Source organism: Phocoena phocoena, chromosome 1 (genome assembly GCF_963924675.1).
Source record: "Phocoena phocoena chromosome 1, mPhoPho1.1, whole genome shotgun sequence".
Taxonomy (NCBI): domain Eukaryota; kingdom Metazoa; phylum Chordata; class Mammalia; order Artiodactyla; family Phocoenidae; genus Phocoena; species Phocoena phocoena.
Window position 1 is genome coordinate 88,360,533 of NC_089219.1, and position 123,973 is coordinate 88,484,505.

General features: G+C 36.1%; 1 protein-coding gene across 6 annotated transcripts; it reads left to right on the plus strand.

The window, feature by feature from the left end:
* Positions 1–45,845: 45,845 nt before the first annotated feature.
* On the plus strand, positions 45,846–121,654 carry AGL (amylo-alpha-1, 6-glucosidase, 4-alpha-glucanotransferase). Of its 6 annotated transcripts, none has more exons than XM_065887128.1 (33): positions 45,846–45,927; positions 57,121–57,331; positions 57,651–57,817; positions 59,215–59,418; positions 66,326–66,507; positions 66,672–66,783; positions 69,826–69,949; positions 70,293–70,395; positions 70,491–70,588; positions 71,247–71,386; positions 72,432–72,619; positions 74,380–74,503; positions 75,093–75,256; positions 75,554–75,655; positions 75,768–75,923; positions 76,017–76,167; positions 78,421–78,545; positions 78,642–78,754; positions 78,873–79,007; positions 81,432–81,562; positions 84,432–84,568; positions 84,838–84,971; positions 85,878–86,053; positions 90,306–90,408; positions 93,636–93,861; positions 95,063–95,174; positions 107,772–107,907; positions 109,245–109,357; positions 110,211–110,422; positions 111,622–111,719; positions 113,266–113,353; positions 113,463–113,596; positions 121,537–121,654. In XM_065887128.1, the coding sequence occupies exons 1-33, from the start codon at positions 45,846–45,848 to the stop codon at positions 121,652–121,654; spliced, it is 4,599 nt and encodes a 1,532-aa protein (XP_065743200.1). The 6 variants fall into 6 exon arrangements, with proteins under 6 accessions (XP_065743200.1, XP_065743209.1, XP_065743228.1 ...); XM_065887137.1 differs by having other exon boundaries at positions 84,453–84,568; XM_065887156.1 differs by lacking the exon at positions 59,215–59,418.
* The last annotated feature ends 2,319 nt before the right edge of the window (positions 121,655–123,973 follow it).

Sequence of the window (123,973 nt, forward strand, 5' to 3'; positions counted from 1 at the left end):
ATTTTTAGCATAAGCGAATTCACTGATAGCTAACTAAGAGTCCAGTCCGGATGGTGTGCCATTGAGCAGGCTGGCTGGAGTCAACATAGATAATAATTTCAGTAGTTTATGGATTCTCCAGGAAACTTTGATAATCCCTATGGAGCAAACAGGAGCAGCTGTCTCTTCATGATGGCTGCCATGTCTGTCCATTGGTCCCAACTCTGAGAGGCACTTCTGCACTCATCTAATACTCTCCTCCGGTCTCTTACTTCCCATCAGCCAACAGCAGAGCTGAGTACTGATCACATCAGTGATCTAAGTGCTTAGGAGAGTTGCTTAGTAACTAATCACTCCCAGTGCCTTCTCTGGGTCTAAATCTTTAACACACTGTTCTCTGCTGACCCCAGTAGGCCACGTTTGCTCTTCTCTAGCCTAAAATGGGATATTTTCTTTTAAGATATTAAAAATAAGACTCTAAGTTCAGAACACTGAATAAATTCTTGACCTGAATTACTAATAACTTTACCTCTCTGAGAGCAAAGGAAGCAACAACCAGAACTTTATCTCTTGAGTCAATTCTGATCAACAGAGAAATTTTGATGAATCCAAAGATAGAAAACTTGAGGGAAACAGGAAGAAATTGGAAGTGCTGGCATCTATTTGGATGGGAAGATTGGTGGGAAACAGGGGAGGAGCAGGTTTGAAGGGTAGAAACCAAGAGATGAGTGTTGGACATATTAGGTTTTAGATGCCATTAAAATATTCAAGTGGAGACATCTTTTCATATACATGTATGAAGATACACATTTGAGTCATTGGCACTATGGTGTGAGCATGGATGGAAAAAAGAAGAGGTCTAAAGAATAAGCCTCAAGTGCACTAATGTTTAGAGGTTGGGAAGAACAGGCAAGTTCAGTAAAGGAAATTGTGATTGATTGGCCAGTAAAGTAGGAAGATAACTGAAAGAGTGGTGAGTCCCAAAATGTAGAAAGTGGTACCGGAGGTGGATGAGGTCCATCATGTCCAATGTTGCTGAGAGCTTGAATATACTGGAGACTAACGATTGACAAATGAGCATGGTTCTCAGAGTCACCTGTGGACCTCCTGCATCAGAATTACCTACTTATTAAAATGAGATTTCTGGACCCACCTCAGACCTACTGGACAGACTTTGTAGGAAGGCACTCAGAACTGTGCACTTAAACAAGCACAGGGTTATTCTCACATACCCAAGAGTTGCTGTATTAGAGTTTTTGTCATTGGAATGATATCAGTCATTTCTCTAGACTCATGGTTCTCAGGCTTTAATATGCATCAGAATCATCTGATGGATTCCTTAAAACACAGATTACTAGAACCCACCTCCACAGTTTCTGATTCAGGAAGACGGGTAAACCTGAAAAATTGCATTTCTAACAAGATCCTGGCAATGCTAATGCTGTCAGTCTGTGGCTACAATTTGAGAACCACTGTACCAATGTTTTTTTTTTTTTTTTTTTTTGTACCAATGTTTTTTTAAAGGCCCTTTAAAAACAGAGTAAGAGGGGCTTCCCTGGTGGCGCAGTGGTTGAGAGCCCGCCTGCCGATGCAGGGGACGTGGGTTCGTGCCCCGGTCCGGGAGGATCCCACATGCCGTGGAGCGGCTGGTCCCGTGAGCCATGGCCACCGAGCCTGCGCGTCCGGAGCCTGTGTTCCGCAAGGGGAAAGGCCACAACAGTGAGAGGCCCGCGTACTGAAAAAAAAAAAAAAAACAGAGTAAGAATTTGTGTGATTCAAAATGTAGCCCCCTTCCCTGGCTAATAAAACTCTAAGATAACATGGTCTTCAAGATAATAAATTTCTCTCAAGTTCTCTCTCTCTCACTATAGCTGGAATTTCTCCTTCTTCAGGGAAGTCTCTGCTTTTAAGGCCTTTTAACATGCTCATCACTGCACCATGCTCACCCCAATATCTCGGACAGTCTCCCTTACTGAAAGTCAACTGATTATGGACTTGAATCACATCTACAAAACACCTTCACAGCAACATCTAGATTAGCATTTGATGGAATAACTGGGGATTATAACCGAGCAAAGTTGTTGACATCAAACTACTGTATCTAAAATAGTGCTCCTTTTAACTCTCTACCCATACTTTACTTTATCTTCTTCACAGAACTTATCACTACCTGATATTATGTTTACATATTTATTTCTTTATTTATGTATTGGCTAGCTCATCTGCTGGAATATAAGTTCTGTCAGGGAAAGAATTTTATCTTTTGGCTTTGCTTTTAACTACTGTTTGTTCAAATAATCTCCTATTTTGGACATTGTGTTTCATTCTGCTGTTTTATTATTATGAACAACATTAATGTAAATATTCTTGTATATACATACATCCTGGGTCACTTCTTCAATATTTAATTTTTAAAAGTAATCTTTTTTAAATGTCATTTTTTGGTTAATTTTTTTCAAGTCATGTTTATAGAAGTATAATTCTACAAAGAGTGAAATTTTCCCTTTTTAGTGTAGAGTTCTGTGATTTCTGACAAACATGCAGTCATGTAACCACCACAATCAAGAAACAGAGCATTCATATCACCTCAAAATGTCCTGTTGTGACCCTTTATATTCAACATTTGCCTCACCCCCACTCTAGAAACCATTTGTATTAGTTTGCTAGGACTCCTGTAACAAAGTACCACAAACTCAATTGCTTAAAAAATAGAAAATCTACATCTCAAAGTCCGAAATCAAGTTGACAGCAGGTTTGGTTCTTTCTGAGGGCAGTGGGGGAAGGATCTGTTCCAGGCCTCTCCCCTTGGTTTATAAATGACTGACTTCTTCCTATGTGTCTTTATATCATATTCCCTCTATATGGTTCTGTGTCCGCATTTTCCTTTTTTATAAGGTCACTAGTGATGTTGAATTAAGGCCCACCCTAAAGGCTTCATTTTTAACTTGATTACCTCTGTAACAACACTACTCCAATAAGGTCACATTCTGAGATACTGGAGTTAGGACTTCAACGTATGAATTTTGGGGCAACACAATTCGACCCATAGCACCATTGATCTGTTTTCTCTCCTTATAGATTTGCCTTTTCCAGAATATCATATGAATGAAATCATAGCTTCTATGGCCTTTTGCGTCTGGTGTCTTTCACTTAGCATAGTTGCATTTGAGATTCATCCATGTTGCATGTATCAGAAGTTCATTCCTTGTTATTGCTGAGTAATATTCCATTGTATGTATGTACCAGTTTGTTTATCCATTCACAAGCTGAAGGACATTTGAGTTGTTTCCAGTTTGCAGCAATTATAAGCATAGTGACTTATAAGTCTATAAGTCACCATAAACATTCACATACTGGTTTTTGTGTGCACAAATGTTTTCATTCCTCTTGAGTAAATACCTAGATGTGGGATTGCTAGATCATATGGTAAGTGTATGTTTAACTTTATAAGAAACTACCAAATTGTTTTCCAAAGTGACTGCTCCTTTTTTTTCATTCCAACCAATGATATGTGAGGATTTAAATAATAAATAAAATTGTATTTTGTGACATCATTTGGTAATACTTAAGGATATTAATTCAGTATTGCAGAAATGATGGAAGCAAGGGGTATAGTTTTAACTCAGAGGTTATCTGCCTATACCACTCCACCCCAAGAAAAGCTCTTTGTAAGTAGCCTATTCTGAGGGGGGGGGGGCGGATTCTTCTAATTGCAACAAGTTGTTTATACATATTTAGTTCTTAAAATTTTTATCAAAATAAAACATGCAAATAGGTTTTTAAAAACCAAGTAGTACAGAAGCCATATAATGAAAAGCAATCATTCTGTGTTCCTTTGTCCCCTACCATCGGTTCCCTAACCTAGAGGCAAAATCTTTTACATATATCTGCTTTGGTTCTTTTGGTTATTACCATTTTTGTTAATAATATACTCTTCCTACTATTTCTTGATACAATACCTTTAGACATTCTTTATTAATTTCCTGCCACTCTCCTCTGTTCACTTCTACTCTCTATATGTTCATATCACTATTTTTAGCTCCTCTAACTGGCTACTTTTGTGACTTAATATAATACCCAAACTTCTGTCTACTTGTCTCAAACAAAGACATTGAATTTCTCCTATAGTAGATGAGGATAATAGGACCTGTAGCATTCTATTTATATTCCTTTCCCCATCCCCTCCCATCTTCTGTCAATGACTTGGTCAAGGTGAATAACATATTTACAGTCTATTCTGTAACCCTAATTAGGTCTTCCCTGTTTTGCCTGTAAATTGATTTCAAAATTGAAAACTATAAAGATACCTACATTATGATTATTGATTATTTTAGTATTGTTCACTGAAGAGTCAAGATGGATTTCCTAATTTATGTCTCCAAGTCTTGATCCAAGTGCCACTCAATATGACAATGTACAAAACGGATTCTCTTTTCTTACTTCCCACCCATTGTTAGAAATCAGACTACACTTTGTGTTGCTTCATGTTTAGAACATTGACTTTCCCATACTGTTTAATGTTTCTTTGTTTTGCCTTGAGGTTTCTTAGAATCTTTTTGTTTTTCTTGTAGGATAAAGAAGTAAATGCATTCCACCCAATATCTTTAATATCATCCAGTTTCTTATTCATTCCATCTGTTGCTTAGAATCCATATCCATTCCATTTTCCTTTAAGTCTATAGATTTCCTATTTTCGACTGGATTTTAGATTATGAGTTTCTTGTATAGTTTTCTTTTTTGAAGATTTTAATTGTTTTTCCTTTCTAAAAAAAATGCATTGTATGCTCTTTGCCATGTCCTAAAGTTCTTACCTTTTTTTTTTAACGGATTCAGTAGTTTCTTAAATTTTTCTGAGTATTGAAGGGCTTTATCTTGTTTTCAAATAGCTTCTGTTCTCTGAATTATCTATTTCCCTGAGAATCAGGTTTTTTCTTTCATTATTTTAGTTCCTCTTTTTTATATTGTAGGCTTCCTGCAAATGACAGGAGGTTCAGCTGCTTATTTCAATTTAAGAATGTGGCAGTGGAAAGTCTGACGAGGCCTCAACAGGAACAACCTCAATCTTCCTCCGTTGTGTGTCTCTCACTCTCACACTACTGCCACACTCACTTCTCACACCAGATGTGTATGCATTTTTCCTCACACCAAGCAATTCTCTGAGACACCATCTAGGTGTTCTACAATTTAACTGAATTCTGACACTATCTACCTGGAGATAGCATCAGATCCCACAGGTTAAGGGCTCAGTTCTACAAGACTTCCCCCCGCCCTCCCACTTCAGATGCCAATCACAAGTCCAGGTTGTTACCTAGGCTTCTGACTGACTGAACTGAAGGTTCCCATAACCCCCTCCTTGGGTTCAATCAATTTACCGGAATGGTTCCCAGAACTCAGGAAAACAGTTTACTTCTAAGATTACCAGTTTATTGTAAAAGGACATAACTCAAGAAGAGCCAGATGGAAGAAATGCACAGGGCGAGGTGTGTAGGAAGGGGCACAGAGCTTCCAGGCCCTCTCCAGGCCAGCCACTCTCCCAGGACCACCACGTGTCCACCAGCCCAGAAGTTCCCTGAATGCTGCACTTTTGGGGATGTTTGTGGAGGCTCCATCATGTAGGCATAATCAACCATGAACTCAACTTTCAGCCCCTGTCCTCTCTCTAGAGAATGGGGGTAGAGGGCTGAAAGTTTGAAGCTTCTAATCACAGCTTGGTCTTTCTGGTGACCAGGCCCCCTCCAGGAGCCCATCACATGTCAGCTCATTAGAACAAAACACATTCACAAAAATCCAAGAGATCTCAGTGTCCGCAACCCAGGTCAAACACCAGATATTGGAACAAACGACTGCTTAGGAAATTACAAGGATATTAGAAGCTCTGTGCCAGGACCTGGAGGCAGAGGCCACTGTTCATTGTCTCTATTGCCTCATGCCTTTTGTAAGAGGACAGGGCTTACGGTCAGATCACTTTTGTTTTGGGGTGGGTAACCTATTGGAGAATCAGCCCAGACATCCTACTGGCTCCCAAATACCAAAAAGTTAATCAATAGATCTAAATATGTAGCTGTAGGTAAACTTTGAACATTACTGAAGGCACAAAGCAGATGTAAAGAAACTTCCAGTGGGACCACTAGACCAGGCTGAAGAATGTAAGCAGAAGCTCTGTACAAGCCCCAAGTGGCAGCAGAGTCCTGGAGACAGCCAGGCTTAAAAGAGCTGCTGCCATTGCCACCACAGACCCAGAGTGGCTACCCATTCAACGCTAGGAGCGGAGAGTCATGAGCAGGACTGTCAGAGAGATGAGTTTAGGGGGCAGGAGGCTACCAGGACTCAGAGCTGCCCTTGTGGTGCAGGAGCTACATCTTCTTCTTTAGGCTATATTTTTGTGTTCACCCCCGTAACCTCGGCTCCAGTAACAGTGCCTGGCACATAAATAGAAGTTGAAAGTCTCCCAAATGCTGAACTCTGAAAACATAATCAAATGTATCTCAGCAAAGAGGAAGAAGCAGCATTTGTGGCACACAACACTAATTTTTCCTCAGTGCTTATTCTTCCCTTCTCTTTTTAGTAATAGATACTCTTCCTCTTTTCAGCGGGGCATATGGCCACTCATCAAGGAAATACACTTCCCAGTCTCCCCTGCATTTAGGTTACATGATTAAATTCTCTCCAGTGGAATGTGAGTGGAGGTGACAGAAGAAACCAAGCCACTGGATGATCTTGAGAAATAAAACCAACAATAGGCCTTGGCTTGCCTGTCTACTATTGTGTAAAAGAAAAATACAATTATCTCACATTTTGTGCTTTCTGATACAGCAAGTGTGCTTATCCCTCAGCCAATACTGTATTCAAACAACATAATTTGACTACTGAAGGAGCTCTCCAACAATATCAAGTTTGAAACCAATGACTATATAGAAATGGCACCAAAGCCAAAGACTTATGACGACAGAGAGACTAAAGCCCAGAGTCAACTGAAGTATTTTAATATGCCAAGAAGATTAATAAGGGCCTACCTGCTAAGGAACGCTTAAAGTACGAGATTGAGGAAGATAGAATCTCACTAAGAGAGCCAGATAGTAAATTTAAAAATGGCAGTGGAAAATAGAACTATCAATGCCTATTTTACTTTTTTCTCAATCAAAGAGAATAATCTTGAAAGTGGAAAGATTAAAACAAACATGATCACAGAGAATAAAATGAACAAGAGAGAGAGATGATGAAGTGCAGCTTCTGCATCTTGGGCCCAAATTACTTCCAGCCACTGATGACTTTTACCTGAAGCTTTGGTTCTCCCAAGTTTATAAATCAGAGAGCAGGTGTCAAACGCCAGACTCACAGGTGCCTTAAAAAGACTAGTGAAAATATGCCCTTGGGGGTGGAGGGCAAGGCCTCAGAAGGTGTGGAACAAATGGCCTGATTTGTGAGAATTACTCGGATATGAATTCATTTGGTATTTTTTGTTTGTTTGTTTATTTGTTCGTTGTCTTCTTTCCACACACACACACACATCATGCGTCAACTAAAATGTAAACAGAGACATTGTCAGTCTTGTTTTCCACTGTGCCTAGAATAGTGATTAGTATACCCACTGAGAGGGTTGCTTGATTGACTCTCTTCAAGCTTGTTTCTGGCACACAGACATGTTGCTGTTTCTCCCCACTTAACAAAAAATTTCCGTGACTCCATTCCCCCGACCAAAACCATCCCAATTTTTTTTTTTTTTTTGTCTCCCTGTTACAACATAATGCAAGAGTTGCCTATACTCTCTGTATTGGTCTGCTCTGGCTGCCATAGCGAAATACCACAAACTCTGGCTGCCATAGCGAAATACCACAAACTGGGGTGGCTTAAACAACAGAACTGTATTTCTCACAGTTTTGGAAGCTGAGAAGCCTAAGATCAAGGTGTCAGCTGATTTGGTTCCCAGTGAGAGCTTTCTTCCTGGTTTGCAGACTGCTGCCTTCTTTCTATGTCCTCACCTGGCCTTACCTCCATGTGTGCACATGGAGAGAGTAATCTCTCTTTCTTTCCCTTCTTATAAAGCCACTAAGCCTATTCTAAGGGCCCCAATCTCATGATCTAATTTAATCCCAATTAGCTCCCAAAGCCCCCATCTCCAAATACCATCACACTGAGAGTTAGGGCTTCAACATATGAATTTGGGGAGATACAAACATTAAATCCATAACATTCTACTCCTGGTCCCCTCGAATCCATGTCTTTCTCATATGCAAAATACATTCATTCCATCCCAACAGCCCCAAAGTCTTAATTCATTCCCACATAAGCTCTAAAGTCTAAGTCCAAAGCCTCATCTAAATAACGTCTAAATCAGGTAAGTGTGAGTCTCCAGGTATGATACATCCTGAGGCATACTTCCTCTCCAGCTGTGAAGCAAGGTATGTGCTTCCTAAATACAACGCTGGGCCAGGCATAGGAAAGACATTCCCATTCCAAAAGGGGGAAGTAATAAAAAGGGAAAGGTGATGGGTCCCAAGCAAGTTCAAAACCTAGCAAGGTAAATTCCATCAGATCTTAAGGCTCTAGAATAATCCTCTTTGGTTCAACACTGTCTTACTTTGTTCTGCGGTTTTGCTGGCAGTCGTGGGGGATGGGGTTTGTCATGCCCACAAGGCTCTGCAGGTGGTCCCAGCCCCATGGCTCCAGAGGGGACTCCTAGTCCCAGGGTTTTATTTGGAGGTTGGAGGCTGTCTGGCCTATTGAGACTGAGGTGGACGCCCTGCTGATCTCTGAATCACCTTCGGGGTCACTTTTCCCTCTTCCTGAAGAGCAGCACACATTCACAGCCAAACAGCTCTATTGTCCTGTCCCATCAAATCCAGGAAGTCCAAAAGCCTTCCTTCATTTCATCCCATTTCCATCCCATTCAGCTCATACTGGTAGTATTTCTATTTATATAATCCCATAAACTCTTTATCAAGTGAGAGTCCAGCCACATCCTTGGTATTCTCTTCAGAACACACTTTCTCATTTTTTGCAATATGGATAGGCCAAGAATTTTAAAATCTTTAAGTTCTGATTCCTTTTTGCTTAACAATCCCTTCTTCAATTCATATCTCTCCTCCCACGTTTTACTATAAGCTGTCAGGAGAAACCAAGGCATTCCTTCAACACTTTGCCTAGAAATCTCCTTAATTTGTGAAATAAAATTCATATTTATGGCAAGACAAGAAAAATTTAAACATAAAAATTCTTCTCTGCCCTTTGGCCTCCCCTCTCCTCGCACTGTGCATTGTGTATCCTCATTATGCATTGACCAAACCTCCCCCATCAGCAGGAATACCTTCTCAACCATAAATAGCAACATTCTCCTAGCATCAAGACAACTCCTTGGGACTTCCCTGGTGGCACAGTGGATAGGACTCCACGCTTCCAATGCAGAGGTCCTGGGTTCAGTCCCTGGTCAGGGAACTAGATCCCACATGCATGCTGCAACAAGAGTTCACATGCCACAACTGAGGAGCCCACGGGCAGCAACTAAGGAGCCCTGGAGCTGCAACTAAGGAGCCCGCCTGCCACAACTAAGACCTGGTGCAACCAAATAAATAAATAGATATTAAAAAAAAAAAAAGACAACTCCTTAAAAGATAACATCCCTTCCTGATCTTGTAAAGGGTCACAGGACCCACCACGATGTCACTTAAAACTGGTTTATGTAAGCTGTCAATAATACGTCATTTAACATACAGCCCTCTGTCTCAAAAAACTTATATAAACTGTGTCTTGACTTCTGAAGGGTGGAAAGGTTCTCAGAGCATCCTGAAATGGTCTTCCTGGTAATGGTAATCCTCAAATTTGGCTTGAATAAAATTTTCCAATTCCTTCTTAGATGAACTGATTAATTGTTTGTCAGCAGTTAAACGTCCAATTTCATTGCTCAAAAGGTCTACCTTTCACAAATCTAAAATACAACACAAATGAACATATCTATGAAACAGAAACAGATTCACAGACATAGAGAATAGACTTGTGGTTGCCAAGGGGCAGGGGGAGTGGGGGAGGGAAGGATTGGGAGTTTAGGATTAGCAGGTGCAAACTAGTATATATAGAATGGATAAACAACACGGTCCTACTGTATAGACAGGGAACTATATTCAATATCCTGTGATAAACCATAATGGAAAAGAATATGAAAAAGAATAAATATATGTATAACTGAATCACTTTGCTGTACAGAAGAAATTAACACAACGTTGTAAATCAACTATATATCAATAAAAAAAATTTTTTTTAAGTTCTACCTTCCACAGAGCACTAAAACGGGAACACAATTCATCAAGTTCTTTACCAGTTTATGCTAAGGATCACCTTTCCTCCAGTTTCCAATAATATGTTCTTCAGTTCTATCTGAGACCTCACCAGAATCACCTTTAATATTTGTATTTCTAGCATGAACCTCAAAATTCTTCCAGCTTTTACTCATTACCCAATTCCAAAGTCACTTCCCCGTTTAAGTGTTTGTTACAGCAGCTTCTCGCTTCTCAGTACAAAAATCTGTATCAGTCTCTGCAGAGAAACAGAACCAATAGGCTGTATATATTTATATATATACAGTGACTCAATTCCTTATAATAAAACTCTTTATATTTCCTTTATTTTTATATTTAATTTTAAAATTTTGTATATTTAAAAAATTTTACGTATATGAAGAGATTTATTATAAAGAATTGAGTCACACAATTATGGAGGCTGAGAAGTCCCAAGTTGGGCAGTCAGCAAGCTGGAGAACTAAGAGAGTCAATGACACCATTCTAGTCTGAGTTCAAATCTGAAGGCGGAGAACTCTGACATTCTAGCCCAAAGACAGTCAGACAAAGACTCTTCTCTTACTCAGCCTTTTATTCTATTCAGGCCTTCAATGCATTGGATGAGGCCCACTTTGAAGAAAGCAATCTGCTTTTCTCAGTCTACCAATTCAAATGTTAATCTCATCCAGAAACACCCTCACACACAAAATATCTAGGCACCCTGTGGTTCAGTCAAGTTAACACATAACACTAACCAACACACTCCCTGACTCCAGCTCTTCTCTTCCCATTCTCAGCTAAGCCCACCCCAACAGGTTTCTGTCCTCACCACTTCATGCAAACTACTTTTGTCAAGGTCACAGTGTCCTCTGCTCTGCTAAGTCCATCTTCCTCATCTAGTTTGACATATTAGAAGGATTTGACATGGTGACCACCCCTCTTCCTTGATATATTCCATTTGACTCCCAGGACAGCACACTCTCTGTGATTTTCTTTACCACACTGGTTCATCTTTCTAAGCCTCCTTTGCTGGTTTCTCCATTTTTCCATGATGCCTTTTTTTTTTTTTAACATCTTTATTGGAGTATAATTGCTTTACAATGGTGTGTTAGTTTCTGCTGTATAACAAAGTGAATCAGTTATACATATACATATATCCTCATATCTCTTCCTTCTTGCATCTCCCTCCCTCCCACCCTCCCTATCCCACTACTCTAGGGGGTCACAAAGCACCAAGCTGCTCTCCCTATGCTATGCAGCTGCTTCCCACTAGCTATCTATTTTACGTTTGGTAGTGTATATATGTCCATGCCACTCTCTCACTTTGTCACAGCTTACCCTTCCCCATCCCCGTATCCTCAAGCAAATTCCCTAGTAGGTCTGCATCTTTATTCCCGTCTCGCCCCTAGGTTCTTCACGACCTTTTTTTTTTTTTAATTCCATATATATGTGTTAGCATATGGTATTTGTTTTTCTCTTGCTGACTTACGTCACTCTGTATGACAGACTCTAGGTCCATCCACCTCACTACAAAATAACTCGATTTCATCTTTATTGTGGCTGAGTAATATTCCATTGTATATATGTGCCACATCTTCTTTATCGATTCATCTGTTGATGGACACTTAGGTTGCTTCCATGTCCTGGCTATTGTAAATAGAGCTGCAATGAACATTGTGGTACATGACTCTTTTTGAATTATGGTTTTCTCAGGGTATATGCCCAGTAGTGGGATTGCTGGGCCGTATGGCAATTCTAGTTTTAGTTTTTTAAAGAAACTCCATACTGTTCTCCATAGTGGCTGTATCAATTTACATGCCCACCAACAGTGCAAGAGGGTTCCCTTTTCTCCACACCCTCTCTAGTATTTACTGTTTGTAGAATTTTTGATGATGGCCATTCTACCAGTGTGAGATGATATCTCATTGTAGTTTTGATTTGCATTTCTCTAATGATTAATGATGTTGAGCATTCTTTCATGTGTTTGTTAGCAATCTGTATATCTTCTTTGGAGAAATGTCTATTTAGGTCTTCTGCCTATTTTTGGATTGGGTTGTTTGTTTTTCTGATATTGAGCTGCAAGAGCTGCTGGTAAATTTTGGAGATTAATCCTTTGTCAGTTGCTTCATTTGCAAATATTTTCTCCCATTCTGAGGGTTCTCTTTTCGTCTTGTTTACGGTTTCCTTTGCCATGCAAAAGCTTTGAAGTTTCATTAGGTCCCATTTGTTTATTTTTGTTTTTATTTCCATTTCTCTAGGAGGTGGGTCAAAAAGGATCTTGCTGTGATTTATGTCATAGAGTGTTCTGCCTATGTTTCCCCCTAAGAGTTTGATAGTGTCTGGCCTTACATTTAGGTCTTAAATCCATTTTCAGTTTATTTTTGTGTATGGTGTTAGGGAGTGTTCTAATTTCATAATTTTACATGTACCTGTCCAGTTTTCCCAGCACCACTTATTGAAGTGGCTGTCTATTCTCCGCTGTATATTCTTGCCTCCTTTATCAAAGATAAGGTGACCATATGTGCGTGGGTTTATCTCTGGGCTTTCTATCCTGTTCCATTGATCTATATTTCTGTTTTTGTGCCAGTACCATACTGTCTTGATTACTGTAGCTTTGTAGTGTAGTCTGAAGTCAGGGAGCCTGATTCCTCCAGCTCCATTTTTCTTTCTCAAGATTGCTTTGGCTATTTGGGGTATTTTGTGTTTCCATACAAATTATGAAATTTTTTTTCTACTTCTGTGAAAAATGTCAGTGGTAGTTTGATAGGGATTGCATTGAATCTGCAGATTGCTTTGGGTAGTAGAGTCATTTTCACAATGTTGATTCTTCCACTCCAAGAACATGGTATATATCTCCATTTGTTTGTATCATCTTTAATTTCTTTCATCAGTGTCTTATAATTTTCTGCATAGAGGTCTTTTGTCTCCTTAGGTAGGCTTATTCCTAGATATTTTATTCTTTTTGTTGCAGTGGTAAATGGGAGTGTTTTCTTAATTTCACTTTCAGATTTTTCATCATTAGTGTATAGGAATGCCAGAGATTTCTGTGCATTAATTTTATATCCCGCTACTTTACCACATTCATTGATTAGCTCTAGTAGTTTTCTGGTAGCATCTTTAGGATCCTCTATGTATAGTATCATGTCATCTGCAAACAGTGACAGCTTTACTTCTTCTTTTCTGATTTGGATTCCTTTTATTTCTTTTTCTTCTCTGATTGCTGTGGCTAAAACTTCCAAAACTATGTTGAATAATACTGGTGAGAGTGGGCAACCTTGTCTTATTCCTGATCTTAGTGGAAATGGTTTCAGTTTTTCACCATTGAGGACGATGTTGACTGTGGGTTTGTCATATATTGCCTTTATTATGTTGAGGAAAGTTCCCTCTATGCCTACTTTCTGCAGGGTTTTTATCATAAATGCATGTTGAATTTTGTCGAAAGCTTTCTCTGCATCTATTGAGATGATCATATGTTTTATCTCCTTCAATTTGTTAATATGGTGTATCACATTGATTGATTTGCATGTATTGAAGAATCCTTGCATTCCTGGGATAAAGCCCACTTGATCATGGTGTATGATTCTTTTAATGTGCTGTTGGATTCTGTTTGCCAGTATTTTGTTGAGGATTTTTGCATCTATATTCATCAGTGATATAGGCCTGTAGTTTTCTTTCTTTGTGACATCTTTGTCTGGTTTTGGTATCAAGGTGATGGGGGCCTCGTAGAATGAGTTTGGGAGTGTTCCCCCCTGCTATATTTTGGAAAGACTTTGAGAAGGATAGGTGTTAGCTCTTGTCTAAATGTTTTATAGAATTCACCCGTGAAGCCATCTGGTCCTGGGCTTTTGTTTGTTGGAATATTTTTAATCACAGCTTCAATTTCAGTGCTTGTGATTGGTCTGTTCTTATTTTCTATTTCTTCCTGGTTCAGTCTCAGAAGGTTGTACATTTCTAAGAATTTGTCCATTTTTCCAGGTTGTCCATTTTATTGGCATAGAGCTGCTTGTAGTACTCTCTCATGATCCTTTGTATTTCTGCAATGTCTCCTTTTTCATTTCTAATTCTCTTGATTTGAGTCTTCTCCCTTTGTTTTGGGTTTGCGGGCCTCTCACTGTTGTGGCCTCTCCCGTTGCCGAGCACAGGCTCTGGATGCACAGGCTCAGCGGCCATGGCTCACGGGCCTAGTCGCTCTGCGGCATGTGGGATCTTCCCGGACCAGGGCACAAACCCGCATCCCCTCCATCAGCAGGCAGACTCTCAACCACTGCGCCACGAGGGAAGCCCAGTCTTCTCCCTTTTTTTCTTGATGAATCTGGCTAATGGTTTATCAATTTTGTTTATCTTCTCAAAGAACCAGCTTTTAGTTTTATTGATCTTTGCTATCATTTTCTACATTTCTTTTTCATTTATTTCTGATCTGATCTTTATGATTTCTCTCCTTCTGCTAACTTTGGGGGTTTTTTGTTCTTCTTTCTCTAATTGCTTTAGGTGTAAGGTTAGGTTGTTTATTTGAGTTGTTTCTTGTTTCTTAAGGTAGGATTGTATTGCTATAAACTTCCCTCTTAGAACTGCTTTTGCTGCATCCCATAGATTTTGGGTCGTTGTGTTTTCGTTGTCATTTGTTTCTAGGTATTTTTTGATTTCCTCTTTGATTTTTTCAGTGATCTCTTGGTTATTAAGTAGTGTATTGTTTAGCCTCCATGTGTTTGTATTTTTTACAGATTTTTTTCCTGTAATTGATATCTAGTCTCATAGCATTGTGGTTGGAAAAGATACTTGATACGATTTCAACTTTCTTAAATTTACCAAGGCTTGATTTGTGATCCAAGATACGATCTATCCTGGAGAATGTTCCATGAGCACTTGAGAAGAATGTGTATTCTGTTGCTTTTGGATGGAATGTCCTATAAATATCAATTAAGTCCATCTTGTTTAATGTATCATTTAAAGCTTGTGTTTCCTTATTTATTTTCTTTGGGATGATCTGTCCATTGGTGAAAATGGGGTGTTAAAGTCCCCTACTATGATTGTGTTACTGTCGATTTCCCCTTTAATGGCTGTTAGTATTTGCCTTATGTATTGAGGTGCTCCTATGTTGGGTGCATAAATATTTACAATCTTCTTCTTGGATTGATCCCTTGATCATTATGTAGTGTCCTTCTTTGTCTGTTGTAATAGTCTTTGTTTTAAAGTCTGTTTTGTCTGATATGAGAATTGCTACTCCAGCTTCCTTTTCATTTTCATTTGCATGGAATATCTTTTTCCATCCTCTCACTTTCAGTCTGTATGTGTCCCTAAGTCTGAAGTGGGTCTCCTGTAGACAGCATATATATGGGCCTTGTTTTTGTATCCATTCAGCCAGTCTATGTCTTTTGGTTTGAGCACTTAATCCATTTACATTTAAGGTAATTATCGATATGCATGTTTCTATTACCATTTTAATTGTTTTGGGTTTGTTATTGTAGGTCTTTTCCTTCTCTTGTGTTTCCTGCCTAGAGAAGTTCCTTTAGCATTTTTTGTAAAGCTGGTTTGGTGGTGCTGAATTCTCTTAGCTTTTGCTTGTCTGTAAAGGTTTTAATTTCTCCGTCAAATCTGAATGAGGGGCTTCCCTGGTGGCGCAGTGGTTGAGAGTCCGCCTGCCAATGCAGGGGACACCGGTTCGTGCCCCGGTCCAGGAGGATCCCACATGCCGCGGAGCGGCTGGGCCCGTGAGCCATGGCCGCTAAGCCTGCGCGTCCGGAGCCTGTGCTCCGCAGCGGGAGGGGCCACAGCAGTGGGAGGCCCGCATACCGCAAAAAAAAAAAAAAAAAAAAAAAAAAAAATCTGAATGAGATCCTTGCTGGGTAGATTAATCTTGGCTGTAGGTTTTTCCCCTTCATCACTTAAACATGTCCTGCCACTCCCTTCTGGCTTACAGAGTTTCTGCTGAAAGATCAACTGTTAACCTTTTGAGGATTCCCTTTTATGTTATTTGTTGTTTTTCCCTTGCTGCTTTTAATACTTTTTCTTTGTATTTAATTTTTGATAATTTGATTAATATGTGTCTTGGCGTTTTTCTCCTTGGATTTATGCTGTATTGGACTCTCTGTGCTTCCTGGACTTGATTAACTATTTCCTTTCCCATATTAGGGAAGTTTTCAACTATAATCTCTTCAAATATTTTCTCAGTCCCTTTCTTTTTCTCTTCTTCTTCTGGGACCCCTATAATTCGAATGTTGGTGCATTTAATGTTGTCCCAGAGGTCTCTGAGACTCTTCTCAATTCTTTTCATTCCTTTTTCTTTATTCTGCTCTGCAGTAGTTATTTCCACTATTTTATCTTCCAGGTCACTTATCTGTTCTTCTGCCTCAGTTATTCTGCTATTGATCCCTTCTAGAGAATTTTAAATTTCATTTATTATGTTGTTCATCACTGTTTGCTCTTTAGTTCTTCTAGGTCCTTGTTAAATGTTTCTTGTATTTTCTCCATTCTATTTCCAAGATTTTGGATCATCTTTACTATCATTATTCTGAATTCTTTTTTAGGTAGACTGCCTATTTTCTCTTCATTTGTTTGGTCTGGTGAGTTTTTGCCTTGCTCCTCATCTGCTGTGTGCCCATGACCTCTTAATGTTGGGATATGTTAGGTTTCAGTTCTTGGACATCTCCTCACCTTACAGTCTTTCCATTGGAGATTCTATTCCATGTCATGTGTATAAACACATCTCTATGTCCACAATTCTTAAAGTTACATCTTTAGCTCTAACCTCTCTGCTGAACTCTCAGTTCATATGTTCTACGATCTCTAATAGACATCTCAACCTCAGCATGTCCAAAATTGAACTCTTACTATCTCCCACCTTCAGACATGCTCTATTCACAGCCTTTTCCACCTCAAAAGATAACTTTCAGCTTACGTGATTTCCATGTGTCGTTGAATACTATAGGTCACTCCAGTTCTCTAGATATTTTCTTAGCTACTGTGACTCCACCTTCTCCTAGTTTTCCTCTGATGGCCCTGGCATCCTGAACTCAGCCTCCTACATGGACTTCTATCTATACTCTTAAAGTTTTGGACTTAAACATTAAGCTTCCTCAGACTTTCGCACACAAATCTGTTGCAGGAAACAGATCTGTTGCAGGAAACCAAATGTTTAAGTTTAGGACTTAAACATTAAGCTTCCTCAGACTTCCACACACTAATCTGTTGCAGGAAACCAATCTGTTCCAGGGCCCAAGAATGGGCTCTTGTCTAACCCCAGAAATGTATTGTCTGAGGAGATGCACATGCTGGCAAGAGAATTTATTGGGAAGGGGGCGCCCGCGCAGAGAGCAGGAGTGCAAGGGAGCCCAGGAGAAATGCTCTGCCACGTGGCTCACAGTTGGGTTTTATGGTGATGGGGTTAGTTTCCAGGTTGTCTCTGGCCAACCATTCTGACTCAGGGTCCTTCCCGGTGGTGTGTACATCTCTCAGCCAAGATGGATGCCAGTGAGAAGGATTCTGGGAGGTTGGTAGGTCATACAGACTGGTGTCTCCTCTCTCCTTTTGACCCTTCCCGAATTCTTCTGGTTGGTGATAGCTTGTTAGATCCACATTCCTGACCAGGACCTCCTGTTGTAAGATACCTCATGCAAGTGGTTACTATCGTGTCTGGCCAGGGTGGGCAGTTTCAGTCAGTGGTTCCCCTAACAAATCTATTTTTCCAAATACTCATTCTCCAAGCTAGAAACCTGGTGCTCATCATAGTCTCCTTTCACTTATCCTCTACATTTTATTGATCATCAAATCAATACTATCCTACCTTCAAAATATTGTTCATATGCTTCCATGTTTTTCTACCCCTTCTATCTTAATCCAGGCCCTCATTGCTTCTTGCCTCCTAGTTGGTCCCCCTGCCTCCAGTCTTGTACCCCCTCTAAATCCATCTACTACACTGGTTTGTATGTATTTTTCTAAAGTATAAATCATTATATCATTTCCTTGATTAAAATCTTTTCCGTTTAAAATATTTTCCATATTGAAAGTCTTCTGTTTTCACTATCAAGTCCAAGCTCTATAGCATAACACTCAAAGCCCTCTAGAATATGATTCCTGCTTACCTCTCTGGCATAATCTGCTACTTAGACACCCCCTGCACTCACCACTGAAAACTCTTTGCAGTGCCCCACAGCCAAGCTTGTTTCAATTATGCTGAAAAGATAATATAGTACTTTCTGAGTTTAAGTTTATGTAAGCCTCTATACCAGAGCTAAATAAATACTGGTTTTCAAAAAGAGATATAAATTAAATTCTAGAAACTGCAGAGCTAGATGACAAGCCTCTAGAAAGCATTGGCTCTACAATAACATATATGAAATTTAGTGTACTTATAAAAAAAGTCGTGGTTGTATTTTGGGATCAAGTTAATGGTCTATAATGACAGGGAGTCATTCCCTGTCCCTACCCTTGCCTTTTAGCACCACTTTCCTACTCATAGTCAAGTGTTTCATGGGGTATGAAACATTTTTTAAATTAAGAATAAAGTTTAATATCAATCTAATAACTATAGCCACAATAGTGTAATACATCTTGAATCTGACAAGTTATCCGACAAGCTGTGAGCTCTCAGCTTTAGGCCAAGTTGTGCCACTGCTGGATTTAAGCCTGTCCAAGCTTGTTTGGGGAATGACGTAGGCAGAACCCACAGAGCTCTCTTTGTGTGAGGAGCTGAGTTATCACCTGAGAGAGAAATTTTCCCATAGGAATCAGGCAAAACAAGCTGATTCAGTAACAGAGCCTTGGTGGGAGGAGAAGGACAATTCTGAGCACAGCGTGGTGATTTTCAATTATATTTACTGCCAAGAACAATCTCCAAGGACTTATATTGCAGTCCTGTGAAGGGGGGAGTAATGTAAGCAAAACCAAAGAACTGTGTACTCATTATCTATTGTCATATAACAAATTAGCACACATTTAGTGGCTAAAAACAACACACATGTATCATCTCACAGAACCTGGGCATAGTTTAACCAGGTCCTCTGTTTCAGGGTCTCTCATGATGCTGCAATCAAGGTTTCTGGCATCTCATCTGAAAGCTCAACTGAAGAGGGATCTGCTCCCAATTTCACATGCTTGTTAGCAGGATTCAATGATCTATGTCCTGTTGGGCTGGGGACCTCAGTTTCTTGCCTGCTGACAGCCAGTAGCTGCCCTCAGTTCCTTTTCACTGGGCCTCCCATACGTGGATGCTTGCTTCATGCACTCAAGCCCAGAAGGCAGTCAGGGGAGTCTCCTAGCAACATGGAAGTTTTAGTGCTATGTAACATAAGTATGGAAGTGACACCCCATCACCTCTGCCATAGTCTGTTGGTTAGAAGCTAGACACAGATCCCACCCACAGTAAAGGTAAAATGGTTACACAGGGCATCAATACCAGGAAACAGATAATTGGGGACCATTTTAGAGTTTCTCTGCCTCAAACTGACTTATCAAAAACTCAAAGTCATTGACGTATCAGCAGCATGACTTTAGTACTGCTTTAACACAGTGCTACAAAAGAGAAGAGTATTTAATGATGGAACCTCATTGTGAGTTTGAAAGCACAGGGAACCTAGAGGGGACTTAGGAGACAATCTGAGGTGAAGAGCACAAAACACACTTAAAATTCTTTGTATTTTGGCTGAGGACAAGCCTTTATGGGAAAATACTCATTTGAATTCAATAAATGTAAATACCCACAAGGTGGCAGTAGATGCCAGGAAATTCTAGGTAATTATAAGCCAGCAAGGTACAGAAGAGCAAATTTATCTTCCTATATGGCAACCCATGTTTTCCTTTTTGTCTAATGCTTCTTTCTGAGAAGACTCAAGAATTTCCGGGTCCTCTTCAAATGGATGTGATAAGGGATTGTCTCCTTCTTTATGTATATTCTGCCACAGTCTCCTCAAGCCCCATAAGTCTGGGATATTCCAGAGAGACTCCCTCAGAAATCTCTAGACTAGAAATAGGCACCAGTCTCTATATTCATGTTTGCCCCAAATTCCAAAGGGTACAAGTCAAGTTCTCCTAATAATTTCATCACCATACTTCCATGACAGCTCCAGGGGAGACCTATGTGTTCTGTGACTCAGCAAGCATCCAACTGAGAAATAAATGCCCCTCTCCTGCTTCTTGCAGGCTTAACAATCTTTTCAATTAACTGTCTTAACGCTCTCCTGGATAGATTTGATAGATTCAACCCTTGGGAAAATGGTTGGGGGAAGAAATGAAAAGAACAATGATTCTGGAGTCATGGTCAGTTTGAATAGACTCCTTTTCTATAAGAATAGCATGAGGGATGTCAGATTGCCTATCCTCATAAATCAGCTACTGCTGGTGCTCCAGGTCCTAGGCAGCCCTAAAGCAAGGGATTTAGCCCCAGTTACGCAGGGAAAACTTCTGAATTGAAGACAGGTACCTCCAGGGCAGACGTCAACAAGACAGCATCAAGGTGGTCTGGATCAATCCCAACCTCACTCTCACTTGCTCCTAAGTACTGATAATAAGTACACAAGGATTTCTGGACAAATAAAAGGAGGGCCTTGAGGGAAACGGACCAGAACTGCTGCCAGTATAGGCCTGTAGAGCCTCATGTTCTGTTCTATATCACTAATGGGAGCTATTTCCACCCCAAATTATAAAAACATTAGCCTCAATTACTTTTTTTAAATATTAGGGTTTGTAAAGAAGATTTCACAACTGAAAATAAGTGAGCCAATGCAATGTTCTTCACACCCTCAGGCAGCCTCCATCCATTTGATGCAGCTGTCTGCTGAAATATGCCAACTGGGCAGTTAAAAATAGATGGCAGCTCCCTTAAAGGAGTTGCATGATTGATTTCTATAGCCTTCCATATTTATTTGTCTAGATCAGTTGTCTCCAAACGTTTTTTCCTGTGTACACGTAAAAGAAATTTGAAAAACAATGTATCCTTCACGAATTTTTTAAGTTGACCATCTAATGTTTTTTAATATGTTTAAAAGTTTATTTGTCCTTGGGTTAATATTACCTTATTACTAGAATGAGTCAGGGTTTAGCTATTCCTGTTTTTCATTTATATTTATAGCACTAAAAAATCTTATTTTTATACATAAGTAGATGAGAATGAAAGTTTTGTTAGTAAAATTTTAAATATATTAAGGATATATTTTGCATCTGATAATTAGAACAATATATTAACCTCAGAGAGGGAGAACTTGATTTAATAAAGCTGGTTTTCTGAAGTTTAGGGTACTATATCATAGGTGACTTTTTTTTTTAAATTTTGTTCTACATTCCTTATATATTAGTATATGTCCTACTTTTTTAAAAGCATGGAAAGGAATCATGAGAAAAACAGAAAGACAAAGAGGAAGAGAAATAGAAAAAGTATCAGGTCCAGGGATGGATTCAGGTTTTGTTAGCCTGAAGCCTATATAACATGAGGTGCAGACCTCTTTAAAAAAAGAGGACAACATTACAAATTTTAAAAATTAGGTGGAAAAGTAAATACTTATGTAACATGAGAATAAAATCATGACAAAGTATGCATTTTAAAGGATGATAAATTCCACAAACATCATATAACCTAGAAAAGTATAACAATATCAATAACAATATTAATTAATATCTCTATAACAATTTTTCTACACTTTCTGGCTCAATACTTTTAATCAACTCTTCAAATGGCAATGCCTTTTTATACCATTTTCTATGGGAAAAAGATAATCGAGATTTTTCCTCAACATAGTTGGTACATTTTATTACTGATAGTTTAGAAAAGCTACTTTCTGCTTCATTGTTAGTGGAAGTTACTGGTTAAGCCACATCCACAATTTCCTCCCAGTTTCTTTCTCAGGAGGTGCTTCTTGCCAGAGCAAGCCCTTAGAGACTCTAGCCCTTTGACTGGCCAGGCTAAAGCTCTGGCATGGGGGCCACAGCCCTGGGGACAGCTCTGCCAGGTCTCCTTGACCCCCTTTCTCACCTACCGCGTGAGAGTGCTGCTCTGATATGACTCCCTCAAGAGTAACTCATTATTTGCTAATAGTGAGAATATGAAAGAGGTAAGTTAGTCAAACAACAAAAACAAGAATTGTCATTGCACCAGCTGTCCCACGCTATTGAATCTGGAACATCCCCAAAAGGGTCAAACTACCCCTTTACTAATGCCGTGCCTCACACTTACTAGACATTCATATTAGGCAGGAAAAGGCAATGGTCTATGAAAGGTTTATGATTATAAGAGGTTTCTCCAATACCAATAGGTTGATTTTTCCTCTGAAGATTTTGCACCCCAGGGTGATGCATCATAGATGATTTGGGTGGATAAGAGGTATTTCTTTTGAAAAGTTGGGAAATGGTAACTGTAAAAGAGAATTTGGGCAAGGGAAAAGGAGAAACAGCATTAATATATATTCTCTGGTTGCTGGATATATTATTCTCCAAGGCTATACTGTTCTCTGATTCGAGCCAACATCGATACTGTTACTCCCATTATTCAAACCTTCTGTATCTTTTCTAATATTTTATCTGCTTAATCTATCATTAATTTTGTGATATATGTTGAAATAGTCTATTGTAATTGTAGAGTTATCAGTTTCTCCCTGTAGTTCTATCCACTTTTGCTTTGTAAATATTGAGTATGTTTTATTAGGTATACACAAGTTTAATATTGTTATATGTTTCTGGTGAATTGAATCTTATTCTAGCATTTATCCCATTATATTAATTACTAGTTCAGGAGCTTCCCTGGTGGCGCAGTGGTTGAGAGTCCGCCTGCTGATGCAGGGGACATGGGTTTGTGCCCGGGTCCGGGAAGATCCCACATGCCGCAGAGCGGCTGGGCCCGTGAGCCATGGCAGCTGACAAAAAAAAAAAAAAAAAGTACAAACTTCATAACTCATCATTCAAATTTCTCAATGACCTGAATTCACTCATTTTCTCCTCACATACTAGAAAAACAATCAAACTGAAATCCTCACTAGCCTTACACAAATCCTACATCCCTTCTGCTTTCCACATATAATATTGAGATAATGGTATAATTTCCCTTCACACTCTGCAAGTTCAAACCCTTTAAAGTCAATCTTAAAAGCCTCTTCTGAAAGTTTTTGGCATATTCACCCCAATAAAAATATTTTCTCCTTCTTTTGAATGATGTTATGGACTGAATGTTTGTGTTTTCTCAAAAATTCAAATGTTGAAGCCCCAAACGCCAATGTGACGATTTAGAGACAGAGCCTGTGACGAAGTGATAAAGGTTAAATGAGATCATAAGGGTAGGGCCCTAATCTGACAGGGCTGGTACCCTTATGAGGAAGAAACCCCAGAGCTCTCTCTCTCCACCATGTGAAGGCACAGTGAGAAGACAGCTGTCTGCAAACAAAGGAAAGAGCTCTCACCAGGAATAAAATCAGTCGGCACCCTGATCTTAGACTTCCCAGCCTCCAGAACTGTGAGAAATACATTTCTGTTGTTTAAGCCACCCAGTCTGTGGTATTTTGTCATTACAGCCTGAGCTGACTAACACAAATGACAACATACTACTTTATCAATATCTCTTCTTGGGTTTAGATTTTTTCCATTGAATTATCATTGCTCATGTGGCATGGTTTTTCTCAGTTATTAATGTCTAATAATTAATAATGATTCAAAGAACCCAGCAACCTCCATACCAAATAAATAATCTCACATGCATGCTTGCAGAACCAGGTTTACTTGTCAGATTTATATTTATTTGGTATCTTGTCATCAAAAACTTGAGTCCTTAAAAGTTTGTTTACAAGATCTTATGCGATATTTTAAAAACTAAAATGATTCTTTGTTACATAATCCTTAACCTCTGAGACTAAGATATTTGTTTTCAAGGTTTGTTATGAAAAATTATGTCTACTTATGTATTTAATATAGGAATTTGAATATGTTCTTCAAATATAAAATATTTGAGTAATATTTTTAACTCAAAGGCTCTGATTTCACTAATTGTGTTAGAATGAATTCACCCAGCATAAAAATTGTTTGAATTCTCCTAGAATTAAAAAAGCACCTATTTCCCTTCTAGCATAGGTTGTGCAAGTAAAAACAGTGAATGACTATAGTAGAATTATTTTTAAAAACACAATGCAGAATCTCTACTTTTTCATCTATACAAATGTGCTTTGTATTTATATGGCATTTCTTTTTCCCAAACCCTTTAATTTATACATTACTCTGACAGTTACTGCATGCCTGATGTGTCATGAACTGTGTTGGCACTGAGGGAAAATAATGAGCAAAAAAGTAGATTTGCAACCACCTAGAGGGGTGGGATAGGGAGGGTGGGAGGGAGACACAAGAGGGAGGAGATATGGTGATATATGTATATGTATAGCTGATTCACTTTGTTATAAAGCAGAAACTAACACACCATTGTAAAGCAATTATACTCCAATAAAGATGTTTAAAAAAAGAAGGTTACGCTAATCTTTCTTAAATTCCTTAAAAATAAATAAAATTATAAGAGAAATTGACATTTCTACATAACCATTAATGGGATTAGAAACTGGAATAACTTTTTGGTAGGTGTGACAACTGTGATAATATGTGTGTCTAATTCTATGAGTAATTTGACTTTTAGGAATTTATCCTGCAAATAAACTTTCACAAAATGGGGGGGAAAAAAAGTGGAAGAGACAGATTATAATTAAATTTTTTAAATTACAACTGATATTTACATAGTGCTTACAATGTTCCAGGCCCTGTTTTAAGCATTGTATATACACTAAATCATTTAAGACTCACAACAACCCTTAATATAGGTTCTATTAGTATCCCCATGTTCAAGATAAGGAAACTGAGGCACCAAGAATTTAAGACCCAAGATTCCAAGCCAAGCAGTCTTGGTTTGAAAACCCTTGCTCAACTGTACTCACCTCACTAATCACACAAGTAAATGCAAAACTGCTACTGTACTATGCAGTAAGAAAGAGATATACAAAGGCCATTAAAGGCCTCCATAACAGGGAGTGGGAGCTGGTCAGGAAGAACAAGGAAGGTTCCCTGAGGAAGGCTGCTTGAGTTGAGATTGGAAGAATAGGTTAAGTTGCAGAGATGGGTGGGAGGAGTCTTCCTGGCAGACAGGGCAACAAATAAAATAGCCCTGTGGTAGAGCATGAACAAAGGACTGAACCACAGCTAGTTGCCTCAAGCAGGAACACAGGAGGGATGATGATAGAGGATGAGATTGGGGAGGGTAGAGAGCAATGAGAGGTAAGGGTGGAGGCAGATCATTTAGGCCCATCTAGGCCAATTTAAAGAATTTCACTCATCTTTTTTTTTTTTTTCCACTCATCTTTGTCTATGTTATTCTGATTAAGAGCTAGTTTTCTACTTCAAAAGGTAGAGCTAGAAGCAGATTTTTTGTTTCCTCTACAAGAGAAGGCTGTCACGTAAAGACTCACAAGCTATAGATAAACTACTGTATCCAGCTTTTTGTTGTTGCTGGTGGTGGGAGGGTTGACCTGTTCACCATACTGAAGCTAGTTCATCAAAGCTTGACGCACAAGTATAAAGGTGAATATTAAAGCTCTGCATGGGGATGAGAGTCCCCAGAAAAAGAGCAGAGTAGAAGAGAGTGCCAACATTTAATTGTCAATTGGCAGAGGATGAGCTCAAAAGATTTAAAGAAAGAGAAAAAGAAAGGGTTTGGGGGAGAGGAGAGAGGGAGAGAGAAGGAAAGAAAGAGTGAAAGAGAGAAAGGAAGGAAAGAAGGAAGGAAAACAGGAAGGAAGGAAGAAAAAAGAACAATCTGAGGGGTAAAAGGAAAATCGAAAGAGTGTTGTCAATAGAGGCAAGAGAAAAATGTTACAAGGCAGGAGATGTTAACAATTTCAGATACTACTGAGCTACCAAGTCAGATAAGAAATGAGATTTAGCATCATGAAAGTCATTGGTAACCTAAGAGGAGCCATGGGAATAGGGCAACAATTCTAAATCAGAGGCAATTTTGCTTTGCAGGGGTCATTTGGTAATGTCTGAAAACATTTTTGGTTGTCACAGCTGCAGGGAGAGAGCTGCTACAGGTATCTAGTGAATAAAGACCAGGGATGCTGCTAAACATCCTAAAATGTGCAGGACAGTGTTGCAAATATAAAACATTGGCCTAAAATGCCAATAGTGCCAAGGTTAAGAAATCCTGAGACAGAGCAATGTAGGCAGAAGTTAGATTGGAAAAGGCTTAGAAATGGCTAGGTGGAAAGAAATAGAAACCGTTTTTCAAAAATTTGAACAGAGGAAATAGGGTAGTAACTAGAAGGGAACGAAGAAATCTAGAGAAAATTTCTCTCTCTCTTTCCTTTCCTCTCTTTCTCGTAATTGGGAGATACTTGATCCTGTTTTTAAAAGTTCCAATTGAAGAGAGTTTGAATATTCAGACAAAAGATAATCCATAATTTCAGGTACCTTAGACGGTGGGAGGGAGTAAAATAAAAGTACCAGAGGAGGGGTTAGCCTCAGCAAAAATAATTACACCCATACTGTAACCGAAGGAAACTAGAATAGTATGGACAGAAAATGGGACAGGTGATGCAGTTCTCATTTAAGGGCTTCTATTTTCTCTATAAAATAAAAATCAATATCATATTCTGAGAATCATGGGTGATGAGAGGAAGAAGGTTTGAAGAAGCTTGAAATAATCATTATGGAAAGTGGGAGAGAGCTTGGCTGAGAATCCTTACAGGATTGCTGTACAGTTTGAAGTTGCTTTAATTACTTTTTTGTAATATCAGTAGGCCCTATTGTGTAACTCTCTCCAGCAGTGCTTGGCTCCTCAGGCACAGATGCAGAGAAAGCAGACAGTTGGTCTATCTATGGTTGCAGTCTTTGGCAGATGCCACAAAGAAGACAGAAGGGGAAGTTTAAGCTATTAGCAACAGTATTATTGAACACTACATCATGGAATCTTGCTGGACAAAGACAGATATGAATAAGGGAGACATATGGATGAGAAGAAAATGCATGAGTTAACAGTCATCAATAGGAGGACATTTTATCCAAGGCAAAATGGGAATATGGCAGTGACTTCAATCTATGCTACAAATATACAAACTGAGATATGAACTCCCCCAAAGCAGGGTATGCAGAACAAAGACTTGATTATCATCAATAAATGTGCTGTACAAGATGGGTCCCCTGAGGTTCACCAGAGCTCTGGGTGAATTTTACAATATCATATTAAAGAATATGCTTTATCGAGGAAACTCAAGGAGTCAGCAACAAGAAAAGTCACAGGTCCTTTGATTTTCCCATTTTTCCCATGAGGAAGTACGCAGGGCCCCCGGTCATCTGATGGACACTTGGTCCAGTATTCTAGGGCAGATCCCCCACCTCACTGTTGCTCTCCTTTCTTACAGGGCAAGCATGATAGCAACCTTAATCAGAGGAGATAAGCACACAACATAAATGTTAGGCAGTCTGGATTGCATGCAATATATTTAAAGGGAGTAACTGTGAAAGCGAGCTGCCCAGCACCTGAGGACAGCGGAGATCATAGAAAGCTGTAGTTCCTGCAGGAGGGTAAAATAATGCCATCAGTCTAATAGGAAGCTGAGTTCAAGTGTGGCTTCTCGCACTGGTTGAAGGGTGATTCCTGGTTCCAGGTAGCCCAGTGCTTCGGTAACCAAGAGTGAACTCTCAGGGTCACTTTCAGACAATCCTGCCCCTTGTGCCATGAACTTTTATACATTATTCAACAAATGACATTTACAATAGCTTGTTGTAAATATATTTCAGCAGACTTCTCTCACTTTATTTCTTCAACATCCTGTGTGGTTTTTAAAGAAAAGGAAGAAACAGAGGATATGGTTTCAAAGTGAAGAGAGGTCTTATGAAACAAACCATAATGTTGTTGGCACTTATCAACTAAAAATGTTTAAGTGTAACTTACAGAGAATATCTCTAAATGTGATTTATGATACAGACACAAAAATAATATACATATAAATACCTAAATTTCATAATGGCAACATATTCCATGAGGGGTTTTTCCTTTTATAACAAAGATAGGGAAAAAAAAAAAAAAAGCTAAGAAAACAGAGAACAGAAAATGTCCAATAAAGATTTTCTTTAATTGGTTTAGAGTTCTAGAATAAAATAACAGAATGTTTATCACTAAGACACAGAAAGTATAGCTACTGCCAAGAGACATGAAATTTCTGAGGTCCAAGATTTCTGTAATATGAAAAGTTAAACAAAACAAAAAGTTGAACACAGCAGAGAAAGCTACCAAGTAGTCCTTTTTGTGGTTTTATTTTATTTTATTTTACTCTAAAGCTACTTAAAAATATGCAATATTGATATTAGTGGCAACTCACATTTATGATTGAATTTGGCAGTAAACAGAACCTCATTACCTCAGTGTTATTGAGAGAGATGCCGTGGGAAAAAGTCTTCAAGTTGATCAGAGAGAGAATATGTCCCCTGGAAGCTAGAAGTGATGGTTTGTCTCCAAAAACAAAAATCATCAAGTGAAAAGAGGTGAAAAATATGGAGAATGCAAAAGAAAAAGTCCCTTCTCTGACAAAACAAGGAAGAGACAGCATAGGGCACACAATGTCACAGGTTTAGAATTTAAGAAACAACCAAATGAATTGGCTAGCTGATAGCCTACAGATTCCAGAAGAGTAGGAAGTAGAGCATGCCTAAAAATAGAGGTTTAGGAAGGCATGACCTTGAGCCACAAAGGTATAACTAGTGCTTCTTAAACTTGAATGTGCTTACAAATCACCTGGAGATCTTGATAAAATGCACTCTGATTTAGTAGGCCTAGCATTAGACTTGAGATTCTGCTTTTCTAACAAGCTCCCAAGAGATACCAATGCTGCCTTGTCCTTGGATCACACTTTGAATAGCAAAGCATCACACTGATGACACCAACTTAATGTAGCATCCTGGGAACCCAAATAGAAACTTTCCACATATTTGTTCAGCCATAGAAATGTACAGACCTTCACAAGACTAGGAAATTAGTGACATGGAGAAAGAAGAGTTTATTAACTTTACATGTGAGTCATTGAATTAATTTTTGCTTTATGCTAACCAAACTTTTTTTTTAATTTATTTATTTTTTGGTTGTGATGTGTCTTCATGGCTGTGCACGGGCTTTCTCTAGTTGCGGTGAGCGGGAGCTACTCTTCGTTGGGGTGTGCAGGCTTCTCATTGCGGTGGCTTCTCTTATTGCAGAGCATGGGGTCTATGTGTGCAGGCTTCAGTAGTTGTGGGCTCTCGGGCTCTAGAGCACAGGCTCAGTAGTTGTGGCACACAGGCTTAGTTGCTCTGCGGCATGTGGGATCTTCTCGGACCAGGGATTGAACCTGTGTCCCCTGCACTGGCAGGCGGATTCTCAACCACTGTGCCACCAAGGAAGTCTTATGCTAACCAAACTTATTAACATAAACCTGTCATGAGAATACCTGTGCTATTTTTCAGATAATCCCAGAAGCACTGATAAAGCAATATATGCTCACCTGTCAACATTCTATGAAAATACACATGGGACTTATTATAAAAGACAATAGCACCCATTTTACATGGAAACTTCACAGGTGTAAATCTGTGGACTTATGTGAGCAGAGCATCTCACTTAGCTGTCAGGTGAAGCACATGCTTTATAAGTTGAACCATGTGTTCAGGTGCCAAAGAGCACTGTTTCTTGCCCCTGCCCACTTGAGCTCTGTCCAGCAGAGAGGACTAAAGACATCTGACCAGCAGATTGCGCCCTGCTAATGAGAATACCTGGAATATGTCAAAACATCTACAATTAGCCTATTTTCCTTCTGTTTCACTTCTGGGGTGACATCCCCCAGCCTATTAAATAGCAGCAGTCTCCTGCCCAAACATCATGCCCAATTCTCACTATGTTTCTCCAATCTTTTAGATCTGAGCAGCTATGCCAGTCCTGACTTGTGTTCTAATTCTGCAGCTAAGACTGGAACCTGGCAAAAAATCCTAGACAATATGGCTTCTGGGGGCCCTGATATTATGCTTAAGTCCTTGTGACCCTTCCCCACTTCTTCACTGTAGATCTGTCTGTGGTCCAGCTCTACCCCCAAGAACAAAGATCCTGACATTTGACTAAAAGTATTATAATTAAGGCTATTTTTACCATAGCTTACCCAGTCAGATTGAATCCTTGCCTATTTATGCCATCCTGGACAGGATTCATGGCATCTCTGAAATTGTACTGTTTTATTCTACAAAAAAAATAGCAGTGTGCTCTAATATGTTCCCTCTGTCTGTATGTAGTCCATAATACCTTGTGACTGCACCTAGAAATCAAAAAACTTAGAAATTAGTTCCCTTCTACCACTGACTAGCCAGACTATATTACACAAGTCACTTTACATTTCAAGACACCATTTTTCTTATCTATAACATGGAGTTAGTTACTATCTTGTCTTCTTTGCAAAATTGTTGTGAAGATTAAATGAAATCATGAATGTTGCAATACTTTGAAAATCTGTAAAGTACTGTATAAGTATCAAATATTATCACTGATATTGCAAGTTTAATTTAGCAGATGAATAAATGACTTTTAAAAGCAATTTTTCCAAGTCTGGATTAATAAGTGACAGTTAACATCACATTCTGCTGGGATTTCCCTGGTGGTCCAGTGGCTAAGACTCCACACTCCCAATGCAGGGGGCCCAGGTTCAATCCCTGGTCAGGGAACTAGATCCCACATGCCTCAACTAAGACCCGGTGCAGCCAAATAAATAAGTTAATTAAATATTTTTTAATCTGCCTCTTGAACCCAAAGGACTAAAGGGACAACTTGATCTGTGGTTATGCTGCCAAATAAAATGCAACCAACTTACATGGCTTTAAGTACTCCTCTAGGTACTGACTAATAAAACATAACTACTGAACTTGTAGATGTCACAGTATCCTGTGGTTCACTTATTCTTTGTAGGAAAGCAAATTCTGTACTTCCATAATTTCTATTTTTTCTATTTTTGATATTATAAACCAGTTAGATAATTATAAGATATCAAAAGGCAATTAGATTGTCTTGCACTGAGTAGGTTCCCAACAAATATAATACTAAATAAAGTATCAAAGAACTTTGTCAACCCAGAGATGATGCAACTCATGGTAAATCTGACCATATGAATATCTGACTATATGAATTATTCCTATAGTTTAATATTCATTTTCCAATATAGAAAATTTGGAAAAAATATATACAAAGTATAAATTGATTCCAAAGTATTCATACAAAAAAATCATATTATTTCACTAAATATTTCTCAGTGTTGCTGAGAAATTCCATTTTGGTCCAAGCTCATAGTATCTCAAATGAAGAGATGGATACAAGATACCTAGGAGGCTGGACACTAAGTGTTAAAGCTTACAGTGGTAGTGAGAGTCCCTGGAACTGAGCGTCCAATTAGGGAAGAGGACAGCTGTAAAGACCATTCTTAAGCTTACCTGTAACCCTGCCTGATCCACAGTGGATGACGAGCTCCTAACAGGAGTATTATGTAGCAGAAAGCGCAATGCCAAAAATGGTCCAAGGATCAGAACTCTGTCCTATATTTATGGGTCCCACCTAGATCCCTCAGGATGCCTGTAAATTCTATGTGGGAGAGAGACATGTTGGAAGTCTCAACATCCCCAGAGACTCTCCTCCCCATCACCATCCCACACCTCCTTACCTTGTTGAGTGAGGGCATGTCAGTGAGGCATGCTTGGGCTTCCTCAATTTACTGCTCAGAAAACAGCTATCTCATGAGTTAGGCTGTCCAAGATTCCTCCCAGTCTTCCTGAAACGCAATATCATCCAATTATGTTTAGAGAAATTGCTCTAATTTCTGAAGTATGGATAGTTCCTCACTGTGGATTCTATTCCTAATGCACATGTCCCCTATTTATGCATTCTAGCTTAGAGATCATTGTATTGACACAAAAATTAAGGCTCTAAGAGTGACTTGTCCAAACAACTCGTTAGTGACTCAGCAAAGTTTTTAATCATCCTATCTAATGTGCACTCTAGTGTCCTTCCTTTTGTGCCACCTTGACTCCTAACAGTCCAGAATTAACACAAGAATGTTGTTTGACATCTTGATTTTAATGTTACTATTAAGATATAACATGAAGGAATCAGAAAGCACCTTAAATTTTCATTACTTTTTAAATTGTTATTTTAAAATATAAAAAAAAAAGTCAATAAGCCTTGGGAAGGAGAGAAAGAAAAGTCAAGATGGGACCTAGAGAATATGTTAAATGAATATGATATGATTTATCAGTTCAAAGGCTAAATATTGAATCTGTTCTGAACTTAGTATATATTTCATATATTTGTACTTCAAAAATACCATTATTATCAAATTTAAGCCTCACTTTTTTCTTTTTAAAAGAAGAGTTATATTTCATTTATTTATTTTTAAATATCAATTACTCTATGTATTTATTTATTTTCAGACCTAAAGCAGGTATACTTTGCTATCCATTTTTCCTTCCAGTTTCAACGAGATATAATTAACATAAAGCACTGTATAAGTTTAAAAGTTGTACATCATAATGATTTGACTTTCATGCATCATGAAATGATTACCACAGTAAGCTTAGTGAACATACATCATTCTATATAGATGCAAAAGAAAAAAATGTTTTTCCCTGTGATGAGATCTCTTAGGATTTACTCTCTTAACAACTTTCATCCTTCCCCCAACACCCTCCCCTGCCCCCCACTGCCTCTGGTAACCACAAATCCAGTCTCTTTTCCTGAGTTTGCTTGCTTGTTTTTTTGTTTGTTTTCAAAGTATAATTGACTTACAACGCTATATTAGTTCCTGGTGTACAACACAGTGATTCCCAATTTTTTTTAAAAAGTAAATTTTACTATGTTTGAATCTCTAACTAAATTCTTTCCAGTAAAACATTTTTAAAAAAGTGAAAACTTATTAGTATTTTTCTATAATCGAAGAAGCAATCATTTGCCTTGACAGGACATGTTACCTATGTTCATGGAATAAACTTTCCAAAGTGCTGATTAATTTAGTCTTAAAGTTTTGCTGATTATCCACTATGTTACATTCATGATATACAAGCCCTTTATCACTGTGTAAGCAGTAAAATGACTCCCACAGTCACTGTAAATTGAGAAGAGGGCTTTTTTTAAACCTTAGGCAATTAAAATAGATTGGCCTTTGTAGTTATACCATTGACCTTTCATCAGAATTTATTTGATCATCAGTGAAATACTTGGGTCAAGTGTTCTGCTAAATTAGGTTATGTTGGTCATCAAATTGAGAGTCTATAAAGCAGGTATCACTCATAGATTATACTTCATCTAATTTTATTTTTACACAGTGTACTGTGGTGCTTTTCATAACATAAAGCCTACTTTGAAAAGTTAGTCAAAGTACCTCTATTTTCCAATTCTGGCTTTATATTACAGTTTGTACATCTACCCTCAGACAGCCTATCAACTTAAGTTTTGAGAATTAAATAATGCATGAGCCTATACAGCTTTGGAATAAGAAAATAATCAATAGTGACATGGTTAAATAAAAAAAGTACATTCCTCTCTTAATACCAAAATCTAAATATTTCAATTCAACAATACTAAGTCAAATTAAAATGCACAATTGCTCACTTTTGCACTATTTGCAGAACTTGGATACTTTCATATTTATACTTCACAATAAATTAACACTATGAAAGTTACTGAGTCTGATGCAATCGCTCTTCGGGAAAGGAGACGGAATAAAGGGCAAGGGGAACACCGTTGTTCTTTGATACCCTCCAAGATGTTTTATTAAGTGTTTACTATACAACAATCTCCAGTTCCAGGTAACTGGGGATAAGGGGAAAAGATATACTCTCCCCTCAAGAACTCACTCTCTGGGTAAGACAGACCTAAGACTGTTATTGTCAGGATATTTTATGCATTCTTCCATTTTGAAAGCTTTGTTTTGAGAAGTTTGTTTGTTTTCCACCATTTGAGCTGGGCTGTGGCTTTCCACCATGAAATCAGCTGTCCAATCGACTCTAATTCATAACTGAGAAAAAATTTAAACTTAACCAAAATTAATAATAATAATTAATTAATAATAAGAAACTACTTTTGAAAAGACAGTAAATGCAGCATTGTTAGCACCATGCTAGCCATGGACTTATTATAGTGTCATGAGAAACAGCAAATTCAAGCCCCGTGGCCTTTCCTATGACATTTCAAAAGGGAAAAGGAAATGCATATTCTTAAAAAGAAATAAAGAATCACCTCAATTGGTGCAGGAAAAAAGCATTTGACAAAAGTCAACATCCTTTTATTTAAAAATTCAACAAACTAGGAATAGAAGAAAACTGCCTCAACAAATAAAAGCCATGTATGAAAAAACCACAGCAAAATCATACTCAGTGGTGAAAGACTGAAAGCTTTTCCTCTAAAATCAAAAGCAAGGCAAAGATGCCCACTTTCATCACTTTTATTCAACATAGTACTAGTCCTAGCCAAAGCAATTAGGTAGGTTAAACAAATAAATAAGTAAACGGTATCCAAACAGAAAAGGAAGAAGTAAAATTATCTCTGTTCACAGATGTTATGATCTTATAGTCGAAAACCCTAAAGATTCCATGTACACACACAAAAAAGCAATTACAACTAATAAACAAATTCAGCAAAGTAGCAGGATAAAAGTCAACACAAAAAAATAAGTTGCATTTCTATACACTAACAATGAACATCTGAAAAGAAAATTACAAAAACAACTCCATTTGCAATACTATCAAAAAGAATAAATAATTAGGAATTAACTTAACCAAGGAGATAACAGAATTGTGCAATGAAAACTACAAAATATTGCTAAAAGAAATTAAAGACATAAATAAACAGAAAAATAACCTATGTTCATGGATTGGAAAGCTTACTATTGTTAAATGTCAGTACCACCCAAAGTGATACACAGATATAATGCAATCTTTATCAAAACCCAATGACTTTTTTTTTGCATAAATATAAAAATCTATCATAAAATTCATATGGAATGTCAAGGAACCCCAAATAGCCAAAAACTTGAAAAAGAACAAAATTGGAGGACTCACACTTCCTGACTTCAAAACCTACTACAAAGCTACAGTAATCAAAATAGTATGGTAATGGAATAAAGATCCATGGAATAGAATAGGGAGCCCAGAAATAGATCTTCATATATATGGTCAAATGTTTCTTTGTTTTTTTTTTTTTTTTGCAGTATGCGGGCCTCTCACTGCTGCAGCCTCTCCCGTTGCGGAGCACAGGCTCCGGACGCGCAGGCCCTGCGGCCATGGCTCACGGGCCCAGCCACTCCACGGCACGTGGGATCTTCCCAGACCGGGGCACGAACCCGCGTCCCCTGCATCGGCAGGCAGACTCTCAACCACTGTGCCACCTGGGAAGCCCTGGTCAAATATTTTTTGAGAAGGGTGATAAGACCATTCAGTGGGGAAAGGACAGTCTTTCCAACAAGTGATGCTGGGAACACTATATACCCATATCCAAAAGAATGAAGTTAGACTCTTAACTAATACTACATACAAACATTAATTCAAATTGGATCAAAGACTTAAATGTAAAATTATATAACTATAAATGTACATATAAATATATATATATAAACTACAACTATAGTTTATATAACTATAAACTATAGAACTACAAAACTCTTAGAAGAAAACATGGGCATAAAGTTCATGATATTGGATTTGGCAGGGATTTCTTGGATATGACACAAAAGGAACAGACAATAAAAGCAAAAAATAGACAAATTGGACCTCATGAAAATTAAAACTCCTGTGCATCAAAGGACACAATCAGGGCTTCCCAGGTGGCGCAGAGGTTGAGAGTCTGCCTGCCCATGCAGGGGACATGGGTTCGTGCCCCAGTCCGGGAAGATCCCACAAGCCGCGGAGCGGCTAGGCCCGTGAGCCATGGCCGCTGAGCCTGCACGTCCAGAGCCTGTGCTCCACAACGGGATAGAGGCCACAATAGTGAGAGGCCCATGTACTGCAAAAAAAAAAAAAAAAATGGACACAATCAACAGAGTAAAAAGGCAACCCATGCAATGGGAGAAAATATTTGCATATCTATATCTGATAAGGGATTACAATCCAGAATGTATAGAGACCCCAACAACAAACAACCAAACAACTCCATTCAAAAATTGGCAAAGGACTTGAATAGACAGTTCTTCAGAGAAGATATACAAATGGTCAATAAGCACATGCAAATATGCTCAACATCACTATTCATTGGGGAAGTGCAAAACAAAATCACAATGATATACTACCTCACACCCAACAGGATCACTGCTATCAAAAAAAAAAAAACCCAAGACAAACCAAAAAAATAAAGAAAATAACAAGTGTTGGTATGGATGCAAACAAACTGGGAACACTTATGCATTGTTCATGGGAATGCAAAATGGTAAAGCTGCTGGGGAAAACAGTACGATGGTTCCTCAAAAAATAAAAAATAGACTTACCATATGATCCAGCAATTCCACCTCTTAGTACATACCCAAAAGAATTGAAAGCAGGACCTTGAAGAGATATTGGTATGCCCATGTTCCCAGCAGAGGTGTAATCACTCCAACAAAGACTTATGGATGGATGCTTTGGGCCTTGGACCAGGCTGAGAATATCTCATATATTCAAAGGAGTCTGTAGTGAAAGTAAGATTTCAAGGAAGGCTGAGATAGCAGGAAGGGCCTCTAGGCTCTGACCAAGCCAAGAAAGAATGACCAAGAAATTATCAGCTACATACATCAGTAGTTTTTACCAACAGGATACCAAGAATAAGATGAGACAGACATACTTCAGGTGATGCCAGTCCCTGCACAATGACCAGTTCAGGGTCATAGAGTTCAACTCCCCCAATGCAGCAAGTTCATGTGAGACCCTGCTCTGTGTGCCAGACACCATCTTAGAAGTAAGCAGAGGAAGAGGGGTTGAAACCATAAAACAATGATTTCAAAGAGACAGAGTTAAAGAGTTACTTAAATAACTGGATCAGAATTAGTTTTAAAACAGACTAAATTTTTTTTTTTGTTTTCCATGCCTATCTAGCAGTTGGGGAATGGTAAAGAGATCGGAGCAGTTTGTAAGAATAAAGTATATATGGAAACAACCTAAGTGTCCATCAATGGATGAAGGGATAAAGAAGATATGGTATATATACACAATGGAATATTCTTCAGCCATGAGAAAGAAGGAAATCCTGCCATTTGCGACAATGTCCATGGACTTTGAGGGCATTATGCTGAGAGAAAGACAACTACTGTATGATATCACTTATATGTAGAATCTAAAAAAGCTGAACTTGTAAAAACAGAGAGTAGAATGGTGGTTACCAGGGCCTGGGGGAAGGGGGAATTGGAGAAATACTGTTTAAGGGTACAAACTTGCAACCAGTAGATAAATCCTGGAGATCTAATGCACAGCACAGGGGTTATAGACAACAATACTGTGTTATAAACTTCAAAGTTGCTGAGAGACTAGATCTTAAATTGTTCCCATCACAAAAAAGAAATGAATAAAATATGGACTGTAGTTAAGAATAATGTATCAATATTGGTTCACTAATTGTAACAAATGCATCTTACTATGTTAACAATAGGGGAACATATTGAAACATAGAAACTGGGTGTGAAGTAGTCAGGAACTCTGTACTTTCTTTGCAACTATTTTCTTAACTCTAAACTATTCTAAAATATAAAATGTATTAAAAAATTTTTTAAAGAATAAAGTATGGTTTTCTTATTGTATCTAAAAAGTGTAAATAACTTTACAACTTGCCATCCAGAGACAGAAAACACAGCCCCTGTCTAAGGGACCCCAGTGGGAAAGGGAGCAGTTATCATACAACATAACACAACATATACAAAAAAGGATCATAGATAGGGAGCATCTACTCCAGACCCATGGGAGGGAGGGGAAGGCAGGGTAACTGAAGGAATTGTCCTGAGATGACTCTGTCTTAAATTAGCTAGAAAATCCATAGAAGCAAGAAAACAAACTCACTGTTGACACGGCCATAGATAAAGTAAGCAACATCCAATTTTAATTTCTAAAAACTTTATTACCAGGCCATGCGGATAATGTTAGTGCCCTCAGATTTAGAGTTTACTGAACAGAATCACTGAGAATGCAATTGAAATCACATTCTTCCACTATCTGACCTTAAGCAAGTTACTTAAACTTGGGGACTCAGTTTCCTTGTCTTTAAGTTGGGGGTAATGACAGTGTTGTTTTGGGAATTAAATCAGTACATGTAATGGGCTTAGAACAGTGCCTGGTACCTCCTAGATGCTCACTAAATATTACTTGTTATTAGCTATTTATAGGGCATATATTCATTTTCAAAACATCTTATATATTTTATTTTTGCATATCCTTGGAAGAAAGATTACAATTTAGGAATTGGGCACAAAAGAGGTTAAATGACTTGCATAATGCCTGAAGAAGAATGGTTTTCCCTAATTCTGTTTTCTTTAAAGAAAGGGCTTCCCTAAACAAACTCCTGGCTTCTCTTTGCTCTTTAACTTACTCCATTCCTGGGGAGGCAGAGTGACTTACCCGGTTGATGAATTTGGGAAGAATAACTGGGTGAGCTTGGCTCACCTCTGCCCTTCTTCCCTTTGGGAATAAACATGCAGTGAGCATGATTACCCCAGTCCTTTGTGACGTGAAGGGAAAGTTGGCCAGTTCTGAAGTTTAGTTTTAGCAAGCTCATTTGGCTGACAGATATAAAGCCGTAGTCTCCCGTTTGTTTTGCTTGTTTAGCAAGTGAATCATTGATAGGTTCACCCCTAGGCTTTCTGACAGAAAACTGTGAGATGTTTGTGAAACATCTCTCAGTGCAGTCAGGCATGTTACATAATAAGTTTTTTTTTCCCCCTTGGAGACATTCCTCCTGAGCCTTCCATCCCCGTGCTCCAAACTGTATTGCTTTCTAATAAAGTAAAAAATAAAGTACCATGCAAACTGTGTCAGAGACTACCGGTTATCTGCCAAAATCCATTCTTTCTTTCTGTAATAACAGAACCCGGGTTTTGGGTAGTCTCACTGCTGACTAGATAAAGGTTGCATTTGCATGTACCTTGTGACTAAGTATTGGCTAGTGAGATGCAAGTGGAAATGTGTAGTATTTCCAGGAATTCTTAAAGGTAGGAAAATCACCCTTCTTCTCCTCTTCCTCCATTCTGTTCCCTGAATGTGGATATGATAGCTGGAGCTCTGGCAGCCTTATTGTACTATGATGAGTTCCACATAATAAGAGGAAGGAAGCTGTGAACTAGAGAGAGTCTGGCTTCCTGATAATGTTATAGAGCTGCCATGCCAGCTCTGAATTGCTCACCTCACCTATGGACTTTTATGTGAGAGAAAAATAAACTCATCTCTAGTTTAAGCCACTGTTGTTTTGGTTTTTTCTGTCATATGCAGCTGTAGTCACCCTGACAAACATAGAAAATTAACTTCAAGGTCCTCTTCCTTGTCCTTTCTCCTCAACCAGACTGCCTACTCTAAACCCTCCTATATGGAAACTCTGCAGCCACTATTTTAACAGAAAGTTAAATTTACTTGCAAGGGAAAATGATTTAGCATTAAATTGGAGACCAAAGAACTTTTTAAAGATCTAAGAATAAAGAAAAGATCACCACTAAAAATGCCCTCTTGAAGTTCCTCCTATCATGCTTTCCAAGCATTCCATGCACTGCTTTGGGCTAATTTGTTATATCAATGCTTAGGAATTCTTTAATGACTTTTCCTATGTTAGCTCTAAGAGCCCAAGATATTTTGTTTCAATAGAAATACAACTATATTTCCCTCTATATATGTACATCTCAATAAATTTTCAAACAAATATTTACTATATACCGACACTTACTTCATTCTTAGTCTCCACCCTTCCTCAGTTTTGTACAATTTAGGCTGAAAACTTGGGCTCTGACTTTGCTCTTTGAATTCACCTTTATACTTCATGGAGTAAGAGACCTTTCAGTGATGTCTTTTGTCTCTGCCATGCCCTGGAATCCTCTTCATCTACTTTGTCTGACGGCCATCTTTGACCCAGCAAAGGCAACTATTCATCACCCCTTCTTTCTTATTTTTAATATTTATTTATTTATTTTATTTAAGCTGTGCCAGGTCTTTGTTGCGGCATGAGGGACCTTTAGTTGAGGCATGCGGACTCTTAGTTGTGGCATGCATGTGGGATCTAGTTCCTCCCCAGGGATCAAATTCAGTCCCCCTGCATTGAGAGCATGGAGTCTCATCCACTGGACCACCAGGGAAGTCCCCATCACCCCTTCTTTTTTAAGGCTATCCTTATTAAAAGTCTAATTTTTGCTAAATGCTAAATGACACTATTTTATTTTATTTATTTATTTCTGGCTGCGTTGGGTCTTCGTTGCTGCGTGTGGGCTTTCTCTAGTTGCGCCGAGCTGGGACTACTCTTCCTTGCAGTGAGCGGGCTTCTCACTGTGGTGGCTTCACTTGTTGTGGAGTATGGGCTCTAGGCACGCAGGCTCAGTAGTTGTGGCTTGCAGGCTCTAGAGCACAGGCTCAGTAATTTTGGCGTACGGTCTTAGTTGCTCCATGGCATGTGGGCTCTTCCTGAACCAAAGCTCGAGCTCGAACTCGTGTCCCCTGCATTAGCAGGTGGCTTCTTAACCACTGCGCCACCAGGGAAGTCCCCAAATGACACTTAAAATGCTTTCATTATTTCATCTCCTCTTCACAGTGACCCCACAAATGAGGTGTTGTTCTCTCCATTTTATGGATGAATCAACTGTAATTCAGAGAGACTGAAACTAATCTGAGGTTTGTTTATCTCCAAAGGAGATGTTGTACTCTTTCCTTTTTGAAAAATCACTGTTTTTCCACACCTCTCTGACTTCAATTCTATTTCCTTTCCTATCTTCCCTTCTTCTCCTCACTGGCTATATCTGGATATTTCAAAACATGCAGAATAAATTATTCACCTTAGAAAGGATTTTGGAAACACAGTTCCAAATTTTATAAGGTAAAACTATTAATAATATCAGTATACTATTGCTACAAAACAAAATACACAGAAAATACTGTTGAATATAAAAACCAAATAAGGCAGCCTCTCTACTTCAGACCCAGAAGATCACAGAATTGGGACCTAACCGTAAATAATATCCCCAAATAACTCCTTTCCTTTCAGAAAACATACACATACATACACAAACCTGAAGAAAGCCCCTTCTGACCACAGCCCTTCTCCCACTCGCCAGCTGCATTAATATCAATGTTTTAGAAAACACTAGAGTCTCTGCCAAATAGCTGAGATCATCCATCAGTTGTTCCTCAAGGAGAGTCTTCTCCTAACAACTCCAGCATGAGATTATTGTGTATATATAGCTCGCTGTCATGCACAGGACAGGCACATGACAAATGTTCACCAAAATGAAGGCGGCACATGGCACCACTATTGCCCTAGACTGCAAATTCACTGGCATTCCAAGAACTTCGCAAATAGCATGCCAGGGTCTTTTCTTTTTAAGAAGGATAATATGTTGCTTATAAATTTAATCTTAGAGACACATCACATTAAATCATAATGTTTTCATTACTTAACATTCTTCACTTTCTTTCACAACATGAAATCTCCCAAATTAAACTCATTTGGATTAACAAATCTTCTTTTTAAATTTAAGCGTTTGTTTAAGAAGAATTCACTACTAAAGCAATTCACTTCATCAATCTGTTTTACTTCTTATACCTGGTTGAAATGCTGGGCACTGAAGTGAGTGTTTTGCTGGAGGAAGGACAGCAGGCAAGGCTAATTTTGGAGCCCTGGTGAAGAGTGATCACCAGGTGGGCTGTGCGATGAGACAGTAATAGGAAAACCTGAAATCCAAAGGGGGTATGGAAAGGAGAGACTGAAGACAAACATAAATGTGGACTATGTTTCACAACAGGGTCAGCACTGATATTTGTACTTACACAGTACTTAGTATGTATTAGGCACAGTTCTTAGGTCCTTGTTTAATTAATAGTAGGTACTATTTTTATCCCTACTTCACAGTTGGAAAAACCAAAGCACAAAGAAGTTGAGTAGCTTCCAAAGCTTCACAGCTAGTTAGAGGCAGAGCTGGGATTCAAACCCAGGCACCATTTCATAATCATGAATTATTACGACTTTACACAGCATACATTCTACAGCAGTGGCTCTCAAACTTGTTTTTAACCCTGACCCCCCAGGAGAAATACATGACCCAGCATATCAAAACATAAGTAATAGAAACAGAAGTTTTGTGAAACAATACTTTTATTAGATGCAGTGCATTCAGAGCGTTCTTATTTCTTTTTTAAAATTGCTGGTTGCAACAAATAAATCAATTTTACAACCCTTAATGGGTTACGACTCACAATTTGAAAAACACTCCTTTGGAGACCAGGGCTACAAATGGTAACTCGGTTTCTCCAGTTGGATGTTTGATGGTCATCTCAAGCAAGTGGACAGTCATCTTCATTTGCTTATTGACAGTCTACAACAACACTCCTGAATTTCACCCTCCAATCCTGCCCCTCCCCTTTGCTTCCTCTCTCACTAAATGACAGCTTCCTCTGCACTGTCCACATGCCACATGAAGCTATCAAGCACTTGAAATGTCGCTATCAGAATTGAGACATGCTGGAAGCGTAAAATATACACTAGATTTAGAAGACGGTACAAAAAAGGAATCTAAAATACCTCATTAATAACCTTTTATACTGATTGCATGCTGAAATCATGTTTAAGATACAGTTAAATACAATATATTATTAAAATTAATTTCCCCTGTTTCTTTTTACTTTTTTTTTGATGTGGCTACTAGAAGAATTTTAATTACCTATGTGGCATATTATATTTCTGTTGGACAGAAATAATGTCCTGGTTGCTCAGGCTAAAAAACTTTAAATCATCCTTGACTCCTTTCTCTCCACCAGCAGGTGGTGTAGGCTTCACCATTAAAATAGATTGGTAGCTCAACAACTTCTACCTTCACTGCTACACACACACACACACACACACACACACACACACACACACACACACCACTGTGTCTTGCCTAGATAATTGAAATAGCTTCCTAACAGGTCTCCTTGCTTCCTTCCTAACCACACCCTAAGGTTTATTTAGCTATTCCCTATAAAGTTGCCGAGTGACCCTTTTAAAAGTCAGTCAGATTACGTCACTGCTCTGTTCAAAATCCTCCAATGGCTCTTTTCCCCAGAGCAAAAGTGCAGGTCCTTGCAATGGCCTACAAAGCCTTTTAGGCCACTCACCCCTCCCCATCTATCTGTCCTAACTTTTTACCTCTAGTCCACTCAGCTACAGTGACCTCTTTGAATTCACCAAGTATGCTCCTACCTCCCAGCCCTTGCACTTCCTGTACCTATGTGTATAACCCTCTGCCCTGGATATCCTCTACCTTCTTTCTCTGTTTTGGATCAAATGTCAATTTACCAGCAAGTCCTTTACTCATTATTGTACTTAAAACTGCAAACCACCCTCTCCTGATTCTTCCATACTTTCCCCTTCTTAGCTTTATGTCTTATGACCTTTAATTATTGTACGTAATTCACTTAATTTATCTGTCTGGTACCAATCACATGTAGGAGTTCCATGAGGGCAGTGACTTTGTTTCATTGCCGCATTCCCAGCACCTATGTGCCTGGCAAATTGTAGGTGTTCAATAAATGTCAGTTGAATGAACAAACGAGCTGTGGGTTTCCAAACTCAGTTTTGCACCACTTGCAACTAGCCATTCTCAGAAAACTACTGAAACAAGCAAACATTTCAGTATCTTTAGTTTTTAACCCATTATTCTTCTTGGACCTACAGTAATTCCACAGTAAAGAAAGCAAGATTCTTCTCCACACTCCAGACCTTTTGTCCATTTTCTCATGATCCCTAGGTGCCCTCCAAAGGCCCTGAAAAATGGGCTTTCCTTTTCCCTCAGGCATAAAATCTCCCTAGGCATCTGCACCATGTCTTGAATGTCTGGCCTAAAATATGTGCAGCTATAGCCAATATAGATTCTTAGTCTCAGATGATCTTCAAGTCTACGCGGTGTACATTAGGTGCAACCAGACGTTGTAAACACACGTGTATTTGCCCCTTGGTCGTTCACAGACTGGCCACACTTCACCCACCTAGTCCTTACATGTCTGTATTCAGGAAGACGGGCCCCCGCTCTGTGATAGGACTAGAAATGTGGACACGCGATGGATGGAATATCTGAGACTGTAGCCAGGCCCCTCATTTTAGACACGGGGAAATCAAGGCTCAGGGAATTTAGGCCAAGAAAACTTAGGCCACGTAACAAAATCAAAACGAAGACACAAAACATAATGTGGTAGAAATGGCACAGAAAGCCAAGTGGCTTGCCTCCCGCCATTCAGCGGGTCCACAAAACGACGCTGTGGTGCAGCTCAACCTAGCTCGCGGCCCCCTACCGCGGCATTTTAATGTTCAACCATGCGCTCGCAGACTGTGAAAGGTGAGGCACGCACGCCCCAGCCGTCTCACCTTCCTCCGGTTGAGAAAAAAGGCAGCCCGCCGCCTGGTCCTCAGCCACCTCCTACACCCGGGAAGCCCGCGTCCGGACTCTCGCGAGACTAGCGGTTGGGGCGAGCAGGTGCGGAAATTCCCGGAAGTGGGCGAAGGGACTTGTCAGCTCCCACCCCGGCTGTGTGCTCTCGAGGCCCCGTGGGGATCGAGGGTCTCCTCGGGGACCGGCGCGAGGCGGAGTCACGGAGAAGCTTTCCGTCACTCACACAGCGGCCTCGGCCCTGCCTCGGCTGCCGCCGCCCCTCCCTTTGCCCTTCACGGCGCCCGGACCTCCTCGTCGGCGGCTTCTTTCTGCGCCTGGGCAGCCTGCCTTTTCCCTTTAACTTTCCTTTGCGTCTCCTCCCCCGACTGTTTTAACAGCAGAGTCGCGGGCCCTGCAGTGTCCCAGAAGCGGCACGTATAACTTGCTCGGTGTAAGTGCTAGGAATGCCGCCGGCGTCCCGGGGAAATGCGTTCCTTCTATCTATAGCTCTGTATGTACGTTCTATGTTCACGGCAGCTATTCTAGGGACAACAACTGCTTCCCTCTGTTCTCATCTCCCCATTGGTGGCTTCCGACCCGAATTTGGGAATGGGGAGATCTCCCACCTGTTATCTTTGAGCAGGCTAATCTCTTGTAAGCAGAAGTGCCATATGAAAGTCTTCGAAGCCGGTTGGCTTGGGACTGGGAATTTTACCCCATCCCCCCCCACCCAGCTCCAGGCTTTACAAAACGTATTGATTATGTAAAAATACTTAATTTTTTTAAACTGTAATTTTTGCTTCGGTCTTGTGCTCGAAGGGAGGAAACAACTATTAATTTGCTTTTTCTGATCTTATATATAAGATTCATTCTTTCTCGTTGCTCTGCTACGGTCAAAACACATTTTGAACATGTAAGTGTGGCTGTCAGCCTTAGAGAATCTAAGGTACAGTTATTTTCTTTATCTTGATTCCTTTTTTGTTTCGTAGGGGTACCTCATTCGATTTCGGAGTTCTTTTCATTCTTCTGAAAGATTTCAAATCCTCTAGAAGCCAAAATGGGACACAGTAAACAGATTAGGATTTTACTTCTGAACGAAATGGAAAAGCTGGAAAAGACCCTCTTCAGACTTGAACAAGGTCAGTAGTAAGTCATTTGATTAGCTCTGTGTCTTTTACATTTTTAATTCATAGTCATGTTAAAATTTCTTTTAACTTCTAGACATCATTTCCAAGGACCTTTCTAAACCTGATTTGTGCGAAGACGTTGCTGTGTTCTAAACAATATCACTAATGAAAGTGGATTTCAGTTGAAAATGTTTTATTTATATCTGTCATGTTAGAATAAAATTGTTCACTTTACTTTGCATTCTAACTTCCACTTAAGACAGAAGTTGCATTTATAATCGGAAGATTGACCGTATTATTTCCATTAGCATTTACTATTAAAACTTGGGAAATTGCTTCATAAGTAATTTTACTTTGGGTATATCTATAGTTTTGCTTTTTTATAGCTCTCGCTCTTTTCCTTTACCAGACATTTGAATTAGTAAAATAGATCACAGCAAAAAGTAAACTATTATTTATGTTTGTCAAAAGCCTCTCAACTATGGAGAAGGTAAAAAAGCTGAAAATATTTTTTTGCTGAAAAAGTGAAATAACTGATCAGGTTGTGTTGAAATATATTTGAGCTGTGATTTAAAAGATCAAATTATATTTCTATAAGACATCAAATAGATGCTTTATTTTCTTAGACTTTATATTTTTCAGCATTGAAAAAAAAGCATTTCACACTTATTTATGTTAATATAACTTGTGAAGTAGTCAATAGAAGTTTAATGTATGAAAAATAAAATACAATCCCCTTTATTATTGTACCAAATGAATGTTGATAGTAGTAAACATTTGAAGAAATTTTTTTTCCCTGAATATCTCAAGAGCTGAATTTTTAAAAGAAATTTCATCCATCAAATGTGTTTCCTCCATGCCAAATCTTTATCTTCTTCCAACTTCAGCATTTAAGATCACTGAGTACTTAGGCTTTCCTGACTCTGCAGTTTTCTGGTTTTAATTTTTTTTCCTACACTCTTAAGTATTCCTCTCAACTTGGTGGTGTCTTTTGCTGACCTCTCCTCTTCCACATTTTAATTGTGTATATCAGCAAGGAATCCTTTCTTTTTCTGTTCTCCTGCCCTCAAAGAAGTATACATTCTCATGGCCTCAGCTGTTGCCTCCATACTGATGACTCCTTTTGGAAGAAAGGCCTTGAGCTTTGCTTGCTTCTTGGAAGCAAGCGAGTGTAATGGCAAGAGTAGGGAACTAGAATTTTCCTGGCTCTGCTGCTAACAAGTTGTTTGACTTTGGGCAAGTCACATTAATTCTAAACGTTAATTTATTTGTGATATGAAGGTATTAATTTCTGCTTTTCTACTTTCCTGAGTTTTGAGGCTCAAAATGAATAATAAATGGCTTTAAAGCCCTAAATAGATATAAGGCATTGCTAGATCGCTATACCTGTCTATTCTCACCATCGATTCTTGGCTTCATCCTAGTATCATGCTATGGAAGAACCTTAGGATAGCTCCAGTCAGATTTGCTTAAATTTAACATGTCCAAAACCATCTCCTCAAAATTCTCAAATGTTCTTTACTTCTCAGCTTCCCTGTTTACTTTTCCATTTTCCTAGTTTCCAAGGCTAGAAACTTTGTACTATTCTTTGATGATTTTTTCTCTTTAACTGAAGTCTCTTTTTAAGCCCTATAATTTCTTTCCAGATGTCTCCTCTTGCCTGCCTGTCTCTTCCATATGCCTGAATATGGATGCTGAAATAATCTTCTTATGCCATCTCTTCTCTTTTTATTAATTGGTGTTCATAAGGTCAAATTTAAACACATCTGCCTGGCTTCCAGGACATTCTATAATGTCTATAATCTGCCTCCTTAGCCAAGATTTTATCTCATTGTTCCTCATTATTGGTGTCCTATATCTTTCCCGTTCCCTTGTTAATTCCCTCCCCAGTGGCTTTTCTCATGCCTGTTCTTACACCTCCACTCCTGTCAGATTCCTGTATATCTATTAAATCCCTTTACTATCATTTTATGTGTTGCCTCCCTCTCAGCCTTCAGCTAAAATTCCACCTACTCCATGAAGCTTTTCCTTAAATTGTTATTATCTCCTTTCCTTGATTTCTGATTACTCAATGGGCATAGAACAGTTAAGTGCTTAAGGATGTAGCAGTGTCTAAAAGCTTATAGTGTCCAACTGGAGTTTAAGATCTGTGAAGATAGAAATTATTACAAACCTAGTGCAGTGTACTACAGCTAACAAATCCTTGCTGGTTGATTACTAAAGTGCCATTTAAAGCTAGCCAGGCTATTTGAAGAGGGAACTCTGAAGGGTTTATAAAATAAGAATATGGTGACTCTGTAACTCTGGTTAAAGCCAGTAAATTCATCCAAATGATATAAATGGGAACATGTCGAATTTTTTTCGTGCAGTAATGATGTCATTGTATTATTTTAGAAGATAATTATACTGTGAAAGATGAAGAGAAGGGACATTGGAGACAAGAAATCATGGAGAAGGCTATTTTAAAAACATGTCTGGTTTAACTACATCAGGGTTAAAAAAAAAGGGACAGAGTATGAGACATTTTAAAATTCATAAGACTTGGTGACCAATTAGGTGTAAAGAAAAGCTCTGGCAATTTTTGGTTCTTTCACCAAGCCCTTCTTCATTTTGCCTTCCTTTTCACTTTTCCCTAAGAAATGATTCCTGTGCATTTTCAAGGCTAATATCTCTACAGACTCTTCTAATTTAACAAGTACAAGACTGCATAATTATCTTTTCTAGCCAAATGATAGCCTGGCCCTGTATTTCCTATCTCTTTTAGTGGCAAATAATGAATAAAATCATTATTCCCTAAACCTGGAATTCTTCCATTTTTTATATAGGTTGGTCAAATTACAATTTCTATTTTTTTAAAGAAAATATTTATAAAGATTCCTTGATTAGGAGTCAAGTTTATATAGATTGAGTGGAGGGAATGGGGTAGAAAAACTTAGTTTACAGTAATAGTTTAATCACTCATCTTGCCAGTTTAATTGCCTGCAAGAGGGAAATGGCTAATCCGAGTAAAGTATTCCTTGTGTATGAGGAATAAGATAAACACACCATGTGCTGCTGTGCTAAGCTAATTTTAGCAAACCGAGCAATTAATCATGGAAGCTGATACACTCTAGGTATTCTGATGTTTCATTTACTGTATATAAAAATTTTAGTTTCAGGGATATGGATTAGAGGTCTACAGAGTGGCTATATATATATATACCCTTGGGGGTATGCACTGACCTGTCTATTGGGATATAGAAAGAATAGGATTTATTTCTCTTTCTTTTCTCTCTTTCTTTCTTTCTGTCTACGTATCTACCTATCTATTTTTTATTTTTAAAGTCAACTAAGGGGAATTTCTTGGTGGTCCAGGGGTTAGGACTCTGTGTTCTCACTGCCAAGGGCCTGGGTTCGATCCCTGGTCGGGGAACTAACAGCCCACAAGCTGCGCAACACTACCAAAAAAAAAATTCTATTTTAATTAAAGTAATTAAATTTTGCTAATATATAAATTGATATTGATGCTCTCAGTTTGTACGTCAGATGCATTAATAATAAAAAAGATATATTCTGAGGAAAGAGTGGTGGTTATAGGTCTAGAAGAGGTTGACAGTCATACTGCCACTGGTTTGTTTGCATTATGTTGCCATGAATTACACTTTTACCTAAACCAGGTTAAGTAGATATACAGGCTATATTATCTTAAATAGTAACATCTTTATAATACTTTGTAATGAGAGGTAGTGTAACCGTACATGCCTCTTTTACCTCAAGAGGTTGTCAAACTTAAAGATGAGTTAGAAAGTGTTTGAAATTTGCTGTTTGAGTTTTGTCCTTTTCTGAAATGACACACAGCTTTTTCTATAGTATACTTAGAAAATATTATCAGAAAAAATAAACACAATCCAACTCTGAGGTAAACATGAGTGTGAAAGTAAACTGCTTTTGTTGGGAATTGATGCTGTAGAGCAGAGTTCAACACATTTTTTTCCTGTAAAGGTTCAGATAGCAAGTATTTTCAGCTTTGCAGGCCATATGCTTTCTGTTGCAGCTACTCAGCTCTGCCATTGTACTATGAAAGCAGCCATAGACAATACATAAATAAATGGTGTGACTGTTCCAATAAAATTTTATTTACAGAAAGAGCATATAGTTTGCCAACCCTTGCTACAGGGAGAGCATTTTGAATATGTATTTTTAGTAACACTTTCATCATATGATTTTACCCATATAAATGAATATCTGCTCACTTTTAAAAGTTGATAACAAAGTTTTCTAATCTGTTTGAAATCTACCAAATAAAGAATTTCAGTTGGTTTTCAGATCATCTCTTTAATATATAAAATGGGACATCTTCTCTTTAGCTTGTAAAAGCAATTGATGTATGTCAAGGAAAATATTTATATTTACTAGCACATCTCAACAAAAATATTTACATAACTGATGAATGGAATTGAAAAGTTAAGGTCATGGACTAGTAAACATACCTACCAAGAACTTTATCCATTGGGATTTGGGTATCTTTATGTCATATTTTTTTCAAATCTGAGGTCATTAAATCAAGTATCAAAATAAATAGGACTTGGAATCTAAATTACTTTATCAGACAATATTAAACCAAGACTTTTAAAATTAATTTAATCACATTACTTTCATGACAGATATTACCAATATTAACTTTTAGTGAGAGCCAAAAGATTTGTTCCATTAATTAGTAAATAAAATTAATTATTTAAAATATTGTTTATTTTATTTGCATCTTATTCTTATTTTTGTGTTTTATAAATTACATGATCTATTAAATTATCATACACGTATATTATATAAATAAATATTCAAATTTGGAGACTACTTGTCATTTTTTTTCTGAAGGTAGACCACTGATCCAAATACTGTTTTAGAGGTTTTGGATGAGTTTCAACCTTTGTTCTACAAGTTCTCTGAATCCTTGTGTAATTATAAAAACAATATTTGTATAAGCTGAACAAGGGACAGGTTATTTAGTTGTGCTCAGATGGCTAATCTCTGATATTTGTACTGTTCAAAATGACACCATTACTTCTGTAATAAATTTAATCATCCTTGCAAATATAAATATGGTTCTCACAGTCACTTAAGTATTAAAACTTCACATTTTAATTCTTTGGGCAATTACTTCTCAGTCTATCTTTTCATAATTATAGCTCTAATATAAAAATGTTTCCCAATTTTATACCTTTTTATAAATTATAAAAAGTTATAAAAAGTCTTTTATTTATGCTTTTTGTTTCAAAACAAAATTGGGTTTATACTATCTAAACAATTTTGATACCTGCTTACAGTGTCATGGCATGTGAATTCCACCTCCCTGCTTACTGCCACATTTCAGTCATACTTTTTTCCAGAAAGGATTTGAAAGGATCTATATAGATGCATAAAATATAAGAAAACAGTAAAAGTAATCATGTTATTAAATATCCCTTGATAATATGATTTATAGTGGCTTTATACTATTCCTGCTTACAGAATACCATAATTTGTCCCATAATTTAATCATTTCCAATCATTAGATATTTAGTTTGTTGTGAGTTTATTTAATTATAATAAACTGTGATGAACATCCTTATATATAATCTATGTTTATATCACTGGTTAATTCCTCAGAAAATAAATGTCTTTATGAAATTATTGAGCCAAAAAATCTAAACTTTATTAATATTCTTAGTATGTTTATGCCAAATTTCTTTATAGAAAAATTTGTTCATGTAGCTACTTGGAAAAGAAATTATTAGTTTCACCGTATAGTAAAAGTAAGAAGTAAAAATGAGTTCCTCAATTTTTGCAAAGTTACTTAATAACTACATTTGAATAATTTGTTTATTGCTTGCTAAATCCATTTACTGTGAATAAATTTATATCCATATTTTGGTCCAATCCAGGAATATGGTTAGCAGAACTTATCACTAAATTATAATTATTTCCAGGAATGCCTAGAACTTCCATTCCCTCATGTTATATGTATTGCAGTATATAAAACAGCATTCATATTTCTCTAGGCAAATACAGAAGTATTTAATTGGATTAGCATAAATTGGAAGAGTCCAGCATTCTCTTAATGTCTTATACTGATATCTTTTCTTCACAAAAAATATCTTACCCAATGTTTAATATTGTGGTGTAGAATTTACCACCTGTCAAACATCACTGTGAGAGATTTACTTCTATCAAAGAGCAAGTTTAGACATGACTGAAATATATCTATGTGTTCTCTATTTCAGCATTTGCCTTGAACCAAACTGACATTCTTTATATATAAATAAATAGCAGTTCACACTCATATTTCTGATTCATATCACCACAGCAGGGTTCATTGTAGCTGTCTCCCTTGCTTATTGGTAACATCTTTCTCTGACAGTGAAAAACCTGGCTCTTATCACCTTTGTTTTTGAAAGATATTTTCAACAGGTATAGAATTCTAGGCTGACAGTTTTAATCTTTCAGTACTTTTAAAGATGTTGCTCCACAACCTAAGTGTCCATCAACAGATGAATGGATAAAGAAGATGTGGCACATATATACAATGGAATATTACTCAGCCATAAAAAGAAACAAAATTGAGTTATTTGTAGTGAGGTGGATGGACCTAGAATCTGTCATACAGAGTGAAGTAAGTCAGAAAGAGATAAACAAATACCATATGCTAACACATATATATGGAATCTAAAAAAAAAAAAAATTGTCATGAAGAACCTAGGGGCAAGATGGGAATAAAGACGCAGACCTACTAGAGAATGGAATTGAGGATATGGGGAGGGGGAAGGGTAAGCTGGGACAAAGTGAGAGAGTGGCATGGACATATATACGCTACCATGTAAATGTAAAATAGATAGCTAGTGGGAAGCAGCCGCATAGCACTGTGCTTTGTGACCACTTAGAGGGGTGGGATAGGGAGGGTGGGAGGGAGGGAGATGCAAGAGGAAAGAGATATGGGGAGATGTGTATATGTATAACTGATCACTTTGTTATAAAGCAGAAACTAACACACCATTGTAAAGCAATTATACTCCAATAAAGATGTTTTAAAAAAAAGATGTTGCTCCACTGTCTTCTTGCTTGCATTGTTTCCCATGAGAAATCTGCTGTCATCCTTATCCTTGTTCCTCTGTACATACTGGTGTCTTTTTTCCTCTGTGGCTGCTTATGAGATATTCTCATTTTCACTGGTTTTGAGCAATTTGATTTTGATGTTCTTTGGTGTAATTTTCTTCATATTTCTTGTGTGTGGGATTTGTTGAACTTCTTGGATCTGTAAGTTTGTTGTTTTCACCAAATTTGAGAATTTTTTACCCATTATTTCTTCAAATAATTTACGTCTCCCTTCTTCTCTCCTTTGAGGACTCTTTATATTAAGCCACTTGAATTGTCTGATGCTCTTTCAAATTTTTAGATTCTTTTTTCTCTCTTTGTTTCTTTTTGCATAGTTTCTATTCCTGTGTCTTGAAATTCGCTTATCTTTTTTTCTGCCACGTCTCACCATCCATTAAATCCATTGTCTGTATTTGTCATCTCAGACATTGTAGTTTTAATCTCTAAAAGTTTGATTTGGATCTTTTTCTTTTGTTTCAATATTTTCCATGTCTTGACCTAACTTTTTGAACATATGGAATGCAGTTATGATAACTGAAATCCTACCTTGTTTACTAGTTGAACATCTGTGTCACTCCTGGGTCCGTTTTCATGGATTGATTATTCTCCTTGTTATGGGTTTTGTTTTCCTCCCTCTTCATATGTCTCATAATCTTTGTTTGGATGCCAGACATTATTAATTTTACCTTGTTGGGTGCTGAGTATTTTTGGATTCTTATAAATGTTCTTGGTCTTTGTTCTGGAATGAAGTTACTTGGAAATATTATAGTCTTTTGAGTTTTACTTTTATGATTTGTTAAGCCAGTCTAGAACTATGCCCTTTCTAAGGCTCATTATTCCCCACTACTGAAGCAAGATCCTTCTGAACTTTCTACCCAGTGCCTCATGAATTATGAGTTCTCCCGGTCTAGCTGGTGAGAACAAGCACTGTTCCTGGTCTCAGGTATTTTTCTCAGAGACGTGCACTGATCAATACTCTTCTGAATACTCAAGGGAGACCTTTGGCAGATCTCTGGAGTTCTCTGTGCAGCTTTCTCCTCCTTATCCACAACTCTCATCTGAAAACTCTAGCTGCCTTCGTCTCCACAGATTCTTAGTTCCGTCTCCTCAACACAGGAAGTCAGTTGAGGTCTGCCTGGGTTCCTTCTCCCTGTGCCCCAACCTGGAAACTCTTTCAAAGTAGTAAGTAGGCAGGGACAATTGTAGGGCTCATCTTGTTTACTTTCCATCTCTCAGAGATCACTGACTTTTGTTGCCTGATGTCAGGGTCTTGAAAAATCATTGTTTCATATATTTTGTCTGTTTTTTTTGTTTTGGGTGGTGGTTTCTTTCTTTTAAGTTTCAGGGAGGGGGGTAAATCCAATCCCTGTTATTCCATCTTTGCCAGAAGCAGAAGTCTCAGTCCTTTAGGTCTCTGTTTCCTCTGTGTGGAATGCTCTGTTCCAGATATCTGTGTGGTCAACTCCCTCAACTCCTCTTTCTGTTTAGCAGTTTTTTCTTGGATGCTGGACATTGTGAATTTTCTGTTTTTATCTCTGGATTTTGTTGTCTTGCTTTAAAGGAGTGATAAGTTTTATTTTAGAAGTCATTTACATTATCTGTGGATCAGCTTAATCCTTTTGAGGCTTGTGTTCAAGCTTTGATAGGATAGGTTTAGAGTAATTTTTACTCTAGGGCTACTTTAACCCTATTACTTAAGACATGACTCTCTTGAATACAACAGGTGTTCAGCAAGGTCTCTTAACTCTGGCTGCTTAAAAATTGTAATGTATCCCAGGCCTGAGTGAGCTCTGAGAATTGTTCAATTTACAGCTCCCACTAGTTGTTCTTTTCCCAGCCTTATGTAGTCAAACCCTACTCATGTACAGTTTAGTATTCAGGCAGACTCAAGATGACTCTAGGTAAATTCCTGGAACTCCGTCTCTGCATAGCTCCCTTCTTGTCGTACTCTGCCCTGAAAATTGCAGTCTCTTCACCCTCCGAAACTCTAATCTCTGTCTCCTCAACTCAGATTACTATTCTTGCTCCCAGTGTCACAGTCCAAAAAGGTCCCCTAGTCTGATAACTAGAAGGTTCATAGAAATCATCCTTCTCTCAGGCATCACAGTCCTCTCTACCTGTTTTGAGAACAGTTGTTAATGTAGTTCTTTTAGTTTTTCATCAGAGGGCAAGTCCAGTACCAGTTACTCCATTATGATCAGAAGCAGACATCTTCAGAAGGATATTTTTAACACACAAGACACGTCATGTCACTCCTGCTTAAAAATGTTCACTGGCTCATTTCAGTCAGTGAAGGAGCCAAAATACTTACAGTGACCTTTAAGACTGCATGATCTGGCTCCCTTGTTACCTTTCTTTCCTTATATCCTACTATTCCTCCCACAGCTTATTCCAATGTAGCCATGCTGACCTTCTTGTTATTTCTGGAACCACCAGGCATGCTTCCATCCTAGGTCCTTTGCGCTCTCTGTCTCCTGTGCTTGGTCAGCACTTTCTCTCCATGGCCATGGTGAGCCATAAGGCTCTCTCACTTCTCTCACTCTCATTGAAGCCCTTCAACTTCTCAATAACCATCCTATTTAAAGTTGCTACCGTCTCCTCACCATCACTCCTTTCCCTCCTTTTTCTTACACTGCTCTGATTTTTGTCCCTTAGCATTTATCCCTTTCTGCCATACTACTTTTTCTTATTTATTTGTCATGTCCATTGTTTAATGGCTGCCTTCCCCCATTAGAACTCAAGCTTCACAAGGGCAGAGATCATTGTCTTTTTTGTTCCTTATTACATCATATGCACTCAGTACGTCATTTTTTATTACTTTGTTGGATGTTTAATAAGTATCAAAAGTATAAATATTGCTATACTTCTTTCTTCTCAAAAAGTTCCTTAAGCTTAAAGATTATAACCAGCAGAACTAAATTTCCCTGCCTTCATCAGTTATTATTGCCCATCATTAATTAAAATGTTACACCCATGTTTAAAATATATATGCCTGAATTTCTAATAGACTTTACTATAGTCAGAATTTTCACATCCTAACAATTATAATCAAGGTTTAAAGTCGGCCTTGAACCAATAAAAATTTTTCTTTCATAATAAAGTTATAACTGTAATGTGTTAACTTTTTTTCCTCTTAGGGCAAAATACTTGTAATACAGTACAGAAATCTCAGATATATTTTTAAAGAAATAGCCTAACTAAGGCAAAAGTGAGAATGTTTTGGCTTTCAGAATTCCAAGAAGGGCTTAAGTAACTAAACCATGAACAGTAGGTTTAGAGGCAGTAGCATGCTGGAGTTGCTGGTGTTGTCTCACAAGAGCTGACCATGCATATCTCTTCCCAGTTCCACATTCAGTGATGCCATGTTGGTAGCTTGAGATGGACCATGGTGAGACTTGTTTCCTCCAGAAGTCAGCAAACACTGCAAATCAGGGTTCCTCACCACTCCTACCCCCATCCCACTCAGCTCCACACAGCCACTTGTTAACCCTCTGTTACCACATCTCTGGAGTTGAGCCCACATCAGGAACAACTGGTATCAGGGGCTCAAATGCCTCTAGAACTGTTAGAAATCTGAATTCTGCCACTCTAGAGGTTGACTTCTCTCAGGGAAGACTGGCTTGCTCTACCTGGTAAGATAGTGTCCCATGATACCTCCCAACTTTTACGTACTATCACAGACTCTGATACCACAGAGAAACTCACTTTCTCTGCTGCAGTTTGAAAAATACCAGTGAAAGTCTCTAGTTAGATGCCCACCTCTGAGCAGTTCAGGAAGTGGAACGGAGGTAATCGTGGGGAATGGAATCATGTAAGAACTTGCATATCCCAAAGTAGCCATGTGACTAGGAATCAGTTTCCAGGAGAAGAAGAGAGGGACAGTACAGAACAGACAGTTCTATGGTTGTTTACTGTATGTTAAAATACAAAATTAAGCTAAATTGAAATGCAAAGTGGTTCCAGAGCAGCATTAAATGTTTGGAGTTCTTTTAAACATAGTTGAGAAATCATCGTTGTATAATACTTTAAATAAAACATCTTTTTAATGTGGTAACTTAAGTCCTGCAATGAGTTTATTAAAATGTGCTTTTTGTTTAGGGTTTGAACTACAGTTCCGATTAGGCCCAACTTTACAGGGAAAAGCAGTTACTGTGTATACAAATTACCCATTTCCTGGAGAAGCATTTAATCGAGAAAAATTCCGTTCCCTGGAATGGGAAAATCCAACAGAAAGAGAAGATGATTCTGATAAATACTGTAAACTTAATCTTCAACAAGCTGGATCATTTCAGTATTACTTCCTTCAAGGGTAAGTCAGGTGTTCTGTATGTGAAAAAAAGAAGTTAATTTATTCTATAACTTGAAGTTATCTAACTTGTAAAAAGTTACCATATGAACCATGGCAGTCCAATTTTTACAGGGCTTTCCTGAGATGCAAATAGAATATGATCATTCAGTTTCTAGGAAGTAATTGTAAGCTTTTATTGCAACTTTTAAAATGTTTTTATGTGCCTAGAAATATATTTTTAAATGGGACAATTTACTTTCCAATTAGAGAGTCAGACTATTAGATGAGAATTATTTTTCCTATCATTAATTGAGAAGTTTTTGTTTTGTTTTTTCCTTAGAAATGAGAAAAGTGGTGGAGGTTACATAGTTGTGGACCCTGTTTTACGTGTTGGTGCTGATAATCATGTGTTACCCTTGGACTGTGTTACTCTCCAGACATTTTTAGCCAAGTGTATGGGACCCTTTGATGAATGGGAAAGCAGACTTAGGGTTGCAAAAGAATCAGGTAATGTCAGCTTTCTTTCTTTTCTTCTTCTTTAAAATAAATGTAATTATCTTCTGTGATACAGATTTCAAAGGCTTTAATTCTTTTAATTTCATTCCTTAGTACATTTAGCAACAAAAATAGAACTCTATGAAATTGTTGTTACTTGACCATTTTTAACCTACAAAAATGGCAAATTTTGTGGTTCAACTGAATAAATGAAGGAACTCTATGACAAAATAAGATTATTATTGTTCCTTAGACTTTACTTTGACATATAAAAATTACTAAGCTACCAGAATGTGTTGGAAAATACATTATCATGGACTTCCCTGGTGGCACAGTGGTTAAGAATCCGCCTGCCAATGCAGGGGACACGGGTTTGAGCCCTGGTCCAGGAAGATGCCACATGCTATGCAGCAACTAAGCCCGTGTGCCACAACTACTGAAGCCTGCGCTCCTAGAGCCTGTGCTCCTCAACAAGAGAAGCCACCGCAATGAGAATCCCTCGCACTGCAATGAAGAGTAGCCCCAGCTCGCCACAACTAGGGAAAGCCCTCGCACAGCAATGAAGACCCAACGCGGCCAAAAATAAATAACTAAAATATATCATCATTATATATAATTTTAATTCAACAAGCCTTGATTAATGGTCTTCCATGTGGAAGTCATGTGCTGCCATACATACCAAGAGTAAAATGAAACTTAAGGTGTATTCTACTCTTAAGTAAAGGGTAATGTTAATTTTCTACTTTCGACTTGAACATAGAGTGAAGAAAGAAATGAGAAGTTCACTGACATAACTAAAACAGAATACAAGTACTATGGAACATTAAAACTAGGAGAAAGGGCTTTCCTGGTGGCTCAGTGGTTGAGAGTTCACCTACCGGTGCAGGGAACACGGGTTCGTGCCCCGGTCCGGGAGGATCCCACGTGCCGTGGAGTGGCTGGGCCCGTGAGCCATGGCCGCTGAGCCTGCGCGTCCAGAGCCTGTGCTCCGCAACGGGACAGGCTACAACAGTGAGGCCCGCGTACTGCAAAAAAAAAAAAAAACTAGGAGAAAGATGTACTGATATACTTGCATAGGATATATTTTCTACATATAAATATATCAATTTAAGAAATATAAATTGAACCCCTAATAGTAACTAGGCATTGTGTGTGATTTTTTTCAAACACATCATCTCATTATCCCTATCTTGCATATGAGGACACTGATAATCCTGAAAGATTTAAGTAGACTTGCTTGAAGTCACTTGTGGTACAGCTAGGATTTAAACCCAAGTCTTTAACCCCTTCTCGGGTAGCATGGTTGCCTTGCCATTTAGAATTACTTATGGAAGTTTAACCTTACATTTTGCTTAGTTTTAGGTATGTTTTTTCTTATAGTGGTCTTTGTTTCTTTTCTTGTGTTGCAGGCTACAACGTGATTCATTTTACCCCATTGCAGACTCTTGGACTATCTAGGTCATGCTATTCCCTTGCTGATCAGTTAGAATTAAATCCTGATTTTTCAAGACCTAATAAAAAGTACACCTGGACTGATGTTGGACAGCTAGTGGAAAAATTGAAAAAAGAATGGAATATTCTTTGTATTACTGATGTTGTCTACAATCATACTGGTATGAGCTTCATTAACTACTTCTATTAATTTTAATGAGAATATTATATTCTAATTATTTCATTCCTTGCTGTTTTATATAACATAAAGTTTGAAAACACAAGTGATGATTAGGTGTCCTTCAATTTAAAAATCCCTTTATACAGTACCACTTTTTTTCTTTCAAAGAAAACAGTGTTAGTTGAAGATATAATCAATATGTAAGTATTTTACATGTGATGATTATAAAAACAGGAGTGTGATCATAGAAAAGACCAAATATTTCAATTTACAGTATTAATACTTTACAGACCAACTAATGAATCTATATAGCCATAGCTCTGTTACTATAGCATATATTTGAAAAAACTGAATGGTGTTATTTGAAGAGAAAATTATTGGTAAATTCTTAGAACTTAAATTTGAAAATTATATCTTTTACATGTTAAAAGATATTATTAAAGTTAACCTGTTTTGGGTCCCAGGATTTCTTACCAGTATACAAATCTATAAAAATGTATCAGAGGTTTCCAGATGCTGATCCTCAGGAAATGACTGCTTCCATCAGCTATCAGAGTAACTGGGTCTGGAGAAGCCTCTGGCCCTGATCAGCTTTCAGTTTAACCCAGTGTACCTTGCAGATGCTCTTTTCTGTTTGCCATGAGGTAGAAAAGTCAGGAAACCACTGACTTACTTATGTAAACAACAGGAATTCTACGTGGTACAAAACATTTAACAACAACAACAAAAATCTCTGGTGTGTGTGTCATAAAATTGTTTTCCAAGTAACCATAGGAACTATGAAGATGTTCAAAAGCTCAAAGATTTGGTTCATCAATATAGATAATAATCTCTAATGATAATAATAAACAATCAAAATTAGGCAAAGAAATAGGAACATTCTAAAATTTGTTTTTTCTGCATGCACCTGGAAACTAACCATCAGGGTCCACAGTGAAAACTGCCTAATGTCTAAGAATTCAGTATTCTTCGCTTGAAAATTTGACGTTATTGATAACTACTTTGACATCTTTAATACTATTCACATCAAATTTATCAAACCACATAATGGCAGCGTATGAATTATGATATGGCTTAGGCAGCTGTAACAAAAAGACAAAAATATAGTGACTTAAGATTTAAATTATACTTATTTCTTATAAAAGATTAAGTAGGCATTCCAAGACTGGTGTGGTAGCCAACCCATGATAGGGAACGAAGTTCTTTCTCTCATGCTGCTCTGCTGTCTCCAGCACTTTGCTTCCATCTCTTATCAAATATGGCCCCTCCAGTTCCTTATATCACCTCTACCCAGTGGCAATGAGGAAAGGGAAGTAATGTCTTTTAAGGGCATGATCTGGTGTATATATCCCTTCTGCTCACATTGCACCAGATAGGATTTTGTCTCTTGTCACACCTAGCTATAAAGGAGCTTGCAATGTAGTATTTTGTTTGTCAGCCATGTCTGTCGCTGAACCTTGAGAGTTCTGTCACTAAAGCGACAAAGGGAGTATAAGGTTTGGAGTACAGTCACAGGCTGTCAGAGACTGTATTTGCTAAAGCATTTGAGAGATTCTGTGTAATATAAAAGAAGTGAATGTTGCTTCCACCTTGCATGGAAAGTGTTGAGTATCATAATGTCCTTTCTATGATATAGGTTTTCATTAAAAAGTTACTGTCCAGGGAAAGTCAACTTCCAGAATGGCACTGTTAAGGGCTTCACAGACCCTCTACCTTGCAAAACAGCTGTAACTGTTGAAAATTATTTTTAAAAAACTAAAGTCTCCGAAAATTGTCCTAAGGGCATTCAGCATGTGGAGAGACATTTATGCAAGAATATGTACTAAACCTCAGAAAGAATAGTGAGAGTCTGTGACATTTGAACCACAACCTGCTCCTCCCTCCCTACCCTTCCCCAGTCAGAGTGATGATAGGTCTGTTCCTAGCAGGTGCTGCCAAGGACACCAGGCTCCCTTTCTCCCTGGCTCCCAGTCTAGGGCTGTGGTTGCAAGAGGCAGGCTTCCAGCGTTTCTCATTCCCCCCTTTCAGCACTATGTTACGGAAACTATTCTAGGCAAGAGCAGATGAGAGGCCTGGGGCTCCCTTCCTCCGCCCAGCCCCCACTCAGAGAGAGAAAGTTCTACTTCATGCATGGCAGGTCAAGAATACTGGACCCTTGCTCCAGCTTGCATGTGGGGTCGGGGTTCCACACCTGGAGGGGAAAGCCAAGAAAACCGGAGGCTCCTACCCCTGCCACCACTGGTGGAGCAGTGACACAGGTGTTCTGCCCCTGGGAAGAGATGTGCAGTAAGAACAGAGTAAGAATGGAACTGACTTTCTTTGGTACATAGCATGGGAAAGTTCAAGCCTGTGAGCACTGTTGAAAACAGTGGAGACTTTGGTGGTAAACAATCCAAAGGAGGCTGGTATCTTCATGAGAGCAACATGCTAAACCATAGGCCAGCTACTGGTCTAACAGAGAGAACCAGGGAAAGAGACAGCTAACAAGAGCCTTCTTGGGGTCAGAACAAGCCTCAAAGACAGGCCTCAAAGACTACCCATGCCAAGGGACCCAAATTTAATTGGATCATACTGCAGTGCAATTTATGCTCCAGAATATTATCAAAAATAATAGCACAGTCAGCCTGAGTAACAGCTCAGGAGAGAAATAGCTGAGTGTGATACCAACAGAAGCAGACAGCTTAACAGATTTCAGGGAAAAAGACACTTAAGAGAGCCCTGCTAAAAACCACCATCATCCCAGGCTGACTACCCGTGGCCAAGGCTGCACCCTCTGAGTCGCAACATCAGAGTCTGCACACTGGGGGAAATAGACTTCCCTAAAATAGTCCAGACAAGTCACAAACCAGCAACCAAAAGGACCTGGAGGGGATGGGATCAGTATCCAGAATTGCTACAACATACTATCTAAATCACCAATACTCAACAAAGAATTGAGACATGTAAAGAAACAGCAAAGTGTGGCCCTTACGCAAGAAAAAAACAGGCAACAGAAATCACCTTTGAGAAGTCCTAGATGTCGTTCTTGAAATAGACTTTAAAGCAAGTATTATAAATGTATTTAAAGAATCGAAGGAAACCAAATTAAAGCAGTAAAAGAAGATATTATGATGATAGCCCAGCAAAGAGGGAATATCATAAATAGATAGAAATTTTTTAAAAGAGCCAAATGAGAATTCTGGAGTTGAAAAGTAAATAACCAAAATGAGAAATTTCACTAGAGCTGTTCAGCAGCATGTTTGAGTGAACAGTGACTATGCAATCTAAAGAAGAGAGAGAAAAAGGATAAAAATGAACAGAGTTTCAGTGAAATGTGGGACATGGAAACACCAGAAGGAGAGGAAAGAATGGAAAAAAATACTTGAAGAAATAATGGCTGAAAACCTCCCAACCTCCAACATTAATTTACACATCCTAAAACTCAGGGACCTCCAGATAACATAAACAAAAGAGAGCTACACTCAGACACATCATAGTGAAAATTTTGAAAGCCAAAGATTTAGGGAATCTTGAAAGTAATGTCTTGAAAGGCAGAGATTATCAGAGTCAATTTAAAAATAAACAAATAAAACAAGATCCAAATATATGCTGTCTACATGCCACACACTTTAAATTCAAAGATACGGGTAGGTTGACAGTAAAAGGATGGAAAAAGATAAACCTGAACTGGTTAGTTTAGGAGTTCCCTCTCTGACTGCTGCAGAGATGGCTCAGCCTTGGGCATACACAAGGTCTTCCAGACTGCCAGAGGTGAATGGGATTTCTTTTTTTTTTTTTTTGGGATTTCTTTTTAAGGCTGGCTTCCTAGAAGTCACCCTAGGTCAGAGTGTACTTCGTTGTTCACTCGGTGTGCCTACCTCTCCCAGAATGAAACTAACCCCAGACTGGGAGGAGGTAAGGGGAGAGGGCATCTCCCATCTTGGCCACACCTGCCTGGAGTAGAGCACTGGGGTAGAGCTTCCATAACACGTGGTTGGTCGGGTGGGATAAGGGAGCAGGTTGTGGTTCAAGTGCCACAGACTCTTGCTATTCTTACTAAGAATTAGTAGGTTTTCTTGAATAAATGTTTCTCCATGTGCCAGATGCCCTTAGGACAATTTCCAGAGTCTTTCTTTACTGTGCTACTCTGGAAGTCCATCTTTCATTTTTAATTTTAATATGTATTAAGACATAGTTTGGAGTTTAACTCCTCTTTCATATAGAATGAGAAAAAATACTTTTATTACCTAATGTTTAGAATTCTTTCACTTTACACTTGATTTTGTTTCATAAAATTGAGATAAGAAACAAAGTTTCAGGATTTTACCATGTAAAAAGTTGGGGTTGCCTTAGTATTTACTCTTAATAAACGAAAATCCAAATTGGATATAATTATCATGACATTTTTCTCTTATATAATCTTGAATTTCAATGACTATGATGATAAATCTTGGGAAAACTATCTTGATTCAAATTTGGAGAATTATCAATTTAACTTTTATTACAACATCTCTGCTTCTTATGTATTTTGTCTGTTAAATAAATACTAAGTAAATCAATGACTTACTAAATGATTTATCATATATGTGAAACTAAAAATAATAATGATTTTAAAACTCTGTAAGGATTGTAATGGTTCTCAGCTGAGTGAACAAGGCATGGCCACATTCATCTCAGCCATAGAGCAGAATGGTTAGACTGCAGATTCTGAAAAGAGACTTGCCCAGTTCTTTTTCTGGCTGTGTGACTTTTGCTGAGGTACCTATCTCAGGCTCTCATCTGTCAAATGAACATGATAGTATGTCCTATATCCTTTGGAAGGGCATGAGGGTTAATAAATTAATGCACTTAACAGTTCCTGGCATATGGTAGGTATTGAATCATTGTTACTACTTTCATGTACATTAACCACTCCTGAGCATGAATTTACAGGGCATTAGTCCATTTTAAAGATGAAGCAAAATGTGTCTAGCTTTTATTTGTTTATTAATAAATTAAAACAAATTACCTCCAATGTTGTAAACACTTGAAATATCTTGCAAAACTCCTGATTCTGAACTTCCTGCTACCAATGGGTAATAAGATACAAGCTATACCCTTGTTATTTGAGTATATTTTTTTTAGCAGTTTCTCAGCCTCACTTGTATCAGTTTTATCGAAACAATATATCTTATTAACCTTTCAAGATTAGCTATACAAAGAGGCTGCCTATGAGAGAACTGAGTTTTCTTCCATCAGGATTGTCTAAGCAAAATTAAAAAACAAACAAACAAACAAAAAAACCCTTTCTAGAAGGAAGGCTCCATGAGCACCTGAACCTTGCTCCCTTATTTGCTATAGAATATCTAGCTCCCAGAACAGTGCCTGGGATATATGACACTTTCAGTGTAGATATATGTGGACCTATGAATGGATTTTGAGTTAACATGCTGTCCCCAGGCAGTGCTATCATCACATGCTTGGGTAGATGTGCCTGGGCCTCAGCTGGAGTCTGGGCCAGTTTGAGAGATGTACTGAGAAGAGTGGGTGTGAGGAAAGAGAAGGACTAAAATGTAGCAAACCTCCCTCCAGGGTTTAGGGGAGATGAGAAGGAAAAGAGAGGGCACAAAAGAGAGAAGCAAAAATTTAAGGCAACCAAGATAATGACACCTTTTGAAAATCAAGCAAGAGGTCTTTTGTAAATCACGGAAGGACTAATCAGTAATGACAAATGTAGAGCTTGAAAGTGATGAAAATGAGAAAGTAACACTAAATTTCATGGTTAGGAGGCTGGAGTAATCTCGGTGGAGCGCTGGCTGTAGAAGCAGACTGTAGTGGGAGAAGGAATGAGAGTGTGGGGAGAAAGTGGAAGCAGTAGATACAGGTTGGATTTTCAAGATGTTTGGTCTCGATACTAATAGACCCTGCAGAACTTAGAGAAATAACTGCATTTAGATAAGTTGTGTGTTTGTATTCTTAGCTTTGGGGAGATACAAGCATATTTAAAGATCTAGAGGAAGGAATCTCACCTCCCTCTCCCACTCAAAAGAAAAAAAAACCCACAGGAATACATGATATATAGGAGAAAAAGATATAAATGACATTTTGCATTCTAAGGATAGGTAAGAGAGAGAACCTAGAGCTTAGGTGGGGCCGAGGGAGGGCCCTGTCACTCAGGAGACCAGAAGTAAAAAGGAGAAGCTCCTGGGGAAAGTAAATGTCAGGGGGCTCTTCTGCCCTAGAACCTAACAGCCAGACACTGAAAAGCCCAAACCAGAATTGAAGATACAGGTAACTTTCTACTTTAATGAGGCCAGAGAACTTGAAGTAAGGGCAAAAGCCCAGTCTGCCTTAAAGGAAAAGATGTCCTTTAGGTTTAGAAGGAGCATTCCAAAATATAGTTCACCCAAGGAGCATCAAAAGAGGCTAAGGGGGCTTCCCTGGTGGCACAGTGTTTGAGAGTCCACCTGCCGATGCAGGGGACATGGGTTCGTGCCCCGGTCCGGGAAGATCCCACATGCCGCAAAGCGGCTGGGCCCATGAGCCATGGCCGCTGGGTCTGCGCTGTCTGGAGCCTGTGCTCTGTAATGGGAGAGACCACAACAGTGAGAGGCCCGCGTACCGCAAAAAAAAAAAAAAAAAAAGGACAAGGACAAGACCCTTCTTAACTCCCACTCCAATAGTAAACAATTTATACAATGGCATTAATAAATGTGTTGATCCTATTTACTATCAATTAAAAACTCTTACAACAGAAAAGAAAAATATATGGTGAAATAGATGATAGGATACCACAACCAAAAAATTGTTTTCATACTACAATATCGTTATAAAATATTGATATCAAATATATAAGAAAATAAGTGATAGATGTTGATATTTTATTTTACCTTTAAACTTAACTTCAGTTTAATTACATGATATTCCTTTATGTTTCCTTTTTCTTTAAGCTACTAAAAGTCAATGGCTCCAGGAACATCCAGAAAGTGCATATAACCTTGTGAATTCCCCACACTTAAAACCTGCCTGGGTCTTAGACAGAGCACTTTGGCATTTATCCTGCGACGTTGCAGACGGGAAATACAAAGAAAGAGGAGTAGCTGCTTTGATTGAAAATGATCATCAAATGAATGTCAGTATGTATAGAGGAATACCACACTAAAACAATAGCAGAATTTCTAAAGTGTAAAGTAAATGTGTGGTTGAAAATCATTTAGAACCTGTCTTTTAATATGCTAAATAATGTTTAGTAAAAAGATTTTAAATGTGTATATTTTAACTATTGATATTTTTCAGTGCATTCGAAAAATAATTTGGGAGGATATTTTCCCAAAGATCCATCTCTGGGAATTTTTCCAAGTAGATGTTGACAAAGCAGTTGAGCAATTTAGAGGACTTCTTACACAAGGTACAGGATATACACTAGAACGTTTCTATCGATTTTCAGAAATCTAGTATTGCTCTTGAAGCGATAACTCTTCTCTTGGTTAACACATTATTAAATCTGTTATTATTATATGATATTTGTATTGTTTTTGATGCTCTAAAACTATGATTCTGGAAGCTGTCTTAGAGTTAGCAGAGATATCTAAAGAGCATGTCATAATACATACTTATTTCCCTCGGGGACTGTTTCTTACACTGATTCCTTAGCACAATGCTCAGAATACCGTAGAGCGCAATATGTATTTGTTAAATGCATGAATGGCAGGTAAGTAGAGCAGAGTATTTCAGCTGCCAAAGACTCAAAACAGTCTTTGAAACTGAGAGATGTATGTCCTCTGTTGGCTAACATAGGAATCTTAACTGAGGCTTCTAGCTGATGGCGCCTACCATTAAGGCTACCTAACCACTAGTGAGACTGACTCAGGTACTAGCCAGTAGCAAAGATAAAGAAACAGATCTCCCTGACAAAGTAGGATAGAAAAAAACATGCTGAAAGGGAAATTAGGGTTTTTCGGAGGCAAATTAGAAAAATTATAAAGAATGTATCTTCAATTAGTATAGGACAGCCTAACAGCAAGGATCTTTGATGGCTAGAAATCCTCTTCCTCATCCAGAAACTAGAGCTTGCGTAGGGCCCAGAAATACTGCCTTCAAAGTAGAAATCAGTGTGACCTGAGGCCCAGGAAGCCTAGGGTCAGATTTACTCTCTCAACTTTCACAATTGTGTAACATCTTAATACGTGAATTTTTTATATTAACTTTCCTTCATGTTTTATTTTACTGAAGAGCCTCCAACTCCCCTTCCCTCTGATGTTTATAAGCTGTATTATTTATTTGCAATAATGTGCAAAAATATAATAAATGGAATGTGTGAGTTCCTCTCGCCCAAAACCTACTTACTAGAAGGAACTATCAATTAATAGTTTCTTGTGTTTCTTTTCAGACTCTTTTTGAAAGAAATTCCAATTTTATCTAATTATATATATATAAATTATATTTGTAAGTTTTATATTTATATCTATTTTATACACACACAAATAAAACTATAGCATATGGATTGTTTAACAACTTGTTATTTTAGTTGACAGCATGATCTTATTACAGCTAATTATTTCTTTTAACCTCTAGATAGAATACACTGTTTTAAAGTACTTGAATTTCTTTAGCCTTTTAGATAGACTATTTGCAGTTCATTTCTCATTCATTCAATACGTATTTATTGAATCAACTGTTATGTGAAAGGCACTCTTCCAGGCGTGGGGATTCAATGGTGAACATAGTAGCAAGCCCTTGCCCTAGGAGAATTTATATTCTTATAAGCAGTACTGTAGAAAATATCTCCTTGTACATGTTATCTTTACTTGCTATGTGAATAAATCTGTAGGACAAATTGTTAGACATAGAATTCATGGGTCAAAGGGTATACAGATTTCATGATAAATTTATGATAGATATTGTCAAATTGCTTTTCAACACAAGTTGTACCAGTTTACATTATCACTAACTATACCATCACCAATGTTAGATACCATTAATCTTTATAATCTTTGTCAATAAGGGAAAATATTCATTATTTTAATTTACATTTCTTTGCCTATTAGTGAAATATCTTTTCACATGTTAATTAGCCATTTATAGTTCTTCCATTAATTCCCTATTAATGTTCTTTCCCTATTTTTCTACTGGGTTGTTTGTCTTTTTCATATTGACTTATTATTCTTTATAATTCCTTATTATAGTGGCCTCATATATATCCTCCTAGTATGCTGTTGATCTTTTAACTCTTGTTTATGGTGGTTTTTCCCCCAGTGTAACCAAATTTTTTGATCTTTTCTTTTATGGCTTCTGATTTCACATTGTGCCTAGACCTTAAAACAGCAATCTATGTTTTCTTCTGATAATCTTATTTATATTTTACTTTTAAATATTTAGTATACTTGGAATTTATATAAAGAAGATATTTAACTTTATTCTTATTTTGAAAAATGATATTGAGTTGATAACCCATCCTTTTATACTGATTTGGGGTACCACCATGATACTTCATAATGTATAATCATACACTAAATACACATGGACCTGTTAGCTGTGCTATTCCAGTGATCTGTCTTTTAGTCTACCAGTGCTAAAGACTTTTATAATGTACACTGATTGTGTAGCTTTTTCTCTTTTTTAAGCACTTCTGGAATTTTTCATGTATGTTACTCATCTGGATTAACCTCAGAAAATACATATAAAAATCTATTTAATTTTTATCTTAGTTTGTTTGGGCCTTTATAAGCCCTTGCAAAATCTTTTTAGAATAAGCCAGGTATTAATTAATATAAAATCAAACCCAGTGGAGGCAATCCTGTACCAATAGCTGATTTATTAGGAACAAGTTCCAGAAGAAGAGTGAAAATTCCCCCCACAAAGGGTTTATTTACTTTTTCATTTTTTATTATTATGTAAGAATATGCTTGTTGATGAAAAGGAAAACAGTATAAAAACAAACCTGTGTGCTTCTTTCAGAGAAAGTTAGGTTGTTAATATGACTTACTTTTTAGAATAGAAAGCAATCTTTGAGGGAAAAAAAGTTCTAATGTTAATGTATTTGGTATTACCTGTGAAGAGAATTTGTACCATCAACATCCTTAATGCCGTAAAGAATATATAGAATAACTGAATGCCAACTGAGGTAGAAAGATGGGACTGAGATTGAACTGGTAGGAATTGCTGTGTTTTTCTTTTATAGTGTTTTTGGTTTTTTTTTCCTCAGTCAGTCTCTCTCTCTCTCTCTCTCTCTCTCTCTCTCTCTCTCTCTGTCTGTGTGTGTGTGTGTGTGTGTGTGTGTGTGTGTTAGATGGTGTGCAGGAGGATGGACAGGGAGGTAGGAAGGATGCTTATGAAATAAACATGTTTTATTTTCCAAGAAAAAACTGTAAACTAAAAATTTGAAATCAGTAACAGTTATAATCTCCTTATGCATATCTGCATTTAAGATATAATATTTTCTTTCTTTCAGAAAATAGGAAAACAACAAAGCCTGATCCAAAACAACACCTTAAGATTATTCAGGATCCTGAATACAGACGACTTGGCTGTACTGTAGATATGAACGTTGCACTAGCAACTTTCATACCACATGAGTATGTTTTATATTTTACTACATATTAAAGAGTACTATTACTTGTAAACCTTTATGGATAGTATTATTTTCATGCTATTGCTAAAAGCCTGAATATAAAATGAAAAAAAGTAATTCACCATAATTCTACTACTTCAAACGCATGACATTTCCCCTCTTGTCTGTGTGCTGGTCCATGTTCCTATACATAAATGTAAAAATGTATACAGTTGGAAAACTTCTTCAGCCATAATTAAGATCCTGATGAATATATTTAAAGTTTCTATGACGATTATTAGAAAATTTTTAAATGTAGAATTTGTAAAACCGTTAAATAATGTTTGTATTGCTTTATCTGTTTCAAGTAATGGACCAACCGCAATTAATGAATGCTGCAGTTGGTTCCAGAAGAGAATTGAGGAATTAAATTCAGAGAAGCATCAACTCATGAACTATCATCAGGAACAGGTTTTACCTACTTCTTTTGAACTGCTGTTTTTCTTTGAGTGTTAATACTGTTTCTTGTTGTTGTCGTTGATGTAATATAATTTCATGTTTTCTAGGCAGTTAATTGCCTTTTGGGAAATGTGTTTTATGAACGACTGGCTGGCCATGGTCCTAAACTAGGGCCTGTCACTAGAAAACATCCTTTGGTTACCAGGTATTCCATTTTTGTTTTCTTCTCATTAAAGGTTAAAAATTGAAAATTGTATTAAACTCTTCAAATTAACCTAAATGTTTCCTTTAATGTGTGACTTAGTACATTTCTTAAATTGAAATAGAAGTTTTGATCTGGTAACTAAGCTTAATATTAATTAATTTTGTTAGCCACATCTTTAGTTAGAGAAACTATCATTATTATGAACCAATTTATAATCATTTACATTCATGTTTCTGGAGGACTGCATACTTACTAATAAATTCAACTTTAATCAAATTAAGCAAGCATTTAGTTCCTTATACTTTAAGTAATGTACAACATAGATTAGGCAACTGAAGTGTAGTAAAAACCTTTGCAAAATAATGTCAATACCTCAGTGATTTTCTTAGTAATTTTATGAGATTTTTAAAGTTATTATTTAGAATGTTAATCAGATATGCTATAATACTAACTCAATTTCTCAAATCCTACTAGGTTTACTCAAAATGTCTACTGACGATTTTTTTACCTATATTGTAGTTTATTTCCCATAAATGGTGTCAAACTAATCTTTTCTATTCTATTCACTAGGGAAGAAGTTTAATTTTAATAGCGCTAATTCACATTCCCTCCAAGGAGTTTCTCTGTATGGATTTCATACTTGATTGTATCTCCCTAGATATTTTACTTTCCCTTTTGAAGAAATGCCCCTCTCCACAGAAGAATCTATGATTCATGTCCCAAATAAAGCTTGTTTTCTGATGGCACATAATGGATGGGTAATGGGAGATGATCCCCTTCGAAACTTTGCTGAACCAGGTATATCATTTTTGTTAACTTCTCTATGGATAGGGAAATAAAAGTTCACGGCAAGCTCAAAATATAAATTGTTTATTGATTTTTCCCCCCACTATGCTAGTGTTTTTAAAACTATTTCATTACAGATGCCAGAGGTGCATACAGTTTGAGAGAGAAGAGAAGGGATTGACAGGATGGGATTCACCTTCTTCTTTTCCCTCCTTTCCCTTTCTACCCCTTATCTCCTCAAACAGAATAGCTTTTATATATCTATTTTATATTGTGGTTCTGCCTAAGAGTTTATTTGGGCAACAATTTATTGCATTTTTAAAAGACATTTGAAACCTCTATTATTACAACTATTTACTATAAGAGATATTTTCACTCATTAGCCAGAGGAGTATTTAAGGTATTTGAATGGCAGTTAAACTAGAAACCAGTTGTTTTTAGATTCCCTCTCACTTAATACTAGCATCTTATTTTTCTACAGCTATTTCATTGCCAGGAAGAATTTTGCAGGGGACCTATCAATATATTTATTTTTTAACATTTTAGAATTAGAAGCCTGTTTTAATGACATTAAATTTAATTCAGAAATCTCATTTTTTAAAAAAAAAAGAGTGTAGCTTTGGATTTAAGTATCTCTGCCCTCTCCTTTCTAACCATTCTAAATGAAAAAAGATATTCTGCTCTACACTGTGGATTTAATGTAACCTATTGCCAAAAATTGGTAGCAAGGTGGAGATGGAGCTTTAAATGTTTTTGGTAGAACTATAGCTTTAAAGGCCTACTATTATTGTTTTCCTTCAAGAAGTAACTTAAATTTTTGCCATTAAGCACACATTTTTAGAAGAGACAATAAGGTACAATTTTAGCAAAATAGATATGAGATCCAAATTACTATTAACTTTAAAAAATTTTATCCCATGCTATTTTAGATGTAATTTTAACCTATATATGGTTTGTGTTAGAAATAGTAAATGTGTTTTAAAAACAAGTTTTTCCTTGAAGTAAATGTTTTCATTTTGTTTCTCAAACCATTGAAAGCAAGCTCCTTTCTTAACAGGTTCAGATGTTTATCTAAGGAGAGAACTTATTTGCTGGGGAGACAGTGTTAAATTACGCTATGGGAAAAAACCAGAGGACTGTCCTTATCTCTGGGCACACATGAAAAAATACACTGAAATAACTGCGACTTATTTCCAGGGAGTCCGTCTTGATAACTGTCACTCAACACCTCTTCATGTAGCCGAGGTACAGAAAAACAATTCATCTACATTAAGAAAAGAAATTCAGTATTCTCTCCTAGCTTTCCTTAAATAGAGTATACAAATATATGTTTCCTTTTGCTAGTTGGATACCAACATTGATTTGGTGGTAGTATTTACCACTTGCATAATTTGCATAGTTCTGACAATTTTTTGATGCAGCTGTTATGGAGTACTGGGCTATAAAATGTTTGAGTTAATATTTTTATTTTAAGTTAGGGAAGTACATTATATTGTCTCTGATAATACACACACAACCATATTGCTGTATATATATTATTAAAATATTCATATTTTAATATTAATATTTTAACAGAATTAATCTTATTAATATTTTAATATATAAATATTAATTTGTCTTATTCTTGTTATTTTTAGGTTGCTTTCAATACATTAGTAGCCACTGTGAAGTTGAATAGCTTATTTCATATTATAATGATTATTTAAACCCTAACATTACAGCATATTGAAACTATTTTAGCCTCATTGATTCAATTTTTATTAATTGTTTATAAAAATGTAAATGTAAACATAAAAGTTTTCTATTCCTCTTTGGGTTTTTTACAGTAACTTAAGCAATGCCAACACTTACAGCATTATCTTTTACATTTTGCAGCTTTGTAAACACTTCAAATTTTCATTCTGTTTATAAGATATTTGATAGTTTTCTAGTCACAAGTTAGTGTTCTTTGGAAATGTGTGCTTATCTGAAAACCATCTATTTCTATACTTTTAAAGCAGTATTATAATGTATATGTTTCAAGTCCTGTGATGAAAAATTGATTTGATTTGGAAGAATTTAATGAGCATTAGTTAAGGTGGTAGACGTTTTTTAGCTTCAAAAAATGGCAGAGGATTTTTTGTGTGTGCCTTTATAGCAACATCAAAAAAAATACACTTTTAAGATTGTTATAACATTATGGCAAAAGTTAGAATATTAAAATTTAATTTGCTTAATTTTAAGTTACATAATCCTCTAGGATCTTACTTGATAGAATTTCAAGTATTTTATTAGTCTTTGTGTAAATGTTACGTTAAAAAAAAACTTTTTGGAACTGATCTGATTTCTGATTAAGAGTTTTGGGGGAAAAAAGAAAATAAAAAGAGTTTTGGGGAATTCCCTGGTGGTCCAGTAGTTAGGACTCAGTGCTTTCACTGCAATGGCCCCAGTTCAGTCCCTGGTCAGGGAACTAAGATACTGCAAGCTGCAAAGCATGGCCAAAAAAAAAAAGTTTATTATCATCTGTAGGAAAAACTGGCTTCAGTCTGGTCAGACCTAATCTTTGCAATAGCTAAATGATTCACCAGTAGGGAATTTATCATGAATAGCTTAGTCAAGTGCCTGGAAATTAATGGTCTGATTAGAGGTATTAAAAACAAACATAAAACGGGGGGAAATCCTAGCAGAACTGCAGTGTTATGGTTTACATTTTTTAATGTGACACTAACATTTTTCTTCTTTCTTTTTTCCTCCCCCTTGTGTCCCTATATCTGCAAAATCTAATCTTCCTTTTTAACTGTTATATTGTCTTTATAAATTCTCTTGTTTCCTGTGTGTATTGGTCTGTTTTATGTTTTCTTACATATGCACAATTACTTTATTTGGAAATTCTTCTTGGATTTCCATTTTGTCTTGCTACATGATATTTTCCTTTGTCAAATCCATGCCTAATCTTGCCTCCTCTCCTTCCCCTGCACCATCTTGCTTTTCTCTTTCTGTTACATTTGTAACTGTGCTTTTTGCAGTACATGTTGGATGCTGCTAGGAAATTGCAACCCAATTTATATGTAGTAGCTGAACTGTTCACAGGAAGTGAAGACCTGGACAATATCTTTGTTACTAGACTGGGCATTAGTTCCTTAATAAGAGGTAGGCTTATTGAAAGTGTTTTTCCCATCTAAAGCTTTAGTTTTTGTTTAAGTAGATTAAAAGGCATTTAATAGCTTTATATACAGCATTTAATAATGTTCAACATAGTTACTGTTCTTTTAAATATTCTACTCAGAATTTCCTAGTATAACTTAGTCTGTTTTCATCAGTAAAAATTTCCACTTTGGGGTAAAATATCTCATTTTAACTTGAAAGAGCAGTGGAATGAACTGATGATTCATGAACAAAACCATTTTTTTGGTTGTTGAAAATATACAAATCTGTTTTTCATCTCCTACCTGCCTATGTGATATAATCTTTAGATTTTTCTTCATAGATTTTATATAACCAACATCCTAATAAACGACATATGTTCCCTTTTACCTGAATGAACCATTTCTCTGGTTAAGTTACAGAGAAGACTTTTTTGTCATTTAAACTAATGGACATTTGTTTAAATGTTTAAAGCTGTTTTATTTTTTATAATATTTATGTGGCCTTTTTTTGAAAATCAGTCATGATACGAAATCTAATCTCTTCTTGGACATTGATAATGAAGATTGTTAAAATATTCTGTAATGCCTTGCAGAGGCAATGAGTGCATATGACAGTCATGAAGAGGGCAGACTAGTTTACCGATATGGAGGAGAACCTGTTGGATCCTTCGTTCAGCCCTGTTTGAGGCCTTTAATGCCAGCTATTGCACATGCCCTGTTTATGGATGTTACCCATGATAATGAGTGTCCTATTGTGGTAAGCATCTAACGTGTTTCTTGTACTTACTGATTTTGCTAAATGTTTTGATATTTAGTTCCCTGCTATTTAGTGGTAGTAGTATCCACAAAACTTCAAAATAGTGCCTTAGTGATTGTGATACAAAGGTTTTTGAGAGTTTTGTTATTTGTTTTAAAGCAAATGAATGTATCTTATCAAATGTATTTATGCACTTATCCTTTTACTTCATTATGCTATAGGATGGCACTTTGCATTTGAAAGAAAATAAACTTTGGGTTTTTTTTTGTTTGTTTTTGTTTTTTTATTGTTTTCTAGCATAGGTCAGCATATGATGCTCTCCCAAGTTCCACGATTGTTTCTATGGCATGTTGTGCTAGTGGAAGTACTAAGGGCTATGACGAATTAGTGCCTCATCAGGTTTGTTTGTGTTGTTTTTTAAAATCTACAAGGCAAAAAACTTCAATCATTTTTACCAAAAGTTCTCATTGTAATTAAAACGTACACATGGCTAAGTTTTAATTTTGTTCAGATTTCAGTAGTTTCTGAAGAACGGTTTTACACTAAGTGGAATCCTACAGCATCACCATCCAATTTCGGTGAAGTTAATTTCCAAAGTGGCATCATTGCAGCCAGGTGTGCCATCAATAAACTTCACCAAGAGCTTGGAGCCAAGGGTTTTATTCAGGCAAGAAACTAAATTTTCTAGGTTTCTTTCTTAAGGTTCAATTTTAGAGTCTTCCCAATTTGAGCACTAATGTGTTGTCTCTTTGTTTCTCAGGTGTATGTGGATCAAGTTGATGAAGACATAGTGGCAGTAACAAGACACTCACCTAGTATCCATCAATCAGTTGTATCTGTGTCTAGAACTGCTTTCAGGAATCCCAAGACTTCATTTTACAGCAAGGAAGTGCCTCAAATGTGCATCCCTGGTAATGGGATCTAAAAAGTGTTATTGTGATTATATTGTTAAATTGTTAATAATAATAATAAATATTATTAAATTGTTACATATCGTATATATTGTAACACAGTGCAAGTGTAGATGTAGTTGAGAAAAAGCATTAGAAATTTTTGATAGCTTATATTTTTACTACATGGAACAAAACCTGAAAATACTCTCAAAGGTTAACATTTTTGAGTTGTGAAGTGATTTTGTTTTCATCCTAATACATTCCCTTATCTGCTAATTTGTATAAAATGAACATGTATTTCTTCTATACCCAGGAAAATATATATGTATGTTCATGTGTTTGTATATATGTATATACATATATTCATATGTGTGTCCAAGTGTTTTTATGTATGTGTATACACATATTTACATATATAAACCAAAATGGAAAATAGTTTAATAATTAAGCCTCTTTATAATCCATCCTCACCTACCTTCCTGGCCCTGTGTCACTCCACTATTTCAACCAAATAGATATTTTCACTGTTCCCCAAGTAGTCTTACTTACACTTATTTATGAATTCTTTACATCTTTCAAGGACTAAAGTTTCACCTCCTTTGAGAATCTTTCTCTAAGTATTCAGTGAACTCTCTCTCCTCTGAACATAAAGTAATTATATTCTCTCTATATCACTCTGACACTTAGTTATAAAATACATCCTTGAGATATATCCTTAGTATTGCTTGATTTTTTTCTAGACATGTGTATTTCATTTCCTTCCTTATTATTTCCATTTCCTTCCTTATTATTATATATAATATATTATGGCATAACATGCTCCTGTGCATACAACAGCTGTCCAAGTCTGTTGATTAATTGAGTGAATGAAGATTCCCAAGTCTGTTGATTAATTGAGTGAATGAAGATTCTCATAAAAATCATCATATTCTATATTGGTTGCTAGTTGCTAAATATTCATAACTCCCATTTTTAGAAATTATCAACTTGAATAGTTTCAGAGTTTATTACTTTTTTTGACTAGTCACATGTTTATATTCAGTAATCTTATTTGGTTGTTGCTAATATACATATATAGTTTTACATGGCTGCACTCAGTGTATACAGTAGTTTCTCAGGGATTTTTTTTTGGTCAGTGATCATCCTTAAAACATTTTCCATTTTATCAGTCCACAAAATTGTGATTTTCATTATGTTAAATATTTCATATTTTATTATGTTAGTATTCCATTTTTAATATTTTGGGGTATGTTCAGCAGTGTTCTTTAAGATTTGAATATACACTAGGAATAATTCTTTTTCTTTTGAACAATTTTCTTAGTATATATTTCCAGAAGTAGATTTCTGGATCAAAAAGTCTTTCGTTGTCAGATTAATGGTTCAAATTATTTAAATAATTTAAATAATAATGTTGCAGTTTTATATATCCTTTGGTCCAGCAGTTCTATTCCCAGGTATATATCTGAGAAACTCTTCTGCATTTCCATTAGGAAATATGCACAGAAATATTTATTGTAACATTATTTATAGTAGAGAAAAATAATAACAATGTTAATAAAATGAATGCATTTTGGTATATTCATACAGTGGAATACTATTTGGCATTTGAAATAAATGAGGTAGAGCTAATTTATATTAGCTGAACAAACCTAAAAAATACAGTGTTGTCCAACAGAAAGGAAGTTGCAGAAATGTACATATAACTTGAATCCACTTAAATAAACTTGGACGTATGGAGAATAGTATATATTGCTTAGGGAAACATACATATGTAGCAAAAATTCACAGGATCAATGAACCCCAACCTTCAGGTAGTGGTTGCCTCTGAAGGGGGAGAAAGGGTACACAGGGACATCAGTTGGATTTGGAATGTTTTCTTAAGTGAGGTAAAGAGATCTGGGTGTTTTAAATTTTTCCCTATTTTTTCTGTCTTTGAAATATTCCATTTTTTAAATGTAAGCCTTTCAAGTGATCTACTTTCTCTCCACTCAGTATTAGGAAGGTTGTATATTGTTCCCCAGAGCTAAGCCATTATTACTTGATGAGATCTCTTTTCAAATAAAGCTTTGTTAATTAAGTTGTGATTTTTTTTTAAAGCATTGTGTAAAAGTTGCATCTTGGGTAGAATTATCTACTTTCAGACTGTTTTTTTTAAAAATTAACTGATATTTCATATTCAGCTTTAAGTTAAGTGATTTAAAACCTCTTTACCAATTCTTAATTTCAGATGGTTTAATATGAAATTTTGCTAAAGTTTTTATATATTCCTAGGCAAAATTGAAGAAGTAGTTCTTGAAGCTAGAACTGTTGAGAGAAATACGGAACCTTATAGGAAGGATGCTAATTCAATCAATGGAATGCCAAATATCACAGTAGAAATTAGAGAACATATTCAGGTATTTGGGACTCTCATCCCACTACTGTGTTTAACATTTTAAGGACATTAGAATTATTTATTGAACAGTTTTATATAATATATAATTTTTTTCAAGCTTAATGAAAGTAAAATTGTTAAACAAGCTGGAATTACCACAAAAGGACCCAATGAATATATTCAAGAAATAGAGTTTGAAAATTTGTCTCCTGGAAGTGTTATTATATTCAGGTATGTTAATTAGAGTTCAAACTGTTAACTTTACTTATATTTAAAGTGTTTTACATATCCTGTTAATTTTGAATAAATTATTCCTAAAAATTAACCATATTTTAATTAATGTTTTCAGAGTTAGTCTTGATCCACATGCACAAGCTGCTGTTGGAATTCTTCGAAATCATCTGACACAGTTCAGTCCTCATTTTAAATCTGGGAGTCTTGCTGTTGACAACACAGATCCTATATTAAAAATTCCTTTTGCTTCGTAAGTATGCCTTATTTTATGGTGATTTGCACTTTAATAACTGATAAGTTACCGCAAGCCTGATTTAAGCAGTTTTAAGAGTCCTGTATATCCTTGTTGCTTAAAGGGTGGTCTAAGGACCAGGAGTATTTTCATCACTTAGTGTTAACATTTTGTCCTGTGGCTTGTGCCTGTGTATGCAAGCATGCGCTCTCACTCATACACTCCCAGATAGATAGATAGATAAACATGTATACATATATATGCTATACATATCTATCTACATACACGTCTCTGTACACATATACACACAGTTTTTCTGAACTATTTGAGACTAAGTTGCATACATCAGACTTCTTACCACTTCATTTATTTAATGTCAATGCATTATTCTAATATATGGCTATACCATAATTTATTTCATCAGTCTACATTTTTTGGACAGCTGAATTGCTCCCAATTATTCCCTATTATGTATGTCTTTGTACGTTCATCTTTGCATAAAGCCTTAGTTATTCCTTTACTAATCAGATTAGCCCTTGCTAGGTGGTACCATATAGTACTAAAGAGTATGGGTTTTGAAATTTAAGGCTGGGTTTAACTCCAGCTTCACCACTGTCAGTATGATCTTGAACAAATTATTTAGACTTTCTTCATCTCAGTTTCCTCATCCGGAAAATGGGGCTTATAATAGTTCCTACCTCTTAGATTTTGTAAGGATTAAATAGGATAATGCATATAAAGCACTTAACACAATTCATGGCACATAACGAATACTCAATATATGTTTGGTATCATGAGTACTAGGATAATTTCCAGGGTTGGAATTTCTGAGTTAGACTGTCTGTATATATGAGGCTTTTAATACTGCCAAATCTGCTCCAGAAAGATTATATTAATTAATATTTTCAGCTCTATGTAAAAGAGTCTAGTATCGCACATCCTTACTAATACTGAGTATATATTATTGTAATGTTTAACAGCATAGAGGATGCGACTAGACTGCTAGGGTTTGAGTCTAATTTCAGACTCTTAGCTGTAAGACGTAAAACCTTGGGCAAGTTACCTAAGAGATATAATTATAGTGACTCACAGAATAGTGTTTGACACAGAGTGAGTGATCAGTAAGTGTTAGCTATTAGTCAAATTGGTAAATATAGAATACTTTAAAATGATATCTCAATTTATTTTAAATTTTAAGCTAATTTTTTTGTTCATCAGCCATTTGTATTTATTTGGTGATATGTCATTTTACATATTAGCTCATTTTTCTGTTCCATTCAATTGTTTTTGTTGTTTTTTAAGAGCTTTTATTAATAAGGGTATTAACTCTTAATTCAAATCATACTTAGTAGTTACATTCTAAAGAAAAATCTGTGATGAAGCAGTTTTGTGTTTCTATGGAAGGTTTATAAAATGCACATTCCTCATCAGAGCTACTTAGATTATTTTGGGACAAGATCAAGAAATCTACACTTTAATATGCTTTGCAGGTGATTCTTATGCAAGGAGTTCACTGACTACATCTTGAAAAATACTGCACTAGAATGGACTTGGTACTGAGGCTACTGATAGGTTTGACTCACTCTTGATTCACAAATTGCCGAGGAAGGGTCAGTCCCAGCTGGGAGGAGGGAGGCTAACAAAGACCGAGGGAACAAAGCACAGCTGACAGTTTTCTAAGCTCAGAGGATATGTATTCAGTTATATAAAATGAAATTATATAACTGAGTAGTTAGAAGTGCAAGGAAAGAAAGTAGGGTTTCAGTTGCATTCAGGTGTAGTCATTTACACAATCTCACTGCTAACTGGACAAAGGGAAACCAAGGCGATGATAGTTAAAACTTCCTTCTGCTCATTATCAAGAAACATCTTTATCTAAGAAAATCTGGTTTCTTAAACAACCAAGCTGAAGGGTAATGCAACCTTAGGAGCTGAAAGGAGAAGAGGAGAGGAATGTAGCAGTAGAGTAACACATGATTTCTAAGGTCAGTAACTGTGACTTTTGATTATACTTTTATTGGTCCTTTGATAATTATTTTGAGTTTAAGATAATTAGCATAAAAAGTTCTTATTGCCCCACATAGGAGAATATAAAGAAGAGGAAAAACTAAGTCTGAACTAGAAAGATTAAAAACAAATTTATAAGATAAAGGATATAGCAACCAAAAGATTTTTCCAGTATACTTCTAATTAATAAAATTTAGCACTTGATTATTTCTTTGGCTTGGGAGAAATGTTACTTCTAATTGAGTTTTTAGCATGTTTATCCTCTAATTATTATGTATAAATGTATATTGTGTACAATGTATAGTATAATGCTGAGTTCCTAAAACATACATTGCTAAAACATTTTTTGTTATGATTCAGATTTTCTTTATTTTTATTGAGAGCAAGTGAAATTTCAGTATGTTTAACCAGTTTTCTTTATTTTCCAACTTTTAGTATTGCCTCTAAATTAACTTTGGCTGAGCTAAATCAGGTACTTTACCGATGTGAATCAGAAGAACAAGAAGATGGTGGAGGGTGTTATAACATACCAAACTGGTCATCTCTTAAATATGCAGGTCTTCAAGGTAAGCAAGTATAAGGATAGTGAAACTTTTTGGGGTTTTTTGTTTTTGTTTTTGTATTTAAGGGTCATATGATGTCTTCCTTATAGGAATAAGAGTATGGGCTCAGAGTTCAACTGCTTTGGTTCAAATTATGGCTCTGCCACCTACTCATTGACCTCTGGCAAGTAACTTAAATTCTCTGTGCCCCAACTTCTGCCTCCATAAAATGTGAATAATATTGTCTGATTCATAGACTTTTATGAGGGTTAAATGAGATCATTCGTTTGGGCTCCAAATGGGACTAGGTTGTAAATATATTCATCTTCCTTTTTTGTCTAATTGGAAATATTTTTTTGTTGCATATTTGTTTTAACCTACAAAGAGAACTTTCAGTTAAATATTATGCAGTTAGAGTAGTTGTAAAGTGGGATACAGGAACTAAATATTTAACTCTCAGTTTAATTCATTTGGCTGGTAATATTTTCTTAGATTTTTATCTAGGAAATTTGGTTTCTCACACATGTATTCCTGGTTCATATAGTTTCCCACTTATCAAACCTCCTTTTCAACTCCTTATTTCTCTGTCCATCTAACCCATCTTTAAGGGCCAATTCAATTCTTAACATCTTCCACAAATCCTTCCTTAACTATTGCTTTCACAGTAATTTCTTTGTCCTTCAGACACCCATTGCATTTATCTATTATGTCTCTTATTAGCCCTTGGAATTTACTGCCTTATTTTAATAATAAATATAATTTTTGTATGAATCTTTATTATGGTGGTCAAGAAATAGGCTTTAGAACCACACTTTGTGGGTTGCACTGACTAGCTGTATAACTATATGGTAAACTCTCTGTGGCTCAGTTTTCTCATCTGTAAAATGAAGATAAAAACAGAATCTACCACAAGGGGTTACTGTTAGGATTAAATGAATTAATACATGTAAAGTACTTAGACAATGCTTATAGTTCATAGTAAGTATTCAGTGATAATTAGCTTTAAAACTCCACTACGTAGACTGTACCTTGAGAAAGAACAATGTTTGCCTTTTGGGGGATTCTTGGTTTTTAGCTTTCATACCTTCTACAAAATCAAGCACATAAGAAGCTCTCAATAAAAATTTGTAAGACTTTTTGTGCTTATGACATTTTGTTTTTTTCTAAAATATTCTCATTTTCAACAAAAAATGTTTTGTGCTGTGAGTAATAAAGAAATATACATCTTACCACTCTTAAGCAGATACCTACCATTTTCACTCTGAGCTGTTAAACTCCTTCTGTTTGCCTGAAAAGACCATACTTGTGTGAACTTCTTTTCTGGCCTTTATGTTTCTTAAAGTTAAGTCCGGTTTTTTACTAATTTCTCTTTACCTTCTCATGAAATGATTTTTCTCATTCTTTCTAAGTATAATTGCCCTTCCCTGATTTATTTTTTACTCTATACCAATCCCTTTACCCTCTGGCAATTTAGTATTTCCAGCAGCCACCTGATATTTCCAGCAGGCAGTTAATAGCAACCTCAGATTAAATCACACTTAACCATTTCACCGACCTTTCTCTCCTCTAACCAAAATCCCCCTTCCCTACTTCTTGTAACAATACATATTCAGTCATGTTGGAATCCAGGAATCCACTTTTGGACCTGCCCCTTTTATCCTCACATTTGATAAATAATTAATCAAAATTATTGTATATGTGTTCACCCCATATCAATAATCATGACTTCTGGATTTTTTTCTGTATTCTCTTTTGGTATACTATTTCCTTTTTATTTCCGCGGTTATCATCCTGTCTAGGACTAAGTCCTGTCTACAAAACCAACTAACCAGTTTTCCAACCTCTTGATACCTTTTCCACAAATCATACCATCCCATTGGGTATCATCAGACCTCTCTTCTAAAACACTGCTCCGTCAGTGGAGCTAACACTTAGTGTTAGTGGAGCTAACACTTACTGAGCAATATTTACCTTCCCTGAAAATGCTAGGGTGTATATAGACCATTATTTTATACTGTCTTGTTTTCTAGATTTTTTTATATTTTAAGCTTTGTTTCCTAAAGAAGATTATAAGCTTCCTGAAGGAAAGAATATCTTAAATTTATATATTTATTTTTTAATTTCTCAAAACATGCTATATACACAGTAAAATTAATTAAATTCTAACTAAATAAATTTATTTGAAATGAAGTCAATGAAGCCAATGTAATTTTTTAAGGTGGAAATTACTACCTTATTAAATAATGAAAGTTGTACTCTTGCTCTGTCATTGAAATAATAGAATGTGCTATATATGCATAGGAATTCTAATACTTCTATCTGAGTAGTACTTGAGGATATGCCTGTATACCTCATTTTGATACTTCATTTAGTTCCAAGTACCTCCTGTTATATTTCAAAGAGCCTCTCCAAAACAGACTTTATTTATTACCACCATAGGTGCTCTTGCTGTCTCTGAAACCAGTTCTATGATTTTCTTAAATCTTGCCTGAATATTAAGGAATCCACCACTTTCCAACTGTGAAAAGATATAGACTTATCAGTTTTCTTCCCCCAGATCCTTAGGGCAGGGAAGCTATGCCAATTGCCTTTGAATATTGTGATATTAAAATTCAAAAGAGCAGGACCAGCCCCAGAAAATAGGAATCTAGGAAAACTCCGCATAGCTCCTGTGACAGCAGTCCCCTTCAGTATGCCTTTGTATCTTGGTTCAAGTCAGTGTTGCTACACTTATCTCCAGCCCTGGGAAGTGCCACTAAGGACTGTGCAGTCCTTCTGTCTACCTGTATATGTGTTCACCCCAAATCACTAGAGACTAGCAGCAGCCCAGGCTCTGAGAACAAACTACCTTTGCCAGTGATTAAATTGTCATGATATTTCTCTGAATTTTCAGGATTAATGTCCATATTGGCAGAAATAAGACCAAAGAATGACTTGGGGCATCCCTTTTGTGATAATTTGAGATCTGGAGACTGGATGATTGACTATGTCAGTAACCGGCTTATTTCACGGTCAGGAACCATTGCTGAAGTAAGTAAAGCTATATTCTAGTCCAGAAAAACAAGGGCACAATAAGAAGTATATTAACATACTACATATAATATTTATATTGTTTTCTAACCTGAAACATTATTTTCTAAACTGAAACATTTTCCTCCCTTCATCGTCTTTCAGTTCTAATACGTGAATATCTGGTTAATAGATTGCTAGATAGTAGAATTGCATGTTTGGATTTAGCTTTTAAAATACATCTAGCCTATAAGCACATCAAATTAACTTTTAAAATTATTTTATAACAGGTTGGTAAATGGTTGCAGGCTATGTTCTTCTACCTGAAGCAGATCCCACGTTACCTTATCCCTTGTTACTTTGATGCTATATTAATTGGTGCATATACCACTCTCCTGGATATAGCATGGAAGCAGATGTCAAGGTATATCCAGCAAAGCTTGAGTAGATAAGCATGTTTGTGTAGAAGCCACATACAGTCAGTTTAAACACTCTTAAAAGACCAAAACATGAGGAATTGTCATACACGCATAGAGCTGAAAAAGTTGATAAGTGGATAGTAAATTTATTAACATCCTTTAATCTGGAGCACACAAAAACAAACAGTTATTAAAATCTGTTCTATAAAACTAAAAAACGTATTGATGGGAAATTTTAATTGTTTTATGTTATCTGTTTCTATTTATTCTTTGACTTGTTAAATTAAGGGATACAATTTCATAAATCTACACACAGCATTCTTTTTTCTAATTTTTCATTAATTAACAGAAAAAATATTCTGCTATTATTATAAAGGAAATTTGCCTTTTTTGGTGAATTTCCCTAAAATGAAACCACAGGTCGGAATGTACCAGTGAAGAGCTGCCAAATCAATTTGGGCATGATTTCAGAAAGAACAAAACTTCAGCCCTACCATTTGTTTTACAGCAGGCCTTTTAAAGCCAGCTAGACAGAATACTGGGTGAAATGAAAGCAGTTCTGAAACCTTATCCAAATTGAAAATTTTGTTCTACTGATATTAGCATTGTTACACATTTGTGTAGAGAGACTTTTTGAAGGGAAGAAACCAAGTAAAATAATACTGCCAAAAATTTTTGAATCAATGGGTGTAAAATTTCAGGTATGCAAGATAAGTAAGTTTTGAGATCTGATGTACAACATTGTGGCTATAAATAACAATATTGTGTTGTACTCTTAAATATCTGTTTTACACAGGTAGGTCTCAACTTAGTTGTTCTTACCCTAATAAAATTTTTTGAATAAATAAATGAATAATAAAAAATTTTGTATTTCTACACATAATATTTTGAACTCTATAACATTGTTGCAGCTTTGTTCAGAACGGTTCTACCTTTGTGAAACACCTTTCCCTGGGTTCAGTCCAAATGTGTGGAGTAGGAAAATCCCCTTCTCTGCCACTTCTTTCACCTTCCCTTATGGATGTACCATGCAGGCTGAATGAAATCACAAGAGAGAAGGAGCAGTGTTGTGTGTCTCTAGCCGCAGGTAAGAAATTATGTACAAGGTTAAATGTGTAAGTCAGAATTAGAGAGGACATTATGAAGAAATTATTATTAAAAAAACTCATGATGTTATTCAAGATTTCATGTTACTGCTTAGTAAAATTTCATAGGTATTCACTTGTAAAAATAATAACCGTTCTAACTATTTAATTACCACTGTGCACCAGACATTTATTTATGTGCATTTTTTATTGTGGCCAGTTAATCCTTTTTCGCATGTTTATTTTTCCAACTTATGACATTTTGCTTTTTTTAATCAAATTTGTTTTACTACCCTTTTTCCATTACACTATACTTGTTTCCCAATATTAAAAATTAACCCAACCTTGTAAAATTAACCCAACCAAGTTATAAAACACGAAACAAATGTTAAATAATTTTTATTATGTGTCTAATTGCAATCAAATGCTTTCAGCTCTATTGGTATTTTTCCTGAAAGTAGATTTAAAACCTGAATCAAGTAACAAGTTGAAATCTAAGCAAAATAGGCTTTTGGTTTCTTCTTAATAAATTTCAAGCTATTTCTAAGAAGTATTTAATATTTGAGTCCACTGAAGTTTAGAACTTTCCAAACTAAACTGAAAAATACTAAGTGCAGGATGAAAGTAACAGTGTTGTCCTTGTGAATTCCTCTGTTTACCCTTAAATTTGCATTTGATCAGACCAAGAAAAAAGACCTAGTGGACCCAACAACTAAAAAAGAAGTTAACTTTTCATTTGGAATGATCATGTGAACCTTCTGAAATGTTTTAATTATGTAATTGTGTTTTAGATTTTCACTCAACTATTTGATCTCCTTCTGGTACTTTCTCCTGTGAATCCATGCAGATGGTCATAAAACTGAACAGGACCATTGTGAAAAAAAGTTGATAGGCAGAATTTGATTTTAAAGCTTATTGTTTAGAAGCCTATTACATAGAATAGTGATCTCAACATTTTTGATTATTCACTGCTGTTGTTAAGTACTCCCAAAATAAATATACTGATATATTGATATCATAAATGATATACTGATATAAGTTATGATACTTGGTATGTTTACATATCAGGTACAATGTAAAACAAAAAGAGAAACCAAAAATATAAGTTCATAAATATAAATAAAAGTTCTGGGATTTCTTTCTAACATGCTAAAGGAGAGTTTTATATACTCCATACTAACAATATATAGGACTGTACTCAGATTTGCAGATAGATTTCTTCATCTCAGTTTTAAATGAATACAAAGGCCAGGAATACCTTCCTTTGGTGACAGTGGTGCAATATATATATATAATTATAAGCTTTTATAATAATTGACAAGGTAGAAATCATTCAGAAGATGTGTGATCTTAAGTCATATACTCTGAGAGGTCAAAAAGTTAATACAAACATTTCCACACATCAGTGCTAGAGATTTTATAGTTTTGACTTTTTAACAAAGACTAACTGCCTGTATTTTGGGGCATACCAACTCAAACTCACCCTTGGATCTATCTATACTTATATTTTATGCAAGGTGTTAAGTGGGTTAAAGTACCAGAAAGTCTGTGCCACACAGAGTACTGTATGTATGTATATATATATATATATATATATATATATATATATATATATATATATATTTGTGATAGCTGCTGTCATCATCATCATCAGAATTACATCATCAACCATATATTGGGTTGGCCAACAGGTTCCTTCGATTTTTAAATGAAAAATAAAAGACATGTTTTTAATTTTCACCAAGAAGTTTATTGAACATCATATGCACCATTTTGTTCCATTACCTTCCCAAAACTTTTTATCTTTTTGAGCAAAGAACTGTTCCAGGTGCCTTTTACAGTCTTCCAGGGAATTGAATTTTTTTTTTTTCCATTAAGAGAATTTTGTAAAGACCGAAATGAATGGAAATCCAAAGGTTCGATGTCTGGTGAATACAGCGGATGAATCAGAACTTCCCAGCCAAGATGTACCAGTTTTTGACTGGTCATCAAAGAAACATGTTGTCTTGTGTTATCCTGATGGAAGATGATGAGTTTTCTGTCAACTAATCCCAGACGCTTTTCGTCGAGTGCTGCTTTCAGTTGGTCTAATTGGGAGCCGTACTTGTCGGAATTAATCATTTAGTTCTCCGGAAGGAGCTCATAATAGAGGACTCCCTTCCAATCCCACCATATACACACATCACCTTCTTTGGATGAAGACCGGCCTTTGGTGTGGTTGGTGGTGGTTCATTTTGCTTGCCCCACGATCTCTTCCGTTCCACATTGTTGTACAGTACCCACTTTTCATCACCTGTCACAATTTGTTTTAAAAATGGAATGTTTTCGTTATGTTGCAGTAGAGAATCTCATGTGGAAACGGTCAAGAAGGTTTTCCTCACTTAACTTATGTAGAACCCAAGATCAAAGTGATTAACATAACCAAGCTGGTGCAAATGATTTTCAGTGCTTGATTTGGATATTTTGAGTATGTCGGCTGTCTCCCATGTGGTATAATGTTGATTGTTCTCAATTAATGTCTCAATTTGATCACTTTCAACTTCAACTGGTCTACCTGATCATGGCGCATCATCCAGCGAGAAATCTCCAAAACAAAACTTCGCAAACCACTTTTGACAAGTTATCAGTCACAGCACCTTTCCATACACTGCACAAATCTTTTTGTGCGTTTCAGTTTCATTTTTACCTTTCTTGAAATAATAAAGCATAATATGCCAAAAATGTTGCTTTTTTTCTTCCATCTTCCATATTAAAATGGCTACACAAAAATTCACCAATTTTGATAAGTTTTTTTTTTAATGCACGCTGATATGACAGCTGTCACAATACAGTATAACAAAATTATTTTGAATGAAGTTAAAGACAACTAAGCTCTACTAGAGCCATCTTACGGAAAAAACCAAACGAACTTTTTGGCCAACCCAGTATATAAACTGTATATGTGAACCATGTATAAATGATACACAGAGTGTTTAGGGAAATTTTGTACCACTGTTTGAAAGACAATATAGAAAGAAACGTCTGATGTTACCTTTAGTTCTGATGTTTTCTTAACAGAAGAATATACAAGGTGAAGACCCAATAAACAGAAACTTAAAGTTTTGTGAAGTATTGCCAATTTTTGTTTATCTTAGTCAAATTCTTTCACCTCTCAATTTACCTTTTATAATTAATCTTTTATTTCATTCATTCAGTAAATTTTTATAGTGATATGTACCAGTTACAATTTTCAGTGATATACTTTGGTAAACAATGCAAATGAGATTTCTGTTATCATGAATCTTATTTTCTATTGGGGAGAGACATTCATTCAACAAACCAGAAAACAAACAAGATATTGTCAAATAGTGTTAAGTGCTTAGAAAATAGTTATGAATGAATGCTGTGAACATTTTATGACCTCAGTTTTCCCTTCCTAAAATATTTGTTACATTTACTTCAGCATAGTTGGTTTTCTTGAGTGAAATGCTAATTTCCTTTGCTTTACCTTCCTACTGATTATTGTTTTTAGTACAAGTACAGATAACAATTATATTCTTTTCATGTTTTGTAAGAAACCAATCTAAAAGTAAAATTTTTGATTTTATCCACCAGTCACTCTGTTTTACTTCATGCATAAAAGCTGCAGTTACCTAGAATGTTCAAGTTATTTGGCATCTGAAATCCTTGTTTTCATCTGTAAAAATTGTCTCTGGCTAACAAACTATAACACTTCTAAGTCATTTTAAGTCAATGGGAAATTTGGTAATAAAGTAACTCTATAGTGATAGATTAATAAACATTTAATTATGTATCATTAAGGTAATCATCTCATATTTAGATTAATTTATTGCCTTCAAATTGCACATAGGACCTTTTAAAATATATCATTACTATTATATTAAGAGTTCCTTGATGTGTTAGATATTTGACCTCTGATTTTAATCTTTAACATTAATTTACTAAAAGAAAGTTTATCTGTGTTTAAAGACTCACACATTTGAACCAATTCAGATAAGCATCGCTCTCTAGCACTGATTCTTAATCTATTTTGGGTGACAGATTCCTTTAAGAATCAGATATGATTATGGAACCTCATCACACAAAAGTTGACATAAGTATAGCCATACATTCTGCAGATACCATAAGAGGGTTTGAAGACTCTTTTTAGCTCATCCTTGACCCCCAAGTTTAGAGCAACTCATCTATAGTAATGGAGTTCATAGGTTTGTGTATATTAAGGTTAATATATTACTTTGTTGTGTTTTCTGTTAGGCTTACCTCACTTTTCTTCTGGTATTTTCCGCTGCTGGGGGAGGGATACTTTTATTGCCCTTAGAGGTCTGCTGCTGATTACTGGACGCTACTTGGAGGCCAGGTAGGAAATCTCTAAAAAGTTGCAATGCAGGTTTATGTTCGAATGTTTTTCACATGCTCTTTAAACTTTTCTTATTCATCTATTCTCAACATTTGGGAGGCATGTTTTCCTTAGGTGTGTTTTTTAATTTTATTTTTTATATATTCAATTAATAGGATCATAGAATTTCAAAGAAGTGAAAATCTTTAAAGATACCAAATTCTAACCCTTCATGTTACAGATCAGGTTATCTTTAGCATTTGCTACTTTATTTCAAGTAAAACTAAAAAATGTATAACCATATTACTAACATCACTCACTAAAGAGTAAAATTTCTATGCCCAAGTTAAGTGTAAGAACTCAGATGAACTTTTAGGTAAAATTGGAAAGTCTGCCATTTTTTGTTCTTCCATAATGAAGGCATTGCTGGCTTTTTGACGGAGTCTGGTAGAAAGAATTATAATACCAGGTTTTCTTCTTTTTAATGTCAGACCTCGTAACCTCCAGTTTTATGTTTTCTAGACTTAAAATAGTGTTTTCTTATGTCACAATATTATGTATGAATTTATCAGAGGTAGAAAAGAAAGGCTCTACATCAGTGCTGTATAGTGTTCCACAAATCCTCAGTGTCACCATCATCTGACAGCTTGTTAGAAATGCAAATTCTTGATCTCTATGCTGGATCTGCTGAATCCAAACCTGGGGGTGGAAAGGGCAGAGTTGGCAGATGGCAATCTGTGTTTTCACGGGGTCTCCAGGTGATTTTCAGCAGCCTAAGACTAAAGTTTGAAATCACTGCTCTGCAAGTTAAAACTTGTAGCAAAAAAAGCATTTATATGATACCTTATTTTGATGTCACCCAAGAAATAACTGGAGGTTTGCCTCTCCAAATGACAAGTTTTATTTCTGATCCTTTTAAAATTGGAAATTTCTAAGTGAGCATCTAAAATGTATTATATGCTTCCCTATACTAACCTAATATATAATAAGACATTTTATTATGGACTTAAGATACTATTATGGGGCTATAGAAATTTGGGAGGCTGTGTGCTTCTTCCCCAAATGCCCCTAAATGACCCTGATTAAGAATTAGGAAGTGGAACGTCAGGAGCATAGTATAGTGGTTAAGAACTTGGGTTTGGGCCAGACTACCAGGTTCTAATCCTGGTTCCAAATGCCCGCCTGACAAATTATTTGTTCTCTTTGTGCTCTTCGTAGAATGGTTATAGCACTTACCTTATAGGGTTTTTGTGAGGATTAAATAAGCTAATACAGTTAAAGTATCTAGAGCAATGTCTGCCACATGCTAAGCACTCCATAAATGCTCATTTTAAAAATAATTACTGTTACTTTTATTGTTATCTGGGCTCCCAATGATCACTTCTATGTACTGTCAAAATTTTCTGCTACTTAGTTTTACATATGACTGTCTAGATCAGGCATCAGCTAACTATGGCCTGTCAATTGTTTTGTATGACCTATGAGCTAAGAATGGCTCTTACATTTTTAAAGGATCATTAAATATATATATATATATATATATATATATATATATATATATATGATGAGACCATATATGGCCAACAAAGCCTAAAATATTTACTATCTGACCCTTTAGAGAAAAAAAGTTTGCTTACCCCTGATCTAGATGATTTCCCAGAATATAATGCATTTGTTACGGTAGTGCTAGCTGCTATGAATTATAAACTCTTAAATTTCAATGGCTTTTCACAAACGAAATTCATTTGCTTCTGATCCTGTACGGGTGTTGAGGAGGGAACTTTCTACTTAGTGGTGAAGGGATATAGGCTTCTTTATATTCAGGATATACCATCTTCCAGGGACTCTAGGTTCTCTCCAGTCAGCTGGCAGAGAGCGAAAGAGAGCCTGAGGAACACACACCTGTTCCATGTACTTAACATTCTTTTGCCTTAGAATGCAGTCATCTGGCCACAGCCAAGTGTAAGGTAGGCTGGGATGTATAGGAAAGCCATTTTGGTGGACACATGGATGTCTCTACCACAGATAGTTCTACTTCCACCCTCTGCAGAGATGTTCATGGACAGAGGACTTTTTATTCAACTTTCTCATGTATGACATGTTCTAGATGATTAAGATTGCTAATACTCTGACTTTTTATTAATTGGAAGTATCACAGTCCATACTAACACTTTTGTACTGTGAAGATAAAAAGTTCCTCTTACACTATAATTTAAGAGATGGGCATGGGACTTCCCTGGTAGCGCAGTGGTTAAAAGCCCACCTGCCAATGCAGGGGACACGGGTTCAATCCCTGGTCCGGGAAGATCTCACATGCCACGGAGCAACTAAGCCTGTGCGCCACAACTACTGAGCCCATGTACCACAACTACTGAAGCCCGCATGCCTAGAGCCCGTGTCCTGCAACAAGAGAAGCCACTGCAATGAGAAGCCCGCACACTGCAATGAAGAGTAGTCCCCACTCACCACAACTAGAGAAAGCCCATGCACAGCAATGAAGACACAACACAGCCAAAAATTTTTTAAAAATTTTTTAAAAAGAAATGGGCATTGAACTGATATATAGAATTAATTAAATTTCTAAATGGTTTAGCCAAAAAGCATTGAGGCCTAGAGATTTTAAATGCCTTTTCCAAGGTCATACAGATGGCAACACTAGGATTTAAATCTCAGTCTTCTTATTTCTCAGTTTCATGCTCTTTCTAGAATGCCATGCCATCTTACAAAGTTGTCATTTGGTGTATGATAGTAGAATAACACTTTGAAAGATAAAACTTTCTCTACAAGTTTTTGAAAATAAATTATGTTTTTCAAGGTCAGTTTTTACCCATTTATTTTCTTATATGGTTGTTTTATTCTTGGTATCTGCTACTTAAAGTAATAAGATTCATGTTCTTAGTTCCTCAGATTTTGAAATACGAGGGATTTCAAAAGTAAAACCTAGAGCTATGAGGGACCTTAAAAATCACCCAGTCCAATCCCAAACTCCACAGATGAAAAAAAATTCTCCCAGAGGTGGTTAGTCACACAGATTGTTAGAGAGAAAGACAGGGCTAAGATCAAGGTTCCTGACTTTTAATTCAGTGCTTATTTTATATTATGACCTCTTTCTACATGAAAATACAAAGAAATATGGGCAGGAGAGAAAATACATAAAAAATAATGATTACCAAGAGTAACTTTTTTGTCTTCAATTTTTTAAGTGATTGTTTTCATGTCAAATGATTCACCTAATTCTGTTGTTTTAGGAATATTATTTTAGCATTTGCTGGTACCCTGAGACATGGTCTCATTCCTAATCTCCTGGGTGAAGGAACTTATGCCAGATACAACTGCCGAGATGCTGTGTGGTGGTGGCTGCAGTGTATTCAGGATTATTGTAAAATGGTCCCAAATGGTCTAGACATTCTCAGGTGCCCAGTTTCCAGAATGTATCCTACAGATGATTCTGCTCCTTTGTCTGCTGGTACACTGGTAAAGATCATTTCTTAAAATAATTTTTTTTCCTGAAAAATGACTTTTAGCTTCTAATATAAAATACATGTAAAATTAAGAATCTGAATCTTACAAATTCTTCAAATATTGGTATTTATTTAGCACCTGCTGCTACTATGAGAGATTACAGAGATAAGACTTGCTGTTTGCCTAAAGAGCTTGCAACATGGTAGAAGAGGTGATGTGTATATAATACAATCATTGCAAAAAAGAGGGAAGTGCTATGTAGTCTCATAAAAGAAAGAGAGATGATCTAGTAGGTGGGTCTCAGGGAGGACTACAGAAAGTAACTAAAATTTCACCTAAACTAAACCTTGAAAGGTGAGTAGGATTTCATCAGAGATGAGGGAAGTTGTGAGAAGATATTAAAGATGAAATGAATAATAAAGCACAGGGTGGATTGGCGCACAGTTTAGGACATACTGCTCAGTCTAGTTTGGCTTTTTGTGTAGGGTACCTATAGGGTAGTAAGGGATTGTGGAAAGGGTGGACCAGGTTGGAGAGCCTTGGCTACCAATCCAGGGAGTTCAGAGTTTATCTTATGAGCAGTGCAGAATGAATAAACATTTTTTTGTGTTCTTTTTTCCCCCAGGGATATTGTACTTTTGCCACTTCTGATCTGCATTTATGTTATAGTTTATTTGGTATGGAGGACTTCTAAGCTACCTCAGGGCTAGCATAGATTTATGTCACTACAATGTTTCTATCATGAAGTGTTCAAAGAATATTTGTCCAAAAAATTTTGTAACCTAAAGTAAATTACCATTATAGTATATAGTTTGTCTCCATTGCTATGTATGTGGATGAATTAGAACAGCAATGCCAATTTAAAACTCAGATTTCTGTATAATAAGCTAATTCATTTATTAGCTGAACTGTTCACTCTAACGCAGATTACACAAGCTCACGAGATTATTTTTCATGTATCAGCAAATTACAAATTATTTCATGTCACAGAATTTATAGTTAAAACTACAGTATGTTAAATGTTCATATGCCAAAGGTCTGATCTATTATATGATGTATAGGAGCTGCTTCTTTCCCCAGTCCCACCCCTTATCCCCGTTTCTCCTTTTAAGGGAAAAATATATGTTTCCACAAAACTTCAGTTGTGGAATTTGGGAGACGATAAGAAAAATGTGATTTCTAACAGAGGTAACATCCATTATATCTCAAACAGGATCAACCATTGTTTGAAGTAATACAGGAAGCTATGCAAAGACACATGCAGGGCATACAGTTCCGAGAAAGGAATGCTGGTCCACAGATAGATCGGAACATGAAAGATGAAGGTACATAACTTTAGGTACATAGTAAAGATTTAGTGATGAGATGAAATTAAACCTTGTAATTGTTCATTTATTTCACAAGTATTTTATTTGTGTATAAAACTTCAGAATATAATAATGAAAAAGATTAAGAGTTTCTGATCTCACCAGTTTAGTTTTAGTTTCTAGAGGAAAGATAAAATGTTATATCTTTTGTCAGCCAGTTTGAAAGGTAATTTTGGTGCTTGAAATTATAATCATAACAATAATTGCTAATAATTGAGTGCTTGCTATGTGCTAAGCATTGTGCTAACTACTTTACCTACGTTATTCCCATTTAACACTTCTGAGAACATTGGGCATGAGTTACATTGTTCCCTTTTTTCTTGATAAGGTGACTGAAGCAGAGTAGTTTGCCCAGAGTCACACAGGTGCTAAGTGGCAGAGCTAGGATTTCATCCATAGTTTGTCTGCCCCATAATCTAGACTCTTATAAAATACTTTTTATAAAGAGGTTTATTTGTATTCAGAGTTAAAATATACTTTTATAACCTCTTTGAAATTCATCATATTCCTATTTTTATGGCACACTGTCATCATCATTAGCCAGTGCAAGGCTAACAATAATTTTTTTTTTTTTTTTTTTTTTTTTTAAATTTTTTTGCAATACGCGGGCCTCTCACTGTTGTGGCCTCTCCCATTGCAGAGCACAGGCTCCAGACGCGCAGGCTTAGCGGCCATGGCTCATGGGCCCAGCCGCTCCGCGGCATGTGGGATCTTCCCGGACCAGGGCACGAACCCGTGTCCCCTGCATCGGCAGGCAGACTCTCAACCACTGCGCCACCAGGGAAGCCCCCAATAATTTATTTTATTACTCATTCCCCTAAGAGACATTCCAATGGGTTTGTTGTATATTCATGTATTGTCTTACAAAATATATATTGCTTTAAGTGCATGTAGACCTTTTTCTCAACTTCTTAATTTTGAAAGAAATGGGGACTGATAGAAAGTTACAAAAATGACACATAAGCGTACCCTGAACCCTTCATCCAGCTTCCCCCAATGAAGGCATCTTATATAACTGTAGTACAATATCAAGATCAGGAAATAGATATTAGTGTCATACTGTTAGCTAAGCTATAGACCATATTCCTTTTTCACCAGTTTTACGTTAACTCATCTGTGTGTGTGTGTATGTGTGTGTGTGTACTTCTGTGCAGTTTTACCTCATGTATAGTTTCATGTAACCACTACCACAGTCAAGGTACAGAGCTGTTCCGTCACCAAAGAGGTTTTCCTTGTGCTATCCCATTATAGTCACACCAACCATCCCTGGTCTCTAACAACTGCCAATCTGTTCTGCATCTCTATACTTTGTCATTTTGAGAATGTAGATAAATGGAATCATATAGTATGTAACCTTTTGAGACTGGTTCTTTCACTAAACATAATCCCCCTTGAGAACTATCCAAGTTGCTGCATTTATCAATATTTTATTAGTTTTTATTGCTAAGTAGTATTCCCTTTTATGAATGCACCATTCATCTTTCGAAGGATATTTAGGTGGTTTCCAGTTTTTTTGGCTAATACAAATGGAGCTGCTCTAAACATTCATATACATGTTTTTGTGTAAACATAAGTTTTCATTTCTCTGGGATAAATGCCCAATAATGTGATTGGGTGATGTGGTCAGCACATGTTTTGTTTTATAAGAAATTGCCAAACTATTTTCATTTCACATTCCCACCAGCAAGCTGGATAGATCCAGTTTCTCCACATCCTTGCCAGAATTTGTTGTTATCACCTATTTTCAGATGTTCTGATAGTTGTGTAGACCACTACACATTGTGGTTTTGATTTGCATTTCCCTATTAATGGTTTTAAACATCTCTTCATGTGCTTATTTACCATCCATATCCCCTCATTGATGAAATGTCTATTCATGTCTTTTATCCATTTTCTAATTGGATTGCTGGTTTTCTACTGTTAAGTGTGTGTGGTGAAATACACGTTTACCATTTTATCATAAAGTATATCATTTTAGCCATTTTTAAGTGTACAGTGCAGTGGCTTTAAGTACATTTGCACTGTTTTTCAACCATCATCGCTATCCATCTCCAGAACTTTTTCCATCATCCCAAACTGAAACTATACCCAGTTAGCAATAATTCCTCATTCTCTCCCTTGCTAGCCTCTAGTAGCTACTAATCTACTTTCTGTCTCTATGAATTTGACTATTCTAGGTACCTCATATAAATGGAAGTATGTAATTTTTGTCTTTTTATGTCTGGCTTATTTCACTTAACATTGGTATATCAGAGCTACATATACTATACTCTTATGACCTTTGTTTAAACACTACCACATTCCTTTCCAGAATTACTGCACCAGTCTCTATTCCCATTAACAATCAAAGTAGCTTCTTAAGTGTCCATATGCCTACCAACATTTGGCATTATCCTCTAATGCCAAATATGGGTGTAAAGCCTTATGTAATTGTTTTAACTCGCAATTCTCCTGTTACTGAATTTGAGTATTTGCTCATATGTTTATTGGCCTCTTTGGAAAGTTTCCTTTTCTATAAATTATTTGTTCATGTTCTATGCCTTTACTCATCTTTCTTTTGGCATTTCTGTATTTTTCATGTTGATTATCAGGAGTTTTTTGTTTATTCTAGATATTTGTCCATCATTAGTTTTAGAATTGCACAAACCTTTTCCCAATTTATCTATGGTGTCCTTCACCATATTTCATTTCAGAAATCCTACCCCACCTTCATGTCTCAAAGATAATCTCTCACATTAACTTCTATTAACTATGTGAGTTTGCCTTTTACAATTTTTTTTTTTTTTTTTTTTTTTTGCGGTAAGTGGGCCTCTCACTGTTGTGGCCTCTCCCATTGCGGAGCACAGGCTCCGGACACGCAGGCTCAGCGGCCATGGCTCACGGGCCTAGCCGCTCCGTGTCATGTGGGATTTTCCCGGACCGGGGCACGAACCCGTGTCCCCTGCATCGGCAGGTGGACTCTCAACCACTGCGCCACCAGAGAAGCCCTACAAATTTTTTTTAAAAGAAACAATTCTTTCCACTTTAATTCATTCTATTTTTGTTCTTATGATTCTTGTTTTCAAGACCTATATCTGTATTAATTTACCATGTCTATGTTCATTTCTTTAACTTATTAAAATCCATATTGACCCCTAACAGAATAAGTAATTTAGTGTGTGCCCCTCTCCCCGAATTCCTATTTGATATTATCTAGGTGGAATTTCAGTTTGAATTGTTATGACTGTACTTCTTTTTGTTTTCTTTGGTTATTGCTTTTTCTTAGGCAACAATAAACTTTTATGTGTAATTTGATCATCTTTTCATTCCATCTCTCTTACTAGTATCCTCTAAGATTTATTTCTTTCCTTATTTGAGTTAATCAGATGAGCTTATTTATTTATGTTAATATATGAAAACCTCTCAGAACAGTGCCTACTACTACAGTGCCTTGCTGTAATCATTTTATTGTTGCTATATGAGTATCTTTAGTGCTGCTATATGAATGTTTTTAAAGTTGGAACTTACATGTCAAGCGCTCTGAGGCCTTGTATGGCTGGCAGTATTTTTATTATGCTTTCATATTTAAATGACAGATTAGACATAAATGCTTTTTTTCTTCAATGCTTTAGAAAATATTACTCTGTTGACTTCTTGTTTCCAATATTGCTATTGAAAGGTATATGGACCTATACCTTGTTCCATTAGAAGTGATCTACTCTTTCTTTCTTGAAGATTTTAGAACCATCTCTTTGTCTGAATTCAGGATTTTACTCTAACTTTCCTTATCTGTTTCATTTGGTACTGTATGAGTGCTTTTAACCTGAGATCTTTCTTGATTCTAGGATATTTATCATTTTATTTCTTCAAGTATTTTCTTCCTTCTTTCTGGGGATACTTTTGTCAGGATAGCTTTTGATTTAATTCTATCCCCATAGCTTTTATTTTATTTTATTATTATTATTTTTTTTTGCGGTATGCGGGCCTCTCACTGTTGTGGCCTCTCCCATTGCGGAGCACAGGCTCCAAATGCGCAGGCTCAGCGGCCATGGCTCACGGGCCTAGCTGCTCTGCGGCATGTGGGATCTTCCCGGACCGGGGCACGAGCCCGTGTCCCCTGCATCGGCAGGCAGACTCTCAACCACTGCGCCACCAGGGTAGCCCCCCGTAGCTTTTAGCTCTTTTTTTCTATTTTCTCCCTTTAACCATTCCTGCTACCTCTGGAGAATTTTTCAATCTTATCTTCCATCTCACTAATTCATTCTTAGCTGTGTCTATCTACTATTTAGTCCCTTATTATCACTTTATTGTTTTCTTTATTTCAACTATTAAAAATTTCAGACCTAATGTCTCCACTTAGTCATTTTTAATCTCTTTTGTTCCTGCTTCATGTTAATAATATCTTACCTATGTCTTTGAGGATATTTATTTTGCTTATTGTATATTATTGGTCCGTCTGTTCCAGTAATTCTGCTTCATGTGAAATATGTTACTCAGCTTCTCTCTTTTATATAGTCATTAGACTCCTCTGGTATCTAATGTTTATCTTTTCCCAATAAGCTCATATTCCCTTGATTATTAGCTACTCTGTAAGCACTGAAAAGAAGCAATCTCCTTAAGTTGTAACACAGCAGCCTTACGAGCCGAGGTGGAATAAAAGTCCAAAGTGTCTGGTCAGGTCTCACGTATTTTTTGTTTGTTTTGTTTTTTTTGTTTGTTTTTTTTGGAGGGGGTTTTTTTTTTAAGGAATTTATTTAGTTTTGGCTGTGTTGGGTCTTCATTGCTGCACACGGGCTTTCTCTAGTTGAAGTGAGCAGGAGCTACTCTTCTTTGTGGTGCACAGGCTTCTCATTGCAGTGGCTTCTATTGTTGCAGAGCATAGGCTCTAGGCACGTGGGCTTCAGTAGTTGTGGTCCGCGGGCTCAGTAGTTTGTGTCTCGTGGGCTCTAGAGCACAGGCTCAGTAGTTGTGGTGCACAGGCTTCATTGCTCCACGGTATGTGGGATCTTCCTGGAGCAGGGCTCAAACCCGTGTCCCCTGCACTAGCAGGCGGATTCTTAACCACTGCACCACCAGGGAAGTCCTCACGTGTTTTTATTGGTTTCTCCCAAACATTATGTGACTTCTTCACATCAATACCTCACATATACTTCTGTAGTTTCTCCAGGGTTGATTGTGGGGAGGGAGCCAATAGCCTGGAATACTTTGCCAACTCATCAGAAAGTGCAAAAATAAATTTTCTACCCACTTTTTGCATTTGAAACAACCTATTCATTCATAGTCATTTTGACTTGTGTACCTTTTTGTATGTGTTCTTATGACTTTGTAGCTAAATCTCTGAGATTTACTCACTAAACATTGACTATCCAATTATTTAATATCAAATAAATTAAAAAGCTCTTTGCCTTTGTGTCATATATTTAATATCAAATAAACTGAAAAGCTCTTTGCTTTTGTGTATCACTTGACAAACATTTTCCAGAAGCTAGTACCTCTATTCCTAGCTCATAATAGAGGAAATAGGAGGAGGTAAAAGTAGCTTGCCCAAGGACATACATCAACCATCCATTAATAAACATAGGGGGAAGCATTCAATCTCACCAGTACTCAAACAAATTCATGTTAAAGTAGATCACTCTCTCTCTCTCTCTCTCTCTCTCTCTCTCTCTCTCTCTCTCTATATATATATATATATATATATATATATATATATATATACCACATCTTCTTTATTCATTCATCTGTTGATGGACATTTAGGTTGTTTCCATGTCTTGGCTATTATAAATAGTGCTGCTGTGAACATTGCAGTGCATGTATCTTTTTGAATTAGAGTTTTCATCTTTTCTGGATATATGTCCAAGAGTGGGGTTACTGGATCATATGGTAGTTCTATTCTTAGTTTTTTAAGGAACCTCCTTACTGAAGTGAGCCAGTGAACAGTTTTGAGCAGGAGTGATATGACCTAACTTAGATATTAAAAATATCACAGTGACTGCACCAACTTACATTCCCACCAACATTGTACAAGTGTACCCTTTTATCCACATCCTCTCCAACATTTTTTATTTGTAGGCTTTTTGATGATAGCCATTCTGACAGATATAAGGTGATACCTCATTGTGGTTTTATTTTCATTTCTCTATTAATAGCTGTGTTGAGCATCTTTTCATATGCCTATTAGCCATCTGTATATTTTCTTTGGAAAAATGTCTATTCAAGTCTTTTGCCTATTTTTTATTTATTATTTGGGTTTTTTTAATATACTGTGTTACATGAGCTGTTCATGTATTTTGGATATTAACTGCTTATTGCTTGCATCATTTGCAAGTATTTTCTCCCATTCTGTAGGTTGTCTTTTTGTTTTGTTGATGGTTTCCTTTGATGTGAAAAAGCTTTTAAGTTTAATTAGGTCCCATTTGTTTATTTTTGCTTTTATTTCTTTTGCCTTAGGAAACAGATCCAGGAAAATATTGCTGTGATTTATGTTAAAGAGTGTTCTGCCTATGTTCTCTTTTAGTTTCAGGTCTTACATTTAGGTCTTTAAATCATTTTGAGTCCATTTTTGTACATGGTATGAAGGAATGTTCTTATCTCATTGTTTTACATGTGTCTGTCCAGTTTTCTCAGCACAACTTATTGAAGAGGCTGTCTGTTCTCCTTTGTGTATTCTTGCCTCCTTTGTCATAGATTAATTGACCATAGCTGCATGGGTTTACTTCTGGGCTCTCTATTCTGTTCCATTGATCTATGTGTCTGTTTTTATGCCAATACTATGCTGTTATGATTACTGTAGCTTTGTAGTATAGTCTGAGGTCTGGGAGGGTTATACCTCCAGCTTTGTTCTTTTTCCTCAGAATTATTTTGGCAATTCAGGGTCTTTTGTGGTTCTGTATAAATTCTAGGATTATTTGTTCTAGTTCTGTGAAAAAAACGTCATGGATATTTTGATATGGATTTAAATCTGTAGATTGCTTTGGGTGGTATGGCCATTTTAATAATATTAATTCTTGCAATCTAATAGCACAGGATATCTTTCCATTTCTTGGAATCATCCTCAGTTTCCATCATCAATGTTTTATAGGTTTCAGAGTATAGGTCTTTAACCTCCTTGGTTTAGTTTATCCATAGGTTTTTGTTTTGTTTGTTTTGTTTTGTTTTTTTACTTTCTCTTTCTGATATTTCATTATTAGTGTATAGAAGTGCAACAGATTTCTATTTATTGATCTTGTATCTTACAACCTTGCTGAATTCATTTATTAGTTCTAATAGTTTTGGGATGGAGACTTTAGGGTTTTCTATATAGAATATCATGTCGTCTGCAAATAGAGACAGTTTTACCTCTTCCCTCCCAATTTGGATACCTTTTATTTCTTTTTCTTGTCTGATTGCTGTGGCTAGGACTTCCAATACAGTGTTAAATAGAAGTGGCAAGAGTGAGCATCCTTGTCTTATTCCTGAATTTAGCAGGAAAGCTTTCAGCTTTTCACCATTGAGTATTTTTGTTGGCTGTGGGTTTGTAGTAAGTGGCCTTTATTATGTTGAGATATGTTCCCTCTATACCTATTTTGATGAGAGTTTTTATCATGAATGAATGTTGAATTTGGTCAAATGCTTTTTCTGCATCTATTTATTTCTTTTTATTTATTTATTTTTGGCTGCATTTGGGTCTTTGTGGCTGTGCAAGGGCTTTCTCTAGTTGCGGTGAGCCGGGGCTACTCTTCGTTGTGGTGCGTGGGCTTCTCATTATGGTGGCTTCTCTTGTTGCGGAGCACAGGCTCTAGGCATAAGGCTTCAGTAGTTGTGGCATGCAGGCTGAGTAGTTGTGGCTTGCAGACTCTAGAGCACAGGCTCAGTAGTTGTGGCGCACGTGCTTAGTTGCTCCACGGCATGTGGGATCTTCCTGGATCAGGGCTTGAACCCGTGTTCCCTGCATTGGCAGGTGGATTCCTAACCACTGCACCACCAGGGAAGCCTTCTGCATCTATTTAGATGATCATGTGATTTTTTTTTCTTTCCTTTTGTTAATGTGGTGTAACACATTGATTGATTTGCCTATGTTGAACTATCTTTGTGACCCTGGAGTGAATCCAGCTTGATCATGGTATATGATCCTTTTTATGTATTATTGGATTCAGTTGGCTAATATTTTGTTGAGAATTTTTTCATCTATATTCATCAAAGATAGTGGCCTGTAATTTTCTTTTTTGTAGTGTTTTTGTCTGGTTTTGGTATCAGGGTGACAGTGGCCTAGTAGAATGAATTTGGGAATGTTCCCTCCTTTCAGTTTTTTGGAATAGATTCAGAAGGATAGGTATGAGGTCTTATTTATATGTTTGGTAGGATTCCCCTGTGAAGCTTTCCACTCCTGGAATTTTGTTGGCTGGGAGTTTTTAAATTACAGATTCAATTTCACTTCTAGCAATCAGCCTGTTCAAATTGTCTGTTTCTTCTTGACTCAGTCTTGGCAGGCTGTATATTTCTAGAAATTTGTCCATTTCTTCTAGGCTATCCAATTTGTTGGCATATAACTATTCATAGTATTCTCTTATGAATTTTTGTATCTCTGTGATAGCATATATTATTTCTCCTCTTTCATTTCTTATTTTGTTTGTTTGGATCCTCTCTATTTTTTCTTGATGAGCCTGACTAAAGGTTTATTAATTTTCGACAAAGTAACCTAGGTTGTAGGTTTTTCCCTTTCAGGACTGTAAATATATCATGCCACTCCCTTCTGGCCTTCAAAGTTTCTGCAGAGAAATCCGCTGATAATCTTATAGGAGTTCCCTTGTATATGACTCTGTTTTTGTCTTGCTGCCTTTGAATTCTCTTTATCTCTAACTTTTGCCATTTTAATTATGATATGTCTTAGTGTGAGCCCGTTTGGGTTCATCTTGTTTGGGACCCTCTGTGTTCCTGTACCTGGATATCTGTTTCCTTCTTTGGGTTTGGGAAGTTTTCAGCCATAATTTCTTCAAATACATTTTTGATCCCCTTCTCTTTTCTCCTTCTGGAACCCCTATATATTGACACATTTTATATTAGCCCATAGATCTCATATGTTGCTTTTTTTTCCCATTTGTCTTTTTGTCTGCTGTTCTAATTGGATGATTTCCATTATTCTATCTTCCAGATCATGTATGCATTCTTCTGTGTCATTTAGTCTGTTATTCATTGCTTCTCAAGTGTTTTCTATCTCAGAAATTGAATTATCTCTTCTTTATTGGGTCTTCCTTATAGCTCCTTGTTAAAATGATCCCATGCTTAGATCAATTCTCTTTCTTAATTCAGTTAGCATTTTCATTACTAACTTTTTGAACTCACTGGTAGACTGATTATCTCTGTTTCATTATTTATTTTTTCAGGGGCTTTCTCTTGCCCTTTCAGTTGGGAGTTCTTTACCATTTCATTTTGCTTAACTTTCTCTGTCTCTATGAATTTAGGTGAAACAGTTATTATCATGGTCTTGAAAGTGTGTTTTTATGTGAGGGCATCCCTGTGTGGACTACATGTGCCAAATATCTTTAGTGTGAGGGCTGGATTTGATGTGGACACAAGCCATGCCTTTCCTCAGGGTGTACTGGCCACTATCACCTTGATATGGGGTGTAGGTGGTCTTGTAGGAGCTGGAGCCTACACAGGGTGTGAGGTGGGATTTCTTCTCTGTTCAGTGGCAGTCACTGCCCTTTCAGGGTCAGGGTCTGCTCCCAAGTTTCTGGAGCAGGTGTCCTGAAGGTCAGGCTCTAATTGGCTCTGTTCCCTTTAAGTGTGTATTTTTCCTTCTCCCCACACTGGGGCCTTTGCCCCAGAGGTGGGGGGGTGCTATAATAAGTGGGGCTCATACACTTACAGAGGTCCAGTGTGCTGCCTGTGTAGGCATCCACTCAGACACAGTCCAAGGTCACATTTTTTTCCCCTGTTGTAGTTGTCCCAGATCTAGTGCAAGGTTATGGCCTGGAGTAGGCAGGGCTGAAGCATTCACTCAACTGACACTGGGATTCATGGCATTGTGGTTGTGGGAATTGAAGCAGCTTCACTCCTGTCAGAAATCCGGGATGTTTCTCTGGCACTGTTTGAGTAAGTGCCAACAATGGCCACTGCCACCCTACCTGGACCACAATCCAGGGCCCCAGACTGCCTTCTGTGTCCCTGCATGGAGTCTTTTCCCAGGACCTGGCTGCCGTAAATCCAGTGCCAAGCTGTGGCATGGAGTGAGTGGGGCCATGGTGTTTACTCAGCTCAGATTGGGGAGCACAAGGAGGCAATAGCCACTAGGTAGACCTCTCTCTTCACCCTGTCTTATGGAAAGCCAGCACCCACATACTCCTCACAAGTGGAATCTGGGCATCTCAAGCCTTTCCGTCTGTCCCAGGAGTTCTCCAAACAGCCAAGGGAGCTTGTCTTCTCCATATAGGACCCTAGAACTTGGACACCCAGTCTGTGGCTCTACCCACTCACTTCCCAGGGTGAGTGTCTGCCCATGTGATCTCCCTTTTCCCTTATTCCCCTCCCAGGGGCACAGGTTCCAACCCAATGCCTTTCTTTTCATCCTACTTGATTACATGGGAATAATTTTTGCAGCCTTGGTTGTGAAGGAGTTCTTCTGCCAGGTTCCAGTTAGTTTTCCATGAGAATTTTTCCAAATGTATATATATTTTTGATGTGTTTTGGGAAGAGGGGTGATTTCTACATCCTCTTACTCTGCCATCTTGATCCCCCATTGAAGGGAAACTTTTTCTTCTTTCTCAAAGTTGTTTTGGCTCTTTGGGGTCTTTTATGTTTCCATGCAAATTTTAGAACTAGTTCTGTGAAAAATGTCATTGGTATTTTGATAGGGATTGCATTGAATCTGTAATTTGCCTTGATAGTATGGTCATTTTAACAATTTAATTCTTCCTGTCCATGAGCACTGTATATTTTCCATTAGTTTGTATCATCTTAGATTCCTTTTATCAATGTCTTATAGTTTTCCAAGTACAGGTCTTTTACCTCCTTGGTTAGATGTATTCCTAGGTGTTTTAGTCTTTTTGATGCAGTTGTAAATGAGATTTTTTTCTTAATTTCTGTTTCAGATAGTTCTATCAGTATATAGAAACACAACAGATTTCTGTATGTGAATTTTGTATCCTGCAACTTTACCAAATTCATTGATGAACTCTAGTCATCTTTTGATTGGTGTCTTTAGGATTTTCTGTATATAGTATCATGTCATCTGCAAACAGTGACAGTTTTACTTATTCCCTTCCAATTTGGATTCCTTTTATTTCTTTTTCTTGTCTGATTGCTGTGGCTTCCAATACTTCCAATATTTTGCTGAACAAAAGCAGTGAGAGTGGGCATCCTTGTCTTGTTCCTGAATTTAGCAGGAAAGCTTTTAACTTTTCACCATTGAGTATGATGTTAGCTGTGGTCTTTTCATATATGGCCTTTATCACGTTGAGGTACATTCCCTCTATACACACTTTGCTGAGAGTTTTTAATCATAAATGGATGTTGAATTCTGTCAAAAGCTTTTTTCTGCATCTGTGGAGATGATCATATGATTTTTATTCTTTAATTTTTTTAATGCGATGTATAGATACCACATTGATTAATCTATGAATATTGAACTATCCTTGCATCCCTGGGATGAATCCCACTTGATCATGGTATATGCTTTTTCAAGTTGAATTTGGTTTGTTAATACTTTGTTGAGGATTTTTGCATCTGTGTTCATCATCTCTGAGTTATTTAAATTTTTAATTTTAATTATGAAATATCTCAACATACAGATAACGATGTAAATTATGCTTTGAACCTAGAACTGAAATTAGACAGATATTAACAATTGGCCAGATTTTCTTCAGATCGTTCTCTTTTGTTTTGAAAAGAAATAAAACACCACAGATACCGCTAAAATTTCATCTCTATCTCTTTCTCTTCCCTCACTCTCTAGAATTAACAACCATCCTATAATCAGGATTTACTATTTCCATGTATATTTTTGTATTTTGTGTGTTTATGTGTGTTTGAGTATGTGTAAATTATGTATGATATATATTATGTAGCATATATTCAGTATATCATAGTATATACTGTATAATGTATATATATTATGTATTTTATGTTTTCTAATTTTATACAAATATTATCATATTAGACATAGCCATATAGACATACGTGGTTATATGTGTTAGTATTATCTATATTTTAAATTTTACAGAAAAGGCATCTTATTATGCATATCTTTTGTAACTTATTTACTCAGTCATTCTGATTTATCCATTTTGCTTTATGTAGTTCATTAATCTTAAATGGTATAGAGTTTCCCATTATATTACTAGACTAGGGTTTTTCTGTTCCTCTTCTCAGCAGTTATTTATTTTCTTGCTAATACAAGCAGTGTTGCAATGTATATTCTTGTATGTGTCTCCATGTTCACATAGGTAAGCATTTCTCTAAAGTGTATGTCTAGAAACGAAATTATTATGTGGTAGAATATGCACATCTTCAACTTTTAAGGTATTACCAGATTACTCTCTAGAGTAGTTGTCCTAATTTATTATATTTTTATAAATGTTTTATTTTTCTTTTTTAGGTTTTAATATAACTGCAGGGGTTGATGAAGAAACAGGATTTGTTTATGGAGGAAATCGCTTAAATTGTGGTACATGGATGGATAAAATGGGAGAAAGTGACAGAGCTAGAAACAAAGGAATCCCAGCCACTCCAAGGTAGTGTTTATTTTTAGTGCTTATATAGTTATATCATTTGTAAAACCACATACTTGTGGAATCTTTTATTCTATTAACCATGAAATCTTCATGTTAAATCAGTCAAAATCTTCCTTCCTTCCCCCTACTTCCCCTTCCACACACTCCTTTGTCTCCCCTAATATACACATACACAATCCTCTTGATATAAGTCATCAAGTAAAGCTCTCTGTTCTCTTCTGGACATCCTCATGGGTTGACTACCTGCAGGCACCTCAAAGGAAAGTTTTGTGACTTATTATCCCCATGGTTAAGACATTTCTTTATAACATGAAGTGTTTTCTTTGTAAGTATTTCATTATTATTATCTTTTGTAAATATAGAAAACAACCAGTTGTCCTGTCTTTTATGAAATCCTTTCACTTTCTGAACATTTTCCCCTTAATTTTTAAATCTTTTATCCCATCATTTCTTTTTATGATTTCAAGTTCTTACTACAATATCAAGTCTGAGAAACTATTTTCTTAGTCCAAATTTTATCTTCAATCAGAATTGTCAAAAAAAATTCTTGAATAGTAGTTGTCATTACATGTTTTACAAATTCTTTTAAAGACCTGTTTATTTTGGTGAGTTATTAGATCTTATACTTCCCTTTCATTTTCCCTAAAAATGAGCTTTCAAATTATGATGTTCACCTTCCCTGGCTTTCTTCAATTCAATATCCCATATTTTCTGTCTTTTTCACTGGAACTCTATCCCAGTATTCTCTGACTCCTACTTCTGCCTTTTTCCAGCAGCTATCTCCTTTTACTCCATAATCTCTATTCTACTTCATAGAATTTTTAAAAAATACATTAAGTTGATAAGCAATGGCAAAGTAATAAGAGAAATGATTTCTTTTTTTTTAATTGGAGTATAGTTGCTTTATACTGCTGTGTCAGTTTCTGCTGTATAGAAAAGTGAATCACAATTTCTTATATATGCAGTGCACATTCCTATAAAGTGAGGATTTTTTTATAGACAGTCATTTTTATAATGTGTTAGTTATATAATCCTTCAAAGCTGTTTTTTGAATGCCCTTTCTTAAAAAAAATATTTATTTATTTGGTTGCACCGGGTCTTAGTTGCAGCTCGCCAGCTCCTTAGTTGCGGAACGCGGGCTCTTTAGCTGTGGTATGCGAATTCTGATTCATTGCAGCATGCATGTGGGATCTAGTTCCCTGACCAGGGATTGAACCTGGGCCCCCTGCATTGGGCGTGGAGTCTTTCCACCGCACCACCAGAGAAGTCCCTGAATGCCCTTTAGATAGTGCTTAATTTACTCATTGTCACAGAGTAAAATTTATTTTTAATTTTAGAGATGGGTCTGCTGTGGAAATTGTGGGCCTGAGTAAATCTGCCGTTCGTTGGTTGCTGGAATTGTCCCAAAAAAATATTTTTCCTTATCATGAAGTTACAGTAAAAAGACATGGTAAGCTGTTTCTTTTGTTTACAAAGAAACTCCAAATGTACTGTCTATATTCTTAACCTACGTAATCATCATGTGACTCAATGAACTAGTATTAGAAAACCCTTAAGATTAAGGGGAAAGACAAACCATTAATTTACTAGTATGAAAACTAACAAACCTGATTACTAACCATATTTTTATAGCAACTTTGAACTGAGATATGAAGAGCATCATACTTATTTTTTTTCCTCAGTATGACTGTGAGCAAGTCAAGTTTTGGTGAACAATTATGAAATCCTTACATCTCTTTTTCTAGAGCAGTGCTGTCCAATAGAAATATAATTTAAGTCACATACATATTTAAAATGTTCTAGTACCTACATTTTAAAAAAGTTAAAAGAGACAGGTGAAATTAATTATGATTATATTTTTTATTAACTCAATATATACCAATTATTATTTCAACATGTAATCAATATGAAATTATTCATGAACTATTTTACATTCTTTTGGGGAGTACTATGCCTTTGAAATGCAATATATATATAAATATATATATATATAAATACAGTATATACTTCTGGCATCTTTCAATTCAGACTAGCCTCCTTTCAAGTGCTCAATAAAGGTAATTTTATCAAATGTAAGAGTGAGCCAAGCAAAGACAAATGATCTGGGATCATTTGTTAGAGTCTAATCCTTTTTTGGTAATACAGTGAAAGATAATTTTTAATTTCTGGGTAGTGTTCTTCAAAAAGCCCTGACAGTTTTAAAAAGTGGATAATTTATTGACTAAATATTACTCTTTAGCTGTAACTAAATGTATGGGTTTCTTTGAATGCCTAAAACTACCAAGTCTTTTGTAATGTTTCAGGAAAAGTTGTGAGAGTCTCATATGATGAATGGAACAGAAAAATACAAGATAACTTTGAAAAGTTATTTTATGTGTCAGAAGACCCTTCCGATGTCAATGAAAAGCATTCTAATCTGGTGCATAAACGTGGCATATACAAAGATAGTTATGGAGCTTCAAGCCCTTGGTGTGACTACCAGCTCAGGCCTAATTTTACCATAGCAATGGTTGTGGTAAGTGATTTGTTCTGTTCTTTCCAAATTTCAAAAATGTTATGATAGGGTTTATTTAGTTCTTTATTCCCATTTGTTTTCAAATTCATTGAATTGCTAAAAAGTGCATTGTTTACCAGCTAGTTTTATATGGTCTTTTCTAATGAATAAAGCATTATGCATATCACCATTAACCTATAACATTTGGTGTCAAAAAATAGAAAATAATGGATGATGACTAATGAAGTTCTTCTCAATAACACACATAGAAAATGATGATATTTGTACAGCACGCTGGCCCAAATGGATTAGGTCGCTGCCAGATCCAGCTGCTTCAGTTAGCCCCAGGCCCTACCCAGCTGTCTTGAAAGCAGAGGGCATCTGTATTTCAGCACACCTGTGCCATGACCAGTGCCTCAGCACACTAGTTGGAAACATCTGGACTAATGAACTAATATGGGTAGCTTCAATTCACATTCCGTTTTCTTTGTTGTATTGCACTAATGAGTTCTGTCTAGCCAAGAATTCTAGACTCTCCTTATTTTCTCTATACCTAGTCTAAAAATACAGTAAAATAGAGAATGTATGTGTTCTTCTATGCCCGCCTAGATGTTGCCACTTTGTCAAAAAGAGTATTAAATGTAGTATTATTAATTATAGTAGAATAAAAAATACTAAGGTACATAATGGTAGCTTTGATTCAGTGTGCATTTGATTTCATTTAACATTTAAAATTAATGCAGATTCTTAGTCACCAATGCTTTCTCTCCTTCTCTACATCACAAGTAAATTTACTCATACTATTGGAGTGCAAATCCTTCTGTATTATATTATGACCCTAAAAGCAAAAAATGAGTTCCAGATGAACTTAAAGGAAGCTATTGTAAATCTTCTAAAGAATGAATTATATGGGTTTAAATGTGTTCTGCCTTCACTGTAGCTGTGACAGCTTCATTCTGGAGCTAGTATACTTTCTTAAGTGACACAAGGAAACAATCACCTCAAACAGCTTTCCTAACCCTCTAAGGCCGAGATCAGCACTTCCAAGTCGGCCTGATAGGATTAGGTCTGATGAGGCATCTGCACTTGATTTCTGACCGGCACTGTACTTTTAAAGTTTTCGTTACTTTCCAAGTTTATAGTCTATTTTCCAAAGTGGGTGGACACTAATTCTTCTGTGATCTTAAAAAGTTTGTATATTTGTTTTTAACACTCATTAGGCCCCTGAGCTCTTTACTACAGAAAAAGCATGGAAAGCTTTGGAGATTGCAGGAGAAAAATTGCTTGGTCCTCTTGGCATGAAAACTTTGGATCCAGAGTAAGTTATAAGTATTAAGAATTTTGTTCATATTATACTTAATATACAATTATATTCATATTGGCATGAAAACTTTGGATCCAGAGTAAGTTAGAGTATAAGTATTAAGAATGTGGATATTTTATTGCATCAAGCCATAATTTTTTTGCTTATCAATAAAATCCCTAAAATTGCATTCAAACTGAATTTTTAAAAATCTGTTTTGTATCTTCATTAAACATCAATGTTCAAAATGCCTTTGGCTTGTTCTATATTCAATAATCAGTAAAAGAATTTTAATTTTATAAACTAATATGTCATGAATATTTTCTAATGCCTGTTTTTTCTGACTGTAAAAGTCATACATGATTATTATTAACATTGGAAATATAGATGTATTGTCTCCTCAGAGACAACCTTGATTTTCTAAATTGTTGCTCGTAGTAGTTCCTTCCATATTTCTAAATGGTATGTGTTTGCACCTGTTTCTTGATTCTTTTAAATATTAGACATTATTTGCTTACTGCTTGCGATGACAGATGAGGATTTAACTCTGTCCTTACCTTGCCACAAACTCTTTCCATCCTCTCTAAGTAATTACACCACTATTTTTACTGAAACCAATAAATAATTTTGTTTTTATGGTTATGTGTTTATCTCATTTTGTATTTCTTCTCTTTTTCAATTTTTTTTGAGTTTCTAATGACCTTTCTGTTTTTCTTCTACTTTTTTGCTTTAAAGCTTGATACCCATCATCAATTTGCTTTCTCTTTCATGTATGAGAGATCCTCATTTTTGTAGTACCTTTACCTTTGTAGATTTTTCCTGACTTATTGTGTACTCATTTCAGTCTTGAGATGCAAAATTTTATATGTGTGTACTTATCTGCATTCTAAAGTATTCTCAATATTTTCAGAGGTGTTAAGAACCACTGGTCAAAACTAAAACCCACAGTAAAAGCTTACTCATTGCAAGTTCTATCTATCTCACTAAAAGAAAAAAAAAAGTAATAATTTAATTAAACAAGAGTGTAGATAACTGTCTTGTATTAAATGTTGCAGTGTTTGTAACTTTAATTTGTAAGTATGTGTAAATTGTGTGCATTTAGTTGCTATTTATAATCTAATAATGTACCAAGTTTACTTAATTTTAAAATAACTTCATGGAGAAGTTTAAAAAACAACCTTTCCAATATATAATAATTAATAAAACCTTATCTTTAATGTTTACTAATTCAAATTATTCTGTGTATATTTTAATTGTTATAAGTATATTAGAGGCCTAGTGAAATAATTAAATTCAACCAATATTTAGTGCCTCCTTGAAGGCAAGATATCTGAATATTTTATATTTTTTGTATTAGGCAGTAAGTGTTTCTTAATCATTCCCTAACACATTCTGAACTCAGTATATACTAATTTAAGGTTAAATGGATGATGAGCTTTAGTCTAGAGATTGGAAAACAAAATAAGTTGATTAGTTCTTACCTTTGCTATTAGGAAATTTTTCTAATGCTTTCTGTGTAATGCCTGATCTTTTTTTAACCTAAATTTCAATTATTTTGCAGTGATATGGTTTACTGTGGAACTTATGACAATGCCTTAGACAATGACAACTACAGTCTTGCTAAAGGTTTCAATTATCACCAAGGACCTGTAAGAATTTAATTTTTCTTCCTTGAGTTTTCAATTAAAGTTATTTTTCAAATAATTTTTGATATCCACAGCTCTTTTTTTCCCTTCACTTTTAAATTATCTTTTTCAGGAGTGGCTGTGGCCTGTTGGGTATTTTCTTCGTGCGAAATTATATTTTTCCAAATTGATGGGTCCCGAGATTACTTCAAAGACTATATTTTTGGTTAAAAATGTTCTTTCTCGCCATTATGTTCATCTTGAGAGGTAATTTGTCAGGGCATGTAATTTTCAAAATTAATGTTTAGGGGCTTCCCTGGTGGCGCAGTGGTTGAGGGTCCGCCTGCCGATGCAGGGGACACGGGTTCGTGCCCTGGTCCGGGAGGATCCCACATGCCGCGGAGCGGCTGGGCCCGTGAGCCGTGGCCGCTGGGCCTGCGCGTCCGGGGCCTGTGCTCCGCAATGGGAGAGGCCACAACAGTGAGAGGCCCGTGTACCGCAAAAAAAAAAAAAAAATTAATGTTTAGTCTATTTATTAGCTAGTAAATGGCATTTCCTTAGAATTCATTTCAGTATATTCTATGTGAAATTTGAAAGCTTTACTCTTTAACACAAGTTCTATGTAATTTTCACCTTCTTTTAATTATTTTAGGTTGTTATTTAATTTAAAGACTTGATATTGCATGACTTATACATGTGGTGGAATAGTCTTTGGTTTTTAAAATTTAGCTGATATTTTTGGGTATGGTTAGCACAGGATAAATACAAAAACTAAAAGTGTCAGGCCTTTTGAGTTAACTGATTTAAAGATATATCAATAAATAATTTTCAGAAATGATTTCATTATAATTAAAATATCAGTGTTGGTGTTTTGACTATTTCAAACCCATTTGTCACCTCCTTTGTCCTAATTATTAGCAGATAAATAGTATCAGAGTTATGTGTCTTTATAAGATGATATAACTCAGTCAAAAGGTATCTTAATTTCACAAGTTCTAGATTAAACCTAGATATATGTACATCTTATTGCTCAGAATAATTATGCATAAATATGCATAAACAACATAGTTTTATCTCCTCTATTATAAGAACATGAGGGACTTCCATCTAGCAATATGAATGTTGTCAAAATTTTTCTTTTTATTTAAAGTTTATTTTCATTAGCTTAAGTATAGTCACAGAAACCCTAATCCTGTCACACTTCTACTTCATCTAGAGATTAAGTCTGAAGTCTGTGTGATGTGAACATTCTTATATTCCATCCTTTACTGGCCAAAGTATTTCTCAATATTTGCATTGCTTTTCTCTTTCTTCCTTTTTTTCCACGAGGAGTAAGAATATCTTGCACTGCAGAGATGATTCTTCTACTTTACCTATAATCACATACCTCCTACCTGTTCCATGACCTTGTCAAATAGTTATCCTTTCTTGGTATTCCACTTGATCCCTCCTTCCTAAGCTACAAAGATATCTGTCAGCCTATCCTAAAATAAAGTCCCTTCATGCTGTTCCTGCCTCAAGCCTTGTTTTATCATTCTGTTCTCTTTTCAGTACATTTTCTATACAATTAACCTCATTTATTTTTCTTTTCTGACACCCAGTCAGTCATCACCACGTACAATCTGGCTTTTGTTTTGCCCTCACCACTCTGGTAAAGCCACTCAAGAAGATCCTTTCTGGTTCCCAGATCCCATGGCTTCCTTTCAGTTCTCTTCTTTGACCTGGCTATAGTATTTGACATTGTTGCTTTCCTCTTTTCATGAAAAACATTATGCTAGCCACAGCATTAGGTTTCTCTTGTTAACCTAGTAATAGTAACCACTATAATAATAGCAAATAATATTTATTGAGTACTTACTATCTTCAGATATTGTTCTAAATGCATTCATATAACATTACTCATTTCATCCAAAAAACTATATAAAATAGCTACTACTATTATTATTATCCTATTATTGTTATTCACATCTCCACTTACTAGCTATGTGGCTGTGGGAAAGTTACTTAACTTCTCTGAGCCTCAGTTTCCTCATCTTAAATGGATGTGCTGGTATTGTTTTGAGGATTAATATATTAGTACATGTAACACAGACGAGATACTAACTCAAGATATGAGCTACTGTCTTCATTTTATAAATTAAGCTTAGAAAGTTAAGTAATTTATACAAAGTCAAATGGCAAGTAATTTGGTAGAGCTCTTATTGAACTCCAGGCAAGCTGATTTCACAGGCTGTGCTCTTAACCACTTCACTATTGGCTCTATTTACTGTTTTTCTGGCTTTGCTTCCTGGCACCTAAATATGTTCATTCTCCAAAACTCTATCCTTGATCTTCCTTTCTTTTCTATCTGACTTATCTTCTGTTATATTTCACCTAATTTCACATCTTCACTCTTCAGGTAATTTTTAACTTTCATAAACTCCACTTCTATTTTTTAGCTACCTGATAAACTTGTTACCTCGGATGGCCTTCTGCCATCACTCATTTTCTCTCACATGTTTTTTCTTCCTATAGTTCCCATCTTTGTTACAGTATTACCATTATTCCTGCTCTGCAAGCTCAAACACCCCAGGTACTTTTAAATTTTACTTCATTACCTCTCCAGAACATCCAGATAGTTGTCAAGACTTGATTATAGTTCTGTTCCTTCTAACAGCCCACCGTGTTCCTTTCTGTTGCCAATGCCTGATTTGTAACTCATAACCTTTTCTATGGACTAGGCAATAACCTCCATACTTCCACTCTCTTTTCTCCATTTTGGCATATTACCCCAAACAAGATCAATCTTGTGGAAATATAACTCACAATTTTAATCTTATGTTTAAAAATCTTCAGTAACTCCCCACTGGCTACAGAATGAAATCCAAATTCTTTAATTTCCACAATTTTTTCTCAAACTACATTTCCATTTTATTTCTTGCTGTTTCCTGTAGCTACTTTTGATAGCATAATATGCTTTAACTGTGAGCTTTGGATTCAGATTGAATTTCAAATTCTGTCCTTACTGCTTATTTTTGCATGTGACTTTGAACAAGTTACTTAACCTCTCTGAAATAAATTTCTTCATCTATAAAATGAGAATAATATCTCATTACTTGCTGTCAAGACTAAATGAAAAGATAGATCAAAAATACTTGTCACCTGTGGGGAGGTGCAAGGCCAGCACTGTCCCCACTAAGTCCTCAAGGCTTGTTCTCTTGGCTACATGAGGCTGGAAATGATGGAGTTCTGTGTCACTGCTTTCTACTGCTTTACCCCAATATGTAAAACTTTTTCCTCAATAAATGATAGAATAAGTAAAAAAAAAAAAAAGTCACAATTCAAGAAATGGTTTCATCTAAAGTGCATTATTACTTTTTAAATTGTCTATAGAATCTGTAGTAATGTCAATATTCTCATTCTTGATATTGATAAGTTGTATTTTCTCTTTTTTTTTCCTGATCTGCCTGGCTAGAGGCTTATCAATTTTATTGGTCTTCTTAAAGAACCACCTTTTGATTTCATCGGTTTTCTTTTTGTATTGGTTTTCAGTTTCTATTTTATTGATTTCTACTCTACTTTTTATTATTCTCTTCTACTTACTTCAGGTTAATTTGTCTTTTTCTGTTTTTTCAAGGTGTAAGTTGAGGTCATTGATTTAAAGACCTTTCTTCTATTCTAGTATAGGTACTTAGTGCTATAAATTTCCCACTATGTACTAAATTAGCAATACCCCAAAATTCTGATGTGTTGTGTTTTTTTTTTTAATTCAGTTGAAACACTTTCTGTTTTCCCCTTTGTTTTCCTCTTTGACTCATGTGTTATTTAGAAAGGTGTTATTTAGTTTTCAAATATTTGGGAATTGTCCAGAGATGTTTCTGTCACTGATTTCAAAATTAACTCTATTGTGGTCAAAGAATATATCTAATATGACTTATCTTTCTAAACTTATTGATACTTATTATATGATGCAGAATATGTTCTAACGAGGTCACTAAACTCTTTGCAAGTGAAAAACTGTGCCTCGTGCTGTTGTTGGGTGGAGTGTTCTTAAAATGTTGACTAGGTCAAGTTGGTTGGTAGTGTTATACAAAGTACTCATAGCTTTTCTGTCTACTTGTTCTGTGAGTTACCTAGAGATGGGTATTGGCATCTTCTGCTACAATTATGGATTTGTCTACTTCTCCTTGGAGTTGTATGGGTTTCTGCTTCAAGTATTTTGAAGCCTTATTATTAGATGCATAAGTGTTTGGAATTATTATGTTCTCTTGATGAATTGACCCTTTTATCATTACGAAATGACTTTCTTTATCACTGGCAATATGCCTGTGCTCCAAAATCTTCTTTGTTTGATATTAATATAAGCACTCCAGATTTTTTGTGTGTGTGAATCTGTTTTTTTAATTGAAGTATAGTTGATGTATGTACAATATTATATGTTACAGGTGTACAATATAGTGATTCACAATTTTTAAAGGTTATACTCTATTTATAGTTATTATAACTCCAGATTTCTTTTGATTAGTTGTGAGAATGATATATATATTTCCATCTTTTTGCTTTTAACCTTTTTGTGTCTTTATATTCAAAGTAGGTTTCTTATACATAGAGCATATAATTGGGTCTTATTTATCTATGCAGCCTGATAATCTCTTCGTTTTAATTGGGATGATTAGACCATTTACATTTAATGTGATTATTTATATGGTTAAGTATACATCTATTTGCTTTCTGTTTATCCTGTCTGTTCTTTGTTAGCTTTTTCTTTTTTCCTGCTTCTTTTAGACTGATTATTTTATTTCCATTTTATCTCTTTTGTTGGCTGATTAGCTATTCTTATTTCAGTTTTTTGAATGTTTGCTTTAGGCGTATAGTATACTCTTTAACTTATCATAGTTTACTTTCAAGTGAAGATATAGTGCTTCAAGTGTACTATAAGAACCTTAAAATAGTATAGTTCCATTTCTTCCCTTCAGACCTGTATGCTGTTATTGTCATCTATTTTGCTTTTACATATATTATAATGCCCATACTACGTTGTTATATTTTTCTTTCAATCAGTTATCTTTTGAGGTTATTTAAATAATACAGAAAAAAGTCTTATGTAAATACATAGTTGCCAGTGTTCTTCATCTCCTTGTGAATATCCATATTTCCATCTGGTATCATTTTTTTCTGCCTAAGGACTTCCTCTATTATATCAGGTCTGCTCATGATGAATTCTTTAAGCTCTTGTATGTCAAAAAAGTATTTGCCTTCAATTTTTGAAAGGCGTTTTTGTTGAGTATAGAATTCAATGTTGACTAGTTTTTCTTCTAGTACTTTAAAATTGTTGCATTATTTTGACAAGAAATCTGCTGTCATCCTTATATCTAATTTGCCATTAATTTCATTCAGTGTATTTTTCATTTCATACATTGTAGTTTTAATCTCTTGAAGTTTGATTTGGGTCTTTTGTATATCTTCCATGTCTCTGCCTAATATTTTGAACATATGGAATACAGTTACAGTAACTATTTTAATGTCTTTGTTTGCTAATTGATTTCTGGGTTGGTTTCACTCATGATATTCTCTTATTATGGTAAATATTATCCTATTCTTTGCCTGTTAGTGTTTTATTGGATGCTAGATGTAAATTTTACTTTCTTGGATGTTGGATTTTTTTCTGTATTTCCATAAATCTTCTTGAACTTTAGTTTGGAATGCAGTTAAATTATTTGGAAACAGCCTGATCTTTTCAGGACTTGATTTTAACTTTTTTTGGACCTAACTAGAACAGCATTTAGTTCAGGACTAACTAGTCTACACTAATGAGTCAACACTCATCTGAGTTCTCTATCCCATTTCCCTAAAATTACAAAGTTTTCAAATCTACCTGGTGGGAATAAGCACTGTTCCTGACCCTCTCTGAATGGCAGGTACTACTTCATCTAATACTTTTGGGTGGTTCTTTCCACATCCTTGGTTAGTTTTCTCTTGTGTATTTGCTGATGATTATGCTGCAAATACTTGAGTGGGACCCTTTACATGTCTCCAGAGTTCTCTGTTTGTGCAGTTATCTCATCTCTAGTACTCTGACCTGAAAATTCTAGCTGTCTTGGTCTTTCTGGACTCTCAATTCCATCTCTTCAGCTCAAAGAGTCTGCCAGGATCCACCTGGGTTCCCCTCCCTTTGTCAAATCCTAGACGCTCTCTCAAGACAGGAAGGTATAGTAATCATAGGACTCACTTCAATTTTTTTCTTATTTCTTAGGAATCATTCTTCTTTGTTGCTTAATATTCAGTGTCTTAAAAACTACTGCTTCGTATACTCTGCTGTCGCCACCACATGGACCCAGCTCACCCTGCTTTAGCTCTGACATCCCATGCTGGGGTGCCACAAGACATAGATGCCCTCTTCACCTTCCTTGGGCCTGACAACCACATGTAGGCCACTCTTATGCATGGATGCTCTCCTTGCACCACGTGGGCTCTGAACTACCCCCACCCTTGCTGTGAACTCCTTCCTCATACCCCCTAGACTCTAACATTCTACTCAGTGCTACTCCTGCTACCCTTCTCTCCTTCCCTCCTCAACTGTAGTTACTGACCTTCTTGGTCCCACCTAATGACTTGAGGAATGAATTTTTCAGAAAGCGAGGGAAAGGGGACTTCTTTATACAAGTATGGGTATCTTCCACGTTCTTGTGTTCATATCCAATTATGAGCAGCATTTAATGGTTCTGTAAGTTTGTTTTGTTTCTTAATTTTGGTGCTGTATTAGTTTGCTAGGACTGCTGTAATAAAGCACCACAGACTGAGTGGCTTAAACAACAGAAATGTATTGTCTTATGGTTTTGGAAGCCAGAAATCTGAAATCAAGGCATCTGCAGGACCATGTTCTGTCTGAAGGTACTAGGGAAGGATCTCTTTCAGCCCTCTCTCCTAGCTTCTGGCATTTCCTTGGCTTGTACAGCATAATTCCAGTCTTCTCATGGCATTCTCCTTGTGTTCATGTTTGTGTCCAAATTTCCTTATTTTGTAAGGACACCAATCATATTGGATTAGGGGCCCACCCTGATCCACCTTAACTAGTTACATCTGCAACAACCCTTTATCCAAATAAGTTCACATTCTGAGGTACTGAAGGTTAAGACCTCAACATATGAATTTTGAGGGGGACACAATTTAGCCCATTATAGATACTCAGGAACCCAACTTCAGTAATCTGACATGTTACTCTGAAGTAGTTTGAACACTTGAAAATGAATAAGTTTTCTATGTTTTCTGTTTCTCTATGACAGTTTTTTGAAATATGGTACCTAGCTGATATTATTATTAATTATTATTCAAAATATTGCCATGTTTACCTAATTGAATCATTTTTCATTTTTATTATGAAATATTTCATATCTTCAGAAAAGTATATATAAGTTACAAAGCATAATAATGAAACAAAAAATGAACCAAAAAAATGAAACATTACAGAATTCTGTATTTTTTTAAATTTCATATTTAAGGGATTACGTTACATCAAAATGAAGAATAAATTTGCTATGCTAATAATGCTGTGTTTTGATAGTGAGATCTGGAACAAGTCATTAACCTTCATAAACTTCTCTTACCTCCTCTATAAATAGGAATAGTTATGATACCTACCTTATAGAGTTGCTGTGAGCATTAAATGAGACAATGTATATAAATCACTTAGTATTAGAACATAATTAATGTACAATAAATACTAACTGTACTATTATTCAGGATAATGAGAAATTAGTATGGAAATTTAGATTGTTTTTAATTGGCATTCTTTTCCTAGTCATAATCCAGTGTTTCTTCATCATTTCATATTCATTTTATAATTTTGTCAAGATCAAACATAATACAGTCACATAATTACAATTTGAGTCTCATAAACTTACTCCAAAAGAAATAAAATTAGGCCTGAGAGGATGTTTGTATCTATACTTATATATTGCTTGGGATGGTAGTTTCCTCTGTTTTTAAGACATAAAGGGATTCCTTTGTAATTGAAAGTCTTAAATCCAAAAGATTGAATATCAAAGAATAATTTCAATCTAAATTCTTTATACATAAGCTTTAGGATATTCTGTTTTATTTTGTAGTAAATGAGTACATATTGTTTTCTAAAAGAGAAGGCAAAATCACCCAGGTGTATTGCCTATTTTGTTAATCCAACAAGATATGTGTTTGATTATATCTCATAAAATGGCTTTTCTTTCTTTAAGATCCCCTTGGAAAGGACTTCCAGAACTGACCAACGAGAATGGCCAATACTGTCCTTTCAGCTGTGAAACACAAGCCTGGTCAATTGCTACTATTCTTGAAACACTCTATGATTTATAGTTGACTCATGCATATGATTGCATTAAGTATGCAATCAATTTTATTGTTGAATGCAAGGTAATAATGTAATGTAAATGCTTTATATGCACATGCTAAAGTCATTCTTAAAATCTCATTCATATAATACTGATGCCCAATTTAGGTAAGACTGTAAAGCATTAGTTTTTCTTCTTCTTTTTTTTTTTTTTTATAGGATGTTTGTCTTTTGAATTCAGGAAGTATTCTTCAAATGCCTAGAAAAATCAATAATTTGAAATCCAGAGTTTGAAAATGAAAAAAATCATGTAATCTTCTATTTGTACATAAGTGAAAATGAAATATGAGAATGTAATAATGAAAGAAATGAAAAAGTATCTTTAAATGGTGGTATATATTTTCTTCAGTAACAATATATACCAAATAGGCTGTGGTTAATTAACACTTTTACTATGGTATTTCTAGCACCTTCCACACTGCATTCAATAGATACTAAATGAATGCTGAATCACAGAAGTGTCCACCTGCAATATGTGTTCATAACTGGAGCACAGATGTTTGTAATGTGCTTTTATTTTTTTCACTGATATATTAACATGTTTTTAATATAATGAATTTCAACAGTATATTTAACATAATTTACTTGTGCTAATGATGCATAGGATATATGAAAAAACCACAAAGCATTAGGAATTTATTTTCTAAAAACAGTTTTATAAAATTAGTCTTGAGTGCCAGTGTCCTACTATGAGATGGTTTACCTTTTCGTAACGCAAATTGTTGGCCATGTTTATGAGAACTTTAAAGACAAAAAATACTATATTAGTTTTCTAAAACTTAATAACTATTTTTAGTTTGTGTGTAAAAATGTATTATACTGGTTTCCTAGTAACCAAAATGTGTTGACAAGTTTAACATTGAGAACAATCTTAACATAATATAAATAGAGATATGAATTCAGTAGTTATCTTGAATTCAGTATAATCATTTGAAAAGTTTTTCATGTTATTTTAACACACCTTAAATCTGGAAAAGTCATAAAGAAAAAAGGCTTTTAACATTTATATGATTTGACATTTTTTAATAGTACTTATTTTCTAGATGAATTTTTTTTTACTGTCTGTTTTTGTCTCAAGAAGGCTCTTAAATTAGATCATTATACTTACAGTTGAAAGGAAATAGTTGCAAAAATCCATTTCATTATTCAATTGTGTATTTACAGTTAAAATAATGGTGCAATAACACTTTTCTCAGCTAGAGGTCACATATCCAACCACCTTAACTCTGAAGAAGGAGTAAAAATAAAGAAGAAAAACAAGTAAGCTAAAACTTCTGGGTAGTAAAAATGTAAAAATGCTTCAGATACCAAATACCCATTCTCGACCCTCCTTTAGTTTTAACTGGCTTCATTCCTGGTTTCCCAACCTAAGGCAGATTAAATCCTACAGATTTAATGACCATTGTGATAGTAATCTGACCACTGTCTATAAACACATTGATTTCCAAGTTTCCCTTCCTTCTTTATTGCTCAATGTATAACCTTCTCTAACCTGTGCAGTTAAAAAGAATGACCTTCCTTGAGAGGCAGAACCATTAGTCATCAAAGATTCACATAGTTCTATTGTTCTAATTTAACTCCTATATTAAAAGTGGTAAGAAAAGTAACCGAAAACCAACATTAAATATGTTAAATATAAAAGCAAGAAGCAATGGCTGGCTCATGATTAAATGTGATAAATAAATAAGTAAATGAATATGTTAACTCTAATAATTAAATAATTGTCAAACAAGTTGACAATTTTAAATACATAACCATATTGGGTTATCTATGGTAGGGCAAATATCCACCTCAGTAAATTTTTAGGATATCGTGTTGCAGTAGAAAATTAAGTGATTCATATTCCTTACTAGGAATATTAATGAAAGAACATTGTTATAATCTGCATGGCCTATTTTAAAGTTTAAGAAGCATGTTACACATTACTTCATCAAAGGTTGTTAAAATAATAGTTTTAGACTTTAGAGGGATAAATGTTGACTAAAATAGAATACTTCATTCCTGAGTGATGTTGGACGAGGTAACATTATATTACATATTGAAAATGGTTCTGTGCCTTGGTTCTTAATTAATTCAAATCATTCTTACTTTTTAACTTGAGAAGTTTGCCAGTTTAACCAGTATGCTGTGATAATTTAATACATTTCAAAGATAATTGAGGAAACATGAGACCTGTCATCCTGTCTATGAGCATTATAACCTATGTGAACTGCAATGCATTTCTGATATGTCTTCAACTGCTCTATCTAGTAGTCAAATGTCATTTTTATGTCTGTGTGCCAAGA

Coding starts and splice junctions, on each gene's coding strand:
- AGL (XM_065887128.1), top strand. CDS start 45,846: ATGGGACACAGTAAACAGATTAGGATTTTACTTCTGAACGAAATGGAA. Junction 66,508..66,671: donor AAAATGATCATCAAATGAAT/GTCAGTATGTAT, acceptor GATATTTTTCAG/TGCATTCGAAAAATAATTTG. Junction 75,924..76,016: donor GAGCCAAGGGTTTTATTCAG/GCAAGAAACTAA, acceptor TTTGTTTCTCAG/GTGTATGTGGATCAAGTTGA.